The 141,604-nt window shown below is 48.5% G+C and overlaps 3 protein-coding genes and 1 long non-coding RNA gene across 4 annotated transcripts; 1 reads left to right on the forward strand and 3 right to left on the reverse strand.

Moving 5' to 3' along the window:
• Positions 1–26,225: 26,225 nt before the first annotated feature.
• Positions 26,226–98,695, forward strand: LOC148113238 (vomeronasal type-2 receptor 26-like). Its single transcript, XM_087872376.1, has 5 exons — positions 26,226–27,454; positions 29,951–30,163; positions 89,518–89,644; positions 94,922–95,154; positions 98,570–98,695. The coding sequence occupies exons 1-5, from the start codon at positions 26,834–26,836 to the stop codon at positions 98,693–98,695; spliced, it is 1,320 nt and encodes a 439-aa protein (XP_087728502.1). The 5' UTR covers positions 26,226–26,833.
• LOC148113239 (uncharacterized) lies at positions 47,783–56,080 on the reverse strand. The gene is made up of 3 exons (XR_015728389.1): positions 55,910–56,080; positions 55,204–55,330; positions 47,783–47,905 (listed from the first exon to the last, which is right to left on the reverse strand). It is a non-coding gene; the product is annotated as an uncharacterized LOC148113239 (long non-coding RNA).
• LOC148113240 (vomeronasal type-2 receptor 26-like) lies at positions 53,100–54,303 on the reverse strand. The gene is made up of 2 exons (XM_087872176.1): positions 54,285–54,303; positions 53,100–54,010 (listed from the first exon to the last, which is right to left on the reverse strand). The coding sequence occupies exons 1-2, from the start codon at positions 54,301–54,303 to the stop codon at positions 53,100–53,102; spliced, it is 930 nt and encodes a 309-aa protein (XP_087728302.1).
• LOC117657266 (vomeronasal type-2 receptor 26-like) lies at positions 61,441–72,752 on the reverse strand. Its single transcript, XM_087871942.1, has 3 exons — positions 72,359–72,752; positions 71,648–71,936; positions 61,441–62,446 (listed from the first exon to the last, which is right to left on the reverse strand). Exons 1-3 carry the CDS (start codon positions 72,583–72,585, stop codon positions 61,631–61,633), a joined length of 1,332 nt encoding a protein of 443 aa, XP_087728068.1. The 5' UTR covers positions 72,586–72,752; the 3' UTR covers positions 61,441–61,630.
• Positions 98,696–141,604: the final 42,909 nt, after the last annotated feature.

Below are 141,604 nucleotides of genomic sequence, written 5' to 3' on the forward strand. Positions count from 1 at the left end.
AGGGGAGCAGGGAGGCGCAGCTGCCTGGATGGTCTCTGGTGCTAAGCAGGGATGCGGAGGGTCTCCTCTGGATGGGCGACCCCAGCGATCTCTGAGGAAAAGCCAGCCAGCCAGCAGGGAAGCCTGTTTCCCCCCAAGAAAAGCAGCCCCCCCTCCTCAGAATCCCAGCTCCTCCTTCCCCTTCGCTCTGCCCCCCAGTTCCCAGGTGAGCCCCTATTAGGACACACACACACACACATATTAGTCTAGCCAGATCGCTGCCTCGCCCTTCCTACAGGGGGCGCTCTTCCTCCCCATTGGCCAAAAGCCTTCAGCCCCACCGAGGCTCCCTCCGCAGCCCCCGAGCGCTCCAGCCCCCCCCCTTCGCTCTTTGGACTCCCAGGCGCCGTCCGGGGCCTCCGCCGGCCGAGCTGAAGGGCGCGAAGGAAGGTGGGGAGGCGCCGAGCAGCCCTTCAGCTCCGCCGTCCCAGGGGCTCCTCCTGCCTCCTCAGCCTGGCCGTCCCTCCGCCTCCCTCCCGCTTCTCCTGGGCCACGGAGCCCGCTCTGGCCGGGGGTGATGGGCGCTCCCGGGGATTCTGCCTTGGTGGTTGAGCTGGACTGGCTGGCTGGGCTGAATTGGTTGAACTGGGAAAGTCTCCGCCTGACCGACTCAAACCAAGGAGAAGCTTCTGGGAATTTATTCATTTGTCCCCCCCCACAGCCCCCCCCTTTCCTTCCATGGCGTTTTCCTCCCCCTCAGCTGCCCCAAAGTCTCCGGAGCTCTTCGTGGCGCCTCTCCTTCCGCAGCCCTTCCACAGCGGAGCCCAACCCAGCCGGCCCCAAAGCCCCGGAGCCTCGCTCAGCCCCGGGAAGCCGGAGGTCCCAGCCCCAGTGGCAGAGAGAGGGGGCCCGCGGGGGAGCCACGCGGAGGAAGGCAGAGGCTCTGGGACTCTCCGGGGCGGCGGGGGAGCCTGGGGGGGGCGGAGGGGAGGGGAGGGGCCAGGAGAGCCGGGGGGGCTTTGGGGACCGTCGGGCAGGGCGAAGGCAAAGGAGGGGCGGCGCTTGTGGGCGGGGGAGCCTCTCCTGCTGCTCCTTCGGGGGAGGGAAGAGGGAGGGGGGGCTTCCCGGCTCTTGGGCTCCTCCGCAGCGCCCATCCAGGCGAGACCTTCCGCAGCCCTGCTTAGCCCCGGAGACGCTCCAGGCGCTGCGGGAGAATCTGCGCGGTTCTTCGGCCCCTTCAACTGTGCAGCCGCCGCTTCCTCCGGCCGCGGCCCCTTCCTCTCCCCCGACCCCAAACGCCGCCTCCCTCCTCCCCCCTCGCCTGCCCCAAACGCCCCTCCGCCTTCCCCTGCCCCGCCCCCTTGCGCCCCGACCCCCCCTCCCCCGACTTTCAAGCCCTGGTCCCCCACTGCCCCAACCCCCCCCGCCCTCTGCCCCCCGCGGTCGCCCCTCCGACCTCTCCCCCGCGGAGGACACGCCGCCCCGCCGCCAATCCATTGCCCCCCCCCCCATTTTCTCAACGATTCCTGCCTTTAAAAAAAAAGCTTTAACAATGTGATGAAACCACGAAGGCCTCGGTAAACAGGCACAGAAGTAGAAATCAGGGGCCACCCAGGTGGAGGCTGCCTACTGCGGCTCCCCTCCCAAGAGCAGCTGGGGGGGGGTCGGGCAGCGCGGGGCCAGGGCGTGAAGGGGTGTGTGGGGCTGGTGTGGCTCCTCACCTGCATGGTGGCAAAGGAAGCCCCGCCTGGGTGGCGCCTTCCGCCCTTCTTCTTCCCCTCCCAGAGGGAAACCTGCAGTCCGGGATTGGGAAGATCCAGAGAAGGGAAGATGGTGGGATCCACCCATTATTCTTGCTAGTCCATTAGTGGGGAGGGTTGGGTCTTGATTGCGGGGGAAGGGCAAAGGCAGAGGGTTAACCTCTGGGATCAGCGATTGGCCCAGAGCCCCCCAGCTGGTGGGATTCGAACCCGGAATCTCTCCGTTCCTAGGCTGCTGCTTGGACCACTGGGCCGCCTCAGGCAGCCTCCGCGCAGGGAGAGTGAGCAGCCCCCCCCCCAAGCTCCAGGCAGGGCGCCATGGCTTCCCGGGAGGTCCGGCTCTGCCCGGGTAGGGAAGCGCCCAGGAGCGACCGCCGAGTCAGACCCGACCGCCTTCAAGCGCAGCGCAGAAGAATCGATGGAAACGCCTTGAGTGGCAGAGACGGCCTGGACTCCCCGCGGGGGAAGATGGGGGCCCGGGAGAGCCGAAGGAGACGCGGAAGACCGACTCTCGCTCCAGAGGGAGCCGCGGAGGGCAGCCAAGGGAGCGCAGCCCCGGGGGCGAGAAAAGCAAGAAGGGCCCCAGCCCCTCGGGGGAAGACCAGGCGGAGCTGCTCGGCTGACGTCACGGCTTTTCTGGGCCACTTTGCCTCCGGTTGCGCCCAAGGGGGAACCCCACGCCTTGCAAAGACCCCAATTGTGCCCCCCCCTTACTCAGCAGACCTTTGGAAGCCGGTTAAGAAGGGGGGGCTGGGGTCCTCCCCTCCCCCTCCTTTTTTCTCTCCTTCCTACTTCTCTTGCTTTCCTCGCTTTCTCTTTCTGGGCCCTCGTCCTCTTGGGCGGATCCCCCTCCCTGTCCCCTCCCGCCTTGGCCCCCCAGGAGCCCCCCCCTCAGGACTGGCTGAGGGCCCCTCTGGGAAGCGCAGCGGGCGAGGAAGCAGCGGAGCAGTGGCTGCCTGCATTGCCTTCCTCCCAGCCCGGCTGCGGGGATGGAGGGCTAAGCGGGCGGCTCTGCGCCTCTCCCCTCCCAGCCCCGTCGGAGCTCAGAGGCTGCGGGAGCCCCACTGAAGAGAGCTGCCTGGGGGATCGAGGCAGGGAGGCCTCTGGGACGCTGGAGCCAAAGCGGGGCTTCTGAGCGGCAGCTTCACCCGATGCCTCCCCACAAGAGGAGGACAGCTGGGCAGGCGAGGAGGAGGAGGGCGACTGAGAAGTTATTCTCCGGGTTAGCGGATCCTTCACCGCTGGGCTCCGGGAAACCTCGGAGGCTTCGCTTCGCAGTGCCCTTCACCGAGGTTGCAGCCCCGCGGGCTGGGGAGGAGGGGATTAGATCCGGCTGTCGGAGGGGTCCTTATCACCCACTAAAGGGACGGAGGGGGGAGGATGCAGGATCCCTTAGAAAGCCCTCCTTCCCTAGGGAGGGGCAGCTGCTGGAAAGAGGTGCTGATGGGGTCTCTCGGTGAGAGAGCCTTCAGGGACGCCCCCACCCCCACCTGGCTTGGTGAACAAGGGTTCTCATGAAGATGATGGTATAACTCTTGGAGGATGGGTCCTACAGCTTCCATCTTACCTCTTTTCCTACTTTCTCTTTCTACACATCTATATTTTCAGTCACTGACAGTAGGAATATTTGCTCAAATTATAAAGTGTCTGGTTCTTGGGAGCTGCAAAATATTTAAAAATTCCTATGAATGACTTTCACCGATTTCTCTTTAGCTAGATTTATTGGGATGAATAATGCAATAATTCCAGTCATTCAACCATTTCCCATTTCAAAACAAACTATTTAAGTGGGGATAATTACTGCCTTCTTTCAAATAAAAGAAACTTTTAACAATTCTTTCAATATCACATTTGTGTTATATCTCATGTTTGTACACTTGTTCTGGCTGTGAGCTGCTCCTTTGTGTTGAGGTCTGGCCTCAGAAGGATAATGTAGCACTTGGGGATGAAGATGCAGACCAGCAGACCAGCACTGGAGGCCAGGATGGAGAAGACCTGCACAGCCACCATGGATTTCCCTTTGGTGCTCAGGTAGGTGGGCACAAAAGTCACCCAGACACTGCAGAAGACCAGCATGCTGAAGGTGATCAGCTTGGCTTCGTTGAAGGCCCCAGGCAGGTTCCTGGCCAGGAAAGCCACCGTGAAGCAGATGGCAGCCAGGAAGCCCATGTAGCTGAGGGTGACGTAGAACATGACAACGGCCCCTTCGTTGCATTGCAGGATGATCTCTCCAGGCTGGGAGTGGAGGTCAGAGTCAGGGAAGGGGGCAGAAACTCCCAGCCAGGTGGAGCAGATGATAATTTGGACAGCAGAAGAAGAAAGGATGATGGAGTTGGCCAAGCTCTTCCCCAACCATCTCTTCACCCGGTTTCCTGGTTTTGTGGCCAGGAAGGCCAGCACCACCGTGATGGTTTTGGCCAAGAGAGAAGAAATGGCAACTGAGAAGATGAGGCTGAAAACCGTCTGTCGGAGAAGGCAGGTGGCTTTCCTTGGTTGACCAATGAAGAGAGAAGAAGACAAGAAGCAAAGTAGGAGGGAGACCAGGAGGATGTAGGAGAGGTCCCGGTTGTTGGCTTTGACAATGGGAGTTTCTCGGTATTTAATGAAGATGATTAAAACAAGGCCTGTAGTTAGGAACAAGAGTAGGGCAAAAGAGAGCAGGATGATGCCCAGAAGTTCTTCATAAGATAGGAAGGTTAGAACTTTGGGGATACATTGGACTCTGGCCTCATTTGGATATTTATCATCTGGGCATTTGGTGCATTTTTTTGTATCTGAGAAAACAAAAAAAGCAACTTTCCTTAATATTCTGTCCTTTTATCTTAAAAGAAATGCCTTCTTTGGATAACAGCTGATACCAGCGGCATTTTCCAAGAAGTATCTTTTAAAGGTTTCATTAAAAAGAGTATAAGAAGGATTTTTTTTTAAAAATGTAGCCAGATATTGAGCAAAATTGAGCAAAATTCTACAGTGTTAATGTAGTTTATGTAATAATGTAATGTAATTTCCAGTGTAATGTGTAGAAACTTCATAGGAACCTACACTATTAGAGGTTAATAATGGATCATATAATCTTTTTGGCAAACATCCTGTGTTCTGCCCCATGGCACTTAATATCCTGGACTTGGAGGATACCTACAGCATCTTGTAACACCGAGAAGCAACCTGGAATTAAGGAGAAACTTCCTAACAGTGAGAACAATTAACCAGTGGAAAGAGCTGGCCTCCAGAGTTTTGGGTTCTTCAACACTGAAGGTTTTTAAGAAGAGATTGGACAGTCACTTGTCTGAAATTGTCTAGGTTCTCCTGCTTGAACAGGGGGCTGGACTAGAAGACCTCCAAGGTCCCTTCCAGCTCTATTCTATTCTGATTGATTGATTGATTGATTGATTGATTGATTGATTGATCTACATGACTGGGAGACTATTTGTGTAATGAGTTCCCCCCATAACTATCCACAGCACCACATTATGGACCTGTGACACCTTCTCAGTGATCCTCAAGGGGAGGATCCAATTATACAGTGGATTACAAGGTCTTTCAGAAGGTGGACCTAAAACAATTCATCAAGTTTCAAAGAACTAAGATCAGGGGTGAAATCTAGCAGTTTCTGGAGAACCAGTAGTGTTTTGAGTAGTTTTGAGTAGTTCAAAAGACCGGCAAATACCACCTTTGGCTGGTCCCAGAGTGGGTTGGGAATGCAGATTTTGCAATATCCTTCCCCTGCCACACTCACAGAACCGGTAGGGGAAAATGTTGCATTTCACCCCTGACTCAGATGTTCCTAGAAAGGTAAACTTAGCAGCACATATCCAAACTAAAAGGCGTAAGAGATATTTCCTCTGCTGTTAGTAGAGCTTGCCCAGTCTGCCACCTCCTCCTCCCATCTCTTTCCCAGCCCCTTCTTCCAAGTCTTTTTGATTTACTTCCGTTTAGATAAGAAATTGTGCAGGTTAAAAATAAAAAAACGAGGTGAGCTTCAATCTGTCTTTTAACTTGCACTTTCATGAAAATGTTCTGGATGGATCCAGTTCCACAAAGCCTCCCATTTTCCTCAGTGTGACCCACCTTCCTGAGTGGAGAAGGTCCCCTCCGGACAAGGAACGCAGTCGTAGCAGCAAACTGGCTCTCCTTCTCGAGCCCTCTTGACAAATCCAGGATGACAACTTTCCACACATTTGGACTGAGGCAGGGACTGAGCAGAAAAACAAGGAATGCCAAAGAAAAGATGTTAGGACTCTCCATCCATGGAAAATGGAGGGAGAATTGGAGACAAGTAGCCTCTGGTCTTCATTGGGGTAAATATGAAACCTCTGACTACTTCTAAACAGATGCAGGTGGTAAAACAACTGGCAGATTCTTCATTTCCCTTTGCTTTTGGAATTTAACATTTCAATAAAATAATTTTCTATCTAATAAAGTCTAGAGAGATGGAATTGATTTTTTTTAAAGTATGATGGTATATTCTTATTAAAACTGAGAACAAAGTTTATTGTAAAAGATTGAAGAAACTTTTATTCTATTAGATTTTTTAATATGAAATTAAACTGTGATGAAGAAAGAAACCTCTGACCAGTAAGATCTTGAAAGGTTTCCATAAAACATGGCAAAGCCACTCCACTTAGGCCCCGTCTCTTGAAGAGCTTCCATGAGATGACACCACCTGGCATGGGAGGCCAACCACCCTGGAGACTCCAGGCTTTGCCCCGGTGGTGAAATGTAAAATTGTTATGACAGGTTCTGTGGGCGTGGCTTGGGGGGGCGTGGCTTGGGGGGGTCATGTGACTGGGTGGGCTTGGCCAACATTTTTTTAAAAACTTTTTTAAAGCATTTTTTTAACTACCGGTTCGGGTGAATAGGTAGTAAAAAAATGCTTAAAAAAGTGAAAAAAGGTTCCGATGATCACACCAGTGCTGCGCGAATGTTTTTACCTTTTAAAAGTATTTTTTACTACCTGTTCGCCCAAATTGGTAGTTTTTGTTACTACCGGTTTGCCCAAACCAGAGCAAACCGGTAGCATTTCACCCCTGCTTTGCCCACTTGAAATGGGACCTCAGGCTTTGGAAAACAGAGAAAAGACACCAAATTTCTCCCACCTTATTGAGCAACTTTAGCCGTGAAAGAGCATCTTGGATGATAGTAAATCTCTGTCTTTCAAAATAGGCCAGAATTTCTCTCCTGACAACCTCCTTGGGGAGAACCAAGAAGCCATCAATGCCCAGATCTGCTGTTATCTCTCCATTTTGGTCCAAGTACAGTTTGTTATCAGAAATATTCCAAAATTCATTCTTCTCCAGAAAGGGATGAAACTAGAATGGGAACATCCAGGAATTTGAAAAACAGAAAACTTTATTTCTTATCCCACATTGAATCTTTCTTCTACAACTGTCTAATCTCCAAATATGGTTAAATAGAATACAAATACTGCCATTATCTTCAGAAGTGAATGAAAATGTTTGAGAAAAATTTGTCCATCATATACTGACAAAATAGAGAGAAAATATAATTGACACAATTGATCAATTATAGGGAACATTCTAGAGCAGATGACAAATAAAATGAACAGAGGGAAAAAAAGGTGATTCATAAACTATTTGAAAACAGGAGGTTGATTCCCAGAAAACATGGGTTGATCAAGAAGAAAGTTGTCAGGCTAATCTTCTCCCTGGTCATCCTGATGGAAAACACCTCCAGATGGAGAGTGGCTGGCTCTGGAGAATTTGATCGCTGAAGAGGGAGCCGGGTTTAGAGAGGGGAGAGGCACTACCGATCAGTGCTTAGTTCTTCATCAACTGATGGAAAAATACATATCAAATAGACCTGCATCATTCTACGCCTGCTTCATAGATCTCAAGGCAGCCTTTGATACGGTTCCCAGGACTAAGCTATGGGAGAAGCTGGAAGCTGCCTCAATTGACCACAGGCTTCTTCATCTTTTACCTGCCCTACATACTAAAACATCTCTCAAGGTGAGGTGTGATATGCAGGGGTCCCTCTCGAAGTCAGTTAAAACTCAAAAGGGGGTTAAACGGGGGCATTTTGCTCCCCCTGCTTTTCAACCGGCATGGTAAAATGGCTAAACAAACCAAATCACCCCCCCCCAAAAAATAGGTGACCGAAGCATCGCCCTCCTGCTCTATGCAGATGCCCCTGTGATCCTCTCCAGGACACCAGAAGGCCTGAAAAGAGCCTTGCGAGCCCTTCTCCAGTACTGTAATTACAATCAACTGGGCATAAATGATGAGAAAACAAAGATCAAAAAGGCCAAAACTTGATTCATGGTATCTAAATGGCCAGAAAATAGAGCAGGGAAGCCCCTTCAAATCCCTGGGGGTGGCCATTCAGGCCAAGTTGCAAGACAGCCAAGGTCAGACGATCGTGCTGCAAGCCAAGAAAAAAGCAGATAAGTACTCGGGGGCTTTGCCAAAAGCCGCAGAGGCTGAGTTTCCCTTTTCGAACGTGCAGGAGAAGGGGAAACCCCTAAGTGAATTGGGGAGGGCAGACTGGCTATGGGACTGGCAGCAGGCCAGGCACCAAGAAGCTTCAGGGAAGCCACTCGAGAGCCCCATAGATGAATTGAAGGAGAAATTTGACCGTGCCATCCGGGAGGAGGGGCCATCATGCAGACCAAAGGAAAAGAGGGAGCCAGTTTGGGCTGCTGAACCGAGAGGCCGTAGGCTGAAGCGTAGCTCTCCCCCCACCCCCCCAGCAGAAGGAGAAGGAGCCCAAAAATGCATCCATGGGTTCCTCCCTGGCACAGCAAGCAGAGCAGCCTAGATGGGACAGCACGTCCCTACCCTAGAATGAGAGATGAGGAAGAGGACCAGCAGCACTGAGGCCAGACTTACAGAGCCCCGCACAGGGATGAGAGGGCAGCGAGGGAGGAACCACCCCGGTTCAGAAGGAAGTTCGATGGTGACCCAGACCAGCTAGCCCAATCCCTCGACACAGCTGAGATCTACATCGAGCGTTATGGACACCTCTACCCATTCCCCAGAGTCCTAGTGAGTGCCATTTCAGAAGGGTTGGAGGGAGAAGCAAGGAGGTGGTCAGCAGCCTTCTACAAGAACAGCCCCCCCCAACTGCAAGACGCAGATGGGTTCTTACAACTACTACGAGCCCGGTTCGAGGAGGCAGAGGAGGACCCCTATGTGGAGGACGAGCTCAGAAACCTAATGCAGAAGGGGAAGCCCATCAGAGAGCATATCCGTGAATTCAGGAGAGTCATTGGGACCCTGCCTCCCTTACCAGAGGGGACTACTGGTGTACTTCTTTAGAACAAGCCTAGATAAGAGAATTGCCCAAGTGACCGCTTATCGAGACATCCTGAGCCGACTCTCCGAATGGTTCCAGGTAGCGATAAAAGTCGACACAGGGCTGTGGGCCAACGACATGTCGAAGCAACCAGATAGCAAGGACAGAGGCCAACCGGACCAGGGACTACCCAGTAGACGAGGAACCGCAGCACCACAGCCCACCCAGAGGCCAGTCGTCCCACGGAGCCCACTGAGGTGCTACAGGTGCGGGGGGATTGGTCACCTGGCAGCAGTGTGTGGAAACCCTAGACCGAGCCCAGATCCACCGCCCAAGGCACGACCGGAACGAGGGCCCAAACGCACCACCCACGCGTCACGGAAAGTTCCCCAGGGCCTGGAGGTCTTTGCTCACCTGACCGAAACAAGAGGAATCCCAGATGAGGGAGATCAATCCCCCGAATCATATGACAGCGAGGACGAGGGTGAAGATGACCCGATGGTGAGTGGACCCGATGGTGAGTGGCCACCCCTTTCTTTTCCTCATACACCTAACAGCCCCAAAAACAGGGGCCCAAGGGACTTTCCAAGCCCTAATAGATTCTGGCAGCATGAGGTGCCTGATTAACCTACCCACAGTCCTAAAATTGGGGATCCGAGCTAAAAAGCTTAACCACCCAATCCGATTTGAACAAGTTGATGGATCCCTAGTCGGGGGAACTTACGCCACACATTTGACTGAGGCAGTGAGGCTGGAGCTAGCAGATCACTGGGAAATGATTCGATTCATAATAGCCCCCAAAATGACAGACCCAGACATACTGGGACTCTCGTGGCTGGACAAATGGGGCCCAATTATCTGGTGGCAAGAGGGAACCCACAGGCTGAGGATAGCAAAGGGCCCCCAACCCCTGCCGCCCCAACCAGGGGAGATGCCCCCCACGCAGGGACCCCAATCCCTCTCACCTCAGCAAAAGAAGACACCGCCAACACAAGGGCCCCTCCCTGAGGGTACAGCGGAGCAACTGGCAGCCGCATCCGACAGCTCCCATGACACAGAACAGATCCCAGAGGAGTACCAAGACCTTGCAGAGGTATTCAGCGAGGCTGAATGTGATGTTCTAGCCCCCCCACCGAGAGGCCGATTGCGCCATCGAGATCATCCCTGGAGCGAAACTGCCTAAACCTAAACTATATGCCATGACGCCCTGTGAAATGCAGGAAATGCGGAACTACATAGACAAGAACTTACAAAGGGTTACCTCAGGGTGCCATCGGCCAACTCATGTCGGCTGGCGACACCCAGGGGGAGGGCCTTCTCTGTGGGAGCCCCAGCCCTGTGGAATGAACTGCCCCTGGAAATTCGTAAGATTTCTGACCTCCGGGTATTTCGCTGCACACTCAAGACCCTGTTGTTCCACCAGGCTGGGTTAGCAACATAATTTTAAATTGGATGTTTTAAATTTTTGGGGTTTTAAATTAAGCCAAATTTATTTAATATTTTTAAATTATTTTAAATTGATGTTTATTCTGTTTTTAAATAGGCTGTACACCGCCCTGAATCCTTCGGGAGAAGGGCGGTATAGAAATAAAATTATTATTATTATTATTATTATTATTATTATTATTATTATTATTATTGAGCCAGCTAAACCACGGGTCGCGGCACCGGTCCTTTTCAAAGAGAAGAAAGACAGCTCTATGCACCTTGTGGTTGATTTTAGAGCTATCAACGCCATTTGCGTACACAATTTATATCCCCTTCCCCTCATGAAGGACATGCTAGCCCACTTGGCCAAAGGAAACGTTTTCACCAAACTAGACCTTCGAGAAGCCTACTATCGAATACACATCAGGGAAGGAGATGAGTGGAAAACGGCATTCAACTGCCCCCTAGGGAGTTTCCAGTTTAAGGTAATGCCTTTTGGACTGCAAGGAGCCTTGGCGGTGTTCATGCAGCTGATACATGAAGTTCTACATGAGCACCTTTACAAAGGGGTCCTCGTCTACCTGGACGATATTCTCATTTACACGGAAACCATAGACGAACACATACCCCTCGTCCGCCAAGTGCTGGGAAAACTGCTGAGGGCGAACCTGTATGTCAAACTGTCAAAATGCGAGTTCCACCAATCATGACTAGACTACCTAGGCTACCGAGTATCAAACGAGGGAATAGAGATGGACCCAGCCAAAGTACAATCAGTTCTACAGTGGCAACCCCCTCGCACCCGCAGACAACTGCAAAGCTTCCTAGGGTTCACGAACTTCTACAGACAATTCATCCCCTCGTTCGCGAAGATTGCCAAACCTCTGACGGACCTCCTAAAGGCAGGGAGTCCGGCAACAAAACCCCACCCGGGACAACCCCTACAGTGGGACCTGACCTGCCAACGGGCATTCGAGACTAAAAGAGATGTTTGCAAAAGAACCTGTCTTAAAGCATCCTGACCCTGAACAGCCCTTTGTCATCCAAGCAGATGCCAGCGATGTGGCAGTGGGGGCTGTGCTGCTCCAAAAGAACAGCCAAGGTAGTCTACAACCTTGTGCCTACACCTCCCACAAGCTCACCAACATGGAGAGGCGATGGGCGGCGTGGGAGAAGGAAGCATTTGTGGTGAGATGGGCGTTGTTGACCTGACGATACCTACTAGAGGGAGGCCAGAGACTGTTCGAAGTTTGGACTGATCATAAGAATCTGGAGGCCCTCAGAACCCCACAGAAATTGTCGCCCAGGCAGGTCCGGTGGGCTCAATACTTCAATCGTTTCAACTTCGAGCTCAAGCACATCCCAGGGGGAAAGAACTTTCTGGCCGATGCCCTCTCCTGGATGCCCCAATACAACAGTGAGCGGGAGCAGGTAGTGAATGCCATCATCCCTCTACCCAAGCAGTGGGTCAGGTGATCACCAGACGGCAACGACGCGACCAGCAGGGCCAATCTGCAAGTGACTTAACGACAAGACTCAAAACTGAAACAGCGGCGGACCCCTGGTTTTGAGACAATCAATACCTCTTGACAAAAAGGGATGACCTAGCATGGAAGGGGACAAAACTCTATGTCCCACAGACTCTACGCACCCTGATCCTCAAGAGGAGCCACGACGTTAAACCAGCGGGACATTTTGGCTTCCTAAAGACTCTGCACTTAGTACGAAGACAGTTCTGGTGGCCCCACATGAGAAAGGATGTAGATAGTTACGTAAAAAGTTGTACCATCTGCGCCACGATGAAGAGACGATCAGGATGCCCTCCCGGGCTGCTGCAGCCAGTAGCTGAACCAACGAGACCATGGGAGGAGATTGTGATGGATTTCATAGTAGAACTACTGAGAAATGGTGGAAACACAGTGATCTGGACTGTAATAGACTTATTCTCCAAACAGGCACACTTTATACCCTGCAGCGGGCTACCCTCAGCCCGCCAGTTATCCAAACTGTTCCTGAAACACATCTATCGCCTGCATGGAGTACCCAGAAGAATCATCTCCAACCGAGGGGTCCAGTTCACAGCAAAATTTTGGAGGGAGTTCCTACGATCCATAGGTTCATCCCAAGGCCTCAGCTCAGCGTTTCACCGGAGCACCAATGGTGGGGCGGAGAGACTGAATGCCATGATAGAGCAATATTTAAGATGCTACGTCAACTACCAACAGTCCAATTGGGCAGACCTCCTATTGTTTGCGGAGGTCGCGTATAATAATGCTGTCCACAGTAGCAAGGGATTAACCCCATTTAAAATAGTGAGTGGTATGGATTTCGTCCCCATGCCAGAGTACTCAAGGGAGCCCCCTTCCTCAGTCAGCTTGACCGATCGGATGGAAATGTTGAGAGAAACCTGGGAGAACATTAAGAGGGCATTGGCCAAGGTGGCACAATCCTATAAGAAACAAGCAGACAAGCACCGAACTCCCCAAAGACCATTTCGAGTGGGGGAGAAGGTCTATCTCTCCACCAAGTATTTGAGACTTAGACTCCTGAGCAGGAAATTGGGCCCGAAAGTAAAAGTAATCAAACCGGTTACGGTACAACTGCAGTTGCCCCGACTACTAGGAAAGATACACCCCATTTTCCACAGCAGCCTCCTGAAACCTGTGGTGGGGTCAACTTTAAGGCCGGTGCCACGTGACCCCCCCCAAGCCCCTGGTCATTGGGGGCCACACTCACTATGAGGTACAGCGAATTCTCGATTCGAGATGGCACAGGGGCCGCCTCCAATACTTAATTAAGTGGAAGGGTTATCCCTTGTCAGAGGCTTCCTGGGTGAAGAGCACAAACATCCAAGCTGACCGCCTTATAGCCAAATTCCATGCAGATCACCCGGACAAGGCAGGAGGGGGTGGGACACACCCTCGGACAGGGTAACAGTACTTAACTTGTTGTTTTTCTTGCAACAGGCCTCCCTGGAAATATGAAGGGAGAGGGGCTGGATGTCAGCATTCTAATGCTGCCATAAAGAGAAGAAGAAGAGGCTTGACTTTTCACCTACTTATTTTCTCTGTAGATAATATCCCCTAGGAGATGGGATGGGAGTGGGGACATTCCTGTGGGTTGAAGTCAGGAAGTGGGGAGACTGACTTGGAAGATGGCCAATGAGACGCTGAGAATTGGGGAACGGAAAGGGAAGGTTTTGGGGTCAGAGGGTTAGTATCGGCTACGACGGAATCGGGACCAGATTGTTGTACTCAATAAATGGAAGATTTCAGCAAAGATTAATTGTTTGGAAATGCAATTTATTTGAGATGACATCGAAACCTGACAAATGGTTTTAAATCAAAGGTGATAATCTGAAGCAAGGAACAATTGTTGAATCGGATGGATTGGATGGATGGACTGGAAGTTAATTTGCTACTGGCATCCCTGAGGAAGGAGTCTGGTTTGAAGGCAGGCTGCTTGGAGATGGCTGGAGAGGCCATGGACCCTGAAGACTCAAAGTGGGCAGAACGGATGACTGAAGAAATGGAATCTTTCAAGAAGATTGAGGGAGATTGAGGGAATGGACTTGTCATATTTAACTGGAAAACAAGTCTTAAGAGTTATCATGTTTCAATTTACAGGAGGTCCAATGACTTTGGGGAATGGAAAGCAGTTGTTGGGAAAGATCCTAATTAAAGTTTTAAGGAAATGAATTATTATTAAGAATCAAATAAAGATATTGAATCATGAACAGATTCAGGATGGATCAGAGATAATGATTGTGGTGGTTTGTGGGACATAATAAGCCCCTGCAAATTGTCTAAGAGTTAAATATAATAGCAGATAACAGAGAGTTTTGAAGTTTTGAAATTTATTTTTTTTGTTGGATTGCCTGTTAACTATGTTTTTTATATACAGCAGACAGATGACAAGTCAAGTGGTTGCAAATATATCGGTAGACGTTTATAATTGTGGACCTATTTTGCAAGGGGGAGAAATATACATCTGTGAGTATTCAATTGGGGAACAATATATGCGTATGTGGTTTTATCTGTTTTTAATGCACAATTTTTTTAAAAAATGTTTCATCTAATTTTGTTTTGACTTTGTAATAGTTTTACTTTTGGAAGTTTATATTTTACCTTTTTGAATAAAATTTAATGAGAGGAATATCAAGTTTCCAGAAACAATATTTATCATCAGCACACACAGAAGGGTGCATATGTAAAAAGCAGTAGAAAAATATCTGAGTTTAGCAATTAGGACTTGACTAACAATAGAGTCTCCTGTAAGAACATGAATGGTGGACTGGAAGAAAGATGAGGGATACCAAACTTGATATGCATGTTTGTGAAAATGATCTCAAAATCGTAGTTAACTGGAAACAGAATCTGAGTCAGCAGGGAGATGTTCATGGAAAGAAGGCAAATGAAGCCATAGGAATCTCAGGAAGTGAACATTGTGGTTTGGGGAGACCCCAACTCAAGGACCAGGTTCCCTTGCAGGCACCACGCTTGGAGGAGAATTTGCAAAAAAATCTACATGAACTTCAGGGAAGGAGAAATAAGCCAAGGAAGAGATCAGAGGAGCTGCTCTTAGCCTTGAGGAAAGAGAACAAGGAGAAGAGCTGAAGATCAGGAGGAGTCTGGGAGCCCCTTTTCCAACTGACACAATCTCTCGGTTGGAGAAGGGAGGATGCAGCCCTCTTCCAATCACTGACACAGGTTACACATGAGTGTAAGATCTGCTCACTATTATTCCAGAGTGTCAGACGTGGAAAAATGAATTCAGTTACAAGAGAGGAGATTTTAACTGAATGAGAGAAAAAAATACGATAAAAGGATGAGCTGTTTTACAGCTGAGCCAGTAAAGTAGAGAAGTTCTGTCTTCTCTTCATGGATTAACGGACTGGAGAGACGGAGCAGCCATCAGTCAGAGAAGCTTTAACCGGGATTCCTGCAGAGAGGAGGGGTTGGGCTAGATGGTCTCAGGGTCTCCTCCAAATTTATAAAGGTTGTTATGCCACAACATGTATCTATTGTGCAGTTGTTGCTCTAACCCCACCGAGTGGCCGGGGGCAGATAAGCCTAACTGTATGGTCTGAAGCCAGACTCCCTCAGCTCCCTTTCACTGGAGGATAATAGGGGGTGTTAGCTGCCTCTTGAGCTGCACACAGACCCACCTGCAGTGGGGACGGAACAAAGGGGAAATTCCACCATGCTCTTCACAAACCCACAAATACAGGAATTCATTTAAGAAAGAATACAGCATTTTCAAATTAGGAGTGTGTAATATTAAAATGCCATGGTATCTACTCTTTGGAACCATTATTCCCTGAGTAATTGAATTGGCCAGATCTGTTGAGGTGGTTCCCCTCCTTCTCCTCTGGATTTCTCCTCCAAAGGATCTAAGATTAATGGATCCATATCTGGACCCCATACCTGCCACAGCTGCAGCCTTGGAGACCCCAAAATCTTTTCTCCCTCCTTCCTTCTCCTCCTCGATCTGGAGGAATAAGCGGCATTTAAGGCCTGGGCCAGAGTCTTCATGAGACTGTAATATTGATACTCATTTGGCGCCCGGATCCTGTTCCTTTTCTCCTGGGTCTCCAGTGGGGCTTTCTGGGTGCATCTTCTGCAGCCTTTGACAGAAAAGACGTTCTTTGAAAGAGAACAGCGGAAATAATGATCTTGAAACTTTTCTTCCACAAAGAAATGGGGTTCAAAGGCAGAATCTCTTGGCCTGTTTTTTAACAGATAACCAAAGTTCCAAATACTATGGATGTATTTGAGAAGTCTACGCTTGTTCATTTTATACTCTGCAAAATTTGTGAGGATCCAGACTTTCCTTTCAATGGGTCCTTGCAGACGCATAAATGTCAAATGGAAAGGAAGAATTCTGTCCCAAATGAACTCAAATTCCATGAAGTGAACAAAGACGTTGACTTTTCTCCACTTAGAGAGGGAATCCCTGAGGTATGCTGTATATCCAGTTGTTGAGAACAGTTGTGATATAACAACACAAATTCCACTCCTGACAAGCACAGGAGGAAAAATCCTCATGAAATTCTCTCCCTTCTCTGTGTCCGAAGCAAAGAGGCCAATCAGGGTCCATCTGAAATGGAGGAGCAGGTGGACAATTGCTGGGTAGTGGATTCCTTCTTTGGGGAGAATATGGTGGAAAAAGGGGAATTTCCTTTTATCACTCAGAGCCTCTGAAACAATTGTACGACTGATCTGAAAAAGCAATGAAGAATGCTGTGTTACATTTGGGATCAGATCAAGTCCAAAATATTAGATTTTAATAAATCCAACCTGGTTCTCATGAATGTATTAGAATAGTTTGTTAATCAGACATTGTTTAAAATATTAAAGACAGAATATTAGCAAGATTGTATCATAATAATGGAAAATAATAAGCAAATTAAAAAACAATAAAAATGTAAATCATATTACTGTATCACCCCTACAATTTACCACAATTAGATTAACACGTGCAAATGCCAACTGGAGTATTCTATTCCAATAAAGGGCTTATTATAATTTTCAAGGATTGCTGCATCTTTTTTTGCTTCTCTATCCCAGATTCTTTCTGGACGAAATTTTTTAACTTCTTTCTCCAGTTATACAAGAAACAGGCAGACCTCAAAGCCTGATAAGATTTGTCAGTTGCATAATCCAAGTTTGGTCTTTCATTGAAGTTTTGTCTGTTCCAACAGACACAATTTTCAGAGTCTGTCAGTTTCCATAGATTACATTTTATGCCAATGCCCATATTTTCTGAATTTAGACAAAGCAGAAATGGTGTAAATTCCCAAATCAGCTCTGAGGGCAACAGCTGGAGTCCTTTTAGCCACCCCAAGATCCTCCTCAGAGGCTGAGATTGGGTTGGTTCTGCTGGTGGTTTCTCTCTGGAGCCCCAAACATCAGATTGATGGAAGAACATGGGGGAAAACTGGGCCTCAGATACTTAAATAATTGGGGCTGAGGAAGCTGGAGAGCTATGAGGTTTTCATTTAAGCACCACTTTCACTCCTGCCCTTTCTCTAACTGAGCTCCTTGGATGATGAGGGAGCCAAGATTCAGTCTCAGAGAAAACAACCCCAGGTAAGAAAAGGTGTTACTTGCTCTAATGGCTGACCATCTATGGCTATGATGTCATTTTACAAAGACCATAACTTTTGAACTTGCTTTATAAATTATCAGATAATTATTAAAACAAAACAATCCAAGTCTATACAATCCAATGTGTAAGTATGATAATTTCACATTATCTGTGTAAATAGTGTATTCCAATAGGAATTTAGCAGGCTAAACATGTGTACCTATAACAGAACTTATAAAAAAATAAAAGGGTTTGAAGGGACCTTGGAGGTCTTCTAGTCCAACCCCCTGTTCAAGCAGTAAACCAGGCATAATAGCAGTAACTGTGAGAGGGATCCTGGAGTCTTAGTGGTCAACCAATTAAATATGAGTCAAGAGTGTGCAGCGGCAGCCAAAAAAGCCAATGCAATCCTAAATTGCATTAACAGAGGGATACAATCAAGATCAAGAGAGGAACTAATACCACCCTCTAAAGCCTTAGTAAGACCACACCTAGAATCCTGCATCCAGTTTTGGTCACCACACTATAAAAAAGATGTTGAGACTCTAGAAAAAGTGCAGAGAAGAGCAACCAAGAGGATTAGGGGACTGGAGGCTGAAACATACAATGAATGGTTGCAGGAACTGGGCATGGCTGGTCTAGTGAAGAGAAGGACCAGGGGAGACATGATAGCAGTTTTCCAATATTTGAGGGGCTGGCACAGAGAAGTGGGGGTCAAGCTATTTTCCAAAGCACCCAAAGGCCGGACAAAGGCAGGACAAGGAATAATGGATGGAAACTGAACAATGAGAGATTCAACCTGGAAATAAAGAGATAAAGTTGCCTTCAGAAGTTGTGGGAACTTCATCACTGGAAGCTTTCAAGAAGAGACTGGACCGTCATCTGCCAGAAATGGTGTAGGGTCTGCTTGGACTAGATGACCTACAAGGTCCCTTCCAACTCTGTTAATCTGTATCTATCTATACTATTCCAGACAAGTGGCTGTCCAGTCTCTTCTTCAAAGCCTCTAGTGATGGACCACCCACAATTTCTGAAGGAGAGACGTTCCATTCCTCACCATTAGGAAATTTCTCCTTTGTTCTAGGTTGTTTCTCTCCTTGATTAGTTTCCATCCATTGTTTCTTGTCTTGCCTTCTAGTACTTTGGAAAATACGTGGAGCTCCTCTTCTCTGTGGCAGCCCCCCAAATATTGGTACATTGCTATGATATCATCCCTCGTCCTTTTCACTAGACTAGACATACTGAATTCCTGCAACTGTTCCTCATATGTTTTAGTCTCCAGGCCCTTAATCATCTTTTCTGCACTTTTTCCAGAGTCTCTACATCTTTTTTATAATATGGTGGCCAAAACTGGATGCACTATTCCAAGTGTGGTCTTGCCAAGGCATTATAAAGTCGTACCAATAATTCATGCGATCTTGATTTTATCCCTCTGTTAATGCAACCTAGAATTGTAATGGCTTTTTTGGCTGCTGTTGGCTCATATTTAAGTGTTTGTCCACTCGGACTACAAGACTCCCTCTCATAGTTACACTTATTGAGCCAGGTTTCACCTCTTCTGTAAGTGGATATTTGGTTTTTCTAGCCTAAGTATAACACTTTAGTTTTCTCTACATTACATTTCATTTTGTTAGATAGGCCCAGGGTTCAAGTCTACCTAGATCCATCTGGATCTTCAGCCTATCTTCTGGGGTGTTGGCTATTCCTGCCACTTCAGTGTTGTCTTCAAATTTGATGATTTCCCCATTTCTCCCCTCATCCAAATCATTCATGAAGACGTTGAAGAGAACTGGGCCTAAAATGGAGCCTTGGGGTCCCCCACTGCTTGTTTCCCTCCATGCAGACGTAGTTCCATTGAGGACCACAGGCTGAGCCCATCTGGGGGTGATGCTGTCTCTCCCACATATTTTCAGCTTCCCAAGAAATACGTTGTGGTTTACTTTGTCAAAGCCTTTCTGAAATCCAAGTACTGTATACTACATGCACTGCATTTCACTGGTCCACTAATTTAGTCATTTTTGTCAAAAAATGAAATAACATTTATTTATGATCTGTTTTTTGACCCTGCATTAGTCCTAGTAAGTCATTCATATCTATACTGAAGAACAAGGGTTGAAATATGCACCTTTCCCTTCTTCCTTGGTAAGCATAGATCCTTCTTCTCACGGCTCCATTGAGCCCAAACCTCCCTCTCAAACAATCGCTTGGATCAGGGCCAACAGTCTGAACTCCATCTTGAGGGCCATCCATTTTCTCTATCATAATTTACTGTTTATTGAGTCAAATGCTGCACTAACATCTAGAAAGCAGCAAACCTTTTTTTACCTCACTGATATAGATTAAATATTTCAAGACAAATTTGTTGCCAATATTAGATTATTAATTTATGCATTATTTCTTATAAAATCTATACCTAACTCTACCTAAAACATTCTGGTTCTTCTGCAAGGAATGCATTTTTCTCAAGTTTAATTAAGAGGATCCTTGCATAAATTTTAGCCACAATATCTGCTAGTCTACTTGGCCAATAATTGCTAGAGTCCTTTTTATTCCACATTTTAGATGGATAAAATGCTACTATTGCCAACTTCAATCCGACTGGATATGGCAGTCATTATTTATCTGTGAAAATGAAGATTCCAATAGAGGCCCAAACAACCAGGGATATTTTTGATCAATTAAATAGTTGGTAGAATGTCTTCTCCAGGGAATGTATTGCTTGTATTTCAGGCCTTTTATGATTAATCTCAACATGAACATTACGGGGTAAAATATTATCATTTTTGCTAATATGGATAAAAGCAGCTTTTGAATTCCATGGAGAAGACATGATTGCATCTATTCCTCACCCACCATCACCCACCCCTCACTTTACCAGAGGGAGAAACACACACACAAACCTGTGGGACTTTGTAGGTGCCTCCTAATGTTGATATCTGGATGGAGATGCCCCTGTGAGGTGCATCAAGAAGAACCAGAAGGTTCTCCTTCCTTCCACAGCCGTAGTTGGGGACATTGGCTTCTCCAGTGGAGAGCATGTCCAGCAAGGCATCTGAAGTGCGGAAAGTGCTCATATAGTTGTTATGGATGTTGTAGCCAAGTGTGAGATTTTGCAGGAGATGGGAATTCTTGTTGACCAGTTGAATGTTGAAAATGTACAGTAAGCAATAAAAAAAATCGTAAGAAGTCCTATTGAAAAAAAAGTTATTATAATCAACAGCCACAAGAAATTCTTTTGTTATATATAATATATATAATACTCCACAAGCTTACTGAGCCTTAAACCAACATTGATCCAAAAGCAATGATCAGTTACACAAATATGGGAATGGTCTGAGGTACAGCAACTACAACTGATTCCATCACTACTTTAAATAAAACTCATTATCCAAGTGATAAATTAAGGATTGAAAAGAGAGAGGAAAATAATCTGCAGGCCTTTCAGCTTTTTTTCAGACCCATTTTTGAGTCTCTTTCACAAAATCAGAGAAAAGAGAGAAGCCATGGAAATCAAAATCATTCAGGAAATTAGACATATTACCCAATATAGGAATAAATGAAAAATAAAAACTGAAAAGAAGGAGGATGTTAGAATGGAGGGAGTGCAACTCCATCACCCCGAATGACTTACGGATCATGGAAAACAAACTGAAGAGAAGGAGCCACGTTGAAAAGCAACTTTGTATGCAATCTTTTCTTTCCATTGGTGACTATACCGATTAGATGGTCTCCTGGTCTGTAGTAGCTCCATGGTTTTCCATCCTGGTTCTCCAAACTCAGCAGGCATTTCATTCTCAGCTTCCCAGAGACTGGATGGGACAAAAGCAGCATCAGAAGCAGAAGCAGGAGGTCCATAATTCATGGCGTGAATCAATCAATCCCTTTCCTGTTTCTAAAGAAGATTTAGAAGAATCAAAGGACTCTCACAAGGTGGAACATCCAGTTGCTTTTTCTCAACACAGAGAAACACTCAGCTTCAGCTGGAAAGGAGAGAGATGGACATTCAAGAGCACAGACTCTGCATGTCCCAAAGCTCCATATTTCTCTGCCCAAAGTCTCCCCTGGAGGATTCGGCCAAAGAGCAGAGCTGAAACCTTTATCATAATTCTCCCTCAGGAGGGATCCCTGGATAATTCAGCTAGTTTTTGCAGTCAAAGATTGTTCGGAAATTCTCTGGAGGGAAATGAAAGGGAAATAATCCCCATGTGATTCAAAATAATGGGAGCAGAGATGGAATTAAATCCATCATCTAGAATTGAGAGTTTTGGGAGCTCCATTCATGGAATGCATGGCACCTGTGGCTGAAATAACAAATAAATCTGATATTTGTTTGCATAGTGATGAAAGACAAAACTCCGGGGGCCAGTTAATGCCGGAACATGTCACAGATCTGAAATAGCTGCCAGCTGAGTTGGAAGCAAAATTTATTTTATTTTTTATTTCAGCCATGGGTTGAATAAAGGGTAAAACATTTTTAGATGGTAATGAGACAAATAAAGCCATTCAAAACAATATACTTTTTGCTGTTCTAAAGCAGCCAATACTCCTGTGGGCCATTTACTAGTAGGAAATATTAACAAAGATAACTGACAATCTTTATTTGGGATTCAATCCACAAACTGAATACTCAAGATGTTATTAATTTTCTCAACTGTAGCAAATACTACAGATGGAACTATAATTAAATCTCCTGGCTTTTTTCCTTTAGTCAATAACTCAAATAATGGACTAAGTAAATGTGTAGGTAAAGAAAAATATGGGTGGACCCAATTAATAGTACCCAGCAATTGTTGCAAATTTACCAAGGAAATAACTTTGGGTAACTTTAAACAAGGAAAAGCCAGAGCAGAAAAAGACTGCAACAGTTTTTGTCCTAAGGAGTGTGCAGCTGTATTTTTTCCGGGGCAATTTACAATCCATTTACACATAAATCATTTTGTATTTCAAAAAGCCAATTAGGTTGTATTTTTTGCGCTCCAATTAAAATGTCATCCATATGATGATATACCAGGGTTTTGATCCCTGATGAAAGAGAGGGCGAGATGTTACAGATATGCCCCCCCCTTGGATTTTTACACTCTCTTTTAAAATAACCAGGTTTTCCACAATCGTAACACTTTCCTTGAGCTTTGCTGCCTGGTGATAAAGCAGTTGCTAACAAATTAGTTTTATAAGAAGATGTTCCTATATCCTGACACACTTTAATCATATCTGCCAAATCAAGATCTTTTCCCAGCCCAACAATTGCTCTTCAGCATTCAGAAGTGGCGTTGTCTTTTGCCATTTGCCTCATGTTAGACAAGGCTTGTTGACATTTGCCAGAAACAGGCACTTTTCTGAAGGCTTGATAAGCACATTCAGAAGAAACTTGCAAAGTTGCAGCCAGTAGACAAACAGAAAGCATATCAGCAATTTCTTCTATATTCCCCCCCCTGCTTTTGTCTAACAGTTTCTTTAAATTCTGCTTAATGGTGGTGTAACTAGCTCCTTCAGAAGGAACTGATGGTTCAATCAAAGATGGTTTTGAGGTGACAATTTTAACTTTATAATCAGGTGGAGGGCTTGTAGTTAATTGTTGCCCTTCCAAAGCATCAGAGCCATATTTCTCTATTCCTTGATGATATTAATATCACTGATGTAATATTTGCACTGAAGCCTTAGGTTCAAGATGTAAAGCTTGCCCTATCTTTATTATATCTCTCAAACAAGGCATCCCCTGTTCCAGATAAAAGGGACAACGTTTCCCTGTCTCAACTATCAGTTCCTTTTGTCAGTCTGTACATCGTCATGCCAGACTTGTGCAATCCCCCGCACATGAACTTTCTGATATTGAGACAGATTGCAACCAACACTCACCATTAGGGATCCACGTAGGATGAAGGTACCAGGGGTCTATATTTCCAGACGATGATGAGTATCTTAAGGCTGTTGCTTCCCGCGAAAGGCCGTCCCAGCCCGAGGTTACCAGGGACAATGTTTCCCTATCTCAACTACCAGTTGCTGCTGATATTGAGATAGATTGCAGCCCGTCACTTACCACTAGGGATCCCGAAGGATGAAAGGCACACCAGGGTGATCTGTCCCCGTCTACACACACACACAAACACAGCCAGCCGAGAGTTAAGAAAGTACTTGGCATGCACACAGGTCGTTATCTCAAACTTGGCAACAATATAAGCACCGTCTGCCAAGAGTTTTACTGCAACAGATAACATAAAATTACATACACATTGCAAATAGTCCAGCAAAACAATATCCCTTCGGCAGCTTCAGACGTTGTTCAAGTGACTAGCCAGAGTTAGTTTTTGTTCGTCACAGATTTTTACCAGCCACCACCCTCTCTTATATAATCTCTGGGGTGTGGTCCAGTGACTCAGCTATAATCCCTAGCAGCCTCCTTAACTGCTGCAACCGTTTATCACGCCTTCGTTGGCGCGCATCCAGGAATGATGGCTCTCCTTCCTCGCCCTCATCAGAGACACCTGGCTCCTGGCCAATCTCCCCTTCCTCAGCCGGCACCTGAGGCAGTGCCAGAGGGGAGGGGCCTGGAGAGGGAGGCCTGGCTGACTCCTCTCCCTCATGTTCGGAGCCTTCTTCCTCCGATGAGATAGGCTCAGAGGGCGGGGCCACAACACAGGGGTCTATTCCAGATGATGATAAGGATGTTAAGGATGCTGCTCCCCACGGAGGGTGTCCCTGCTTTGGGCACCAGATGTTGTAAATCAGAGGTCCAGGCTTTTGCTCTGTTTCAAGATGTCTCCAAGATGTTTCTAAGATGTCTCTGAGATGTCTCTCCAGACTTCGTAGAGAACTTTATTTTTATACAGTTTTACACAAGCAGATAAAAGGTAGCCCAGTAACAGTATTCTGATTGGATAGAAGTTATTCACCCCCCTCTCAAGTTGCCATCTTCTCTAGGTGAGCTTATATTAGATTGTATTAGTTTATTGAATAGCCCGAAGGCCTTTTCAAACAAAACAGAAAAGAAAAAGGGAAAAAGGGAAAACGGTTACAAAAATAGCAATCTAAAAATATATGATAGATGACGTTAAAATTTTACAATATCAATTTTCAATAGCTAAGTATTCTGATTGGATAGAAGTTATTCACCCCCCTCTCAAGTTGCCATCTTCTCTAAGTGAGCTTATATTAGATCATCCACATCTGAGCCAATTATGAAGTAATGCAGTAAGCAGGAAAGACCCACAGATCACCAGCCGGCAGTGTGCTGCTACAGCCTGGCACTGAGACCTTTGACCTACTGACCTACATTGGAAGGGACCTTGTAGTTCATCTAGTCCAAGCAGACCCTACACCATTTCTGACAGATGACGGTCCAGTCTCTTCTTGAAAGCTTCCAGTGATGAAGCTCCCACAACTTCTGAAGGCAACTTTATCTCTTTATTTCCAGGTTGAATCTCTCCTTGTTCAGTTTCCATCCATTATTCCTTGTCTGGCCTTTGTCCAGCCTTTGGGTGCTTTGGAAAATAGCTTGACCCCCTCCTCTCTGTGGCAGCCCCTCAAATATTGGAAGACTGCTATCATGTCTCCCCTGGTCCTTCTCTTCACTAGACCAGCCATGCCCAGTTCCTGCAACCGTTCATTATATGTTTTAGACTCCAGTCCTCTAATCCTCTTGGTTGCTCTTCTCTGCATTTTTTCTAGAGTCTCAACATCTTTTTTATAGTGTGGTGACCAAAACTGGATGCAGGATTCTAGGTGTGGTCTTACTAAGGCTTTATACGGTGGTGTTAGTACCTCTCTTGATCTTGATTGTATCCCTCTGTTAATGCAATATAGGATTGCATTGGCTTTTTTGGCTGCCGCTGCACACTCTTGACTCCTATTTAATTGGTTGTCCATTAAGATTCCAGGATCCCTCTCACAGTTACTGCTATTATGCCTGGTTTAATGCTTGAACAGGGGGATGGACTAGAAGACCTCCAAGGTCCCTTCCAAACCTTTTATTTTGGAATAAGTTCTGTTAAAGGTACACATGTTTAGCCTGCTAAATTCCTATTGGAATACACTGATTTATACAGATAATGTGATATTATCATACTTAGACATTGGATTGTATAGACTTGGATTGTTTTGTCTTAATAATTATCTGATAATTTATAAACAAGTTCAAAAGTTATGGTCTTTGTGAAATGACATCATAGCCAATAGAGCAAGTAACACCTTTCCTTACCTGGGGTTGTTTTCTCTGAGCCTGAATCTTGGCTCCCTCATCATCCAAGGAGCTCAGTTAGAGAAAGGGCAGGAGTGAAAGTGGTGCTTAAAAGAAAACCTCACAGCTCTCCAGCTTCCTCAGCCCCAATGATTAAAGTATCGGAGGCCCAGTTTTCCCCCATGTTCTTACATCAATCTGATGTTTGGGGCTTCAGAGAGAAACCACCAGCAGAACCAACCCAATCTCAGCCTCTGAGGAGGATCTTGGGGTGGGTAAAAGGACTCCAGCCGGTGCCCTCAGAGCTGATTTGGGAATTTACACAATTTCTGCTTTGTCTAAATTCAGAAAATATGGGCATTATTGGCATAAAATTTAATCTATGGAAACTGACAGACTCTGAAAATTGTGTCTGTTGGAACAGACAAAACTTCAGTTAAAGACCAAACTTGGATTATGCAACTGACAAATCTTATTAGGCTTTGAGGTCTTCCTGTTTCTTGTATAACTGGAGAAAGAAGTTAAAAAATTTCCTCCAGAAAGAATCTGGGATAGAGAAGCAAAAAAAAGATGCAGCAATCCTCAAAAATTATAATAGGCCCTTTATTGGAATAGAATACTCCAGTTGGCATTTGCACATGTTAATCTAATTAATGATTAGATTAGGCGTGTGATTGGCCACCTGTTTGACAGCTGCTGTATAAATATTGACAGAAATTGTTGTCTGGTTCATTTGCTCCTTCATTTGTAATGGGTGTTTGCTGTTGTTATGGCCTGAGGCCTTGCCTAATAAAGGGCATTCTTATTTAACACCGTCTCGCCTCTTCTCACCTCGCTTCAAACAAAGCATAAACAATGTCTGATTAACAAACTATTCTAATACATTCATGAGAAACAGGTTGGATTTATTAAAATCTAATATTTTGGACTTGATCTGATCCCAAATATAACACAGCATTCTTCATTGCTTTTTCAGATCAATCTTGAAACTGCTTCAGAGGCTCTGAGTCATAAAAGTCAATTCCCCTTTTTCCACCATATTCTCCCCAAAGAAGGATTCCAGTACCCAGCAATTGTCCACCTGCTCCTCCATTTCAGATGGACCCTGATTGGCCTCTTTGCTTCAGACACAGAAAATGGAGAGAATTTCATGAGGATTTTTCCTCCTGTGCTTGTCAGGAGAGGAATTTGTGTTGTTATATCACAACTGTTCTCAACAACTGGATATACAGCATCCCTCAGGGATTCCCTCTCTAAGTGGAGACAAGTCAACGTCTTTGTTCACTTCATAGAATTTGATTTCATTTTGAAGAGAATTCTTCCTTTCCATTTAACATTTATGCGTCTTCCAGGACCCATTGAAGAGAAAGTCTGGATCCTCACAAATTTTGCAGGGTATCCAATGAAAAAACACAGACTTCTCAAATACATCCATAGTATTTGGAACTTTGCTTATCTCCCAAAAAAGAGGCAAAAGGATTCTGCCTTTGAACCCCATTTCTTTGTGGAAGAAAAGTTTCAAGATCTTTATTTTCTCTGTTCTCTTTCAAAGAACGTCTTTTCTGTCAAAGGCCGCAGAAGATGCACCCAGAAAGCTCCACTGGAGACCCAGAAGAAAAGGAACAGAGGAAGGATCACAAATCACTATCAATATTACAGTGTGATGAAGACTCTGGCCCAGGCCTTGAATGCCGCTTATTCCTCCAGATCGAGGAGGAGAAGGAAGGAGGGAGAAAAGAGTTTCGGGTCTCCAAGGCTGCAGCCGTGGCAGGTATGGGGGTCCCGATATGGATCCATTAATCTTAGATCCTTTGGAGGAGGAATCCAGAGGAGAAGGAGGGGAACCAACTCAACAGATCTGGCCAATTCAATTACTCAGGGAATAATGGTTCCAAAGAGTAGATACCATGGCATTTTAATATTAAACTCTGCTCATTTGAAAATACTGTATTCTTTTTTAAAATGAATTCCTGTATTTGTGGGTTTGTGATTAGCATGGTGGAATTTCCCCTTTGTTCCGTCCCCACTGCAGGTGGGTCTGTGTGCAGCTCAACAGGCAGCTAAACCCCCCTCTTCTCCTCCAGTGAAAGGGAGCCTGGGGTGGATCTGGGTGTTTCATTGGGAGAAAAGGGCACGGAGAAACTGAGGAGATGCAAAGAGTGAGAATCAATATAAATAGGAGATAGGCAGCATTAACTAACAGCCAACAAAGAAGCAGCTGGAACCTCTCCAGCGATGCTCCGTGTGAGGGACGGAGGCCTCCGGATGACCAGGTGTCTCGGTCAAACCGGCTGCTTCCGTCTCCTCCAAAGGCTGAGAGAAAAGGGAGTCTGGCTTCAGACCATACAGTTAGGCTTATCTGCCCCCGACCACTAGGTGGGGCTAGAGCAACAACAGCACAATAGATACATGTTGTGGCATGACAACCTTTATAAATTTGGAGGAGACCCTGAGACCATCTAGCCCAACCCCTCCTCTCTGCAGGAATCCCAGTTAAAGCTTCTCTGACAGATGGCTGCTCAGTCTCTGCAGATAATCCATGAAGAGGAGACTGAACTTCTCTGCTTCACTGGCTCAGCTCTAAAACAGCAAATTCTCCTCCAAGTGTGGTGCCTGCGAGGGGACGTGGTCCTTGAGTTGGGGTCTCCCCAAATCAGAATGGTCACTTCCTGATACTTCCTGAAATGATGGCTGCATTTGCCTTCTTTACATGAACATCTTCCTGCTGACTCAGATTCTGTTTCCAGTTACCGTATTTTTCAGAGTATAAAATGCACCTTTTCCCCACTAAAAGGGGGTGAAAATTTAGATGGGTCTTATACACCAAATATAGCCCTGCCCACCCACTGGCCCCCACCCTTTGCCCTCTGCCTCCTTGCAAGCAAACAGCAAGAAAAAACAGCTCTTTTCAGCTTCAGCACAGCCTAATTAGCACAAGTTGATTGGATCGGCCTCCCAATTCTCAGCTGATTTGCTCTCAGTTGTTTTGCGCAGGGCTCTGCTACGTTACTGCAAAGAGGTAAATTGCTGGGCAGATTTTTTTCTCCTTGTGCTAATCAAGCTATGCTGAAAACGAAAATGAAAGTAAAGCAGGCTGTTTGCTGTTTGCTGCAATGAGGCAAAATTGCTGAGAGGCAGAGGGAAATTTCTTTGTCTTCTTTTCCTCACCAAAAAAGGTAGGTGCATCTTATACTCTGCTGCATCTCTCTTGAACCCTTGGCCTGAATGGCCACCCCCAGGGATCTGAAGGGGCTTTCCTGCTCTATTTTGTGGCCCTTTAGATACCATGAATCAAGTTTTGGCCTTTTTGATCTTTGTTTTCTCATCATTGATGCCCAGTTGATTGTAATTGCAGTGCTGGAGAAGGGCTCGCAAGGCTCTTTTCAGGCCTTCTGGTGTCCTGGAGAGGATCACAGGGGCATCTGCATAGAGCAGGAGGGCGATGCTTCGGTCACCTATTTTTTTGGGGGGGAGGGGTTGATTTGGTTTGTTTAGCCATTTTACCATGCCAGTTATGTAAAAGTTGAAAAGCAGGGGGGCCAAAATGCCCCCGTTTAACCCCCTTTTGAGTTTTAACTGACTTCGAGAGGGACCCCTGCATATCACACCTCACCTTGAGGGATGTCTTAGTATGTAGGGCAGGTAAGAGATGAAGAAGCCTGTGGTCAATTGAGGCAGCTTCCAGCTTCTCCCATAGCTTAGTCCTGGGAACCGTATCAAAGGCTGCCTTGAGATCTATGAAGCAGGCGTAAAATGATGCAGGTCTATTTGATATGTATTTTTCCATCAGTTGATGAAGAACTAAGCACTGATCAGTACTGCCTCTCCCCTCTCTAAACCCGGCTCCCTCTTCAGCGATCAAATTCTCCAGAGCCAGCCACTCTCCATCTGGAGGTGTTTTCCATCAGGATGACCAGGGAGAAGATTAGCCTGACAACTTTCTTCTTGATCAACTTTCTGGGAATCAACCTCTTGTTTTCAAAGAGTTTTTGAATCACCATTTTCCCCCTCTGTTCATTTTATCTGTCATCTGCTCTAGAATGTTCCCTATAATTGACCAATTGTGTCAATTATATTTTCTTTATGCTTTGTCAGTATATGATGGACAAATCTTTCTCAAAGCTTTTCATTCACTTATGAAGATAATGGCAGTATTTGTAACCTATTTAACCATATTTGGAGATTAGACAATAGTGGAAGAAAGATTCAATGTGGGATAAGAAATAAAGTTTTCTGTTTTTCAAATTCTTGGATGTTCCCATTCTAGTTTCATCCCTTTCTGGAGAAGAATGAATTTTGGAATATTTCTGATAGCAAACTGTACTTGGACCAAAATGGAGAGATAACAGCAGATCTGGGCATCAGAATCTTCTTGGTTCTCCCCAAGGAGGATGTCAAGGAAGAGTTTCTGGTGTATTCTCAAAGACAGAGACTTTTTATCAAAAAAGGTGCTCTTTCACGGCTAAAGTTGCTCAATAAGGTGAGAGAAATTTTGGTGTCTTTTCTCTGTTTTCCAAAGCCTGAGGTCCCATTTCAAGTGGGCAAAGCCTAGAGTCTCCAGAGTGGTTGGCCTCCCATGCCAGGTGGTGTCATCTCATGGAAGCTCTTCAAGAGACGGGACCTAAGTGGAGTGGCTTTGCCATGTTTTATGGAAACCTTTCAAGATCTTACTGGTCAGAGGTTTCTTTCTTCATCACAGTTTAATTTCATATTAAAACACCTAATAGAATAAAATTTCCTAAATCTTTTACAGTAAACTTTGTTATCAGTTTTATTAAAAATATATCATCATACTTAGAAAGAATCAATTCCATCTGTCTAGACTTTAGTAAATAGAAAATTATTTTATTGTAATGTTAAATTCCGAAAGCAAAAGGAACTAAATGAAGAATCTGCCAGTTGTTTTACCTCCTGCATCTGTTTAGGAGTAGTCAGAGGTTTCCTATTTACCCCAGTGAAGACCAGAGGCTATTTGTCTCCATCCATTTTTCCCTCCATTTTCCATGGACGGAGAGTCCTAACACCTTTTCCTTGGCATTCTTTGTTTTTCTGATTAGTCCCTGCCTCAGTCCAAATGTGTGGAAAGTTGCCATCCTGGATTTGTCAAGAGGGCTCGAGAAGGAGAGCCAGTTTGCTGCTACGACTGCGTTCCTTGTCCGGAGGGGACCTTCTCCATTCAGGAAGGTGGTTCACGCAGAGGAAAATGGGAGGCTTTATGGAATTCGACCCAAATTAAAAGACAGATTGAAGCTCACCTGGTTTTTTATTTTTAACCTGCACAATTTCTTATCTAAATGGAAGTAAATCAAAAAGACTTTGAAGGAGGAGCTGGGAAAGAGATGGGAGGAGGGGGTGGCAGAGTGGGCAAGCTTTACTAACAGCAGAGGAAATATCTCTTCTGCTTTTCATTTTGGATATGTGCTGCTAAATTCATCTTTCTAGGAACATTTGAGTTCTTTGAAAATTGATGAATTGTTATACGTCCACCTTCTGAAAGGCCTTCAGAAGTTCTGGGAGCTTCATTACTGGAAGCTTTCGAGAAGAGACTGGACTGCCATTTGTCAGAAATGGTGTAGGGTCTCTGCTTAGGCAGGGAGGAGTGGACTAGATGACCTATAAGGTCCCCTCCAATTCTGTTAATCTGTAATCTGTATATTGGATCCTCCCCTTGAGGATCACTGAGAAGGTGTCACTGGTCCATAATGTGGTGCTGTGGATAGTTATGGGGGGAACTCATTACACAAATATTCTGCCAGTCATGTAGATCAATCAATCAATCAATCAATCAATCAGAACAGAGCTGGAAAGGAGCTTGGAGGTCATTTAGTCCTACTCCCTTCTCAAGCAGGAGACCTTATGCCATTTCAAAGGAGTGACTGTTCAATGAAATTGTTAAGAAATACTTCTTGGAAAATGCCTGGGGTATCAGCTGTTATCCAAAGAAGGTATTTTCTGTAAGATAAAAGGACAGAATATTAAAGAAATTTTGCTTTTTTTGCTTTCTCAGATACCGAAAAATGCACCAAGTGCCCAGATGATAAATATCCAAATGTGGACAGAGTCCAATGTATCCCCAAAATTATAACCTTTCTGTCTTATGAAGAACTTCTGGGCATCATCCTGGTCTCTTTTGCCCTACTCTTGTTCTTAATCACAGGCTTTGTTCTAATCATCTTTATTAAATACCGAGAAACTCCCCTTGTCAAAGCCAACAACCGGGACCTCTCCTACATCCTCCTGGTCTCCCTCCTGCTTTGCTTCTTGTCTCCTTCACTCTTCATTGGTCAACCAAGGAAAGCCACCTGCCTTCTCCGACAGACGGTCTTCAGCATCATCTTTTCAGTTGCCGTTTCTTCTCTCTTGGCCAAAACCATCATGGTGGTACTGGCCTTCCTGGCCACAAAACCAGGAAACCGAGTGAAGAGATGGTTGGGGAAGAGCTTGGCCAACTCCATCATCCTTTCTTCTTTTGCTGTCCAAATTATCATCTGCTCCACCTGGCTGGGAGTTTCTGCCCCCTTCCCTGACTCTGACCTCCACTCCCAGCCTGGAGAGATCATCCTGCAATGCAACGAAGGGGCCGTTGTCATGTTCTACGTCACCCTCAGCTACATGGGCTTCCTGGCTGCCATCTGCTTCACGGTGGCTTTCCTGGCCAGGAACCTGCCTGGGGCCTTCAACGAAGCCAAGCTGATCACCTTCAGCATGCTGGTCTTCTGCAGTGTCTGGGTGACTTTTGTGCCCACCTACCTGAGCACCAAAGGGAAATACATGGTGGCTGTGCAGGTCTTCTCCATCCTGGCCTCCAGTGCTGGTCTGCTGGGCTGCATCTTCATCCCCAAGTGCTACATTATCCTTCTGAGGCCAGACCTCAACACAAAGGAGCAGCTCACAGGCAGAACAAATGTAAAAATATGAGATATAACACCATTATGATAGTGGAATAATTATTAAAGTTTCTTTTATTTGAAAGGAGATATGAATTCTTTCCATTTTGATAGTATGCAGGAAAAGAAAATCATTTCTATATGTTTCAAATGAATGACTGGAATTCTTCTAGCTCTCTTCCCTTTCAGCAAAATAAAGAGAACTCTGTAAGAGTCATTCAGAGAAATTTTCTGTTCAGCAACAACTATTGAATGTGACACCTTATAAAAAATAATTTGGGCACTTCTTCCTACAGCTAAAAGTGTGCGTGAGAGAGAGAGAGCAGGAAAAGAGGCCAGGAGGAAGCTGTGGGAACAGCCTGGTTGCCTGATCCTCTCCGTGAGAATGCCGGAATGATGTGAAATGCCATGTTTGACTGGCTCTCAGCTGAAGAGGGAAATCTTCATCCCTCTTATATAATTCTTTCTTGATTTCCTCATAAAAACCTCCTTTGCAGAAAGTGTTCAGCAGAAGAGCTTCTGGGATTTCAGTTTGGGATTGGTTTGGGGGGTTTTTTTGTATGTGCTTCACACCAAAATAATAAATAAATATTAAAGTGTTTTAAGAAATTGCCACTGTATTTTTTTTTTCTTTCATCAACCGTAGAATTAAAATAGTAGATTTCAGGTCCTTTAATTTTCCACTCTATAATTTCTACCTAAAGCAATTTCTCTGCTCCTCTTCCAAGCTTGTCTTGTCTATGAAGGGCTGGAGAAGCTGCCCAGAGAAAGGGGACCTGGAGACTCTCCCCAGGAGGAGGTTGAGGGGATCCTGTCTAAAGGCAGCCGCATCACTGACCAGGTCACAAACCTTCAATGCTGCATAATATTCATCCAGGTCCAAGAAGGGGGTGAATAGAGGGGAGGGGGGACTTCCTGGTTTCTAGGGAGAGGCACCCATGGAAGCTGTTCTGCTCTCCAACCACACAGATTGCTGATCAATTGGGAATCAATGTTTAGCTTTCAGAATGGCTCCTAATTGTGAATTATTTGCAAATTCTATTTTAAGGAGATAAGACCAAGGTCAATCTAAGATTCACTGGGACCACACAAATCCCTCTGGTTCTCCCACAAGCAGAAGGCAGAGAGACTTATGGCATTGCCCAACATGGAAGTGGTGTTTTCCCCACAATTTCACTTTCCTCCATCAAACCACACAATATTGGACACTCAGCCATCTCACACTCTAGGAATCCCCAATTCTGGTCTCCCACATTAACCTGAGAAAATATTTCCAACTTTCACACCCGCAATCAAAAAGCACTAAGGCAGGACTGGAACTCAAGAGTCTCCTGGGGATTGGCCCAAAGTCCCCCAGGAAATTTTCATGCCTGTGGGAAGATTAGAACTCAGAGCCTCCTGGACCTTGGCCCAAATTCCCCCAACTGGCTTTCCTGCCTAAGGCAGAGCTAGAACTCACAATCTTCCGATGATTGTCTCAAAGTCTCCCATTTGGCTTTTATTCTAAAGCTGGTTTGAAAACTGTGGTGAGTGGGCTTCCGGTCTGGCTTCCGTCGCCGCCAAACGGTCCTTTGAGACCGCCAGCTCCGTCACCCGTAAAGAGCCGCCTTTACACCTGAAAGGCGGCTCGAAAAACTCCGTTTCCATAAGGAAACTTGAGACAGAGCCGGCGAGGGCAGGTAGAGCCCTCTGCGAAGTCCCCAGAGTTCTTTTTTACCTCTGGGGAGGAAGCAGGATGTGGCTCCCTATTTTCCTTGCCGCTGCTCCGGGCTTCGGGCGAACTCTGCGCTTTGCAGAGCCAGGTGATGGGACCAGTTGAAGAGGAAGGGATCCAGCGGGATGGCCAGTCTGAGAAGTTTGGCCAAGGAAGGGAGGTGGAGGGGCCTCTGCAGATCTCCAGAGCCGGAAGGTCTGACGGGGAGGATATGGGTCCACTTGAACTCCAACAAAAGGAGGATTTCATGCCCCCCCCGAATCTGAGCACCTGCCATCTTTTCTATCCTCTCCCAAGACAGAGGAAGCCCCTCCTTCTCCAGATGTTGCTGCCTACAGTTGTGGGAGTGAAAAAGGGCTGAGTTGTCTCAATCACCCCTCCACCCATCTGCAACTTCCCAATAAACCTGACCCCGAGATATGGCGGGGGAGGGGGGGAGGGAGGCAAGGTTCTGGAATCTCTAGGACTTAGCCCAGCCGCTCTCCACAAAGGCAAAGGGGGAAATGGGGGAGGGTCTGGACTTAGGCACAGCTATTCTATTCTATTCTATTCTATTCTATTCTATTCTATTCTATTCTATTCTATTCTATTCTACTCTACTCTACTCTACTCTACTCTACTCTACTCTACTCTACTCTACTCTACTCTACTCTCCCCAGTGAAAAAAGAGATTTTAAGTTTTATTATTAATTCAAGAGAATTAAACAAAACCATAAAGGCACAGCCTAAAAAGCATCCATCTCAAGCAAGATGACCCCCAATCTCCTCTAAACTGCCAGGATCTGCTTAAGGACGACAACCAAGAGACCTGAAGGGCGGCCAATTTCCAGAGGACCCAGCGCCAAGCTCCATCCAGAGGCTCCCAGGTCAAAGGCAACTTCGGAGCTTCCATCCCAGTCTGGACTCAGGACCTCCTGCCTGTTTCCAGGGCATCTCAACTGGGGCAGCCCAGCCTGGCTGCATGGGGACCCTGGTTATTGCCTGGGAAACTATGGAGAGGAGCTGATGCTTATTTCAACGATCTTGGGGTTCTCTCTTCTCCCTCACCCCAATTTCAAGTAGAAGTGAAAGACAAGCAGGTTAGTTCAGAAGGAACTCTAAACTTCTGAAATCTCCTCAGTGTGCAGAAGAAGTCAAAATCTCTCATTCAGCCCCCTGAACTAAGGATGGTCTTGCGCAATTGTTACTTCAGGGGCCAATCTGGGTCCTGGGGGGTGGAAATTCCAAAGGGCCACAGAGGGTGTTGGGGTCTATTGGAGGGAATGGGGAGCTCTGCAGGGGCCACAGATGCCCCCCTTAAAGAATGCCTCCTCCCTCACCCCTGGACCTCTTTCCATCTGTTGGGCACTTTCAGGGAAGAAGATTTTCCAGCTCTGGACCAAAAAGATTTTGAAATCTGATCTTCCCTCCAATTCTTCTACCGGACAGCATCTCTCCTTCCCAGCTGCCCCAAACCTCCCACCTCAAAATCCATCTCAAAGGGAAACTGAGGGAAGCCGGTCGGTTCTATAAAAGAAAAGAAATGGGCTAGAACTAGAGGATCCAGGATAGAGAGGAGAGGGAGGGGAGATGGTGGGTTGTGAGGGAGCTGAGTGATCCACTTGATCCCTTTGACCTTGGACAGAGAGATCCAAAGATTATCTCCAGTGCCTGCAAGAAACTCCTGCAGCCTTCCCAGTTCAAGGACATAAAGGCAGTTAAGCCTCCCTTCCCTGTATTTTCTCTTCCCTCCTTCCTCCTTTTTCTCCCTCCTTTCCTCTCCTTCTCTTCCCCCCTCCCCAAGTCTTTCAGCTCGTCTTTCCAAGGTCTTTCACTCCAGTTTTTCCTTTTCCCTCCACAGACTTTGTCTGGGACTCTCCGGATGTCTCTTCCAGCTTCTGACTCTCCATCTTGAAAGACCCACAGTTGCTGGGGGGTCTCTGAGGGGACACCCCCCCCACATCTCTCCACAGCTGGATGCAAGATTGTGATGTCACACAAAAGGTCCTGAAACCTCTCCTGGGCTGATTGTGGACTGGGCTACGTGGGGTCATCCATCAGGGCTCCCTCTGAGGGTCTGCCCAGCGTTTGAGGAGAAGCAACACAGCAGGAGCCCCCCCCCAACCTCATTGAAGGAGCTGAGGGAGAACCTGGGAAGGAAGCAGATCTGAAAAGGGGATCCAGCAGGTCACTGGTCACCTACTAGACATTTAAAATTAAATTCAACAGCCACAGAGGTCCCAGTTCATCTTTCCTTGCCCACAATGACTTCTCCTCCACCTTTGGCCCTTTGCCTTTTTCAGCAGGAAGCCTCACTTCTGGAGAAAGCCCTGAGATGCCCTCACCCAGCCTGTGTTTCCTAAAAATGCTCCAGGAGCCCCAGAAGCCTTCGTGGAAAGAAGCTTTGGCAGAGACTGGCACTCTGCTTTTAAGCACCCCAAGTCTGGGTTACCTTTTGACTTTCCCTCTTTGCAACCACATCAGGTGGCAGAGACCTTGGGGGACGCCTGTCAAACTCTGGTTGCCCATCCCCATCTGAAAGGCAGAGGAATTGGAGGAGGGAAGCAGGTAACAGTAAGGAGACCTCAGCTGCTCCTTGACCTCTCTTCTGACCAAACTTTGGGGGAAAAGCTGGGAATAGCTACACATTTTATTCTTTGGATTTTAATTGACCGATTGCATTTTCCATTATTGTCACTATTCCTCGATTCCTTTAAATTATAATTTGCCCTCCCTGTTCAACAATTGTCCTAAAGGATCATTGAGATTATAAGAACTGGAAGACAAACACATGTACAATATTATGTCCTGTTCTGGAATATACGGTAGCTTCTCTCGAAACCTAAATTCTGATTTTCCAAACAAAATATTAATTCTATTACTTTGTCTTCTGGCTGACAACTGTCACTATTTGGTGAAGGCCTGCAATTTCCTTCAGAAAATGGGACTCCATGAAAAGTCTCCGAAAAGAGAAAACAATTCTTCATGGGCCACAATAAAGGCGATTAATGTCTTTGATCGATGCCAGTCAGTTTGTCTTGTTAAAACAGGGCATTTTCTCAGTGTTGCAGGGAGAACAATCTGGACTTCCTCCAATCACTCCTGTGAAACCTCTCTTTACCGATCCCAGGTGGTCGTACTTGTGGGTCAGCCAGGAGTTCTGCCCCTTGTGCATTGCAGGAATTGGGTGAAAGGGCCCCAATGTTAAGCTTGTCCTGGAAAGAGGAGCCCAGGGGGTCTCCGGGGTCCCCTCCTCCCACCAAGGACTCTTCCTGCCTGCTGCATTGGAGGATGGAGGCAGAAAGCAGGTCAGGCTGGGAGAAATCCTCTCAATTCTGGAAACCCAGCTGACTCCTTGCACACAGACTGGGCCGCCCCAAACCCCACGTCCTCAGGACGGTCTGGTAGACAGGAGAGAGGTGGGGTCCTCCCCCTCCCCCTCTGTTGAGAGGGGGCTGTTCCGTTTTAATGTAGATGGCCTCTTTGACCCTCTTTCCAACCAGGGGTCTCCTCTGTCCAGAGGGTGGACTTTGCTCTCTCCGAAGACAGCAACAGGGTCCTTTCCCCAGTTCCAAGGAGGTCCCCCCCCATTTGCCCTCTGATTCAGGGGACCCTGAGGGTGCAGATGAACCCCCAGGTGGCCTCAAGGCCTCTCAGAGAGCCCACGGCTGACCTTCACAATGCTAACCACCGAACGGCTGCAAGGAGGAGAAATCCTTCCATTCCCCACCATTCAGTCAGAACTGAAGAAGCTTCTTGGATGAGAAGCGAAACGTTTTCAAGGGAAAAAACCCAAGAAATTCCAGTTGTCTTTTGAAAAGCACCTTTGGGATGTGTGCTGAAGATGCCCCAAAGAGGGATGGTGCTTTGCGGATTCTCCGCCCCTCAACCCCAAATGTGAAGGAACCCTCCCTCTTTCTGTGGGTCAGGAAGACATTTTGCCAGTTTTCCTCCAAGGGAAATTTGCATATTCCAGCTGTGGAACAAGAAGCGCTCTTAAAAGAAAAGGCTCCTTTTTATTATTTTTTATTCAGATTATCATGGCATAAAATAGAAAATAAAGGTAGTAAAGAAAGGGGAAAGGGAAAGGCAGATAGAAGAAGGACAGAAAGGAAAGGAAAGGAAAGGAAAGGAAGGGAAGGGAAGGGAAGGGAAGGGCAGGAAAGGAGCCAGAAGCTCGACGGGCCCCGCAGCCGCACAGGCGGAATCGGAGGGAGGGGGTGAAGAAAGGGGGAGGGGTTCAGGTGAAGCCAGAAAGGACTCCGCCCGGAGACCGATGACGCTCAAGCAGGGAGAATTCTCATTGGTGCAGCCGCTGGTTCTGGCCCTTCCCACCTTCAAAGTCCGAGATCGACGCTTCCTCCCCCCAGTTCAGACCCCCGATCCCTCCTCTGGGGCTGGAAGCATCTGGCCAGGACACGCACACACACACACACACACACACACACACACACACACACACACACACACATACACACGTACACGTTTCATTTCACAGATGAAGATTTCTGCCTAGGACGTGCCCAGAAAAGCGTAAGAACCAATGAGATTTCTCCCTTCTGCAGCGTCATCGGTCTCCGGGCAGAGTCTCCCTTGACTTCACCTGATGGAGGGGAGAGTTGGGCGCAGAGAGAGGAGCGGAGGAAGGGGGAGGGGGATATTTTCAGTCTTGGGGGCCGCAGCTCAAGGGGGGCTCATGCCAGCCCTGGAGGGGAGGGTGGGCTTCCTTTTGCCCTCCCTCCCCCGATCCGGCGTGGAGTGGGGCCGCAGTGGATGGCTGAAGGGGAGGCGCAGCCCCACAGCCAGCGAGGCCTTGGGGGTCTCTGAGAGGGCTGCCTGGGGAGTCCTTGGGCGCCTTCACACACACACACACTTTATGATTGGAAGTGCCCCTCCCCCAACCCCCGGGGGTCCCTCCCTGCCCCTCCCGGAAGCTCCTGCCTTTCGCTCCCTTCCTGGCAAAGGGGCTGCCGGAGGGTCTGTGGGGGTTTCGGACCCACCGCAAATAAGAGCTCGGTTTTGGGTTCAAGAACCGCTGTTGGGGATGTCAATGGGGGGGGAGAAGAAGGGGGGAAGCGGGAATCCCCGGCTGAGACTCCTGAAGGGAGCAAAGAAAGTGGAGGGTCCCGTCTAGGGCTGCCATGAACCCCCTTCAGCTGCTTCCCCCCCAAAATACCGAACAGATCCTCCCCCCCCACACACATTTCTCCGCTTCTCTCTCTGCTATGAACTCCCTCCTCCTCCTCCAGGTGAAGCCACAAAGGACTCTGCCCGGAGACCGATGACGCTCAAGCAGGGAGAATTCCCATTGGTGCTTCCTCTGATTCTTGTCCTTCCCACCTCCAAAGTCCGAAATCAAAGCTTCCTCCCCCAATTTAGAACCCCCGATTCCTCCTCTGGGGCTGGAAGCAGCTGGACACACACACACACACACACACACACACACACACACACACACACGTTTCATTTCACAGATGAGGGTTTCTGCCCTGGGGAGAGGGTGGGGTGAGGGTGGGGCTGGATGAGAAGAGGGGAGCCGCCCCCCATAGCCAGGGAAGACTTGGGGGTCCTTTTGTTGGGTTGTTGTATATTTTATTCTCCTTCACTGACCCTCCCAGGGATGTTGTGCATGAGATGGGAGTCCACGTCAGTCTCATCCATCAATGAAGAGAAGGTGTCACTTCTGGGTGGCCTCCTGTCCAGGCGATCCCAATGAAGGAGGAATTGGCATTCCGTCTGGGTCGCTGCCTGGAAAGAGGAGGGGGAGAGGAGAGAAACCCCTTCCCCTTCCTTTCCCTTTGGGTGAGTCTGGAACTGCAAAGGACTGAAGAGGAATCAGCCTGACCTGCTCAAAGCTTCAGAGGTCAAACCAGGGAGAAGGTTTCCCTCTTCAGAAGGGACCCCAAGTCTTCCGGCCATTCCTTGGTCTCTCTCTCTGCCCCCCCACTTTCCCACTCCATCCGGTCTTTTCCTTACCTGCAGTTCCCCCCCCCCATCACCTGCCACCAGGTGTCCTCAGCATATTTGTGAAGTTCCCTTACACAACTCTTACGCAACAGAGCAAACCCCACCCAGACAGTGGACCTCAAAACCAACCCAAAATACCCTGGAACTGTCAATCATCTCCGGCCAGATCGAGGTCCCTGCCACAGCTGAAGAAGAAAGGATCCAGCGGGATGGCCAGTCTGAGAGGTTTGAGGGAGGAAGGGAGGGGGAAGGGGCCTCTGCAGATCCCCAGAGCCGGAAGGTCTGGAGGGGAGAAACCGGGTCCACCTGAACTCGAACAAAAGGAGGATTTCTGCCCCCCCCTTGGGCACCTGCATCTTTTCTCTCCTCCCCCAAAGCAGAGGAAGCCCCTCCTTCTCCAGATGTTGCTGTCTACAGTTGTGGGAGTGAAGAAGGGCCCAGTTGTCTCAATCGTCTCCCCTCACCTGCAACTTATACCCCCGACCCCGAGATCAGGCTGGAGGGGGAGGTTCAGGAGCCCCCAGGCCTCATCCCAGATGTCGCCCACAAAGGCAGAAGGGAAAGGGGGGGTCTGGCCTTGGGCATAGCTCCCCTCGCCCCTCCCTCCATTCGATTCTCAGGGTCTCCAATGAAGAATCGCCCAAGTCTGGGCTCCATTGTCCAAAGGCTTCGGAATGCAATGGGCTTTTGAGGGGCCTTGAGTCTCTCTGGAGCTGGGATGGGATTCTTTAGGAGGATGAAAAGCCTTCTGTGAAATTGTCCCTTCCTTGTGTCTCTTTTCCTGCCTGCTGTGGGCAGCAGGAACTGGCATGGGGGTCAGTGACGGGTGAGCCATTGGCCCTGCGCCCACCTGGCTGGACCCTGAGCTGAGAAGCTGGAAGGTCATCAGGGAAGGACCTCCCCATCGCCCACACCCCATGGACCCCTCCCTCCCTCCCTCCCTTCCTTTGGGGCAGGGCTGGTTAGCTGGCTCTATTTCAAGATGGAGGCTAAGAACTCTTGAGCCACGTCTTCATTCTTGGCCTTTTGCGGAGGGTTGGAGGGTTCTTCTGAGGGGCTTGTCCAGAGCAACAGAGGCAGGAGAAGACACACAAGTGGGAGGCCGCCACTCAGGATGACTCATTGCAGGGGATTCTTCCTCTTTCCTGGAACTGAGGAGGGAGGCAGGAAGTGGGGGAGGGGAAAGCGCTCCTGGGTGCAAACATGGAGTCCATCTCCAGGAGGGGATCCAGGAGGCGTCTTGATCTGTCCCTGGGATGGATTTCCTCAGCTTGGCAATTTCAGATAGGTCCAACTACAACTCCCAGAATTCCCAGCAGAGCTTTGATTGCATCATCGTGGATGCTTGTGACCTATGGGCCACCCAGCCCTGGGCCTTCTTGGAATTGTAGTCGATGCACCTGCTGGATGATGGAAGGGAGAAGGGGCTCCTGGAGGCCATCCACTCGTGTGCCATTTGCGGACTGGATTCAGGCAAAACATGAGGACGTAAACCCAAAGGAACCAAATTGTGGGCTTCCTATGCTGTTTAATCCAGTGTTTGTCAACTCTGGCAACTGAAATTTATTAATTATTAGTTTTAAATTTCTTGAATTAAGCTGGAGTAGAAAGAAGAAAAGAAGATAAGTATAGAAAAAAGACCATTGCACCACAAGACACAAACACACACACACACACAAAGTTCACAAATCCTTCATCTATGCAAGGTATAAAGGTTTTTGCAAGAGTTTCAGGAAAGGAGACCCATAGTTATAACAGCCAAAGCCCAGTTGACATCTTGAAGTTACTGTTCAGAAGCTGCAAGTAAGAGCAGGATTTCCTTGAGGAATCAGGCCCACAAATTTCTGCTTCCCAGGTTGGAGATCAAAAGGCAGAGAGGCCATTTCTGTGCTCCCTCCATCAAGATCCGGAGAGCTGAGATGCCCTTCAAGAGGAGAGGGACCTGGGCAGTTCCTGGGAGCTACCGGTCCAGGTGAAAGTCCAAGGACCTGCTCACTAATGTTGAGCTCCGCTGTTATTTTAGGTCTCCCGGGGCTGCAGCAGCAGACACAACATCAAAGGTTCGGTCTCCGGTCTACAAACAGAGCAGCACCAGTGTTGGCAAACACATCTGGGTCTTTCTCGGAGGAAGGTGGACTTGTTGCCAAGCATGAATCAGGACCAGGCATTCATTCACCTCTGGAGGCCATCAGATTTGGGCAGGCTGTTCTAATTCATTATCAACCACTAACAGAGACTTAAGAGCAATGAATGAACAGGCCCCTGTCCAGCAATTAAAGGTCGGTTCTGTCCTATTTTTTTAGATGTGATCACTGCAACCTCAAAGTGATGGTGCATTTCTTTAAGACACAAGAATTGTTCCTTTATCTGAGGAAAGTATTCACTACATGGGGAACAGTCAACTCTATCATATGTCTTTTTAGTCCCCTTCTTGGTAAATCGAATTGCATCAAATCAAGTTTATTACATCAAAGACCAGAGATCAGAACAAATAAAAACACTCAAGGAATATCCAGTTAAAAATCCTAGAATGAAATAATAAACAGATAAACTCTATATTAAAATCACAATTTGGCATCCAATGTCAGTTACACATGGCCTAACAATATTATAATATCACTCCTTAAACTGTGAGGCCCATAGTCATTAAATGCAAAGGAGGAGTAATGCAAAAGGATTTGCTACTTTAGTTGTGTGAAATAGCTATGGTGGATTATTCCGTGTTTCCCATGAATCCCCAGAGCTGCTGCGGAGAATCTAACCACCTTTGCTGTAACCACAGTCTGTTCCTCCTTAAGCAGCCACTGGAGCTAAGCAGCCTCGGAATGGCCAGGATGCCTATTGGTTATTGGTTTAAAATATCTCCATAGAAAGAGCATCACGTCCAACTGTCTGTCCAGGAGAGGGTGGAGGATTGGGGGAGGGAGGGAGGGAGGGGGGGTGGGGGACTTGCTACCTCGTGTGCCAGGTGAGTCTGGCCAGAGCCGGATCTGGGAGCCAGAACTGAGCAGCCGAATAGGCTGAGCAGTCGGGGGCCGAACAGCCCGCAGGAGAGGAGGAGAGAGGAGAGCAGCCAGAAGCTGGAGGGGAGCCCAGGGGTCTCCAGGAGAGGCCGAGGGGGAGCAGAGACCCCCAGAGGCCACAAGGCTGAGGGAGCAGGGGGGCAGAACGGGAGGACAGGGCTGGGTGGAGGGTTTTGGAGGCAGGCAGAAGCTCCTGCTGCTCCAGAGCCTCTCAGGGGAAAGCAAGAGGAGGAGGAGGCCATGCCTAACATCTACCTGCCCTTTTGCTCCCCCACATCCTCATGCAGACACCCCATACCACCCCATAGATGGCCTCTCCCACCAGTCAGACAAGCACATCCACACCACACCAGACCCAACTCTCAGCCCATAAAGAAACTGGCAAACATCCCATTCAGCCCCTCTGGCTCTGAGCCTCTGGGGAGCCCCCCAAACATACTTCATCAAGCACAGGGAACTCAACCAACAGGAACAGTCCAAGAAGGTTGGAAGGGACCTTGGAGGTCCTCTGGTCCAAGCAATGCTCCAGCAGGCTGAGAATTGAGTCTTCAGGAGAGCTGACTTCAACAAGCTAAGAGAGATCCAACAAAATGAAATTCAAAGCAGAGGAAAGTAAAAGTCTGACACTTGGGTAAGAAAAACCAAAAGTAGACATATAGACTGGGTGAAACCAGGCTTAAGAGCAGTAACTGTGAGAGGATCTTGGAGTCTTAGTGGACAACCAGTTAAATATGAGCCAGCAGCAAAAAAAAAAAAAAAAAAAAAAAGCCAATGCAATCCTTAATTGCATTAACAGAAGGATATAATCAAGAGAGCTACTAATACCGCCCTATAAAGCCTTAGTAAGACCACACCTAGAATCCTGCATCCAGTTTTGGTCACCACACTATAAAAAAGATGTTGAGACTCTAGAAAAAGTGCAGAGAAGAGCAACCAAGAGGATTAGGGGACTGGAGGCTAAAACATACGATGAACGGTTGCAGGAACTGGGCATGGCTGGTCTAGTGAAGAGAAGGACCAGGGGAGACATGATAGCAGTCTTCCAATATTTGAGGGGCTGCCACAGAGAGGAGGGGGTCAAGCTGTTTTCCAAAGCACCCACAGTCCAGACAAGGAATAATGGATGGAACCTGAACAAGGAGAGATTCAACCTGGAAATAAGGAGAAATTTTCTGACAGTGAGAGCAATCAATCCACGGAACAGAAGTTGCCTTCAGAAGTTTGTTTGTTTGTTTGTTTGTTTGTTTGTTTGTTTGTTTATTTATTTATTTATTTATTTATTTATTTATTTATTTATTTATTTATTATTCAAATTTCTATACCGCCCTTCTCCTTTCGGACTCAGGGCGGTGAACAGCCAAAATAAAACATTTATACATAAAGTACAATTAAAAATAGATTTAAAATAATTTAAAATAAATAAAAAGAAGTTGTGGAAGCGTCATCACTGGAAGCTTTCAAGAAGAGACTGGACTGCCACCTGCCAGAAATGATGCAGGGTCTCCAGCTTGGGGGGAAGGGGGTTGGACCAGATGACCTCCAAGGTCCCTTCCAACTCCGTTAATCTGTTTCTAGTTTCTGGAGAGACTGGGAAGGATTCCACGTGTGAATGACCTGAACAGTGAATGCAGAAATGCTTAATTCCTTCTTTGAATCTCTTTTTAGGAAAATAGAAAACAAAACAAAATATGAAAAGGACACCGAGAGAGATAGAATCGGGATACAATTCCAAATAGGCACAAAATTCCTAAGGTGGCTGACCAACCGGACCCAGTGAGTGGTCCTTCATGGAGCTACATCTACATGGGGGGGGAAGCATTCGGTGGGGTTCCTCAAGGTTCTGCCTTGGGCCCAGGACTCTTCCACCTCTTCCTCAATGACCTACGTGAGGAGACAGAAAGGAAAGTCATCAGGTTTGCAGATGGCACCGAGCTTGTGGGAATTATTAGAACATCAGCTCAATTATCCAGAAGGATCTTGACAGACTTGAACGTTGGACCCCACCTAGCAAGATGCATTCACTGGTGAGAAAAGCCGGGATCTGCAGGATCCTTAGAAGGAATCCCCAATGCCTAGCTACAGAACAGGCGGCACCTGGCTCAGCAGTGGTCCCTGTGGAAGGATCTCGTGGCAAAGCACTTGAGGATCTGCCAGAACTCTGCTGCAGCTGAGAAAAGAGGCCAAGGCAGCCTTAGGCAGCCATAAAAAGAGGGGTAGATCCAAGATGGTGAGAAGTTCTCACTGGTCAGACCACCCTCGGAATACTTTGTCCAATTCTGGTCACCCCAGAAAAGAAAAAGTTGTGGAGATTCTGAAGAAAAGAGGAAAAAAAGATGATTTAAGGTCTGGAGTCTAAATCACTTGATGGACGGTTGAGGGAGTTTGCTATGTCTGGCTGAGACAAGGTGGGAAGGATTGGGCAGCCATGATAGAATTTTCCAGCACTTTCAGGGGCTCTGACAGAGAAGAGGGGAGGGGCTCCATCTCCAGAGCACTGGAGGGAAGGACAAGAGGAAACGGGGGGGAGTTTGTTAAAGAGAGACCCAATCTGGAAGTCAGGAGACATTTTTCATACAGTAGGAAGAATCTAGCAATGGAATCGGTTGCCTCCCAAAGGAGTGAGGGCTCCATCTCTGGAAGTTTCCAGAGTGGACAAGAGAACCGGAGGGTATAAAGTTCCTGCCCTGAGCAGAGGGTTGGACTAGAAGACCTCCAAAGTCCCTTCCAGCCCTATCAATCTATCTCCTATGTTCTACCATCCCCAAGACGACTTCTCCACCCACTGGCCACTGACCAGCTCTAGTTGGCCTTGGTGGCCCCCGGCTTCCCCCTCCTGTTGCTCCTCTCTTGTAGCCTCTGGAGCAGCAGGAGTTTCTGCCTGCCCCCGAGACCCTCAACCCAGCCCTGTCTTCCAGCTCTGCCACCAGCTCCATCAGCCTTGTGGCCTCCGGGGGTCTCTGCTGCCTCTGGGCATCTCCTGCAGACCCCTCAGCTCCCAGTTCGGCTTCTAGCTGTTCTCCTCCCTCCTCCTCTCCTTTGGCTGCCCTGCTCCCAACTGCTCGGCTCATTCGGGTGCTCAGTTCTGGCTCCCAGATCCAGCTCTGGCCAGACTCTCTGCTCTCCCCACAGCAGAGCCCTCACCCTCATCACTGCTGCCCCTCAGGCTCAGCTGGCACTCCGAAGGTTGGATCTGCTGGGTGGCTGGGAGGCTTTCAGCTCAGCTGACAGTCCTGCAGTGACTGGCAAGGTGGGGTTAAGGGGGGGGGGGCTCCGCCTGGTAAGGATGGGGCTCCCATGACTCCCCTGGCACACTGGGTGGCAAGTCAAAGGAAGGGAGGGGAAGAGTCTCTTTTCTTTCTCAAATGGGTAAAAGGCCCCCATTCCTCCATTCCAGCTATGGGGAGAGAGTGTCAGCAAAGTTCTGCCATGTGCTGGTCACTCAGGAGTGCCAACATCATTTCTGAAGAAGCCCCCTTGGCTGGTGACCTCTCTGTGGAGATCTTCACTGTCTTTCTCCAAACGCCTGTTCTGCAGCTCTGATTCTTGGATGTTCACTCCTTCTCTGTTGTCCTCCAGACTTTTCTGCTGGTCTTCCATTGTGGCCTGGTAAACAGAGGTCTGCTGCTGATGCCGATCGTTGAGGTGCTTCTTCCCATTTCCCCTCACATTCTGAAGAGGGGTGACTTTCTGCCTCAGTTGGCTGGAGGGGCTTTTCTCCACAAAGTGGAACCTTGGTCCAACTCAGCCAGTTCATGCTGCAGACTCTAGAGGTGCTTCTTAAGTTCTTAAGAAGGTTCCAGACCTCTTTAAGGAGTTTCTCAGAGGTTCTAAGGCAGCCTTCTCAAGTCTTAGGAAGGTCACTTGACTAGTAACCTCAGACATTTCTTCAGTGTGTTTCATCAAAGATTTGTTCTCCTGCTCTAACTGGGGGATCATCGTGTTGGCATGGTCCGACCTTCCTTTGTTCTCCAGCAGAGTTTTCTGCAGGTCTTCTGTTGTGGTCTGAAGTTGATCCACAGTCTGCTTGAGACAACTGTGCTGCTCTTCCATCCGTTGTTTGTCTTTCTTGAATTCCTGGATCTGAAAGTCAAAGAAATCTCTCAGGTGGTTAATCTGGAGATGGAGGCCATCACTGCTCTCTGAGAGATTCCCCAAGGATCTTCCCTCAAGGACCTTTTCTTCCCTGGTGCTGACTTGTTTGAAAAATGGAGAGACACGGTCACTTCCTCTCTCAGTTCAGGGGACATTTTGCTAACCGGCCTTAAGTCCACAGATGCCTTCAAGGGGCCCAGTTTGAGAAACACTGAGACAATCCATCACAACTGGTCTCCCTTCAAACTGCCCAGACTTCCCATTTGATTCTGGCTCCAATTCGAGGCATCTCATCTATCAAAACTCTCCAAAGGAGTCAGAATCAGCGATCGATCAATTCGGCCATCTCTGGCACTGCTAGGGGGCTTCTGGTCACAGGGAAAGGGGGGGGGGTGACCATTCGGATTAGGAAAGAGCCCCCCCTCCAAGGACTTACCAGCCCCATCCAAGGCACGAAAGCCTGGAGGGTCACCTTGGGCCAGTCCCTCCCTCTCAGCCGTAGCCTACCTCACAAGGTTGTTGTGAGGGCGAAGGCGTCTTCAGTATGTTCATGCCTTGAGCTATTGAGAGAAACAATAAAGGTGGATAAAAAATAAAAATATATCAATAACTCAATCACCAGGCTGATTCTGTTTGGGAAATAACTACACCTGGCCAACGGAATCCCTTTTTAGGTTAATTTCCCCAGGTCAGTTTCCAGCTTTGGGGTCTCAATGCCTCTCCAACTGGGACATCCCGAAGCCAATTTTTTCCCTAGCTCCTATCGCTGCCCCCCAGCCGCCCGGCCCCAGCCCCTTTCCCGAGACCAGGACCTTCGAGATGGTGGATGAGGAGTTTGGTGACAGGTATGGAGGCTGCAGACACGGCAGGTATCAGCACGTCTGTCGTGTTTGTTTGAACCCCATTTCACTCATCTCCCCCCCCCACCTTAATTCTGCCTTCAAGGGGAGGGTCTCTCCCTCCTGAGGAGCCCAGGCGAGGGAGGCCCTGCGATGCCCCCAGTGCTGCCATCCAATCCAGCCACTTTCCAGGGATGCTGAGCAGAGCCTCCATGATGTGGTCCAGACTCCCCAAGGATGCTAGTGGTTGCCATGGAGAGCTCCAGCCAATGAGCTCAGGAGGAGCCTCTGACGTCACAAGCCAAGGCTCTGAATAGCCACCAGCCAGCTGTCTTCCCCTGGGGGCGTGGCTTATTCGTGGATGAGCCAATCCTGAAGGGGCTTCGAGCCCCCAATTCGCTTCAGCCAGAGCGGCTCCTTCTGAAGGGGGAACCGTCGGTCGCCTGGGGAGGTCGGGGAGCCCTGGATTCTGCCCCTTCTGTGGGGGTGGAGTCCAGATTGGGAATCTTGTCCCTTGGATCTGGAATCTGGTATTAGAGATCCAGCGGATCCAGGTTTTCCTCTTTATGCCCAGGTGATGAAGGGGAGGTGAAAGGGAAATAGGCCTAAAAGATCAGATGTGATTCATTTGAAAAGGCCTTGTGAGAAGGTGCCTAAAGAAACAGTGGATCCAATTTTGTACAGTCCCAAACGGTCCCTACAGGAAGTCCTCGATTTATATCCATTCATTTTGCGACAGTTCCAAGTTCCACGGCCATTGAAAAAAAGCCATCTATGACGGGTCCTCGTACTTACCACTAATGCAACTTTCCCTTGGACACATAGTCGCTATTTGGGTGCCTGGCAATCAACATGGATTTATGACAAGTAAAGTCAGTGGGCGAAACGGCGTTTGTTTCATGGCTGCAGGATTCACTCAACAACCCCAGTGATTCGCTTAACAACGGTGGCAATAAACATGGTAAAATTCAGCACAACTCACTTAACGACCGCCTAGCTTAGCAATGCCATTTCTGGTCCCAATTCTGGTTGTAAATGGAGGACTAGCTGTAGGATGGAGCAGCAGGCTGATTAGGAGAAGCTTAAGCAGGTTGGATTCAAGCAGGGCTGGGAGACCACCAGGAAATGCCAGGGGTAGGTTGAGAAGAAGGCAGTGGCCAACCTATCTTGCTATCAAGAAAATTAGGTGGGGGGGGGCTTTAATGACTTTGAACCAATCAGTAAGTGACTCTGAGTTCTAGTCCCGCCTTAGGCATCAAAGGTAGCTGGGGGCTTTGAGCCAATCACCTGGAGGCCCCGATTTCAATTCCCAGGGCCCAGCTAGGACTTCAGGGCCAGACTCTATGCTGCCCCCTACAGGCAGTGAGTCTCAGCTGAACCCTGGCAAGAGGGAGGGGCTGTGATGGGGGAGGGGCTCTCTGTGTCCAGGAGTTTCTCCCCTTTGCTCTCGGATGGGGCTGCTCTACCCCAGAAAGACCCGGGAGGGGGAGGGGGGACTTGGGGTTCTGCTGGAAGACGAGGCGGCAGTGGGGACCAGCAGGGCCTTTGCCCAAAATCCACCCTGCCTTAACATTGACAATGGTTAAGGCATCAGGCTAGGAAGCAAGAGATCCTGAGTTCAAGTCCTGCCTTAGCCCTGAAAGCCAGCTGGGTGACCTCGGGACAGACCCTCTCTTTCAGACAAGCCCACCTCACAGGGCGATAGTTGTGGGGAAAAGAGGAAGAAGAAGAAGAGTTGGACATGTTCACCTCCTTTAGTTATTTGAAAAAATAATAAAACACTGGGGAAAAATCTAACAAATATTAAACCGGATTTCCTGCTTCTGTTTGCATGGATTCTGTCACAGCCTTGTGCAGATACAGGAATTTCTCTTCTCAGAAGGAGGAAGAGTTTTTTTTTTAATCATCCCTTCCAATTTCACTCACTCCCTTTTTTTCCAGTTTGGGGGCACCAGTGGGGGCATCGGACCCCCTCCCAGCCCTGGGACACAGCAGGTTTCTCTGTTTCTTTGGGAAAGATTCCTTCCCCACTCAGAGTCCGACTGAGCCCCATCATCCACTTCCCTCCCTGCCTGGGATCAGCTGAATTCCTCCATTCAGACAACAGGAAAAGGGGAGTTTGACAGAGCCTCCAGGTCAGCCTCCATTCTTCCACATGGAAAGGTCACTCTGACCCCTCCCCCCCAAGCCAAATTCCCCCTCGGTTCCTGGACACCTCCAGACATCGCTCGGCTGAGCTCACAGCAGGGCCAGGGCGGCTGAGAATTGGGTTGGAAGGGACCACAAACACCCCACAAACCTTTCCAGCCACAAGAGACTCTTGGACACAGACTGTGGTCTGACAGAAGCTCCTATGGTGGCCTTTTATGGCAGTGGGAAGGTTATGGGATCAATCTCACAACATTCACCCTATAGGGCTGCCCCATCTGTTGTCCCTGGTGGCAGATGGAAGATTGTGAATCCCACTCCTGACAGCAGTTTCTGTGGAATCAAACACAGGACCCTAAAACTCCAATAATCCAGGCTCACTGCAGTTGTGATTTATTTAGCGTCCATTGGAGGAATTTCCCTCCAGAAAATAGTGGGAGGAAATATTTACAGACAAAAGGATGCACTCATATTGTTAGTTATCACCTTTAAAGCGCTCCATGGCTTAGGACCTGGGTACCTACGAGACCGTCTTTTGCCACCAATAGCCTCCCACCGACCAGTTCGTTCTCACAGGGAGGGACTACTCAGGGTACCGTCAGTCAAATTATGTCGACTGGCGACTCCCAGGGGGAGGGCCTTCTCCGTGGGGGCTCCAACCCTTTGGAATGAACTGCCCCCGGAGATACGGAATATCCCTGATCTCCGTGCTTTCCGCCGTGCCCTCAAGACCCTGATGTTCCAACAGGCGGGGCTAAACATATGAACATGTGAATGATTTTTTTTTTTAAATGTTATCTAATTCTGGGTTTTATTTAATTGACCAAACTAAGTAATAATTTTAATTAGCAATTTTATGATGTTTGTGTGTCTATATTTTTCTTGACTGTACACCACCTTGAGTCCTACAGGAGAAAGGCGGTATAGAAATATAATAAATAAATAAATAAATAAATAAATAAATAAATAAATAAATAAATAAATAAACAAACAAACAAACAAACAAACAAATAAATAAATAAATAAATAAATAAATAAATATTTATACATTCCAGGAAAGGAGGAGAAAAGGACAATCATACATATGCATATTTCATTTAATAGATGATGTGAGCATGAATATTCAGAATTAGGGAGACTCAAGTTATCTCCCCAGCCTTGTATTGTTGCTACCCTCAAGAAAGAGTTATTCTGTAAACAAAAAGAAACCTCTCAGTTGCGTTGCCAAAGCAGTTTTTGGTGAAATGTACTGAGAAATGAGGGCATCAATGTTGCTCCATACATTCCTTCTATCTTTCTGTCTTGCTAACATGCTCCCATTTTTCCAAGAAATTTGTCTCCTCACAATCTTCCACACACCCTTTATTTATTTCAAGAAAAATAGTTGGCCCACTCATGCATGGAGAAGAGCTTGGACCATTTTCTATGTTTGGACCAGGGGTGAAATGCTCCCGGTTCGGACCGGCTTGGGCGAGTAGGTAGCAATGGTGGCAGGCAGTTCAGAGAATGGGTAGCAAAAATCGCTTCCCCCCCAGCCTCCAGCTTGCTTACCTTCACTCTTTGGACCGAATCCTGAGCTGCTTGTTGCAATGCCTGCCTTGCTTTGCTTCCTCTAATCCCTGCAATCCATTGCATCAGCAAGCAATTGAATCTCCCTGCCTGCAGTCAAGCTCATCGGTGAGCAGCTCTATCTGCCTGCATGCTTGCCTGCCTTGTCCCTTCAATTGGGTAAGTTTTTCCCCCCTTTGGGAGCTTTAAAAAAATAGTTAATTGGGGTTTTTTTTAGTTGTTCTTTTTTAGACCTAGCCATTTAAAGTTTATGAAGGTTTAAATTTAGCTGCTTTTATATAAAAATAAAAATAAAAAAATAAAATAATATTTGTGCAGCTTTCTGCGATTTTGTGTGTTTCTGTAGTGTTTCACTCTAACTACACAAACACACAAAATCTCACAAAGCTGTATGTGGAATTTTGTGTGTGTAAAGTGTGAAAGTTGGTTTTTTGGACTTTTTGTGACTGTGTGAGGTTCCTGCTTGTTGCAGGGGCCATTGTGGGTCTAGAACAGCTGCTTTTACATTGTGGGTGAGCCAGTTGTGTTGTGTTGTGTGTGTGTAAAGTGTGAAAGTTGATTTTTTGGGGCTTTTTGTGCCTGTGTGTGGTTTCTGCTTGTTGCAGGGGCCATTTTGGGTCTAGCACAGCTGCTTTTACATTGTGGGTGAGCCAGTTGTGTTGTTTTGTATTGTGCTGTGTATGTGTAAAGTGTGAAAGTTGGTTTTTGGGGCTTTTTGTGCCTGTGTGAGGTTCCTGTTTGTTGCAGGGGCCATTTTGGGTCTAGCACAGCTGCTTTTACATTGTTGGTGAGCCAGTTGTGTTGTGTTGTGTTTTGTAGGTTAAAAAAGGGCAAAGAAATGATGTCGATTTGACCACGCCCACCTGACCAACAAGCCACTCCCACCCAGTCATCTGACCACCAAGCCCCACCCAATAATTGAGGCACACCCACAGAACTGGTAGCGAAAATTTTTAGATTTCACCCCTGGTTTGGACTGTGGAAAATGTTAAAAGTTGAAATTCCTCAGTCTCATATTTACACATTTCTCCTGGCTGTAAGCTGGTCCTTTGTGAAGAATTCAACGGTTTCTAAATTTGAAACCTATACATATACATGATTTTCTTTTACTCCTGCATACTATCTAAATGGAAAGAATATCTCCTTTCAAATAAAAGAAACTTTAATAATTCTTCCACTATCATATTTGTGTTATATTTCATGTTTTTACATTTGTTCTGGCCGTGAGCTGCTCCTTTGTGTTAAGGTCCGGCCTCAGAAGGATAATGTAGCACTTGGGGATGAAGATGCAGCCCAGCAGACCAGCACTGGAGGCCAGGATGGAGAAGACCTGCACAGCCACCATGGATTTCCCTTTGGTGCTCAGGTAGGTGGGCACAAAAGTCACCCAGACACTGCAGAAGACCAGCATGCTGAAGGTGATCAGCTTGGCTTCGTTGAAGGCCCCAGGCAGGTTCCTGGCCAGGAAAGCCACCGTGAAGCAGATGGCAGCCAGGAAGCCCATGTAGCTGAGGGTGACGTAGAACATGACAACGGCCCCTTCGTTGCATTGCAGGATGATCTCTCCAGGCTGGGAGTGGAGGTCAGAGTCAGGGAAGGGAGCAGAAACTCCCAGCCAGATGGAGCAGATGATAATTTGGACAGCAGAACAACAAAGGATGATGGAGTTGGCCAAGCTCTTCCCCAACCATCTCTTAGCTCGGTTTCCTGGTTTTGTGGCCAGGAAGGCCAGCACCACCGTGATGGTTTTGGCCAAGAGAGAAGAAACGGCAACTGAGAAGATGATGCTAAAAACCGTTTGTTGGAGAAGGCAGGTGGCTTTCCTTGGTTGACCAATGAAGAGAGAAGGAGACAAGAAACAAAGCAGGAGAGAGACCAGGAGGATGTAGGAGAGGTCCCGGTTGTTGGCTTTGACAATGGGAGTTTCTCGGTATTTCATGAAGATAATTAAAACAAGGCCTGAGTTTAGGAAGAAGAGTAGGGCAAAAGAGACCAGGATGATGCCCAGATGTTCCTCATAAGACAGAAAGGTTATGACTTTGGGGATACATTGGACTCTGTCCACATTTGGATATTTATCATCTGGACACTTGGTGCATTTTTGTGTATCTGAGAAAGCCAAAAAAACAATATTTCTTTAATATACTGATTTTTTGTCAAGAAATACCTTTTTTGGATGACAGCTGTTACCATGGGCATTTTCCAACAAGTATTTCTTAGCTATTTCATTAAAAAGAGCATAAGAAGGATATTTTTTAAAAAATGTAGCTAGGTATATGAAGGTGAGGGAAGACATAGGATGTTAATTATTTCCAGTGTAATGCATAGAATCTTCATAAGAACGTATAATATTAGAGGTTAATAATGAATCATGTAGTCAGACATCCTGAATCCTGCCACATGGCAGTTAATCTCCTGAATTTGGAGGATACCTACAGTATCTTGTAATATCTGGAAGCCATATGGAATTAAGGAGAAACTTCCTATCAGTGAGAACAATTAACCAGTGAAAAGAGCTGGCCTCCAGAGGTTGTGGGTTCTTCAACATTGGAGGTTTTTGAGAAGAGACTGGACAGTCACTTGTCTGAAATGGTATAGGGAGGTAGGGTTAAAAGACCTCCAAGGTGCTTTCCTGTTCTGATTATTGATTGATTGATTGATCTACATGACTGACAGAATATTTGTGTAATGAGTTCCCTCCCATAACTATCCACAGCACCAGATTATGGCCCAGTGACACCTTCTCAATGATCCTCAAGGGGAGGATCCAATATACAGTGGATTGAAAGATCTTTCAGAAGGTGGACCTAAAACAATTCATCAAGTTTCAAAGAACTCAGGTGTTCCTAAAAAGATAAAAATAGCAGCACATATCCAACAGTGGTGGGTTTCCCCTGGTTTGGAGGTTCGCAAGGACCAGTAGTAAAACCGGCAAGAGGCTCCGCCCACCGAACCGGACGTCATCATAAGAGATCTGAACATGTGCAGAAGCGTGCATGCTCCCATTGTGAACCGGTGGTAAAGGTAAGCAGAACCCACCACTGAAATCCAAACTAAAAAGCAGAAGAGATATTTGCTCTGCTGTTAGTAAAGCTTGCTCAGTCTGCCATCCCTCCTCCCATCTCTTTCCCAGCCCCTCCTTCCAAGTCTTTTTGGTTTACTTCCGTTTAGATAAGAAATTGTGCAAGTTAAAAATAAAAAACCATGTGAGCTTCCATCTGTCTTTTAACTTCCACTTTCATGAAAAGGTTCTGGATGGATCCAGTTCCACAAAGCCTCCCATTTTCCTCAGTGTGATCCACCTTCCTGAGTGGAGAAGGTCCCCTCCGGACAAGGAACGCAGTCGTAGCAGCAAACTGGCTCTCCTTCTCGAGCCCTCTTGACAAATCCAGGATGACAACTTTCCACACATTTGGACTGAGGCAGGGACTGAGCAGGAAAAAAGGAATGACAAAGGAAAGATGTTAGGACTCTCCGTCCATGGAAAATGGAGGTAGAAATGGATGGAGACAAGTAGCCTCTGATCTTCAGAGGTAAACATGAAACCTCTGACTACTTCTAAACAGATGCAGGAGGTAAAACTGGCAGGTTCTTCATTTAGTTCCTCCCTTTTGCTTTTGGTATTTAACATTACAATAAAGTATTTTTCTATTTAATAAAAGTCTTGAGGGATCGAATTGGAAAAAGATTTAAGCATGATGATATATTCATGTTAAATCTGAGAACAAAGTTTACTGTAAAAGATTGAGGAAACTTCTATTCCATTAGATTTTTTAATGTGGAATAAAACTGTGATGAAGAAAGAAACTTCTGACCAGTAAGATCTTCAAAGGTTTCCATAAAACATGGCAAAGCCACTCCACTTAGGTCCCGTCTCTTGAAGAACTTCCATGAGATGACACCACCTGGCATGGGAGGCCAACCACCCAGGAGACTCGAGGCTTTGCCCACTTGAAATGGGACCTCAGGCTTTGGAAAAGAGAGAAAAGACACCAACATTTCTCCCACCTTATTGAGCAACTTTAGCCATGAAAGAGCACCTCCTCTGATAGTAAATCTCTGTCTTTTGAAATATGCCAGAGCCTCTGTCTTGGGATATTCCTTGGGGAGAACCAAGGAGGCCTGAATGCCCAGATCTGCTGTTATCTCTCCATTTTGATCCAAGTACAGTTTCTTCTCAGAAATATTGAAAAATTCATTCTTCTCCAGAAAGGGATGAAACTAGAATGGGAACATCAAGGAATTTGAAAAACAGAAAACTTTGTTTCTTATCCCACATTGAATCTTTCTTCTGCAATTGTCTAATCTCCAAATATGGTTAAATAGGATACAAATACTGCCATTATCTTCATAAGTGAATGAAAAGGTTTGAGAAAAAATTTGTCAATCATATACTGACAAAATATAGAGAAAATATAATTGACACAATTGATCAATTATAGGGAACATTCTAGAGCAGATGACAAATAAAATGAACAGAGAAAGAAAAAAGATGATTCATAAACTCTTTGAAAACAAGAGGTTGATTCCCAGAAAGCATGGGTTGATCAAGAAGAAAGTTGTCAGGCTAATCTTCTCCCTGGTCATCCTGATGGAAAACACCTCCAGATGTGCTAATTCTACTTGATTGTAATGCGACATTAACAACATTTTGCAGATCTGAAAGAACAAATCTCCCACCAACTCTTTTCTCAGCCTGAAAAGTTAGCCAGGATCCTTTCTGAGTTTCTTTCTCTCCCATTATGCAGCTGCAGGATTCTCCCCTCTTCTCTGATCCTTCCCTAGGCAGCCTCTCTTCCCCTCATCCCAAAAATCATTCTCACCCATCATCACACTTCCTAAATAGATTATGGGAACTCTGGTGACATCACTGGATCTCAGGAAAGGACTCTGTAAGGTCCGGCCTCACCTCCTCATTCAGGAAAGTGCAGACTCTTGAAACTTGGCCTTTCAAAAGGAAGCTTTTATTGGGAAGGAGTGGTGGAAGGACGGAATCAAAGCAGGCTCTGGGGGCCCTCAGGCAACACAGTTAGAATAAAGGAAAGTGGAAACCCTCCCAACAGTCCAGTGGGGATTCAGCCAATCCGCAGGTGTGAAGATGTTTTTGTACCCATAGGTGTGAGGAAATGATAAGAGAACTTTCCCAGGGTCCTCTTCCGACACATGGCCATCCCTCCCCTTACACTCCCCAAAAGGTGAGAAAATGCCAGGCCGCTTAGGCACCAGGCTAAAGGTTATAAATCAATCGGCTGCAGGATACAAGAAACATGGGAGAAGGAAAGGGGTAGAAGGTAAAATGTAAAGTATAAATGTAATCCAGGGTCCCCTCCTTCCCCCGAATAATGGCAGATTCACGGAACTGACATGCTGCCCTCCTTAGAAAAAAGGAGAGTCCACCTGGAAAGACACAAGAAAACAAATGATACAATAGGTATCTACGATGGTTTGTTTGGATATTTAAGGTACTAGCAGCCTAGTAGTGTATTGAAAGTGGTTTTCCATTCGTCCCCTTCCCTTATTCTGATGGGGTAATATGCCTCGCGTAAGTCCAATTTAGAGAAGATCCTCCCCTTGGAGAGGTGTACCAACATGTCCTTCATGAGGGGAGGGGATATATGTTCTCTACGCTCACCGTATTTAAATTTCTATACTCCACGCAAAGGCGCAAAGTGCAGTCCTTTTTCTAACGGAACAACACTGGGGCCGCAATTTTTGGTCGGGTAGGTTTGATAAATCCCCTCACCAGATTTTTGTTGATGAATGTTCTCAGTTCCTCAAGTTCCTGAGGGGACATGCAATACATTTTTGGCTTTGGAAGTTTGGTCCCTTGTAGAATTTAATGGCAGTGTGTGCCGCGGTTGGGGGCGGGGGGAAGTTCGTCAGAGCATTCCTCGCTGAAGACCTCGGCTAGGTCCCTGTACTCTTTAGGGATGCCCTGAGTTGGCATAGCCCGGCTGGGCATGGCCGTTTCTTTGCTCCCCCACTTTCCGGGTTTCTTCTCTCACTCGTCTGTGAATGTCACATGCTTTTGGAATTTTATGGTCCCTTGTTTCCAGTTTACTTTAGGGTTGTTTCATGTGAGTCCCAGAACTAACGGCCATTCCATGCCAGGGGCTGCTATGAATGTCAGAGTCTCATTATGGTCCCCCATGCTTATCTGCACAGGCTCTGTGGCCAAAATGGCAGGTTCCTCCTTGCTACTGACCCATCAAACTGGAAGAAAGCGATGGATTTTTTAACTTTCTCAGATGGATCGCTAGTCTCCTTACTAGGGTTGGGCTAATTAGGCATCGGATGCACCCCGAATCCAGTAGTGCCAAGATTTTCTCCCCCTTCCTTCAGCTGGGGATGAACAGTCTTAGGGGTAGGGTGAGTGGTTCAATTGGGTCACTTACCAGTTGGTCATCTTCTGGATTGCTTTCGGGTGGACTCTGGTCCTCCCACTGGGGTGCCGGAGTTTCTTCCCCTGGGGTTGAGGAGAGTCAAAACTCCACGGCCTCTCAGCTTCTTAAGGCAGTCTCCTTTCCTTGGGGGGGTTGAGTTTGTCAGCTTCCCTCTGGATGGCCACTCGGGCTTTCTGGTGGGAGTTTTTGAATGACATTCTGCTGCTTCCTTTCCACACTTAAAGCAAGTTGATGGCCTCGGTGCTAGGTGGATTTTGGCTTGAATGGCTCTCTTTTCCCCTGGGGTGGGGATCTTCTTCTGACCCTTCCTGCTTGGTATTGGTTTCTGGCCATGTCAATCTCGGCTTCCTCTGCCATGAGGTACCATTCATATAAGCAGTTAGGGGCCCCTCGGGCTACGCAGGCGATGTACAAGTCGTCATTCAGTCTGTCTTTGAACCAGCTCACCAGGATGTCTTCCAGCCAGTCCACTCGGCATGCGAGGTCTCGGAACTCCTCGTTTATTCAGCTACTGGCCGGAGACCTTGCTTCATGATTCTGATGAGATCACGGGCTTTGCAATCCACTAGTGGGTCCTCGAACTGACATCACAGGGCCATCATGAAACAGTCAAAGTTTCACAGCTCAAGGGCATCAGTGTTGAGGAGCGTTACCATCCACTGAGCAGCTGCCCCTTCTAAGGCCATGGTCACTATTTGAACTTATGCCCCTTGGGTGGGGAAGTTCTGGCTGTATTCCTGCATGTATGTGAGGACTTATTTATTTATGTATTTATGTGTTTATGTATTTATGTGTTTATGTGTTTATGTGTTTATTTGTTTATTTATTTAATTTATATACCGCCCTTCTCCCAGAAGGACTCAGGGTGGTGTACAGCCAGAATAAAGCACACAGATATAAAATTTAAAAACAATTTAAGAAATATTAAATAGTTTGGCCCATATCTAATTAAAATAAAACTACCCATTTTAGACATTTAAAATTAAGTTAATGATTAAAAAATTTAAAAGAATTAGGCCAGCCCGGCTTGTTGGAATAAAAGCGTCTTGAGGGCCCGGCGGAAGGCGCGCAAGTTGGAATCTCCACATCTCGGGGGGCAATTCATTCCAGAGGGCAGGAGCCCCCACAGAGAAGGTTCTCCCCCTGGGGGTCGCCAGCCGACATTGCTTGGCCGATGGCACCCGGAGGAGCCCCTCTCTGTGGGAGCGAATTGGCCGGTGGGAGGCTATTGGTAGAAGAAGGCGGTCTTGTAAATACCCCGGTCTTAAGCCATGGAGTGCTCTGAAGGTGGTAACCAATACCTTGAATCGCACCCGGAGGACCACCGGAAGCCAGTGCAGCTCATGCAGGAGAGGTGTTACATGGGAGTGCCATGACACTCCCATAATCACCTGCGCAGACGCATTCTGGACCAGTTGGAGCCTCCGGATGCTCTTCAAGGGGAGCCCCATGTAGAGAGCATTACAGTAGTCCAGGTGGGAAGTGACGAGGGCATGAATAACCGTGCGTAGGGAGTCCCGATCCAGAAAGGGATGCAACTGGCGAATCAGGCGAACCTGATAAAAAGCCCTCCTGGCCATGGCCATCACATGTTCTTCTAAGGACAGCCGTGCATCCAGGAGGACACCTAAGTTGTGAGCCCTCTCTGTGGGGGCCAATGACTCGCCCCCAATAGTCAGAGAAGGCACCAACTGACTATATCGGGACGCTGGAAGCCACAGCCACTCAGTCTTGGATGGGTTGAGCTTGAGCCTGTTTCTCCCCATCCAGATCCGAATGGCCTCCAGACACTGGGACATCACGTCAAGGGCATCATTGGGGTGGTCCAGGGTGGAGATGTACAGCTGAGTGTCCTCAGTGTACTGGTGGAACAGCACCCCAAAACCACAGATGATCTCACCCAGCGGCTTCACATAAATGTTAAACAGAAGGGGCGAGAGGACCAATCCCTGAGGCACTCCACAAATGAGAGGCCTCGAGGTCGACCTCTGCCCCCCTGTCAACACAAACTGCGACCGGTCAGAGAGAAAGGAGGAGAACCACCGCAGCACGGTGCCTCCCATTCCTAACCCCTCTAACCGGCGCAGCATGATACCATGGTCGATGGTATCAAAAGCCGCTGAGAGATCTAATAGGACCAGGACAGAGGAAAAACCCCTATCCCGAGCCCTCCAGAGATCATCAACCAATGTGACCAATGCTGTTTCCGTGCTCTACCCAGGTCTGAAACCCGACTGGAACAGATCAAGATAGACCGTTTCATCCAGGTACTGGGAAAACTGTCGCACCACCATATTCTCAACAACCTTCACCACAAAGTGGAGGTTGGAGACTGGACAATAATTCGCTAAAACAGCCGGGTCCAGGGAGGGCTTCTTGAGGAGGGGCCTCACCACCGCCTCTTTCAAGGTGGCGGGAAAGCAACCCTCACTCAAAGAAGCATTGATAATCCTCTGGAGTCAGCCTTGTGTAACCTCCCGGAGGCCAGCACCAACCAGGACGGACACGAGTCCAATAAACATGTGGCCACGCTAAGTCTACCCAGAATCCTGTCCACGTCTTCGGGAGTCACCGGGTCAAACTCCTCCCGGATAACACTCTCAAGACCTTCCTCCATCACCCTGTCTGAACCTACCCCATCAGAGTCCAAGCCTTCCCGAATTTGAGCGATTTTGTCATGCAGATACTGTACAAAATCCTCAGCTCTACCCTCCAAGGGGTCTTCCCGTGCTCCCAGATGGAGCCTGGGGGCCGCCAAAACCTCTAATCAGCTTGCCTTCTGGACTCTGGATCAGCCGCCACAGAAGGTAAGCAGCCTGAACAAAGAGGTGGTGGTGGGGGAGGAAGGTGGCTAGGGCCAGGGCCGCTAAAAAAGGGGAAATGGGGGCGACAGGCAAAGGGAGGGCAAGGAGAGATAGGTGGAAATTCCCTACCTTTCCTACCTTTTCCTGTGGGTGTGGCTAAGTGGGGGAGTCATGTGACTGAGTGGGTGTGGGCATGAGTGACATCAAGTTGGCCACGCCCACTCAGTCACATGCCGCCACACCTAGCCACACCCACCGAACCAGTAGCGAAAATTTTTGAAACCCACCACTGGACAGAATAAAGATGAAATTCCATGATGCTAATAACAAATTCAACCATACAGGAATTTATTTAAGAAAGAATACAGCATTTTCAAATGATCAGTGCAAAATATTAAAATGCCATGCTATCTATTTTTTGGAACCATTATTCCCTGAGTAGCTGAATTGGCCAGATCTGTTGAGATGGTTCCCCTCCTTCTCCTCTGGATTCCTCCTCCAAAGGATCTAAGATTAATGGATCAATATTGGGACCCCCATACCTGCCACGGCTGCAGCCTTGGAGACCCCGAAGTCTTTTCTCCCTCCTTCCTTCTCCTCCTCCACCTGGAGGAATAGGCAGCATTCAAGGCCTGGGCCAGAGTCTGAATGAGGCTGTAATATTGATAGTAATTTGGGAACTTTCTACTGTTCTCTTTCTCCTGGGTCTCCAGTGGGGCTTTCTGGGTGCATCTTCTGCGGCCTTTGACAGAAAAGACGTTCTTTGAAAGAGAACAGCGGAAATAAAAATCTTGAAACTTTTCTTCCACAAAGAAATGGGGGTCAAAGGCAGAATCCCTTGGCCTTTTTTTTGTCAGAAAACCAAACTTCCAAATACTATGGATGTATTTGAGAAGTCTGCGCTTGTTCATTTCATACCCTTCGAAACTTGTGAGGATCCAGACTTTTTCTTCAATGGGTCCTGGCAAATGCATAAGTGCTAAATGTAAAGGAAGAATTCTTCCCCAAATGGAATCATGTTCTATGAAGTGAACAAAGACGTTGACTTGTCTCCACTTAGAGAGGGAATCCCTGAGGGCTGCTGTATATCCAGTTGTTGACAATCTTTGTGATATAACAGCACAAATTCCATTCTTGACAAGCATAGGAGGGAAAGTCCTCATGAAATTCTCTCTCTTCTCTGTGTCTGAAGCAAAGAGACCAATCAGGGTCCATCTGAAATGGAGGAGCAGTTGGACAATTACTGGGTACAGGATCCCTTGTTTGGGATTCATCCGGTAGAAAAAAGGGAATTGACTTTTATCACTCAGAGCTTCTGAAGCAGTTTCCAGATTGATCTAAAAAAGCAATGAAGAATGCTATGTTATATTTGGGATCAAATCCAATCCAAAATATTAGATTTTAATAAATCCAACCTGGTTCTCATGAATGTATTAGAATAGTTTGTTAATCAGGCATAGTTTAAAATATTAAAGACAGAATATTGGCAAGATTGTATAATAAAAGTGGAAAATAATAAACAAATTAAAAAACTATAAATAATGTAATTCATACTACTCTATCACCCCTACAATTTGTTGCAACTAGATTAACATGTGTAAATGCCAATTGGAGTATTCTATTCCAATAAAGGGCCTATTATAATTTTTGAGGATTGCTGCAACTTTTTTTGCTTCTCTATCCCAGATTCTTTGTGGAGGAATCTTTTTAGCTTCTTCTCCAGTTGTACAAGAAACAGGAAGACCTCAAAGCCTAATAAGATTTGTCAATTGCATAATCCAAGATTGTTCTTTCATTGAAGTTTTGTCTGTTCCAACAGCCACAATTTTCAGAGTCTGTCAGTTTCCATAGATTAAATTTTATGCCAACAATACCCATATTTTCTGAATTTAGACAAAGCAGAAATTGTGGAAATTCCCAAATCAGCTCTGAGGGCAGCAGCTGGAGTCCTTTTAGCCACCCCAAGATCCTCCTCAGAGGCTGAGATTGGGTTGGTTCTGCTGGTGGTTTCTCTCTGAAGCCCCAAACATCAGATTGATGGAAGAACATGGGGGAAAACTGGGCCTCAGATACTTTAATCATTGGGGCTGAGGAAGCTGGAGAGCTGTGAGGTTTTCCTTTAAGCACCACTTTCACTCCTGCCCTTTCTCTAACTGAGCTCCTTTGAGGATGAGGGAGCCAAGATTCAGGCTCAGAGAAAACAACCCCAGGTAAGGAAAGGTGTTACTTGCTCTAATTGCTGACCATCCATGGCTATGATGTCATTTCACAAAGACCATAACTTTTGAACTTGCTTTATAAATTATCAGATAATTATTAAGACAAAACAATCCAAGTCTTCTTCACAGGGTATACAATCCAATGTGTAAGTAGGATAATATAACATAAATCAGTGTGTTCCAATAGGAATTTAGCATGATAAACATGTGTACCTATAATAGAACTTATAACAAAATAAAGGGACCTTGGAGGTTTTCTAGTCCAACCCCCTCAAGCAGGAGCCCTTATACACATATAGACTGGGTGAAACCAGGCTTAACCAGGCTTTCGTTTCGTTGCGCACTGAAGACCCTGTTGTTCCGCCAGGCAGGGCTATCAACTTAATAATTTTAATTGGGGTATTTTAAATGTTTGGGGTTTTAAATCGGCCAAATCTATGTAATTATTTTAATTTTTAATTATTGTTGTGTGTTGTGTTTTTAAATTGGCTGTACACCGCCCTGAGTCCTTCGGGAGAAGGGCGGTATAGAAATAAAATTATTTATTTATTTATTTATTTAATAGCAGTAACTGTGAGAGGGATTTATTAATTAATTTATTTATTAATTTTATTTCTATACCGCCCTTCTCCCGAAGGACTCAGGGCGGTGTACAGCCTGATTAAAAGCACAAAGACAGACAACATTTAAAAATAATTAAAATTATTAAATGATAGGCTCAATTTAAAACCCCAAATTTAAAATCTCATTTTTAAAAACCAATTAAAATCTTTACCTTGATAGCCCAGCCTGGCGGAACAACAAGGTTTTGAGGGCACAGCGAAATACACGGAGATCAGAGATTTTACGAATTTCTGGGGGCAGTTCATTCCAAAGGGCAGGGGCTCCCACAGAGAAGACCCTCCCCCTGGGTGTCGCCTGCCGACATAATTTGGCCAATGGCACCCTGAGGAGACCCTCTCTGTGGGAGCGGACTGGCCGGTGGGAGGCTACTGGTGGCAGAAGACGGTCTCGAAGGTATCCAGGTCCAATGCCATGGAGCGCTTTAAAGGCGGTAACCAACACCTTGAATTGCAGCCGGAAGACCAACGGGAGCCAGTGCAGCTCGCGCAGGAGGTGTGTCACATGGGCACAACGAGTTGCACCTATAACCACCCGCGTGGCCGCATTCTGGACCTCCGGGTGTTTTTGAAGGGGAGCCCCATGTAGAGAGCATTGCAGTAGTCCAGTCGGGAGGTGACAAGGGCGTGAGTGACTGTGCGCAAGGTGTCGCGATCCAGAAAGGGCTGCAACTGGCAGATCAGGCGAACCTGATAAAAAGCCCCCCTGGCCACGGCCGTTATATGTTTTTCTAAAGACAGCTGTGCGTCCAGGAGGACACCCAGATTGTGAGCCCTCTCTGTGGAGGGTAAAAACTCACCCCCAATAGTCAGCGATGGCACCAGCTGACTATATCGCGACGCCAGGAACCACAGCCACTCAGTCTTGGAGGGGTTGAGTCTGAGCCTATTTCTCCCCATCCAGACCCGCACGGCCTCCAGGCAGTGAGACATCACATCAAGGGCATCATTGGGGTGGTCTGGGGTGGAGATGTACAGCTGAGTATCATCAGCGTACAGATGGACTCTCAGCCCAAAACCACGGATGATCTCACCCAGCGGCTTCACGTAAATGTTGAACAGAAGAGGCAAGAGGACCGACCCCTGCGGCACTCCCCATGAAAAGCACTTCGAAGTCGACCTCTGCCCCCCTGTCAACACGAACTGCGAGCAGTCAGAGAGGAAGGAGGAAAACCACCGCAAAACGGTGCCCCCTATTCCTAACCCCCTCAACCGCTGCAGCATGATAACATGGTCGATGGTATCAAAAGCCGCTGAGAGATTTAACAGGACCAGGACAGAGGAAAAACCCCTATCCCGAGCCCTCCAGAGATCGTCCACCAACGCGACCAATGCCATTTCAGTGCTGTACCCCTGCCTGAAGCCTGACTGGTACAGGTCCAGATAGATAGCTTCATCCAGGTGCCCGGGCAGTTGTCGTGCCACCACACTCTCAACAACCTTCACCACAAAACAAAGTCTTAGTGGACAACCAATTAAATATGAGTCAAGAGTGTGCAGTGTAGCCAAAAAAGCCAATGAAATCCTAAACTGCATTATCAGATGGATATAATCAAGATCAAGAGAGGTACTAATAACACTCTATAAAGCCTTAGTAAGACCACACCTAGAATACTGCATCCAGTTTTAGTCACCACACTATAAAAAAGATGTTGAGACTCTAAAAAAAGTGCAGAGAAGAGCAACCAGGATGATGAGGGGACTGGAGACTAAAACATATGAAAAAGGTTGCAGGAACTGGGCATGGTTGGTCTAGTGAAGAGAAGGACCAGAGGAGACATGATAGCAGTCTTCCAATATTTGAGGGGCTGCCACAGAGAGGACGGGGTCAAGCTATTTTCCAAAGCACCCAAAGGCCGGACAAAGGCCGGACGAGGAATAATGGATGGAAACTGAACAAGGAGAGATTCAACCTGGAAATAAAGAGATAAAGTTGCCTTCAGAAGTTGTGGGAGCTTCATCACAGGAAGCTTTCAAGAAGAGGCTGGACCATCATCTGTCAGAAATGGTGTAGGGTCTGCTTGGACTAGATGACCTACAAGGTCCCTTCCAACTCTGTTAATCTGTATCTATCTATACTATTCCAGACAAGTGGCTGTCCAGTCTCTTCTTAAAAGCCTCCAGTGATGGACCACCCACAATTTCTGAAGGGGAGACGCTCCATTCCTCACCATTAGGAAAGTCCTTCTTATTTCTAGATTGTTTCTCTCCTTGATTAGTTTCCATCCATTGTTTCTTGTCTTGCTTTCTAGTACTTTGGAAAATAGGTTGACCTCCTCTTCTTTGTGGCAGCCCCCCAAATATTGGTACATTGCTATGATGTCACCCTTAGTCCTTTTCACTAGACTAGACATACTGAATTCCTGCAACTGTTCCTCATATGTTTTAGTCTCCAGGCCCTTAATCATCTTTTCTGCACTCTTTCCAGAGTCTCTACATCTTTTTTATAATATGGAGACTAAAACTGGATGCACTATTCCAAGTGTGGTCTTGCCAAGGCATTATAAAGCGGTACCAATAATTCATGTGATCCTGATTTTATCCCTCTGTTAACGCAGCCTAGGACTGAATTAGCTTTTTTGGCTGCTGCCACACATTGCTGGCTCATATTTAAGTGACTGTCCACTTAAAATAAAGAGAAAAAAGAATACACATTCTATTCTAGTCCACATCAATCATGGTCTAGAATAGACATGGTATGGATGATGAAAGAACTTAGAAAAGATGTAGAAGAAGTGGAAATAATGACAAATATGTGGGTAGATCATAACCCAGTAAAAGTAATATGGAAAGGACAATGGACAAGAAAAAGATGGATGATGAATAAAGAAATATAAAAAGATAAAGAATACGTTCAGATGACTGAAAAAGAAATGAACATATTCTTCAGGATAATCACAAAAGAGGAAACTTCTCTTCAAAATCTATGGGATATGGCAAAAGCATACATAAGAGGTCTAACTATTGCGTATATGGTGAAGAAAAATAAAAACAAACAGGAACGAGACAACCTGTTAAAAGAGCTTAAAGAATGCGAATCTGACCTACATAAAACGATCAAAGGAAAAATAAATTTGATAAAACATAAAATTAATTTGACCACACAAATAGAGACAGCATGGAAAATTAAGTCAGCAAAGCAAAACCATTTTGAATGTGCGAATAAAACGGGATGTTGGTTGGCGTATAAACTGAAAAAAGAAAAAGAGAAAAGAACGATACACTAATAACAAGATGGGAAAGGAGAGACGCATTATAGAAATGAGGATAAAAAAAATATAGCAAAACTTTTGCTCATATTTTGCTATATGAGCAAGAGGAGATATTTGAAGAAGACATTAAACAATATTTAAATAAATCAGATCTAAGGGAATTAGAAGAGACACACAGGGAAATATTGAATAGACCAATTAGTATGATTGAATTAATGGAGGCAAGGAAAAAATAGAAAAATAATAAAACTCCAGGTCCAGATGGCACCCCAGCAGAATTTTATAAGTCTTATCAACAACCACTAGATGAAATTATACTCGAAACTTTTAATGATGCATTTTTGAAGGCCAAAATACCCAATTCTTGGATGGAAGCCATTATCACGCTTATCCCAAAAGAGGAGACAGACCAATCACAAATCAAAAATTATAGACCAATATCGTTACTAAATGTACACTACAAATTATTTACATTGATTATTGCGGAAAGACTAAAAAAAGTAATAAATGAATATATTCACTCTGATCAGAATGGCTTTCTGCCAAAAAGACAAATAAAAAATAATATGAGAATTATAATTGATGTATTGGAATACTACTAAGCAAACCCAGATAAACAAATCACACTAATATTCTTGGATGCACAAAAGGCCTTTGACAATATAAATTGGAAATTTCTTACTTTACAATTGGAAAATATGAAATTTGGTGATAAATTTGTAAATATGATAAAGAAAATATACTCATCTCAAACAGCAAAAATAAATAATAAACGGAGATATGACTGAACAATTTATAATAACAAAAGGAGTGAGACAGGGATGCCCTCTATCCCCTTTATTGTTCATATCATATCCTTAGAGATACTGTTAAATGAAATTAGAAGAAACAAGGAAATAAAAGGACTGAAAGTTAAAAAAGAGGAATATAAACTTCAAGCCTTTGCCGATGACTTGGTCTTCATCATAGAACAGCCAATATCGACAGGACCCAAATTTTTATCACGAATAGAAGAATATGGGAAGGTAGCAGGACTCAAAATTAACAGGCAAAAAACAAAGGCATTAACGAAAAACCTCACAAAACAACAAGAGAAAGAACTAGAAGACAGAATGGGTATACAAATGACAAAAAAATATAAAATATTTAGGAATATGGCTAACAAATAAAGGATCATCGATTAGAGAAGACAACTACAACAAATTAACAAGACAGATAAAGAAAGATCTAGAAATCTGGAGCAAACTACAGTTATCATTTCTTGGGAAGATAGCCTCAGTTAAAATGAAAGTGCTACCAAGAATGTTATTTTTATTCCAAGTGATACCGATAAAATTGGGGAAGAATTTTTTTTAAAGATTTTAACAAACTTATAGCGAATTACATTTGGCAGGGGAAGAAAGCAAGGATCAAAATAAAACATTTACAAGACACGAGAGAGAGAGAGAGGAGGATTAGCACACCAAGACTGGGAAACATATTACAAATCAATTTCATTGATATGGATTAAAGATTGGATGGAACTAAAAAACAAAAGAATATTTTCATTAGAGGGGTTCGAGCTACAAAGAGGATGGCATGCTTTCTTCTGGGAGGGAAAAAGTAGACAGCATGGATATTTTCAATGACATTTGATCAGGGAAGCATTGCTACATATAAAAAAATTATAAAATTATAATTATAAAAATAAAATTAAATAAATAAATAAATAAATAAATATAGACATGGCAGGGGATAAAAAAGAAACATAATGACAAAATTCCGGAATGGCTATCCACTATGGAGGCACAAATCTACCCAAATGCTCTAGATATTGGCAAAATGAAAACTTACAAAGATCTGTTGAATAATCAAGGGGAATTAAGAAAAAGACAGGAATTGAAAGAATTGGGTACAGACATTGATTGGTGGCCCTATATGCAAATAAAATCTAGATACAGGACAGATTTGGCACAATTTGGATTTCAAAAGGGAACATACGAATTAGATAAAATTCTTCATGGAACAGAGGATAAATTGATAAAAAAATACCCTATAATTATTTATTAAGATACAAATTGGAAGAAGATATAGTTAAAGAAAATATGATAATTTGGGTGAAAAAATTTTGATACAATATTGAATTAGATAAATGGGAGAAATTATGGAATATAAATTACAAACTAACAATGTCTGTACCTTATAAAGAAAATATGTATAAAATGTTTTATAGGTGGCATCTCCCACCTGCCAGATTGGCAAAGATGTTTCCAAATGCCTCCCCGCTATGTTGGAAATGTAAACATCAAAAAGGAACTTATTATCACATGTGGTGGTCCTGCCAAAAGGCAAAACAAATTTGGCAAACAATTAAAACACAAATAGAAGAAATTATAAATCAACAAATAGAAATGAGGCCAGAAACTTTTTTACTGGGAATAATTACCGGGTCATGTGAAAAAGAAATAAGATACTTAATTATTCACATAATGACAGCAGCACGAATAGTTTTCGCCCAAAACTGGAAAAACAATGACATACCATCAGAAGATAAAATGATTAGAAAAATTATGGAGTGTGCGGAAATGGATAAACTCACAAAGGAGATACAAGAAAAAGATGAAACAGATTATTACTTAGTGTCGGAGAAATAGTATAAATGGTTGGAGGAAAAAGGGGGAAAAGGGGGGGGGACAAAAGAAAACTAAACAATGGTTAATTAGGTGGAGAAATATGGAAACAAATGGGAAGATATAAATTGTGGAAAGGAAACTAGGTACCTGTTTATGTTAAATGTAAATAAAATATTTAGATTAAGAGAATATATATATATGATATACTAGAAATATATGTATAAAAGATAGATTAAGATAAGAAAGAGAAAATGTATAAATATAGATTACTGATGTGAAGATGTTGAAAAGAAGATGTAAATATCTGTTTTTGTTTGTTTTTTATTTGTTTGTTTGTTTTTTAAAAAATGTTTAATAAAAATTATTTTAAAAAAATAAAAAATAAAGCCATACAATACTTCATGTGATCTTGATTTTATCCCTCTGTTAATGCAACCTAGGACTGAATTGGCTTTTTTGGCTGCTGACACATGTTGCTGGCTCATATTTAAGTCCACTAGGACTCCAAGATCCCTTTCACAGTTACTGCAATTGAGCCAGATTTCACCTAATCTGTAAGCATACATTTGGTTTTCTAGCCTAAGTGTAAAACCTTACATTTCTCTACATTGAATTTCATTTTGTTAGATAGGCCCAGGGTTCAAGTCTATCTAGATCCAGCTAGATCTTCAGCCTATCTTCTGACACTAACTTTAGTGTTGTCTTCAAATTTGATGATTTCCCCATTTCTCCCCTCATCCAAATCATTCATGAAGATGTTGAAGAGAACTTGGCCTAAAATGGAACCTTGGGGTCCCCCACTGCTTGTTTCCCTCCATGCAGACGTAGTTCCATTGAGGACCACAGGCTGAGCCCATCTGGGGGTGATGCTGTCTATCCCACATATTTTTAGCTTACCAAGAAATAGGTTGTGGTTTACTTTGTCAAAGCCTTTCTGAAATCCAAGTACTGTATACTACGTGCACTGCATTTCACTGGTCCACTAATTTAGTCATTTTTGTCAAAGAATGAAATAACATTTATTAATTATCTGTTTTTTGACCCTGCATTAGTCGTAGTAAGTCATTCATATCTAGACTGAAGAACAAGGGTTCAAATATGCATCTTTCCCTTCCCTCTTGGTAAGCATGGATCCTTCTTCTCTTGGCTTCATTGAGCCCAAACCTCCCTCTCAAACAAGGGCTTGGATCAGGGCCAACAGGCTGAGCTCCATTTTGAGGGCAAAACATTTTCTCCATCATATTTCTCTGTTTATTGAGTCAAATGCTGCACTAACATCTAGAAAGCCTGCAAACCTTATTTTACCTCACTGATATAGATTAGATATTTCAAGACAAACTTGTTGCCAATATATGATTATTAATTTGTGCATTATTTCATATAAAATCTATATAGCATTTAACTCTACCTAAAACATTCTGCTTCTTCTGCAAGGAATGAATTTTTCTCAAGTTTAACTAAGAGGATCATGGCATAAATTTTAGCCACAATATCTGCTAGTCTATTTGGCCTATAATTGCTAGAGTAATTTTTATTTTACATTTTAGATAGATAAAATGCTACTATTTCCAACTTCAGTCCGACTAGAAAGGGCAGGCATCATTTATGTGTGAAAATGAAGATGCCAATAGAGGCCCCAACAAGCAGGAATATTTTTTGATTAGTTAATAGTTGTTAGAATATCTTCTTCTTGCTTGCATTTCAGGCCTTTTATGATTAATCTCAACATGAAGATAATGGGGTAAAGTATTGACATTTTTGCTAATATGGAGAAAAGCAGCTCTTGAATTCCATGGAGAAGACATGATTGCAACTATTGCTCATCCACCACCACCCACCCCTCACTTTACCAGATGGAGAAAAAGACACACAAACCTGTGGGACTTTGTAGGTGCCTCCTAATGTTGACATCTGGATGGAGATCTCTCTCTCGGCTCCATCAAGAAGAGCCAGGAGGTTCTCCTTCCTTCCACAGCTGTAGTTGGGGACATTGGCTTCTCCAGTGGAGAGCATGTCCAGCAAGGCATCTGAAGTGTGGAAAGTGCTCAAATAGTTGTTATGGATGTTGTAGCCAAGTGTGAGATTGTGCAAGAGATGGGAATTCTTGTTGACCATTTGAATGTTGAAAATGAATAGTAAGCCGTATGAAAAACTATAAAAATCCCTATTGTAAAAAAAAAAAGTGTTATTATAATCAACAGCAACAATACCTTTTTTAATATATAATCCTCGAGAAGCCTACTGAACCTTAAGCCAACTTTGATCCAAAAGAAATGATCAAATATGGAAATTGGCTGAGGTATGGCAACTACAACTGATTCCACCACTACTTTAAATAAAATTCATTATTCAAATGATAAATTAAGGATTGAACTGAGAGAGGAAATCTGCAGCCCTTTCATCTTTTTTCCAGACCCATTTTTGAGTCTCTTCTACAAAACAAGACAAAAGAGAAAAGCCATGGAAATCAAAATCATTTAGGAAATTGGACATATTCCCCAATATAGGAATAAATGAAAAAGAGAAAAGAGAAAAGGAGGGTGTTAGAATGGAGGGAGTGCAACTCCATCACCCTGAATGACTTACGGATCATGGAAAACAAACTGAAGAGAAGGAGCCATGTTGAAAAGCAACTTTATACCCAATCTTTCATATCCAGTGAGGACTATACCAATGAGATGATCTCCTGGGCTGTAAAAGCTCTGTGGTTGTTTTCCATCCTGGTGCTCCAAACTCAGCGGGCATTTCATTCTCAGCTTCCCAGAGACTGTATGGGACAAAAGCAGCATCAGAGGCAGAAGCAGGAGGTCCATAATTCATGGCGTGAATCAATGAATCCCTTTCCTGTTTCTAAAGAAGAATTAGAAGAATCAAAGGACTCTCACAAGGTGGAACAACCAGTTGCTTTTTCTCAACACAGAGAAACACTCAGCTTCACCTGGAAAGGAGAGAGACGTACATTCAAGAGCAGACTCTGCCTGTCCCAAAACTCCATATTTCTCTGCCCAAAGTCTCCCCTGGAGGATTCAGCCAAACAGCAGAGCTGAAACTTTTACCATAATTCTCCCTCTCAGGAGGAATCCCTGGATAATTCAACTAATTCTTGCAGTCAAAGATTGTTGGGAAATTCTCTGGAGGGAAATGAAAGGGAAATAATCCCCATGTGATTCAAAATAACAGGGGCAGAGATGGAATTAAATCGGTCATCTAGAATTGAGAGGTTTGGGAGCTCCATGCTTGAAAGTGGCCCCAGAGGGAATACACGACACCTGTGGCTGAAGAAACAAATAAATCTGATATTTGTTTGCATAGTGATTAAAGAGAAAATCCCAGAGGCCAGTTAATTCCAGAGTATGTCACAGATCTGAAATAGCTGCCAGCTGAGTTGGAGCCAAAATTTACTTTATTTTGAAAGCTAATGCTCAAGGGCAACACACAGAAGGGCTGTGTAAGGATCGCCTCTCCTTCCAACTTAAGAAAGTACAAACTCTTGAAATGTGGTTGTTCAAAAGGATTTCTTTTATTAAGCAGAAGTGAAAGCCATCCAGCTAAAGCACAATCTGAATACCCTTAGGCAAGACAAGTAGGATTAAAGCAGTAGAGACCCCCTTCCTTTAAATCAGAAGCAGATTTTAGTCAATACACAAGTGTGAAGCTGTTTTCTTTATTATTTCCTCTGGGAACCCGAACAAACATGCATTCCCACCATTATACTTTAAAGTGAAGCAACGCACATGGCTATCATATAAATTCCTCCAAGTGCCGTTGGCTAGACAATGTCGGCTGGCGACCCCCAGAAGTACAGTAGAGCTTTCTCTGTGGGGGCTCCCACCCTTTGGAATCAACTCCCCCTGGGGCTCCGGTTGGCCCCTGACCTTCACACCTTCCGCTGCGAACTAAAAACATGTCTGTTCACATTGCCCAGCCTGGACTGATGGGGTTTGGATTATCTTAATATGTTTAATATGTGTTTAATATGTATTTTAACATGTTTTATCTGGTTTGATTTTAATTGTTGTGAGCCGCCCTGAGTCCTATGGAGATAGGGCGGCATACAAATCAAATAAATAAATTAATAATAATAATAATAATAATAATAATAATAATAATAATAATAATAATTGTAATTGGAGCCCTTGGAGCAATACCCAAAGGGCTACCCCGCTACTTAGAAATTCTAAATTTGCCGGACTTGAACATTTTGACTTTACAAAAAACCACCTTACTCGGAATAGCTTACATCCTCCGACGATACCTTAACAGTTCCTAGGTCCTTGGTTAGGACTCGAGCTGCTGAGCTATTAACCAGCCTCAAAGGCTGTGAATCTCACTAAAGATTAAATAATAATAATAATAATAATAATAATAATAATAATAATAATAGGAATCTCAGGCCTCTGGCGCCAGGATATAGGTTGTAAAATATCTGTTGACACAGGCCATGCTAGTAAATCGAATCCAAGTCCCCCCTTCCTCCACTTGAATGGCAGTATCACTTTTAGGGATCTGACATGCTACCCACCTTAGAAAACAAAAGGGTCCACCTGTAAAACAAAAACAAAAACAAAAACAAATACACACAAGATTTCAAGATTTCATGATAGTAGATCAACAAGGCTTGTTAGGGTATTGGGAGTGAAATTTTCTCAGTAAGATCGGAGCCCTAACATGGTGTTTAGTGACCCATTCATTGTGTGCTGGTGGTAAATGTTTCCAAGCAACTAAGTATTGGACTTTCCCTCTGTGGATCCTAGAATCAAGGATTTCCTTGATCTCAAAGTGTTGTTCACCTTCAATCATGATGGGAACAGGTGGTGTAGATGCAGGTGGTCTGAGGGATGAGGTTACTTCTCGTTTGAGTAAACTGATATGGAATATTGGGTGGATCTGCCTGAGTGTCTTTGGAAGGAGTAGTTCAACTGCTACTGGATTGATGATTCTAGTGATGGGGAAAGGTCCAATGAACTTTGGCCCTAGTTTTTTGATGGTTGTAATGATTTCAGGAATTTTGTAGATAAGTGTACTCTGTCTCCAACATGAAAAGATTTGGGTTCCATCCTTTTCTTGTCAGCTTGAATCTTAAAAGCTTCTCTAGCTTCCTTTAAACTAGTCTAACCACTGGCCACGTGTTTTGCAAATTATCCATCCACTCCTTAAGTGAGGGGATGGTGGGTTCTTCCGTGGGTAGTTCAGGCATGGGGCTGAAATCCTGGCCTGTTGCTACTCTTAAAGGGGGTAAAACCAGTGCTTGAATGTACAGCATTATTAAACGCAACTTCAGCAAAAGACAAAAGTTTGGTCCAGTTATCCTGTTGAAAATTATTGAAACATCTTAAATATTGTTCGAGTACCGAGTTCAAAATTTCAGAATTTCCATTAGTACACGGATGAAAAGAGGTGCTCAACCCCTGGCCAATACCAAGTAAGCCCAAAAACGCCCTCCAAAAGTTGGAGGTGAATTGAGCCCCTCTGTCGGAGATGATCCTTTGTGGAGCCCCATGAAGTCGATAAATGTGTATTAGGAATAGTTTGGCTAAACTTTTAGCAGTTGGGATCTTTTGGCAGGGTATAAAATGTGCCTGTTTTGAAAATAGGTCTGTCACAACCCAAATAACAGTATTTCCCTCACTGTTTGGCAATTCCACGATGAAATCCATAGCAATCTCTCTCCACGGCGCTGCAGGTTCAGCTACCTTCTGCAATAGACCTGGGGATTTCCCCTGGCGTCTTTTTGCTGCTGCACAAATGGGGCAGCTGCTACATAGCTTTCTATGTCCTTTTTTAGTGATGGCCACCAAAACTGTCTTTTAATCAGGTGTAAAGTTTTCACAAACCCAAAATGTCCAGCTAATTTGGAGTCATGGCACCGTACCATTAAGCATAGTCTTTGGCTGGCAGGGACATACAACTTCCCCCCCACCCAAGCCAAGTCTTCTTTCATCAGACAGCTGGAATTGTTGTTCAAAAACCATTCATCAGTGGCCAATGCTTGTTTAAAATTTTGGGTAATCTCATTGTCTGTCACTGTTTCTTGTTTTTCCTGGGATCTGGTGACTACTTTAGCGGCTAGTTGACTGTTTTGTACTATAGGTTTGATTACGTCTGACCTTACACGAATGTATTGCGGTTTTCTGGATAGCGCATCCGCCAGAAAGTTTTCCCCCCCCCGGGAGGTATTTTAGAGTAAAATCAAACCGTTTAAAGTACTGAGCCCATCGTACTTGTTTTGGGGAGAGTTTCCTTGGGGTCTTTAGGGCTTCTAGATTTTTATGATCAGTCCAGACTTCAAAAGGGGTCTTACTGCCTTCTAGGAAATGCCTCCAGGTTAACAATGCCCAACGAACTGCATAAGCCTCTTTCTCCCAAATAGCCCACCTTTGCTCAGTCTCATTCAACTTTTTGGATGTGTAAGCGCAGGGTTGTAGTTGGTCTTGCTCATTCTTCTGAAGCAGGACCGCTCCTATTGCCACATCGCTGGCATCTGCTTGTATGACAAATGATTTCTCCGTGTCCGGGTGTTTTAGAATTGGTTCTGCTGAGAACAGCCGTTTAAGTTTTTCAAATGCTGCCTGGCATTCCATAGTCCAGTTCAATGGTTGCTTTGGTTTAGGGTTGTCCTCCCCCTTTGTTTTTAAGAGCTTGGTGATGGGGAGGGCAATCTGAGCGAACGCAGGGATAAACTGACGGTAAAAGTTGGCAAAACCCAGGAAGCTCTGTAACTGTTTACGCATGCGTGGAGGGTCCCAATCAAGTACAGCCTGCACTTTTAGAGGATCCATCTCAACCCCCTGGTGTGAAATGCGGTATCCCTGTTGTCAAATGCGGTCTCTCTTGATTTTATGATTTTATGGTTGGTTTTAAATTTTGATATGGATTTTAAATTGATAAATTTTAAATTATGGGCCAAATTTAATTATTTTAAATCTATTTTAATTGTACTTATGTATAAATGTTTTTTATTTTGGCTGTTCACCGCCCTGAGTCCGAAAGGAGAAGGGCGGTATAGAAATTCGAATAATAAATAAATAATAAATAAATAGTCAATCTTCTCTTGATGGAATTCACATTTGGAAAGTTTGGCATAAAGTTTGGCAGCGTGGAGTTTGTTTAAAACTGCCCTGACTAGTTTTACATGTTCTGCTTTGGTCTCAGTATAGATTAAAATGTCATCCAAATAGACCAGAACCCCCTTATATAAATGCTGATGCAGCACTTCATTTATTAACTGCATAAACACTGCAGGGGCTCCTTGTAACTCAAAGGGGAGCACCTTGAATTGGTAGCAGCCGAGGGGGGTGTTAAATGCAATTTTCCACTCATCCCCTTCCTTAATTCTGACACGGTAGTAAGCCTCCCTTAAGTCCAGCTTTGAAAAATTTTTCCCTTTAGCGAGGTGTGCTAACATATCTTTCATAAGGGGGAGAGGATACACGTTCTGCACACTGATAGTATTAAGGTTTCGATAGTCAACACATAAGCGTTTTGAACCACCTTTTTTCTCTCTAAACAACACTGGGGCTGCAATTTTTGGTCGGGCTGGCTCGATGAAACCCCTTGCTAGGTTTTTCTCAATGAATGTTCTCAGCTCTTCCAACTCCCTCGGTGACATGCTGTACATCTTGGGTTTAGGGAGTTTCGTGCCGGGTAAGATTTCTATTGCACAGTCAGTGGCGCGGTGGGGGTGGAGCTCATCTGAGGCTTTTTCGCTAAAAACCTCAGCTAAATCCTTGTATTCTATGGGTATGCCCTCAGTTGGTGTGGCGTGACCAGGCATGGCTGTTTCTCGATTCTCTGCCCCCTCAAGTCCTTTATGTGGATACTCAGCAAAAGTCACATTCCTCTGAAATTTTATGATGCCTTGTTTCCAATTGATTTGTGGGTTCCATCTTTTTAGCCACGCAAGGCCCAGAACCAATGGCCATTCCATGCCAGGTGCCACTATAAAGGTAAGCCTTTCCTCGTGGCTTCCAATGCCTATATGTAGAGGCACGGTGGCCAGAGAAGCTGGCTCCCCTCCTGCTATTGACCCATCTAGTTGGCAGAAAGCAATGGGGGTTTTCAGCTTTCTTACGTTAATCCCCAACTTCCCTACTAAGGTTGGGCTGATCAAACAACGGGTGCACCCCGAATCCACTAGGGTGGGGATACTTATCTCCCTGTCCTGGTTTGGGATAAATAGTCTTAAGGGGAGGGTAAGCGGTTTAATTGGTTTGCTTACCAGTGGCTCATCATCTGGATCGCTTCCAAACGAGTGTGATTCCTCCTGTTCAGACGCCAGCGTTTCTTCCCCAAAGAGGGGAGAGGATGGGACTTCTATGGTCTCCCTGCTCCTCAGGGCAGTCTCCTTCCCACGCCGACCCGGTTTTCCAGGACCCTCCCCCGGTGGGTGGTTCCGGGCGGGTGTTTGTGAATGACACTCTGCAGCTCAGTGCCCTTCTTTTCCACACTTGAAACAGGCTGAAGATCTCAGGGAGAATGCGGTTTGTGGTTTGTACGGCTCTTGCTTCCATTGGGGTGGGGATTTCTTCCATGCTCGCCCCGCTCGATACTGGTTTCTGGCCATATCGATCTCAGCTTCTTTGGAGGTGACGTACCATTCATGTAGGTCATTCGGTGCCCCTCGGGCCACGCAAGCATTGTATAGATCATCACTCAGTCCATCCTTGAAACAGCTCACCAAAATATCTTCCGGCCAGTGCACACGACACGCGAGGTCCCGGAATTCTTCAGTATACTCTGCTACTGGCCATCGCCCCTGCCTCACCACCTTAATCTGGTCGCGTGCTTTGCGATCTGCCAGTGGGTCCTCGAACCGACGTCGCAGGGCCATCATGAAATGGTCGAAATTCCGCAGTTCTGGTGCGTTGGCATTATGTAGGGTCACCATCCATCTGGCTGCGGCACCCTCTAGGGCTAGGGTCACAACTCGCACTCGGGAGCCTTGGGTTTGGAAATCACGCCCATACTCTTGCATGTAGGTGAGCACATGTGCCACAAAGAATCCTAATTGTTGCGGATTCCCATCAAACTTCACCCCAAGGGGGGGAGTTTCTCTTTCCAGCTGAGGAGCCTGGGGTTGATTGGGAATGGGCGCCAGTGTGCGTGCTGCCTGGGGTGGAGGGTTTGCTGGGTCTTCTCCCGCTGCTGCTGCACCATCTGCTCGATAGGCAGCCTCCAGGAGGGGGGTGCCTCCCCTGGCATCATCCATGACTGCTGCCCTTTCAGTGCTCTTTGGTTGTTGTCCTGGCTCCCTTCGGATGTTAAGATTTCCCAAAGTCTCCATCACCAATTGGGTTACATGCCTCTTCAGATAGTCCTCCCTCAGGGGTGCTTCGGTCAGCCCCCCCTGGTCAGTAAGGGCTTCTAGTTCCAGTTTCCACCCCGGTTTTCGGTTGCCACGGTTGAGGGTGACTCCTCTGGTTCTCTCATCCCAGCCATCTTTCTTCCCAATGCCAATTGACCAGCGGGGCTTTTCAGGATTCTCCAGGGTTACCTCATCCTCTCCGATGGGTCGCACGAGGCAGGCATCCGACTGGGGGGTGGTTGCTGTCTCTCCCCAGCAATCGGTTCCTCCCAGCTCTCTGCTTTGTTCAGACATGGTTTGCAAGGTCCCCTCAGTAGAGCAGAGATTGCTTCTCTGGGTTGACCATTTTGCAGATCGTGCTTTCTGTAAGGATCGCCTCTCCTTCCAACTTAAGAAAATGAGAACTCTTGAAACATGGTTGTTCAAAAGGATTCTTTTATTAAGCAGAAGGGAAAGCCATCCAGGTAAAGCAAGATCTGAATACCCTTAGGCAAGACAAGTAGGATTAAAGTGGTAGAGACCCCTCCCTTTAAGTCAGAATGCAGATTTTAGACAATACACAAGTGTGAAGATGTTTTCTTTACTATTTCCTCTGAGAACCCGAACAAACATGCATTCCCACCATTATCCCTTAAAGTGAGACAACCCACATGGCTATCATAAAAATTCCTGCAGGTAAAGGGGATCTCAGGCTTCCTTGGCGCCAGGATATAGGTTGCAAAATATCTGATGACACAGGCCATGCTAGTAAATCGAATCCAAGTTCCCCCTTCCTCCACTTGAATGGCAGTATCACTTTTAGGGATCTGACACAGCCTTGATTTCTCCATCTTTTTTCACTTGGGTTTTTTTTGTAACGTCCCCTTCTCTCTCTTTCTCTCTGTATCTGATTTTTTTTTAACTCCGCAAAGTTCGAATAACTAGTTTTTCACTAAAGTTGATTTTGTTCTTAGAGACTGGCTGCACTATTGCATCAGCCCTTTTGTGCGATGCCCTTGAGCATTAGCTTTCAAAATAAAGTAAATTTTGGTTCCAACTCAGCTGGCAGCTATTTCAGATCTGTGACATTCTCCGGCATTAACTGGCCCCCGGGAGTTTTGTCTTTCATCACTATGCAAAAAAATATCAGATTTATGTCTTATTTCAGCCACAGATGCCATGTATTCCCAGCATGAAGCTCTCAAAACTCTCAATTCTAGATGATGGATTTAATTCCATCTCTCCCCCTGTTATTATGAAAGACATGAGGATTATTTCCCTTTCATTTCCCTCCAGAGAATTTCCCAACAATCTCTGACTGCATGAACTAGTTGAATTATCCAGGGATCCCTCCTGAGAGGGAGAATTATGATAAAAGTTTCAACTCTGCTCTTTGGCCGAATCCTCCAGGGGAGACTTTGGGCAGAGAAATATGGAGTTTTGGGACAGGCAGAGTCTGTGCTCTTGAATGTCCGTCTCCCTCCTTTCCAGGTGAAGCTGAGTGTTTCTCTGTGTTGAGAAAAAGCAACTGGATCATATTCCACCTTGTGAGAGTCCTTTGATTCTTCTAATTCTTCTTTAGAAACAGGAAAGGGATTCATTGATTCATCCCATGAATTATGGACCTCCTGCTTCTGCCTCTGATGCTGCTTTTGTCCCATCCAGTCTCTGGGAAGCTGAAAATGAAATGCCTGCTGAGTTTGGAGAACCAGGATGGGAAACCACCACAGAGCTTTTACAGACCAGGAGACCATCTAATCGGTATAGTCACCAGTGGAACGGAAACATTGCATACAAAGTTGCTTTTCAACGTGGCTCCTTCTCTTCAGTTTGATTTCCATGATCCGTAAGTCATTCAGGGTGATGGAGTTGCAGTCCCTCCATTCTAACACTCTTTCTTTTCTCTTTTTTATTTTTCATTTATTCCTATATTGGGGAATATGTCTAATTTCCTGAATGATTTTGATTTCCATGGCTTCTCTCTTTGGTCCGATTTTGTGAAAGAGACTCAAAAAGGGGTCTGAAAAAAAGCTGAAAGGGCTGCAGATTATTTTCCTTCCTCAGTTCAATCCTTAATTTATCACTTGGATAATGAATTTTATTTAAAGTAGTGGTGGAATCAGCTGTAGTTGCTGTACCTCAGCCCATTTCCATATTTGTGTAACTGATCATTGCGTTTGGATCAATGTTGGTTTAAGGCTCAGTAGGCTTGTGCAGGATTATATATATTATACATAACAAAAGTATTTGTTGTGGCTGTTGATTATAATAACTTTTTTTTTCAATAGGACTTCTTACAGTTTTTATTATTGCTTAATATTCATTTTCAAGATTCAACTGGTCAACAAGAATTCCCATCTCTTCCACAATCTCACACTTGGCTACAACATCCATAACAACTATTTGAGCACTTTCCACACTTCAGATGCCTTGCTGGACATGCTCTCCACTGGAGAAGCCAATGTCCCCAACTACGGCTGTGGAAGGAAGGAGAACCTCCTGGCTCTTCTTGATGCAGCTAACAGGGGCATCTCCATCCAGACTTCAACATTAGGAGGCACCTACAAAGTCCCACAGGTTTGTGTGTGTTTTTTTCCATCTGGTAAAGTGAGGGGTGGGTGGTGGTGGGTGAGCAATAGATGCAATCATGTCTTCTCCATGGAATTCAATAGCTGCTTTTCTCCATATTAGCAAAAATGTCAATATTTTACCCCATTATGTTCATGTTGAGATTAATCATAAAAGGCCTGAAATGCAAGCAATACATTCCCTGGAGAAGATATTCTAACAACTATTTAACTGATCAAAAAATATCCCTGGTTGTTGGGGCCTCTATTGGCATCTTCATTTTCACACATAAATGATGCCTGCCCTATCTAGTCGGACTGAAGTTGGAAATAGTAGCATTTTATCTATCTAAAATGTAAAATAAAAATTACTCTAGCAATTATAGACCAAATAGACTAGCAGATATTGGGGCTAAAATTTATGCCATGATCCTCTTAGTTAAACTTGAGAAAAATTCATTCCTTGCAGAAGGTTTTAGGTAGAGTTAAATGCTATATAGCTTTTGTAAGAAATAATGCATAAGTTAATAATCTAATATTGGCAACAAGTTTGTCTTGAAATATCTAATCTATATCAGTGAGGTAAAACAAGGTTTGCTGCTTTCTAGATGTTAGTGCAGCATTTGACTCAATAAACAGAGAAATATGGAGAAAACGTTTGGCCCTCAAAATGTACCAATATTTGAGGGGCTGCCACAAAGAAGAGGAGATTCACCTATTTTCCAAAGTACTAGAAGGAGCCTTGGTGGTGCAGCAGACTAAAGTGCTGTTAAAACTAGCACTTAACTGCCAGCTGCCTGCAATTACTGCAAGTTCAAATCTCACCAGGCTCAAGGTTGGCTCAGCCTTCCATCCTTCCAAGGTAGGTAAAATGAGGACCCGGATTGAGGGGGCAATAAGCTGACTTTGTATAAAAAAGGACACCGCTTAGGGGGGGCCGAAAGCCCTACTAAGTAGGTATATACAAAAGTATGAAGGTTATTCCTTAATGCATTGTAAGCTGCCCTGAGTCTCCGGATAAGGGCGGCATATAAATCGAACTAATAAATAAATAAATAAATAAATAAATAAATAAATAAATAAACAATGGATGGAAACTAATGAAGGAGAGAAACAACCTGGAACTAAGGAGAAATTTCCTAATGGTGAGGAATGGAACGTCTCCCCTTCAGAAATGGTGGGTGGTCCATCACTGGAGGCTTTTAAGAAGAGACTGGAAAGCCACTTGTCTGGAATAGTATAGATAGATACAGATTAACAGAGTTGGAAGGGACCTTGTAGGTCATCTAGTCCAAGCAGACCCTACACCATTTCTGACAGATGACGGTCCAGTCTCTTCTTGAAAGCTTCCAGTGATGAAGCTCCCACAACTTCTGAAGGCAACTTTATCTCTTTATTTCCAGGTTGAATCTCTCCTTGTTCAGTTTCCATCCATTATTCCTTGTCTGGCCTTTGGGTGCTATGGAAAATAGCTTGACCCCCTCCTCTCTGTGGCAGCCCCTCAAATATTGGAAGACTGCTATCATGTCTCCCCTGGTCCTTCTCTTCACTAGACCAGCCATGCCCAGTTCCTGCAACCGTTCATTGTATGTTTTAGCCTCCAGTCCCCTAATCCTCTTGGTTGCTCTTCTCTGCACTTTTTCTAGAGTCTCAACCTCTTTTTTATAGTGTGGTGACCAAAACTGGATGCAGGATTCTAGGTGTGGTCTTACTAAGGCTTTATAGGGCGGTATTAGTACCTCTCTTGATCTTGATTGCATCCCTCTGTTAATGCGATTTAGGATTGCATTAGCTTTTTTGGCTGCCGCTGCACACTCTTGACTCCTATTTAATTGGTTGTCCACTAAGACTCCAGGATCCCTCTCACAGTTACTCCTATTATGCCTGGTTTACTGCTTGAACAGGGGGTTGGACTAGAAGATCTCCAAGGTTCCTTCCAACCCTTTTATTTTGTTATAAGTTCTGTTATAGGTACACATGTTTAGCCTACTAAATTCCTATTGGAATACACTGATTTACACAGATAATGTGATATTATCATACTTACACATTTGATTGTATAGACTTGGATTCTTTTGTCTTAATTATTATCTGATAATTTATAAAGCAAGTTCAAAAGTTATGGTCTTTGTGAAATGACATAATAGCCATAGATGGTCAGCCATTAGAGCAAGTAACACCTTTCCTTACCTGGGGTTGTTTTCTCTGAGCCTGAATCTTGGCTCCCTCACCATCCAAGGAGCTCAGTTAGAGACAGGGCAGGAGTGAAAGTGGTGCTTAAAGGAAAACCTCTCAGCTCTCCAGCTTCTTCAGCCCCAATTATTAAAGTATCTGAGGCCCAGTTTTCCCCCATGTTCTTACATCAATCTGATGTTTGGGGCTCCAGAGAAAAACCACGAGCAGAACCAACCCAATCTCAGCCTCTGAGGAGTATCTTGGGGTGGGTAAAAGGACTCCAGCTGCTGCCCTCAGAGCTGATTTGGGAATTTACGCAATTTCTGCTTTGCCTAAATTCAGAAAATATGGGCATTGGCATAAAATTTAATTTATGGAAACTGACAGACTCTATAAATTGTGGCTGTTGGAACAGACAAAACTTCAATGAAAGACCAAACTTGGATTATGCAACTGACAAATCTTATTAGGCTTTGAGGTCTGCCTGTTTCTTGTATAATTGGAGAAAGAAGTTAAAAAATTTCCTCCAGAAAGAATCTGGGATAGAGAAGCAAAAAAAGATGCAGCAATCCTCGAAAATTATAATAGGCCCTTTATTGGAATAGAATACTCCAGTTGGCATTTGCACGTGTTAATCTAATTGTGATAAATTGTAGGGGTGGGATACAGTAATATGATTTACATTTTGATTGTTTTTTAATTTGCTTGTTATTTTCCATTATTATGATACAATATTGCTAATATTCTGTCTTTAATATTTTAAACAATGTCTGATTAACAAACTATTCTAATACATTCATGAGAACCAGGTTGGATTTATTAAAATCTAATATTTTGGACTTGATCTGATCCCAAATATAACACATCATTCTTCATTGCTTTTTCAGATCAGTCATGACATTGTTTCAGAGGCTCTGAGTGATAAAAGTCAATTCCCCTTTTTCCACCATATTCTCCCCAAAGAAGGATTCAACTATCCACCAATTGTCCAGCTGCTCCTCCATTTCAGATGGACCCTGATTGGCCTCTTTGCTTCAGACACAGAAAATGGAGAGAATTTCATGAGGATTTTTTCTCCTATGATTGTCAGGAATGGAATTTGTGTTGTTATATCACAACTGTTCTCAACAACTGGACACACAACAGCCCTCAGGGAGCCCCTCTCTGAGTGGAGAAAAGTCAACGTCTTTGTTCACTTCATAGAAAATGTTTCCATTTGGGAGAGAATCCTTCCTTTCCATTTAACATTTATGCGTCTCCCAGGACCCATTGAAGGGAAAGTCTGGATCCTCACAAGTTTTGTAGGGTATAAAATAAACAGGCCCAGACTTCTCAAATACATCCATAGTATTTTGAACTTTGGTTATCTGGGAAAAGAAAGGCCAATGGATGATGATTTTGAACCCCATTACTTTGTGGAAGAAAAGTTTCAAGATCCTTATTTCCGCTGTTCTCTTTCAAAGAATGTCTTTTCTGTCAAAGGCCGCAGAAGATGCACCCAGGAAGCCCCACTTGTGTCCCAGTGGAAATGGTACGGGATCCGGATCCGAAATGACTACCATGAGTACAGTATCATTCAGACTCTGGCCCAGGCCTTGAATGCTGCTTATTCCTCCAGATCGAGGAGGAGAAGGAAGGAGGGAGAAAAGACTTTGGGGTCTCCAAAGCTGCAGCCGTGGCAGGTATGGGGGTCCCGATATGGATCCATCAATCTTAGATCCTTTGGTGGAGGAATCCAGAGGAGAAGGAGGGGAACCATCCCAACAGATCTGGCCAATTCAATTACTCAGGGAATAATGGTTCCAAAGAGTAGATACCATGGCATTTTTATATTAAATTCTGCTCATTTGAAAATGCTGTATTCTTTTTTAAATAAATTCCTGTATTTGTGGGTTTGTGATGAGCATGGTGGAATTTCCCCTTTGTTCCGTCCCCACTGCAGGTGGGTCTGTGTGCAGCTCAACAGGCAGCCAAACCCCCCTCTTCTCCTCCAGTGAAAGGGAGCCTGGGGTGGATCTGGGTCTTTCATTGGGAGAAAAGGGCACGGAGAAACTGAGGAAATGCAGAGAGTGAGAATCAAATATAAATAGGAAATAGGCAGCATTAACTATCAGCCAACAAAGAAGCAGCTGGAACCTCTCCAGCGATGCTCCGTGTGAGGGACGGAGGCCTCCGGATGACCATGTGTCTCGGTCAAACCGGCTGCCTGCAAGGGGACCTGGTCCTTGAGTTGGGGTCTCCCCAAACCAAAACATTCACTTCCTGAGATTCTCATGGCTGCATTTGCCTTCCTTCCATGAACATCTCCCTGCTGACTCAGATTCTGTTCCCAGTTAACTACGATTTTGAAATCATTTTCACAAACATGCCTATCAAGTTTGGCATCCCTCATCTTTCTTCCAGTCCACCATTCATGTTCTTATATGAGAGTTTATTGTTAGTCAAGTCCTAGTTGCTGAAAATCAGATTTTTTTTCTCCTGCTTTTTACTCCTGCATCCTTCTCTGTGTCCTAATCATAATTATTGTTTTTGGAAGCTTGATATTCCTCTTATTAAATTTTATTTTATTCAAAAAGGTAAAATACAAGTTTTGGAAAATAAAACTATTACAAAGACAAAACAAAATTAGACAAAGTATTTTTTTTTAAATGTGCATTAAAAACAGACAAAAACTTGCATATTGTCCCCCCCAGTTGAATAAAATACAGCAATAATAATTTCTCCCTCTTGCAAAATAGGTCCACTAATTATAAACTATATATCTATTTGCAACTACTTTGACCTGTCATCTGTCTGCTGTATATAAAAAATGAAGTTAACAGGCAATCCAACAATAAAGTTAAAATTAAAAACTTCAAAATGATCTGTTATCTGCTATTGTATTTAACTCACAGAAAATTTACAGGAGCTTCTTATCTACCACAGACCACCACAATCATTACCTCTGATCCATCCAGAATCTGTCCAGGGTTAAACACCTTTGTTTGATTCTTAATAATAATGCATTTCCTTAAACATTTTAATTAGGATCTTTCCCAACAACTGCTTTCCATTCCCCAAAGTCATAGGACCTCCTGTAAATTGAAACTCAATGACTCTTAAGATTTGTTTTCCAGTTAAATATGACAAGTCCATTCCCTCAATCTCCCTCAATCTTCTTGAAAGAATCCATTTCTTCAGTCATCCGTTCTGCCCACTTTGAGTCTTCAGGGTCCATGGCCTCTCCAGCCATCTCCAAGCAACCTGCCTTCAAACCAGACTCCTCCGTTCGGGATGCCAGCAGGAAATTAAGTTCCAGTCCATCTGACCATCCAATACATCCGATTCAACAATTGTAGCTTGCTTCTGATTATCGCCTTTAAGTTGATTTAAAACCATTATTATTTTATCAAACTTTTTAAATGAAGTTTCAAAAAAGGCTTGTAAATTGAAAGACTTTATATTTTTTTAAATCACATCAAATTAGTTTATTCTAAGATTTATTAATTACCGTATTAATGACAACATAGAAAAATTGATGAGCAGTGGCAAATTGTTATCCATCACCTTCAGGTTTCCTAGGAAAGATTGAAAAGGGTTAAAAACTATTTGAGTATCATTTTGAAGACAGTTTTTATCCAGTTATTATCCAGCCCCTCAGGTTTCTAATCACATCACAAAATTGTTTGTGAGTCCTTTACTGAAATCCAGTGATATCACCAGTCTTCCCATAATCTATTTAGGAAGTGCAATGATATGTGAGAATGACTTTTGGGATGAGGGGAAGAGAGGCTGCCTAGGGAAGGATCAGAGAAGAGGGGAGAATCCTGCAGCTGCATAATGGGAGAGAAAGAAGCTCAGAAAGGATCCTGGCTAACTTTTCAGGATGAGAAAAGAGTTGGTGGGAGATTTGCTCTTTCAGATCTGCAAAATTTTGTTAATGTTGCATTACAATTAATTACAATTAGCACATCTGGAGGTGTTTTCCATCAGGATGACCAGGGAGAAGATTAGCCTGACAACTTTCTTCTTGATCAACCCATGTTTTCTGGGAATCAGCCTGTTGTTTTCAAAGAGTTTATGAATCATTTTTTTTTTCCTCTGTTTATTTTATTTGTCATCTGCTCTAGAATGTTCCTTATAATTGACCAATTGTGTCAATTATATACTTTTTCTATATTTTGTCAGTAAATGATTGACAAATTTTTCTCAAACTTTCTTGTTCACTTATGAAGATGATGACAGTATTTGTATCCTAATTAAGCATATTTGGAGATGAGACAATTGTAGAAGAAAGATTCAATGTGGGATAAAAAACAAAATTCTCTGTTTTTCAAATTCCTGGATGTTCCCGTTCTAGTTTCATCCCTTTCTGGAGAAGAATGAATTTTGGAATATTTCCCGCTTTGAAATGTACTTGGACCAAAATGGAGAGATAATGGCAGATCTGGCCATTGACGGCTTCTTGGTTCTCCCCAAGGGGGACGCCAGGAGAGAGATTATGGCGTATTTTAAAAGACAGAGACTTACTATCGACCAAGATACTCTTTCACGGCTAAAGTTGCTCAATAAGGTGGGAGAAATTTTGGTGTATTTTCTCTGTTTTCCAAAGCCTGAGGTCCCATTTCAAGTGGGCAAAGCCCAGAGTCTCCAGGGTGGTTGGCCTCCCATGCCAGATGGTGTCATCTAATGGAAGCTCTTCAACAGACGGGACCTAAGTGGAGAGGCTTTGCCATGTTCTATGGAAACCTTTCAAGATCTTACTGGTCAGAGGTTTCTTTCTTCATCACAGTTTAATTTCATATTAAAAAAACTAATAGAATAAAATTTTCTAAATCTTTTACAGTAAACTTTAGTATCAGTTTTAATAAGAATATATCACCATTTTTAAATCTTTTTTCAACTCCATCCCTCTAGACTACATTAAATAGAAAAGTCCTTTATTGCAGTGGTAAATGCCAGAAGCAAAGGAGAGGAACTAAAGAAAGTACCTTCCAGGGTGTCAGATCCCTAAAAGTGATACTGCCATTCAATCAGAGGAGGGGGGAAACTTGGATTCGATTTAATAGCATTGCCTGTGTCAACAGATATTTTACAACCTATATCCTGGCGCCAAAGAGCCCTGAGATCCTCTTAACGTGGAGGAATGTTTATGATAGCCATGTGGGTTTTTTCACTTTAAAGGATAACGGTGGGAATGCATGTTTGTTTGGGTTCTCAGGAAAACTAGTAAAGAAAACATCTTCACACTTGTGTATTGGCTAAAATCTGCATTCTGACTTAAAGGGAGGGGCCTCTACTGCTTTAATCCTACTTGTCTTGTCTAAGGGCATTCAGCTCTTTCTTTAACTGGGTTGCTATCATTTCTGCTTAATAAAAGGATCCTTTTCAAGAGTCTTTACTTTCTTAAATTGGAAGGAGAGGCCTCTATTGCTTTAATCCTACTGCTTTGCTTAAGGGTATTCAGATCATTCTTTAGCTGGATGGCTTTCACTTCTGCTTAATATAAGAATCCTTTTGAACAACCACGTTTCAAGAGTTCTCATTTTCTTGAGTTAGAAGGAGAGGCGATCCTTACACAGGGTCACATCTCCTACATCTGTTTGGAAGGAGTCAGAGATATTCATATTTACCTCAGTGAAGCCCAGAATTTACTTGTCTAATGTTCATTTCTCCCCCCATTTTCAATGGATGGTGAATTCTAACATATTTCCATTGGCATTCTTTGTTTTTCTGCTCAGTCCCTGCCTCAGTCCAAATGTGTGGAAAGTTGTCATCCTGGATTTGTCAAGAGGGCTCGAGAAGGAGAGTCAGTTTGCTGCTATGACTGCGTTCCTTGTCCGGAGGGGACCTTCTCCACTCAGGAAGGTGGGTCACACAGAGGAAAATGGGAGGCTTTGTGGAACTGGATTCATCCAGAAAAGGAGTGAAATGTTCCCGGTTTGGACCGGATCACCTGATCCGGTAGCGATGGAGGCGGGTGGTTCAGAGAACCGTTAGCAAAAATCCCTGCTCCCCCACCCACCCACATGCCCAGCTTACCCGTACAATCATCAGAGCCTTTTTTTTTACTTTTAAAAGCATTTTTTCTACAATCTCTTCCGCGAAGAGGTTGTAAAAAAATGCTTTCAAAAGTCTCTGACGATTAGGCAACTCAGCTGGGATCATCAGAGCTTGGATCGTCAGAGGCATTTAAAAGAAAAAAACTTTTGTCTTTTAAATGCCTCTAACGATCCCAGCTGAGTTGCCTGATTGTCAGAGACTTTTGAAAGCATTTTTTTACAACGTCTTCAGAGGTTATAGAAAAAATGGTTTTAAAAGTAAAAAAAAAAGAATTGGCCACGCCCACCCAGTCATATTACCCCCCAAGCCACGCCCACAGAACCAGTAGTAACAAATTTTAGATTTTTTATTAATTATTATTTTTATTAATTTAATTTGTATACCGCCCTTCTCCCAGAAGGGACTCAGGGCGGTGAACAGCCAAAATTAAAAAACATACAAATGCAAAAGTTAAGATAATTAAAAGAATTAAATCATTGGCTACCCAAATTTAAAACCCCAAATCCATAAAATTTAAAATCCCAATTAAAAAACCATTTAGGCTAGGCCGGCTTGATGAAATAAAAACGTCTTCAGGGCTTTACGGAAGGTCCGGAGGTCCGGGATCAATCGTATTCCAGGAGGCAGCTCATTCCACAGGGCGGGTCCCCCCACAGAGAAGGCTCGCCCCCTGGGGGCCGCCAGCTGACATTGCCTGACCGACGGCACCCCGAGGAGGCCCTCTCTGTGAGAGCGTATTGGCCGGTGGGAGGTTATCGGTAGCAGCAGGCGGTCTCGCAAATACCCTGGCCCTAAGCCATGGAGCGCTTTAAAGATGAGAACCAACACCTTAAAGCGCACCCGGAAGAACACCGGGAGCCAATGCAGCTCGCGCAGGAGAGGTGTTACGTGGGAGCGCCACGTCGCTCCCATAATCACCCGCGCGGCTGCATTCTGCACCAGCTGGAGCCTCCGGGTGCTCCTCAGGGGGAGCCCCATGTAGAGAGCGTTGCAGTAGTCCAGGCGTGACGGGACCAAGGCATGAGTGACTGTGCACAAGGAGTCCCGATCCAGAAAGGGGCGCAACTGGCGTATCAGGCGAATCTGATAAAAAGCCCCCCTGGCCACGGCCGTCATATGCTCTTCTAAAGACAGCCGTGTGTCCAGGAGGATGCCCAAGTTGCGAGCCCCCTCTGTGGGGGTCAGTGACTCGCCCCCAATAGCCAGCGATGGCACCAGCTGGCTATACCGGGACGCCGGCATCCACAGCCACTCGGTCTTGGAAGGGTTGAGCCGAAGCCTGTTCCTCCCCATCCAGACCCGCACGGCCTCCAGACACTGGGACATCACTTCGAGGGCATCATTGGGGTGGTCTGGGGTGGAAATGTACTGCTGAGTGTCATCAGCGTACAGATGGCATCGCACCCCAAAACCACGGATGATCTCACCCAGCGGCTTCACATAAATGTTGAACAGGAGCGGCGAGAGGACCGACCCTTGCGGCACCCCGCAAGCAAGGCGCCTCGAGGCCGACCTCTGCCCCCCTGCCAGATTTCTCCACTGATCCAGAACCTTTTCACGAAAGTGGAAGTTAAAAGATATATTTAAGCTCACCTGTATTTTTTTATTTTTAACCTGCACAATTTCTTATCTAAAAGGAATTAAATCAAGAAGACTTGGAAGGAGGGGCTGGGAAGAGATGGGAGGAGGGGGTGGCAGACTGGGCAAGCTTTACTAACAGCAGAGGAAACATCTTTTCTGCTTTTTAGTTTGGATATGTGCTGCTAAATTTACCTTTCTAGGAACATCTGAGATCTTTGAAACTAGATGAATTGTTTCAGGTCCACCTTCTGAAAGACCTTTCAATCCACTGTATATTGGATCCTCCCCTTGAGGATCATGGAGAAGGTGTCACTGGGCCATTATTTGGTGCTCTGGATAGTTATGGGGGGAACTCATTACACAAATAGTCTGCCATATAGATCAATCAATCAATCAATCAGAATAGAGTAGAAGGAACTTTGGAGGTCTTCTAGTCCAGCCCCCTGTTCAAGCAGGAGACCCTAGACCAGTTCAGACAAGTGACTGTCCAGTCTCTTCTTAAAAATCTCCAATGTTGAAGCACCCACAATTTCTGGAGGCCAGCTGTTCCACTGGCTAATTCCTCTCAATGATAGGAAGTTTCTCCTTAATTCCAGGTTGCTTCCAGATGTTACAAGATATTGTAGGTATCCTCCAAGTCCAGGACATTAACTTCCATGTGGCAGGACTCAGGATGTTTGCCTAAAAATATTATATGATTCATTATTTACCTCTAATAATGTAGGTTCCTATGAAGATTCTATGCATTACACAGGAAATAATTAACATCCTAGGACTTCCCTTTACTTCATATTCCTAGCTACATTTTTAATTAAAAAAAAATATCCTTCTTCTGCTTTTTTTTTTATTGCAAAAGTTTTACAATTACATTTTCACCCCTTTCCCCCCCCGCCTCCCCCCCAAACTTCCCAACCTCCCTAACCCTCCCTAACCCTCCCCTCCCCCCAGACTTCCCTATAATATATTCATACTCATAAAAAACCCTTAATATAACACTTATATGTAAACTTGAACCCCTCCCTCCCCTGTGTAATTTTTCTCTTTACCTCATTACATTAAAATATTTCCACTACATTACATTATTTTCAAATAAAAGCTATTTGATACTTTCTAGTTTGATATTTGTTCTGAACATATTCTATCCACTTTTTCCATTCCCATTCATAAGTCTCTTGTGAACAATCTTTTAAATATGCTGAAATCTTCGCCATCTCTGCAAAACTGGCCATCTTCAAAGTCCATTCCTCAATAGTGGGCAAAGCTTCATTCTTCCAATATTTACCTATCAACAATCTTGCTGCTGTTATCATATACAATATCAATTTTGTTTCACCCAATGTAAAACCCTTAACTATACCCAATAAAAACAGTTGTGGAGAAAATTGAACTTTTTTCTTCAAAACATTCTGCATGACCCACCAAATTTTTATCCAAAAAGCCTTAACTTTCCTACAGGTCCACCAAACATGATAATACGTAGCATCCAAACATTCACATCTCCAACATTTTGGCTGAACATTAGGGTACATACATGACAACTTTTTGGGATCTAAATGCCATCTATAAAACATTTTGTAGAAATTTTCCCTCAGATTCTGCAACTGTGTAAATTTAACATTCTGAACCCAAATTTTTTCCCATGTTTCCAACATCACTGGTTCTTCAAAATTCTGTGCCCACTTAATCATACAGTCTTTAACTAATTCAGTTTCTGAATCTCTTTCTAGCAAAACATTATAAAGCCTTTTGATATGCATTGGACCTTTCTCTCTTATATGTCTAACCAATTCTTCCTCATGTAACATAATACCAGTTTTTTGGTCCTCTTTCCATCTCAATTGTAATTGATTGTACTGTAACCAAGTTAAATTAATCCCTTCGTCCAACAGTGTCTGCAATGTCTTCAGCTGCCATCTGCCCGCATCTGTAAAAAGAACCTCTTTATATAACCCCCCCCCGAGTGACATTATATTTGTATTCCACAAAGTATGACCAAGATCCAGCCATAGCGGTATTTTATAATCCCATTTGAGTCGGTGCTTCTTCCAAACTCTCATCAAAGAATCTCTAAGTATATGACTTTTAAATACTTTATCTACTTTGTCGTCGTAAAATAAGTAAGCATGCCATCCAAATTCAAGATCAAAACTTTCTGCATTCAATATTCCAGTCTTTTTCCTTCCAAACCAATCACTTGTTAAAGTTAAAGCTGCTGCATCATAATATAGCTGTAGGTTTGGAAGTTTAAGACCTCCTCTTTCTGGAACATCTTGCATAATTTTCAATTTCACTCTCGGCTTCTTCTCGTTCCAGACAAACTTATTCACTCCAGATTGCCAAACTTTCAATTGTTTATCACTTTTAAGCACCGGAATCATTTGAAACAAAAAAAGAAATCTTGGCAAGCTGCTTAACTGCTGCTATTCTTCCAAGTAGAGACAGCTGCAGTTTTTTCCAAGTCTCCATATCTTTCTGCACCTCTCGCCATAACACCTCATAGTTATTTTGAAACAATTTCATATTTGATTCTGCAACCTGAACTCCTAGATATTTTACCTTAGGTACAGTCTCAAAACCTGCCCTCCTTTCAAGCTCATGTTTGCGATCTTGTGTCATGTTTTTAGCTATCATTTTAGTCTTTTTTGGGTTCAATCTAAAACCTGAAACTTTACCATAGTCTTGTATAATGTCCTTCATCAAGATTATTGATTCCATTGGTTGTGATAGGGTAACCACCAGATCATCTGCAAATGCCTTTATTCTATAATCCTCTTGCCTTATCATTATGCCTTTCAAGATATTAGAGTCCCGTATTGTATTTAGCAAGACTTCTAGTGTTAAAATAAATAAAAGTGGGGACAACGGACATCCCTGTCTTGTTCCTTTTTCAATTTTAAACTCTGTTGTCAGACTTCCATTAATAATGATCTGTGCCTTTTGCTCTTGATAAATTGCCGAAATCGCCTGTATAAATTGATCCCCAAAATCCATCTTTTTCAAAGTCTTTAATAGAAAATTCCAATCCACTCTGTCAAAGGCCTTCTCTGCATCCAAAAAGACCAGCACTGCAGGGATCTGTTTATTCTTCTCAAGATATTCCAATAAATCTATTACTTGCCTTACATTGTCCTTCATATATCTGCCCTCGATAAATCCCGCTTGATCATCATGAATCACCTTTTGAATTACTGGCATCAACCTGTTGGCTAGTACTTTCGCAAAAATTTTATAATCTGTATTCAAAAGAGATATTGGTCTATAGTTCTCTGGTTTTTTAGGACCGATTTGTTCTTTTGGTATCAAAGATATGTAAGCTGTTGTCCATGATGGGGGTATTTTACCCCCTTGTTGAATATTATCTGCTCTTTTTAATTAAATAGTTAGGAAATAGGAAATACTTCTTGGAAAATGTCTGTGGTATCAGTTGTTATCCAAAGAAGGTTTTTCTTGCAAGAAAAAAGGACAGAATATTAAAGATATATTGCTTTTTTGCTTTCTCAGATACGGAAAAATGCACCAAGTGCCCAGATGATAAATACCCAAATGAGGCCAGAGTCCAATGTATCCCCAAAGTCATAACCTTCCTGTCTTATGAAGAACTTCTGGGCATCATCCTGGTCTCTCTTGCTCTACTCTTGTTCCTAACCACAGATCTTCTTTTAATAATCTTCACTAAATACCGAGAAACTCCCCTTGTCAAAGCCAACAACCAGGACCTCTCCTACATCCTCCTGGTCTCCCTCCTGCTTTGTTTCTTGTCTCCTTCTCTCTTCATTGGACAACCAAGGAAAGCCACCTGCCTTCTCCGACAAACGGTTTTCAGCATCATCTTCTCAGTTGCCGTTTCTTCTCTCTTGGCCAAAACCATCACGGTGGTGCTGGCTTTCCTGGCCACAAAACCAGGAAACCGAGTGAAGAGATGGTTGGGGAAGAGCTTGGCCAACTCCATCATCCTGTCTTGTTCTGCTGTCCAAATTATCATCTACTCCATCTGGCTGGGAGTTTCTCCCCCCTTCCCTGACTCTGACCTCCACTCCCAGCCTGGAGAGATCATCCTGCAATGCAACGAAGGGGCCGTTGTCATGTTCTACGTCACCCTCAGCTACATGGGCTTCCTGGCTGCCATCTGCTTCACGGTGGCTTTCCTGGCCAGGAACCTGCCTGGGGCCTTCAACGAAGCCAAGCTGATCACCTTCAGCATGCTGGTCTTCTGCAGTGTCTGGGTGACTTTTGTGCCCACCTACCTGAGCACCAAAGGGAAATACATGGTGGCTGTGCAGGTCTTCTCCATCCTGGCCTCCAGTGCTGGTCTGCTGGGCTGCATCTTCATCCCCAAGTGCTGCATTATCCTTCTGAGGCCAGACCTCAACACAAAGGAGCAGCTCACAGCCAGAACAAGTGTACAAACATGAGATATAACACCATTATGATATTGGAAGAATTGTTAAAGGTTTATTTTATTTGAAAGGAGATATTCTTTACATTTAGATAGTATGCAGGAATCAAAGAAAATCATATGTATATGTTTCAAATTTAGAAATGTTTGAATTCTTCACAAAGGGTGAGCCAGAAGAAATGTGTAAATGTGAGACTGAGGAATTTCAACTTTTAACATTTTCCACAGTCCAAACATAGAAAATGGTCCAAGCTCTTCTCCATGTATGAGTGGGCCAACTATTTTTCTTGAAATAAATAAAGGGTGTTTGGAAGTTTGTGAGGAAACAAATTTCTTGGAGAAATGGGAGCATGTTAGCAAGACAGAAATAGAGAAGGAATGTATGGAGCAACGTTGATGCCCTCATTTCTCAGTACATTTCACCCAAACTGCTGTGGCAACGCAACTGAGATGTTTCTTTTTGTTTACACAATAACTCTTTCTTGAGGGTAGCAACAATACAAGGCTGGGGAGGTAACTTGAGTCTTCCTGATTCTGAATATTCATGCTCACATCATCTATTAAATGAAATATGCATATGTAGGATTGTCCTTTTCTCCTCCTTTCCTGGAATGTATAAATATGAGTGCATCCTTCTGTCTGTAAAAATTTCCTCTCATTATTTTCTGGGGAGAAATTCCTCCAATGGACACTGAATAAATAACAACTGCAGTGAGCCTGGATTGTTGGTTTTTTTGGATCCTGTGTTTCTTTCCACAGAAACTGGTGTCAGGAGTGGGATTCATAATCTTCCATCTGCCAGCAGGGACAACAGATGGGGCAGCCCTATAGGGTGAGGGTTGAGAGATTGAGCCCATAACCCTTCCCACTGCCACCTAAAGGCACCATAGGAGCTTCTGTCAGACCACAGTCTGTGTCTGAGTGTCTCTTGTGGCTAGAAAGGTTTGTGGTCCCTTCCGTCCCAATTTCTCAGCCGCCCTGGCCCTGCTGTGGGCTCAGCCGAGCGATGTCTGGAGGTATCCAGGAACTGAGGGGGAATTTGGCTTTGCAGAGTGAGTGGGACCCTCTGTTGAAGAATGGAGGCTGACCCAGAGGTTCTGTGCAAACACCCCTTTTCCTGTTGTCTGAATGGAGGAATTCAGCTGATCCCAGGCAGGGAGGGAAGTGGATGATGGGGCTCAGTCAGACTCTGATTGGGGAAGGAATCTTTCCCAAAGAAACAGAGAATCCTGCTGTGTCCCAGGGCTGGGAGGGGGTCCGATGCCCCCACTGCAGTGGTGGGTAGCTACCGGTTCTCCCCAGTTCGCAAGAACTGGTAGTGGAAATGTTGAGTAGTTCGGAGAACCGGTAAATACCACCTCTGCCTGGCACCACCCCCAATCTATTCACTGCCTCTCGACTCCCAGCTGATTGGCTAGAAGGAAAAAATCAGGGCTCCCTTGAGAAAGAAGAGGAAAAAAAAGACGCCATCACTTTAAATTGAGAAGCCAAGAAGCAGCTGCTGGAAGGAGGTTTTTGCTTGCAGAAGCGAAGTGACATTCAGCAGTTCATTTCTGGGTCAGCTGAACAACAAACTGGATAAGGGATTCTTATATGGTTCTATGTTTTTGAAGTTTTGGGGTTTGTGCAACATGGGCTTTGTGTTTCTAAAAAGGTTTGGGTGATTTCCATTGTGAAATATCCTGTCTTGAATGTGTTTTCTGCCTGCTTGTAAATGGAGCCGAACTTCCAGCTTCCACTTTCTATTATCTCTAAGCACTGGTAGCTCTTTTCTTCTTACAAAGTTTCCTTTATGCAGCTGGTAGGAATGTGGAATGAGGATCAGGCAGGTTCCTTCTTAGCAGCTTGATTTTTCCTTCCTTTTCTTAGGAGTAATATTTTATTTGGGGAAATGAAGAGGGGGGAGATTGATTCCTTCCCAGAGCAGGTTAGTGGGGTGGGGAGGGAATGGGGACTTTGAAGTAACCTTCCTCTGTCACGCCACACCCACCAAGCCACACCCACAGAACCAGTAGTAAAAAATTTTGAAATCCATTTTGTTTTGCCTTCTGATGCTTTGGAAAATACATTCTTTCTGGTAGCCCCTTAAAAGCCTGCTGCCTATCACGCTCTTGGGCAAAGCATGGGAGCCATTTCCTCCTTTCAGTGGTCCAGGAAAGTGCATCTCTAGTATGTAGATAACACAGTTGAAAAAAGGTGAACAACATTTTGACAGAACTAGAGATACGTTGAGGCTGGGTGTGACAAGGAGTGGCTGGGAGGGGAGGGGCCAGGCGAGGCACCGCTTGATGTGAGTGACATTCAGTTGGCCACGCCTACCCAGTCACATGACCATCAAGCCATGCCCACAGAACCGGTAGTAGAAATTTTTAGAACCTACCCCTGCCTCATTGGTGCTCCCAAAGGCTGTGAAAAAAGGGAGGGAGTGAAATTGGAAGGGATGATTAAAAAAAAAACTCTTCCTCCTTGTGAGAAGAGAAATTCCTGTTTCTGCACAAGGCTAGGACAGAATCCATGCAAACAGAAGCAGGAAAGCCAGTTTTTATTTTTGTTAGATTTTTCCCCAGGGTTTTATTATTTTTTCAAATAACTAAAGGAGGTGAACATGTCCAACTCTTCTTCCTCTTCCTCTTTTCCCCAGAACAATCGCCCTGTGAGGTGGGCTTGTCTGAAAGAGAGTGTCTGTCCCGAGGTCAGCAAACAGGCTTTCCGGGCTAAGGCAGGACTTGAACTCAGGATCTCTTGCTTCCTAGTCTGCTGCCTTAACCATTGTCAATGTTAAGGATGGGCAGATTTTGGGCAAAGGCCCTGCTGGTCACCACTGTTGCCTTGTCTTCCAGCAGAACACCAATCCCCACCTCTGCGTCTTTCTGGGGTAGAGCAGCCCCATCCGAGAGCAAAGGAGAGAAACTCCTGGACACAGAGAGCCCCTCCCCCCATCACAGCCCCCCCCTCTTGCCAGGGTTCAGCTGAGACTCACTGCCTGTAGGGGGCAGCATAGAGTCTGGCCCTGAAGTCCTAGCTGGGCCCTGGGAATTGAAATCGGGGCCTCCAGGTGATTGGCTCAAAGCCAGTGGTGGGATTCAGTAGGTTCGCATTGGTTCGCTTGAACCGGTAGGTAACCACGCCCAGCCACGCCCCTTGCCCCTCCCAGCCAGTCATCTCGGATGAGGCTGATGTGTCTGACAATGGCTTTGCCATGTTGCCTTCGGCTGAACAGGCAGGTCTGGAGTGCGTCTCCCTCCCGTGGTATGCCGCCTCCCGCATTTAATTTTGGAGCCACCCAGGTGAGGGCAGACCCCCAGCCGCCCGAGCGGTGGTCCCTGCCACCATCACGCAAGCCAGCCAGCCAGCCAGCCCAGCCCAAACCCACGTGGGAAGGAAGGACCGCCCTCCACCAGCCGGCCCTGGCCCACCTTGGTCAGGTTGTGGGAGTGCCTGGCCTCCCAGCTGCCCCCCCCCCGCCCTCTGGAACGGCAACAACAGCAGCTCCCGTCATCCCAGCAACGTTGCAAAGCCTCTGCGGCCTCGTGTTGGGCTTCCCGGCTGCCTGGGGCTTGAGGGGGAAGAAAGAGGCCAGCTGGCTCTTCAGAAGCACCGCTGGCTCTGCCCTCCTGCCTCCGCTCTTGCACAGGGGGAGGCGATGTCTTCTCTCCCGGTCAGCAGAGGCTCCTGGGGGGGAAAGCTGCCTGGGGCTTGAGGGGGAAGGAAGAGGCCAGCTGGCTCTTCAGAAGCACCGCTGGCTCTGCCCTCCTGCCTCCGCTCTTGCACAGGGGGAGGCGATGTCTTCTCTCCCGGTCAGCAGAGGCTCCTGGGGGGGAAAGCTGCCTGGGGCTTGAGGGGGAAGGAAGAGGCCAGCTGGCTCTTCAGAAGCACCGCTGGCTCTGCCCTCCTGCCTCCGCTCTTGCACAGGGGGAGGCGATGTCTTCTCTCCCGGTCAGCAGAGGCTCCTGGGGGGGAAAGCTGCCTGGGGAGTGAGGGGGAAGGAAGAGGCCAGCTGGCTCTTCAGAAGCACCGCTGGCTCTGCCCTCCTGCCTCCGCTCTTGCACAGGGGGAGGCGATGTCTTCTCTCCCGGTCAGCAGAGGCTCCTGGGGGGGAAAGCTGCCTGGGGAGTGAGGGGGAAGGAAGAGGCCAGCTGGCTCTTCAGAAGCACCGCTGGCTCTGCCCTCCTGCCTCCGCTCTTGCACAGGGGGAGGCGGCGCCTTCTCTCCCGGTCAGCAGAGGCTCCTGGGGGGGAAAGCTGCCTGGGGCTTGAGGGGGAAGGAAGAGGCCAGCTGGCTCTTCAGAAGCACCGCTGGCTCTGCCCTCCTGCCTCCGCTCTTGCACAGGGGGAGGCGATGTCTTCTCTCCCGGTCAGCAGAGGCTCCTGGGGGGGAAAGCTGCCTGGGGCTTGAGGGGGAAGAAAGAGGCCAGCTGGCTCTTCAGAAGCACCGCTGGCTCTGCCCTCCTGCCTCCGCTCTTGCACAGGGGGAGGCGATGTCTTCTCTCCCGGTCAGCAGAGGCTCCTGGGGGGGAAAGCTGCCTGGGGAGTGAGGGGGAAGGAAGAGGCCAGCTGGCTCTTCAGAAGCACCGCTGGCTCTGCCCTCCTGCCTCCGCTCTTGCACAGGGGGAGGCGATGTCTTCTCTCCCGGTCAGCAGAGGCTCCTGGGGGGGAAAGCTGCCTGGGGAGTGAGGGGGAAGGAAGAGGCCAGCTGGCTCTTCAGAAGCACCGCTGGCTCTGCCCTCCTGCCTCCGCTCTTGCACAGGGGGAGGCGATGTCTTCTCTCCCGGTCAGCAGAGGCTCCTGGGGGGGAAAGCTGCCTGGGGCTTGAGGGGGAAGAAAGAGGCCAGCTGGCTCTTCAGAAGCACCGCTGGCTCTGCCCTCCTGCCTCCGCTCTTGCACAGGGGGAGGCGGCGCCTTCTCTCCCGGTCAGCAGAGGCTCCTGGGGGGGAAAGCTGCCTGGGGCTTGAGGGGGAAGAAAGAGGCCAGCTGGCTCTTCAGAAGCACCGCTGGCTCTGCCCTCCTGCCTCCGCTCTTGCACAGGGGGAGGCGATGTCTTCTCTCCCGGTCAGCAGAGGCTCCTGGGGGGGAAAGCTGCCTGGGGAGTGAGGGGGAAGGAAGAGGCCAGCTGGCTCTTCAGAAGCACCGCTGGCTCTGCCCTCCTGCCTCCGCTCTTGCACAGGGGGAGGCGATGTCTTCTCTCCCGGTCAGCAGAGGCTCCTGGGGGGGAAAGCTGCCTGGGGCTTGAGGGGGAAGAAAGAGGCCAGCTGGCTCTTCAGAAGCACCGCTGGCTCTGCCCTCCTGCCTCCGCTCTTGCACAGGGGGAGGCGATGTCTTCTCTCCCGGTCAGCAGAGGCTCCTGGGGGGGAAAGCTGCCTGGGGCTTGAGGGGGAAGAAAGAGGCCAGCTGGCTCTTCAGAAGCACCGCTGGCTCTGCCCTCCTGCCTCCGCTCTTGCACAGGGGGAGGCGATGTCTTCTCTCCCGGTCAGCAGAGGCTCCTGGGGGGGAAAGCTGCCTGGGGCTTGAGGGGGAAGGAAGAGGCCAGCTGGCTCTTCAGAAGCACCGCTGGCTCTGCCCTCCTGCCTCCGCTCTTGCACAGGGGGAGGCGATGTCTTCTCTCCCGGTCAGCAGAGGCTCCTGGGGGGGAAAGCTGCCTGGGGCTTGAGGGGGAAGGAAGAGGCCAGCTGGCTCTTCAGAAGCACCGCTGGCTCTGCCCTCCTGCCTCCGCTCTTGCACAGGGCGAGGCGATGTCTTCTCTCCCGGTCAGCAGAGGCTCCTGGGGGGGAAAGCTGCCTGGGGCTTGAGGGGGAAGGAAGAGGCCAGCTGGCTCTTCAGAAGCACCGCTGGCTCTGCCCTCCTGCCTCCGCTCTTGCACAGGGGGAGGCGGCGCCCTCTCTCCCGGTCAGCAGAGGCTCCTGGGGGGGAAAGCTGCCTGGGGAGTGAGGGGGAAGGAAGAGGCCAGCTGGCTCTTCAGAAGCACCGCTGGCTCTGCCCTCCTGCCTCCGCTCTTGCACAGGGGGAGGCGGCGCCCTCTCTCCCGGTCAGCAGAGGCTCCTGGGGGGGAAAGCTGCCTGGGGCTTGAGGGGGAAGAAAGAGGCCAGCTGGCTCTTCAGAAGCACCGCTGGCTCTGCCCTCCTGCCTCCGCTCTTGCACAGGGGGAGGCGATGTCTTCTCTCCCGGTCAGCAGAGGCTCCTGGGGGGGAAAGCTGCCTGGGGAGTGAGGGGGAAGGAAGAGGCCAGCTGGCTCTTCAGAAGCACCGCTGGCTCTGCCCTCCTGCCTCCGCTCTTGCACAGGGGGAGGCGATGTCTTCTCTCCCGGTCAGCAGAGGCTCCTGGGGGGGAAAGCTGCCTGGGGAGTGAGGGGGAAGGAAGAGGCCAGCTGGCTCTTCAGAAGCACCGCTGGCTCTGCCCTCCTGCCTCCGCTCTTGCACAGGGGGAGGCGATGTCTTCTCTCCCGGTCAGCAGAGGCTCCTGGGGGGGAAAGCTGCCTGGGGCTTGAGGGGGAAGAAAGAGGCCAGCTGGCTCTTCAGAAGCACCGCTGGCTCTGCCCTCCTGCCTCCGCTCTTGCACAGGGGGAGGCGGCGCCTTCTCTCCCGGTCAGCAGAGGCTCCTGGGGGGGAAAGCTGCCTGGGGCTTGAGGGGGAAGAAAGAGGCCAGCTGGCTCTTCAGAAGCACCGCTGGCTCTGCCCTCCTGCCTCCGCTCTTGCACAGGGGGAGGCGATGTCTTCTCTCCCGGTCAGCAGAGGCTCCTGGGGGGGAAAGCTGCCTGGGGAGTGAGGGGGAAGGAAGAGGCCAGCTGGCTCTTCAGAAGCACCGCTGGCTCTGCCCTCCTGCCTCCGCTCTTGCACAGGGGGAGGCGATGTCTTCTCTCCCGGTCAGCAGAGGCTCCTGGGGGGGAAAGCTGCCTGGGGCTTGAGGGGGAAGAAAGAGGCCAGCTGGCTCTTCAGAAGCACCGCTGGCTCTGCCCTCCTGCCTCCGCTCTTGCACAGGGGGAGGCGATGTCTTCTCTCCCGGTCAGCAGAGGCTCCTGGGGGGGAAAGCTGCCTGGGGCTTGAGGGGGAAGAAAGAGGCCAGCTGGCTCTTCAGAAGCACCGCTGGCTCTGCCCTCCTGCCTCCGCTCTTGCACAGGGGGAGGCGATGTCTTCTCTCCCGGTCAGCAGAGGCTCCTGGGGGGGAAAGCTGCCTGGGGCTTGAGGGGGAAGGAAGAGGCCAGCTGGCTCTTCAGAAGCACCGCTGGCTCTGCCCTCCTGCCTCCGCTCTTGCACAGGGGGAGGCGATGTCTTCTCTCCCGGTCAGCAGAGGCTCCTGGGGGGGAAAGCTGCCTGGGGCTTGAGGGGGAAGAAAGAGGCCAGCTGGCTCTTCAGAAGCACCGCTGGCTCTGCCCTCCTGCCTCCGCTCTTGCACAGGGGGAGGCGATGTCTTCTCTCCCGGTCAGCAGAGGCTCCTGGGGGGGAAAGCTGCCTGGGGCTTGAGGGGGAAGAAAGAGGCCAGCTGGCTCTTCAGAAGCACCGCTGGCTCTGCCCTCCTGCCTCCGCTCTTGCACAGGGGGAGGCGGCGCCCTCTCTCCCGGTCAGCAGAGGCTCCTGGGGGGGAAAGCTGCCTGGGGAGTGAGGGGGAAGGAAGAGGCCAGCTGGCTCTTCAGAAGCACCGCTGGCTCTGCCCTCCTGCCTCCGCTCTTGCACAGGGGGAGGCGGCGCCCTCTCTCCCGGTCAGCAGAGGCTCCTGGGGGGGAAAGCTGCCTGGGGCTTGAGGGGGAAGAAAGAGGCCAGCTGGCTCTTCAGAAGCACCGCTGGCTCTGCCCTCCTGCCTCCGCTCTTGCACAGGGGGAGGCGATGTCTTCTCTCCCGGTCAGCAGAGGCTCCTGGGGGGGAAAGCTGCCTGGGGCTTGAGGGGGAAGGAAGAGGCCAGCTGGCTCTTCAGAAGCACCGCTGGCTCTGCCCTCCTGCCTCCGCTCTTGCACAGGGGGAGGCGATGTCTTCTCTCCCGGTCAGCAGAGGCTCCTGGGGGGGAAAGCTGCCTGGGGAGTGAGGGGGAAGGAAGAGGCCAGCTGGCTCTTCAGAAGCACCGCTGGCTCTGCCCTCCTGCCTCCGCTCTTGCACAGGGGGAGGCGATGTCTTCTCTCCCGGTCAGCAGAGGCTCCTGGGGGGGAAAGCTGCCTGGGGCTTGAGGGGGAAGAAAGAGGCCAGCTGGCTCTTCAGAAGCACCGCTGGCTCTGCCCTCCTGCCTCCGCTCTTGCACAGGGGGAGGCGGCGCCTTCTCTCCCGGTCAGCAGAGGCTCCTGGGGGGGAAAGCTGCCTGGGGCTTGAGGGGGAAGAAAGAGGCCAGCTGGCTCTTCAGAAGCACCGCTGGCTCTGCCCTCCTGCCTCCGCTCTTGCACAGGGGGAGGCGATGTCTTCTCTCCCGGTCAGCAGAGGCTCCTGGGGGGGAAAGCTGCCTGGGGAGTGAGGGGGAAGGAAGAGGCCAGCTGGCTCTTCAGAAGCACCGCTGGCTCTGCCCTCCTGCCTCCGCTCTTGCACAGGGGGAGGCGATGTCTTCTCTCCCGGTCAGCAGAGGCTCCTGGGGGGGAAAGCTGCCTGGGGCTTGAGGGGGAAGAAAGAGGCCAGCTGGCTCTTCAGAAGCACCGCTGGCTCTGCCCTCCTGCCTCCGCTCTTGCACAGGGGGAGGCGATGTCTTCTCTCCCGGTCAGCAGAGGCTCCTGGGGGGGAAAGCTGCCTGGGGCTTGAGGGGGAAGAAAGAGGCCAGCTGGCTCTTCAGAAGCACCGCTGGCTCTGCCCTCCTGCCTCCGCTCTTGCACAGGGGGAGGCGATGTCTTCTCTCCCGGTCAGCAGAGGCTCCTGGGGGGGAAAGCTGCCTGGGGCTTGAGGGGGAAGGAAGAGGCCAGCTGGCTCTTCAGAAGCACCGCTGGCTCTGCCCTCCTGCCTCCGCTCTTGCACAGGGGGAGGCGATGTCTTCTCTCCCGGTCAGCAGAGGCTCCTGGGGGGGAAAGCTGCCTGGGGCTTGAGGGGGAAGAAAGAGGCCAGCTGGCTCTTCAGAAGCACCGCTGGCTCTGCCCTCCTGCCTCCGCTCTTGCACAGGGGGAGGCGATGTCTTCTCTCCCGGTCAGCAGAGGCTCCTGGGGGGGAAAGCTGCCTGGGGCTTGAGGGGGAAGAAAGAGGCCAGCTGGCTCTTCAGAAGCACCGCTGGCTCTGCCCTCCTGCCTCCGCTCTTGCACAGGGGGAGGCGATGTCTTCTCTCCCGGTCAGCAGAGGCTCCTGGGGGGGAAAGCTGCCTGGGGCTTGAGGGGGAAGAAAGAGGCCAGCTGGCTCTTCAGAAGCACCGCTGGCTCTGCCCTCCTGCCTCCGCTCTTGCACAGGGGGAGGCGATGTCTTCTCTCCCGGTCAGCAGAGGCTCCTGGGGGGGAAAGCTGCCTGGGGCTTGAGGGGGAAGGAAGAGGCCAGCTGGCTCTTCAGAAGCACCGCTGGCTCTGCCCTCCTGCCTCCGCTCTTGCACAGGGGGAGGCGATGTCTTCTCTCCCGGTCAGCAGAGGCTCCTGGGGGGGAAAGCTGCCTGGGGAGTGAGGGGGAAGGAAGAGGCCAGCTGGCTCTTCAGAAGCACCGCTGGCTCTGCCCTCCTGCCTCCGCTCTTGCACAGGGGGAGGCGATGTCTTCTCTCCCGGTCAGCAGAGGCTCCTGGGGGGGAAAGCTGCCTGGGGAGTGAGGGGGAAGGAAGAGGCCAGCTGGCTCTTCAGAAGCACCGCTGGCTCTGCCCTCCTGCCTCCGCTCTTGCACAGGGGGAGGCGGCGCCTTCTCTCCCGGTCAGCAGAGGCTCCTGGGGGGGAAAGCTGCCTGGGGCTTGAGGGGGAAGGAAGAGGCCAGCTGGCTCTTCAGAAGCACCGCTGGCTCTGCCCTCCTGCCTCCGCTCTTGCACAGGGGGAGGCGATGTCTTCTCTCCCGGTCAGCAGAGGCTCCTGGGGGGGAAAGCTGCCTGGGGCTTGAGGGGGAAGAAAGAGGCCAGCTGGCTCTTCAGAAGCACCGCTGGCTCTGCCCTCCTGCCTCCGCTCTTGCACAGGGGGAGGCGATGTCTTCTCTCCCGGTCAGCAGAGGCTCCTGGGGGGGAAAGCTGCCTGGGGAGTGAGGGGGAAGGAAGAGGCCAGCTGGCTCTTCAGAAGCACCGCTGGCTCTGCCCTCCTGCCTCCGCTCTTGCACAGGGGGAGGCGATGTCTTCTCTCCCGGTCAGCAGAGGCTCCTGGGGGGGAAAGCTGCCTGGGGAGTGAGGGGGAAGGAAGAGGCCAGCTGGCTCTTCAGAAGCACCGCTGGCTCTGCCCTCCTGCCTCCGCTCTTGCACAGGGGGAGGCGATGTCTTCTCTCCCGGTCAGCAGAGGCTCCTGGGGGGGAAAGCTGCCTGGGGCTTGAGGGGGAAGAAAGAGGCCAGCTGGCTCTTCAGAAGCACCGCTGGCTCTGCCCTCCTGCCTCCGCTCTTGCACAGGGGGAGGCGGCGCCTTCTCTCCCGGTCAGCAGAGGCTCCTGGGGGGGAAAGCTGCCTGGGGCTTGAGGGGGAAGAAAGAGGCCAGCTGGCTCTTCAGAAGCACCGCTGGCTCTGCCCTCCTGCCTCCGCTCTTGCACAGGGGGAGGCGATGTCTTCTCTCCCGGTCAGCAGAGGCTCCTGGGGGGGAAAGCTGCCTGGGGAGTGAGGGGGAAGGAAGAGGCCAGCTGGCTCTTCAGAAGCACCGCTGGCTCTGCCCTCCTGCCTCCGCTCTTGCACAGGGGGAGGCGATGTCTTCTCTCCCGGTCAGCAGAGGCTCCTGGGGGGGAAAGCTGCCTGGGGCTTGAGGGGGAAGAAAGAGGCCAGCTGGCTCTTCAGAAGCACCGCTGGCTCTGCCCTCCTGCCTCCGCTCTTGCACAGGGGGAGGCGATGTCTTCTCTCCCGGTCAGCAGAGGCTCCTGGGGGGGAAAGCTGCCTGGGGCTTGAGGGGGAAGAAAGAGGCCAGCTGGCTCTTCAGAAGCACCGCTGGCTCTGCCCTCCTGCCTCCGCTCTTGCACAGGGGGAGGCGATGTCTTCTCTCCCGGTCAGCAGAGGCTCCTGGGGGGGAAAGCTGCCTGGGGCTTGAGGGGGAAGGAAGAGGCCAGCTGGCTCTTCAGAAGCACCGCTGGCTCTGCCCTCCTGCCTCCGCTCTTGCACAGGGGGAGGCGATGTCTTCTCTCCCGGTCAGCAGAGGCTCCTGGGGGGGAAAGCTGCCTGGGGCTTGAGGGGGAAGAAAGAGGCCAGCTGGCTCTTCAGAAGCACCGCTGGCTCTGCCCTCCTGCCTCCGCTCTTGCACAGGGGGAGGCGATGTCTTCTCTCCCGGTCAGCAGAGGCTCCTGGGGGGGAAAGCTGCCTGGGGCTTGAGGGGGAAGAAAGAGGCCAGCTGGCTCTTCAGAAGCACCGCTGGCTCTGCCCTCCTGCCTCCGCTCTTGCACAGGGGGAGGCGATGTCTTCTCTCCCGGTCAGCAGAGGCTCCTGGGGGGGAAAGCTGCCTGGGGCTTGAGGGGGAAGAAAGAGGCCAGCTGGCTCTTCAGAAGCACCGCTGGCTCTGCCCTCCTGCCTCCGCTCTTGCACAGGGGGAGGCGATGTCTTCTCTCCCGGTCAGCAGAGGCTCCTGGGGGGGAAAGCTGCCTGGGGCTTGAGGGGGAAGGAAGAGGCCAGCTGGCTCTTCAGAAGCACCGCTGGCTCTGCCCTCCTGCCTCCGCTCTTGCACAGGGGGAGGCGATGTCTTCTCTCCCGGTCAGCAGAGGCTCCTGGGGGGGAAAGCTGCCTGGGGCTTGAGGGGGAAGGAAGAGGCCAGCTGGCTCTTCAGAAGCACCGCTGGCTCTGCCCTCCTGCCTCCGCTCTTGCACAGGGCGAGGCGATGTCTTCTCTCCCGGTCAGCAGAGGCTCCTGGGGGGGAAAGCTGCCTGGGGCTTGAGGGGGAAGGAAGAGGCCAGCTGGCTCTTCAGAAGCACCGCTGGCTCTGCCCTCCTGCCTCCGCTCTTGCACAGGGGGAGGCGATGTCTTCTCTCCCGGTCAGCAGAGGCTCCTGGGGGGGAAAGCTGCCTGGGGCTTGAGGGGGAAGGAAGAGGCCAGCTGGCTCTTTAGAAGCACCGCTGGCTCTGCCCTCCTGCCTCCGCTCTTGCACAGGGGGAGGCGGCGCCTTCTCTCCCGGTCAGCAGAGGCTCCTGGGGGGGAAAGCTGCCTGGGGCTTGAGGGGGAAGAAAGAGGCCAGCTGGCTCTTCAGAAGCACCGCTGGCTCTGCCCTCCTGCCTCCGCTCTTGCACAGGGGGAGGCGGCGCCTTCTCTCCCGGTCAGCAGAGGCTCCTGGGGGGGAAAGCTGCCTGGGGCTTGAGGGGGAAGAAAGAGGCCAGCTGGCTCTTCAGAAGCACCGCTGGCTCTGCCCTCCTGCCTCCGCTCTTGCACAGGGGGAGGCGGCGCCTTCTCTCCCGGTCAGCAGAGGCTCCTGGGGGGGAAAGCTGCCTGGGGCTTGAGGGGGAAGAAAGAGGCCAGCTGGCTCTTCAGAAGCACCGCTGGCTCTGCCCTCCTGCCTCCGCTCTTGCACAGGGGGAGGCGATGTCTTCTCTCCCGGTCAGCAGAGGCTCCTGGGGGGGAAAGCTGCCTGGGGAGTGAGGGGGAAGGAAGAGGCCAGCTGGCTCTTCAGAAGCACCGCTGGCTCTGCCCTCCTGCCTCCGCTCTTGCACAGGGGGAGGCGATGTCTTCTCTCCCGGTCAGCAGAGGCTCCTGGGGGGGAAAGCTGCCTGGGGCTTGAGGGGGAAGAAAGAGGCCAGCTGGCTCTTCAGAAGCACCGCTGGCTCTGCCCTCCTGCCTCCGCTCTTGCACAGGGGGAGGCGATGTCTTCTCTCCCGGTCAGCAGAGGCTCCTGGGGGGGAAAGCTGCCTGGGGCTTGAGGGGGAAGAAAGAGGCCAGCTGGCTCTTCAGAAGCACCGCTGGCTCTGCCCTCCTGCCTCCGCTCTTGCACAGGGGGAGGCGATGTCTTCTCTCCCGGTCAGCAGAGGCTCCTGGGGGGGAAAGCTGCCTGGGGCTTGAGGGGGAAGGAAGAGGCCAGCTGGCTCTTCAGAAGCACCGCTGGCTCTGCCCTCCTGCCTCCGCTCTTGCACAGGGGGAGGCGATGTCTTCTCTCCCGGTCAGCAGAGGCTCCTGGGGGGGAAAGCTGCCTGGGGCTTGAGGGGGAAGGAAGAGGCCAGCTGGCTCTTCAGAAGCACCGCTGGCTCTGCCCTCCTGCCTCCGCTCTTGCACAGGGCGAGGCGATGTCTTCTCTCCCGGTCAGCAGAGGCTCCTGGGGGGGAAAGCTGCCTGGGGCTTGAGGGGGAAGGAAGAGGCCAGCTGGCTCTTCAGAAGCACCGCTGGCTCTGCCCTCCTGCCTCCGCTCTTGCACAGGGGGAGGCGATGTCTTCTCTCCCGGTCAGCAGAGGCTCCTGGGGGGGAAAGCTGCCTGGGGCTTGAGGGGGAAGGAAGAGGCCAGCTGGCTCTTTAGAAGCACCGCTGGCTCTGCCCTCCTGCCTCCGCTCTTGCACAGGGGGAGGCGGCGCCTTCTCTCCCGGTCAGCAGAGGCTCCTGTGGGGGAAAGCTGCCTGGGGCTTGAGGGGGAAGGAAGAGGCCAGCTGGCTCTTCAGAAGCACCGCTGGCTCTGCCCTCCTGCCTCCGCTCTTGCACAGGGGGAGGCGGCGCCCTCTCTCCCGGTCAGCAGAGGCTCCTGTGGGGGAAAGCTGCCTGGGGCTTGAGGGGGAAGGAAGAGGCCAGCTGGCTCTTCAGAAGCACCGCTGGCTCTGCCCTCCTGCCTCCGCTCTTGCACAGGGGGAGGCGGCGCCTTCTCTCCCGGTCAGCAGAGGCTCCTGGGGGGGAAAGCTGCCTGGGGCTTGAGGGGGAAGGAAGAGGCCAGCTGGCTCTTCAGAAGCACCGCTGGCTCTGCCCTCCTGCCTCCGCTCTTGCACAGGGGGAGGCGATGTCTTCTCTCCCGGTCAGCAGAGGCTCCTGGGGGGGAAAGCTGCCTGGGGCTTGAGGGGGAAGGAAGAGGCCAGCTGGCTCTTCAGAAGCACCGCTGGCTCTGCCCTCCTGCCTCCGCTCTTGCACAGGGGGAGGCGATGTCTTCTCTCCCGGTCAGCAGAGGCTCCTGGGGGGGAAAGCTGCCTGGGGCTTGAGGGGGAAGGAAGAGGCCAGCTGGCTCTTCAGAAGCACCGCTGGCTCTGCCCTCCTGCCTCCGCTCTTGCACAGGGGGAGGCGATGTCTTCTCTCCCGGTCAGCAGAGGCTCCTGGGGGGGAAAGCTGCCTGGGGCTTGAGGGGGAAGGAAGAGGCCAGCTGGCTCTTCAGAAGCACCGCTGGCTCTGCCCTCCTGCCTCCGCTCTTGCACAGGGGGAGGCGATGTCTTCTCTCCCGGTCAGCAGAGGCTCCTGGGGGGGAAAGCTGCCTGGGGAGTGAGGGGGAAGGAAGAGGCCAGCTGGCTCTTCAGAAGCACCGCTGGCTCTGCCCTCCTGCCTCCGCTCTTGCACAGGGGGAGGCGGCGCCTTCTCTCCCGGTCAGCAGAGGCTCCTGGGGGGGAAAGCTGCCTGGGGCTTGAGGGGGAAGGAAGAGGCCAGCTGGCTCTTCAGAAGCACCGCTGGCTCTGCCCTCCTGCCTCCGCTCTTGCACAGGGGGAGGCGATGTCTTCTCTCCCGGTCAGCAGAGGCTCCTGGGGGGGAAAGCTGCCTGGGGAGTGAGGGGGAAGGAAGAGGCCAGCTGGCTCTTCAGAAGCACCGCTGGCTCTGCCCTCCTGCCTCCGCTCTTGCACAGGGGGAGGCGATGTCTTCTCTCCCGGTCAGCAGAGGCTCCTGGGGGGGAAAGCTGCCTGGGGAGTGAGGGGGAAGAAAGAGGCCAGCTGGCTCTTCAGAAGCACCGCTGGCTCTGCCCTCCTGCCTCCGCTCTTGCACAGGGGGAGGCGATGTCTTCTCTCCCGGTCAGCAGAGGCTCCTGGGGGGGAAAGCTGCCTGGGGCTTGAGGGGGAAGGAAGAGGCCAGCTGGCTCTTTAGAAGCACCGCTGGCTCTGCCCTCCTGCCTCCGCTCTTGCACAGGGGGAGGCGATGTCTTCTCTCCCGGTCAGCAGAGGCTCCTGGGGGGGAAAGCTGCCTGGGGCTTGAGGGGGAAGGAAGAGGCCAGCTGGCTCTTCAGAAGCACCGCTGGCTCTGCCCTCCTGCCTCCGCTCTTGCACAGGGGGAGGCGATGTCTTCTCTCCCGGTCAGCAGAGGCTCCTGGGGGGGAAAGCTGCCTGGGGCTTGAGGGGGAAGAAAGAGGCCAGCTGGCTCTTCAGAAGCACCGCTGGCTCTGCCCTCCTGCCTCCGCTCTTGCACAGGGGGAGGCGATGTCTTCTCTCCCGGTCAGCAGAGGCTCCTGGGGGGGAAAGCTGCCTGGGGCTTGAGGGGGAAGGAAGAGGCCAGCTGGCTCTTCAGAAGCACCGCTGGCTCTGCCCTCCTGCCTCCGCTCTTGCACAGGGGGAGGCGATGTCTTCTCTCCCGGTCAGCAGAGGCTCCTGGGGGGGAAAGCTGCCTGGGGAGTGAGGGGGAAGGAAGAGGCCAGCTGGCTCTTCAGAAGCACCGCTGGCTCTGCCCTCCTGCCTCCGCTCTTGCACAGGGGGAGGCGATGTCTTCTCTCCCGGTCAGCAGAGGCTCCTGGGGGGGAAAGCTGCCTGGGGAGTGAGGGGGAAGAAAGAGGCCAGCTGGCTCTTCAGAAGCACCGCTGGCTCTGCCCTCCTGCCTCCGCTCTTGCACAGGGGGAGGCGATGTCTTCTCTCCCGGTCAGCAGAGGCTCCTGGGGGGGAAAGCTGCCTGGGGCTTGAGGGGGAAGGAAGAGGCCAGCTGGCTCTTCAGAAGCACCGCTGGCTCTGCCCTCCTGCCTCCGCTCTTGCACAGGGGGAGGCGATGTCTTCTCTCCCGGTCAGCAGAGGCTCCTGGGGGGGAAAGCTGCCTGGGGCTTGAGGGGGAAAGAAGAGGCCAGCTGGCTCTTCAGAAGCACCGCTGGCTCTGCCCTCCTGCCTCCGCTCTTGCACAGGGGGAGGCGGCGCCCTCTCTCCCGGTCAGCAGAGGCTCCTGGGGGGGAAAGCTGCCTGGGGAGTGAGGGGGAAGGAAGAGGCCAGCTGGCTCTTCAGAAGCACCGCTGGCTCTGCCCTCCTGCCTCCGCTCTTGCACAGGGGGAGGCGGCGCCCTCTCTCCCGGTCAGCAGAGGCTCCTGGGGGGGAAAGCTGCCTGGGGAGTGAGGGGGAAGGAAGAGGCCAGCTGGCTCTTCAGAAGCATCGCTGGCTCTGCCCTCCTGCCTCCGCTCTTGCACAGGGGGAGGCGGCGCCCTCTCTCCCGGTCAGCAGAGGCTCCTGGGGGGGAAAGCTGCCTGGGGAGTGAGGGGGAAGGAAGAGGCCAGCTGGCTCTTCAGAAGCACCGCTGGCTCTGCCCTCCTGCCTCCGCTCTTGCACAGGGGGAGGCGGCGCCCTCTCTCCCGGTCAGCAGAGGCTCCTGGGGGGGAAAGCTGCCTGGGGCTTGAGGGGGAAGAAAGAGGCCAGCTGGCTCTTCAGAAGCACCGCTGGCTCTGCCCTCCTGCCTCCGCTCTTGCACAGGGGGAGGCGATGTCTTCTCTCCCGGTCAGCAGAGGCTCCTGGGGGGGAAAGCTGCCTGGGGCTTGAGGGGGAAGGAAGAGGCCAGCTGGCTCTTCAGAAGCACCGCTGGCTCTGCCCTCCTGCCTCCGCTCTTGCACAGGGGGAGGCGGCGCCCTCTCTCCCGGTCAGCAGAGGCTCCTGGGGGGGAAAGCTGCCTGGGGCTTGAGGGGGAAGAAAGAGGCCAGCTGGCTCTTCAGAAGCACCGCTGGCTCTGCCCTCCTGCCTCCGCTCTTGCACAGGGGGAGGCGATGTCTTCTCTCCCGGTCAGCAGAGGCTCCTGGGGGGGAAAGCTGCCTGGGGCTTGAGGGGGAAGGAAGAGGCCAGCTGGCTCTTCAGAAGCACCGCTGGCTCTGCCCTCCTGCCTCCGCTCTTGCACAGGGGGAGGCGGCGCCCTCTCTCCCGGTCAGCAGAGGCTCCTGGGGGGGAAAGCTGCCTGGGGCTTGAGGGGGAAGAAAGAGGCCAGCTGGCTCTTCAGAAGCACCGCTGGCTCTGCCCTCCTGCCTCCGCTCTTGCACAGGGGGAGGCGATGTCTTCTCTCCCGGTCAGCAGAGGCTCCTGGGGGGGAAAGCTGCCTGGGGCTTGAGGGGGAAGGAAGAGGCCAGCTGGCTCTTCAGAAGCACCGCTGGCTCTGCCCTCCTGCCTCCGCTCTTGCACAGGGGGAGGCGATGTCTTCTCTCCCGGTCAGCAGAGGCTCCTGGGGGGGAAAGCTGCCTGGGGAGTGAGGGGGAAGGAAGAGGCCAGCTGGCTCTTCAGAAGCACCGCTGGCTCTGCCCTCCTGCCTCCGCTCTTGCACAGGGGGAGGCGATGTCTTCTCTCCCGGTCAGCAGAGGCTCCTGGGGGGGAAAGCTGCCTGGGGCTTGAGGGGGAAGGAAGAGGCCAGCTGGCTCTTTAGAAGCACCGCTGGCTCTGCCCTCCTGCCTCCGCTCTTGCACAGGGGGAGGCGATGTCTTCTCTCCCGGTCAGCAGAGGCTCCTGGGGGGGAAAGCTGCCTGGGGCTTGAGGGGGAAGAAAGAGGCCAGCTGGCTCTTCAGAAGCACCGCTGGCTCTGCCCTCCTGCCTCCGCTCTTGCACAGGGGGAGGCGATGTCTTCTCTCCCGGTCAGCAGAGGCTCCTGGGGGGGAAAGCTGCCTGGGGAGTGAGGGGGAAGAAAGAGGCCAGCTGGCTCTTCAGAAGCACCGCTGGCTCTGCCCTCCTGCCTCCGCTCTTGCACAGGGGGAGGCGGCGCCCTCTCTCCCGGTCAGCAGAGGCTCCTGGGGGGGAAAGCTGCCTGGGGCTTGAGGGGGAAGGAAGAGGCCAGCTGGCTCTTCAGAAGCACCGCTGGCTCTGCCCTCCTGCCTCCGCTCTTGCACAGGGGGAGGCGATGTCTTCTCTCCCGGTCAGCAGAGGCTCCTGGGGGGGAAAGCTGCCTGGGGCTTGAGGGGGAAGGAAGAGGCCAGCTGGCTCTTCAGAAGCACCGCTGGCTCTGCCCTCCTGCCTCCGCTCTTGCACAGGGGGAGGCGGCGCCCTCTCTCCCGGTCAGCAGAGGCTCCTGGGGGGGAAAGCTGCCTGGGGCTTGAGGGGGAAGGAAGAGGCCAGCTGGCTCTTCAGAAGCACCGCTGGCTCTGCCCTCCTGCCTCCGCTCTTGCACAGGGGGAGGCGGCGCCTTCTCTCCCGGTCAGCAGAGGCTCCTGGGGGGGAAAGCTGCCTGGGGAGTGAGGGGGAAGGAAGAGGCCAGCTGGCTCTTCAGAAGCACCGCTGGCTCTGCCCTCCTGCCTCCGCTCTTGCACAGGGGGAGGCGATGTCTTCTCTCCCGGTCAGCAGAGGCTCCTGGGGGGGAAAGCTGCCTGGGGAGTGAGGGGGAAGGAAGAGGCCAGCTGGCTCTTCAGAAGCACCGCTGGCTCTGCCCTCCTGCCTCCGCTCTTGCACAGGGGGAGGCGGCGCCTTCTCTCCCGGTCAGCAGAGGCTCCTGGGGGGGAAAGCTGCCTGGGGCTTGAGGGGGAAGGAAGAGGCCAGCTGGCTCTTCAGAAGCACCGCTGGCTCTGCCCTCCTGCCTCCGCTCTTGCACAGGGGGAGGCGATGTCTTCTCTCCCGGTCAGCAGAGGCTCCTGGGGGGGAAAGCTGCCTGGGGAGTGAGGGGGAAGGAAGAGGCCAGCTGGCTCTTCAGAAGCACCGCTGGCTCTGCCCTCCTGCCTCCGCTCTTGCACAGGGGGAGGCGATGTCTTCTCTCCCGGTCAGCAGAGGCTCCTGGGGGGGAAAGCTGCCTGGGGAGTGAGGGGGAAGGAAAAGGCCAGCTGGCTCTTCAGAAGCACCGCTGGCTCTGCCCTCCTGCCTCCGCTCTTGCACAGGGGGAGGCGATGTCTTCTCTCCCGGTCAGCAGAGGCTCCTGGGGGGGAAAGCTGCCTGGGGCTTGAGGGGGAAGAAAGAGGCCAGCTGGCTCTTCAGAAGCACCGCTGGCTCTGCCCTCCTGCCTCCGCTCTTGCACAGGGGGAGGCGGCGCCTTCTCTCCCGGTCAGCAGAGGCTCCTGGGGGGGAAAGCTGCCTGGGGCTTGAGGGGGAAGAAAGAGGCCAGCTGGCTCTTCAGAAGCACCGCTGGCTCTGCCCTCCTGCCTCCGCTCTTGCACAGGGGGAGGCGATGTCTTCTCTCCCGGTCAGCAGAGGCTCCTGGGGGGGAAAGCTGCCTGGGGAGTGAGGGGGAAGGAAGAGGCCAGCTGGCTCTTCAGAAGCACCGCTGGCTCTGCCCTCCTGCCTCCGCTCTTGCACAGGGGGAGGCGATGTCTTCTCTCCCGGTCAGCAGAGGCTCCTGGGGGGGAAAGCTGCCTGGGGCTTGAGGGGGAAGAAAGAGGCCAGCTGGCTCTTCAGAAGCACCGCTGGCTCTGCCCTCCTGCCTCCGCTCTTGCACAGGGGGAGGCGATGTCTTCTCTCCCGGTCAGCAGAGGCTCCTGGGGGGGAAAGCTGCCTGGGGCTTGAGGGGGAAGAAAGAGGCCAGCTGGCTCTTCAGAAGCACCGCTGGCTCTGCCCTCCTGCCTCCGCTCTTGCACAGGGGGAGGCGATGTCTTCTCTCCCGGTCAGCAGAGGCTCCTGGGGGGGAAAGCTGCCTGGGGCTTGAGGGGGAAGGAAGAGGCCAGCTGGCTCTTCAGAAGCACCGCTGGCTCTGCCCTCCTGCCTCCGCTCTTGCACAGGGGGAGGCGATGTCTTCTCTCCCGGTCAGCAGAGGCTCCTGGGGGGGAAAGCTGCCTGGGGCTTGAGGGGGAAGGAAGAGGCCAGCTGGCTCTTCAGAAGCACCGCTGGCTCTGCCCTCCTGCCTCCGCTCTTGCACAGGGCGAGGCGATGTCTTCTCTCCCGGTCAGCAGAGGCTCCTGGGGGGGAAAGCTGCCTGGGGCTTGAGGGGGAAGGAAGAGGCCAGCTGGCTCTTCAGAAGCACCGCTGGCTCTGCCCTCCTGCCTCCGCTCTTGCACAGGGGGAGGCGATGTCTTCTCTCCCGGTCAGCAGAGGCTCCTGGGGGGGAAAGCTGCCTGGGGAGTGAGGGGGAAGAAAGAGGCCAGCTGGCTCTTCAGAAGCACCGCTGGCTCTGCCCTCCTGCCTCCGCTCTTGCACAGGGGGAGGCGATGTCTTCTCTCCCGGTCAGCAGAGGCTCCTGGGGGGGAAAGCTGCCTGGGGCTTGAGGGGGAAGAAAGAGGCCAGCTGGCTCTTCAGAAGCACCGCTGGCTCTGCCCTCCTGCCTCCGCTCTTGCACAGGGGGAGGCGATGTCTTCTCTCCCGGTCAGCAGAGGCTCCTGGGGGGGAAAGCTGCCTGGGGAGTGAGGGGGAAGAAAGAGGCCAGCTGGCTCTTCAGAAGCACCGCTGGCTCTGCCCTCCTGCCTCCGCTCTTGCACAGGGGGAGGCGATGTCTTCTCTCCCGGTCAGCAGAGGCTCCTGGGGGGGAAAGCTGCCTGGGGAGTGAGGGGGAAGAAAGAGGCCAGCTGGCTCTTCAGAAGCACCGCTGGCTCTGCCCTCCTGCCTCCGCTCTTGCACAGGGCGAGGCGATGTCTTCTCTCCCGGTCAGCAGAGGCTCCTGGGGGGGAAAGCTGCCTGGGGCTTGAGGGGGAAGGAAGAGGCCAGCTGGCTCTTCAGAAGCACCGCTGGCTCTGCCCTCCTGCCTCCGCTCTTGCACAGGGGGAGGCGATGTCTTCTCTCCCGGTCAGCAGAGGCTCCTGGGGGGGAAAGCTGCCTGGGGCTTGAGGGGGAAGGAAGAGGCCAGCTGGCTCTTCAGAAGCACCGCTGGCTCTGCCCTCCTGCCTCCGCTCTTGCACAGGGGGAGGCGATGTCTTCTCTCCCGGTCAGCAGAGGCTCCTGGGGGGGAAAGCTGCCTGGGGAGTGAGGGGGAAGGAAGAGGCCAGCTGGCTCTTCAGAAGCACCGCTGGCTCTGCCCTCCTGCCTCCGCTCTTGCACAGGGGGAGGCGGCGCCTTCTCTCCCGGTCAGCAGAGGCTCCTGGGGGGGAAAGCTGCCTGGGGCTTGAGGGGGAAGGAAGAGGCCAGCTGGCTCTTCAGAAGCACCGCTGGCTCTGCCCTCCTGCCTCCGCTCTTGCACAGGGGGAGGCGATGTCTTCTCTCCCGGTCAGCAGAGGCTCCTGGGGGGGAAAGCTGCCTGGGGAGTGAGGGGGAAGGAAGAGGCCAGCTGGCTCTTCAGAAGCACCGCTGGCTCTGCCCTCCTGCCTCCGCTCTTGCACAGGGGGAGGCGATGTCTTCTCTCCCGGTCAGCAGAGGCTCCTGGGGGGGAAAGCTGCCTGGGGCTTGAGGGGGAAGGAAGAGGCCAGCTGGCTCTTCAGAAGCACCGCTGGCTCTGCCCTCCTGCCTCCGCTCTTGCACAGGGGGAGGCGATGTCTTCTCTCCCGGTCAGCAGAGGCTCCTGGGGGGGAAAGCTGCCTGGGGCTTGAGGGGGAAGGAAGAGGCCAGCTGGCTCTTCAGAAGCACCGCTGGCTCTGCCCTCCTGCCTCCGCTCTTGCACAGGGCGAGGCGATGTCTTCTCTCCCGGTCAGCAGAGGCTCCTGGGGGGGAAAGCTGCCTGGGGCTTGAGGGGGAAGGAAGAGGCCAGCTGGCTCTTCAGAAGCACCGCTGGCTCTGCCCTCCTGCCTCCGCTCTTGCACAGGGGGAGGCGATGTCTTCTCTCCCGGTCAGCAGAGGCTCCTGGGGGGGAAAGCTGCCTGGGGCTTGAGGGGGAAGGAAGAGGCCAGCTGGCTCTTCAGAAGCACCGCTGGCTCTGCCCTCCTGCCTCCGCTCTTGCACAGGGGGAGGCGATGTCTTCTCTCCCGGTCAGCAGAGGCTCCTGGGGGGGAAAGCTGCCTGGGGCTTGAGGGGGAAGGAAGAGGCCAGCTGGCTCTTTAGAAGCACCGCTGGCTCTGCCCTCCTGCCTCCGCTCTTGCACAGGGGGAGGCGATGTCTTCTCTCCCGGTCAGCAGAGGCTCCTGGGGGGGAAAGCTGCCTGGGGCTTGAGGGGGAAGGAAGAGGCCAGCTGGCTCTTCAGAAGCACCGCTGGCTCTGCCCTCCTGCCTCCGCTCTTGCACAGGGGGAGGCGATGTCTTCTCTCCCGGTCAGCAGAGGCTCCTGGGGGGGAAAGCTGCCTGGGGCTTGAGGGGGAAGGAAGAGGCCAGCTGGCTCTTTAGAAGCACCGCTGGCTCTGCCCTCCTGCCTCCGCTCTTGCACAGGGGGAGGCGATGTCTTCTCTCCCGGTCAGCAGAGGCTCCTGGGGGGGAAAGCTGCCTGGGGCTTGAGGGGGAAGGAAGAGGCCAGCTGGCTCTTCAGAAGCACCGCTGGCTCTGCCCTCCTGCCTCCGCTCTTGCACAGGGGGAGGCGGCGCCTTCTCTCCCGGTCAGCAGAGGCTCCTGGGGGGGAAAGCTGCCTGGGGCTTGAGGGGGAAGGAAGAGGCCAGCTGGCTCTTCAGAAGCACCGCTGGCTCTGCCCTCCTGCCTCCGCTCTTGCACAGGGGGAGGCGATGTCTTCTCTCCCGGTCAGCAGAGGCTCCTGGGGGGGAAAGCTGCCTGGGGCTTGAGGGGGAAGGAAGAGGCCAGCTGGCTCTTCAGAAGCACCGCTGGCTCTGCCCTCCTGCCTCCGCTCTTGCACAGGGGGAGGCGATGTCTTCTCTCCCGGTCAGCAGAGGCTCCTGGGGGGGAAAGCTGCCTGGGGAGTGAGGGGGAAGGAAGAGGCCAGCTGGCTCTTCAGAAGCACCGCTGGCTCTGCCCTCCTGCCTCCGCTCTTGCACAGGGGGAGGCGGCGCCTTCTCTCCCGGTCAGCAGAGGCTCCTGGGGGGGAAAGCTGCCTGGGGCTTGAGGGGGAAGGAAGAGGCCAGCTGGCTCTTCAGAAGCACCGCTGGCTCTGCCCTCCTGCCTCCGCTCTTGCACAGGGGGAGGCGATGTCTTCTCTCCCGGTCAGCAGAGGCTCCTGGGGGGGAAAGCTGCCTGGGGAGTGAGGGGGAAGGAAGAGGCCAGCTGGCTCTTCAGAAGCACCGCTGGCTCTGCCCTCCTGCCTCCGCTCTTGCACAGGGGGAGGCGATGTCTTCTCTCCCGGTCAGCAGAGGCTCCTGGGGGGGAAAGCTGCCTGGGGAGTGAGGGGGAAGAAAGAGGCCAGCTGGCTCTTCAGAAGCACCGCTGGCTCTGCCCTCCTGCCTCCGCTCTTGCACAGGGGGAGGCGATGTCTTCTCTCCCGGTCAGCAGAGGCTCCTGGGGGGGAAAGCTGCCTGGGGAGTGAGGGGGAAGAAAGAGGCCAGCTGGCTCTTTAGAAGCACCGCTGGCTCTGCCCTCCTGCCTCCGCTCTTGCACAGGGGGAGGCGGCGCCTTCTCTCCCGGTCAGCAGAGGCTCCTGGGGGGGAAAGCTGCCTGGGGCTTGAGGGGGAAGGAAGAGGCCAGCTGGCTCTTCAGAAGCACCGCTGGCTCTGCCCTCCTGCCTCCGCTCTTGCACAGGGGGAGGCGATGTCTTCTCTCCCGGTCAGCAGAGGCTCCTGGGGGGGAAAGCTGCCTGGGGCTTGAGGGGGAAGGAAGAGGCCAGCTGGCTCTTCAGAAGCACCGCTGGCTCTGCCCTCCTGCCTCCGCTCTTGCACAGGGGGAGGCGATGTCTTCTCTCCCGGTCAGCAGAGGCTCCTGGGGGGGAAAGCTGCCTGGGGCTTGAGGGGGAAGGAAGAGGCCAGCTGGCTCTTTAGAAGCACCGCTGGCTCTGCCCTCCTGCCTCCGCTCTTGCACAGGGGGAGGCGATGTCTTCTCTCCCGGTCAGCAGAGGCTCCTGGGGGGGAAAGCTGCCTGGGGCTTGAGGGGGAAGGAAGAGGCCAGCTGGCTCTTTAGAAGCACCGCTGGCTCTGCCCTCCTGCCTCCGCTCTTGCACAGGGGGAGGCGATGTCTTCTCTCCCGGTCAGCAGAGGCTCCTGGGGGGGAAAGCTGCCTGGGGCTTGAGGGGGAAGGAAGAGGCCAGCTGGCTCTTCAGAAGCACCGCTGGCTCTGCCCTCCTGCCTCCGCTCTTGCACAGGGGGAGGCGATGTCTTCTCTCCCGGTCAGCAGAGGCTCCTGGGGGGGAAAGCTGCCTGGGGCTTGAGGGGGAAGAAAGAGGCCAGCTGGCTCTTCAGAAGCACCGCTGGCTCTGCCCTCCTGCCTCCGCTCTTGCACAGGGGGAGGCGATGTCTTCTCTCCCGGTCAGCAGAGGCTCCTGGGGGGGAAAGCTGCCTGGGGCTTGAGGGGGAAGGAAGAGGCCAGCTGGCTCTTCAGAAGCACCGCTGGCTCTGCCCTCCTGCCTCCGCTCTTGCACAGGGGGAGGCGATGTCTTCTCTCCCGGTCAGCAGAGGCTCCTGGGGGGGAAAGCTGCCTGGGGCTTGAGGGGGAAGGAAGAGGCCAGCTGGCTCTTCAGAAGCACCGCTGGCTCTGCCCTCCTGCCTCCGCTCTTGCACAGGGGGAGGCGGCGCCTTCTCTCCCGGTCAGCAGAGGCTCCTGGGGGGGAAAGCTGCCTGGGGCTTGAGGGGGAAGGAAGAGGCCAGCTGGCTCTTCAGAAGCACCGCTGGCTCTGCCCTCCTGCCTCCGCTCTTGCACAGGGGGAGGCGATGTCTTCTCTCCCGGTCAGCAGAGGCTCCTGGGGGGGAAAGCTGCCTGGGGCTTGAGGGGGAAGGAAGAGGCCAGCTGGCTCTTCAGAAGCACCGCTGGCTCTGCCCTCCTGCCTCCGCTCTTGCACAGGGGGAGGCGATGTCTTCTCTCCCGGTCAGCAGAGGCTCCTGGGGGGGAAAGCTGCCTGGGGAGTGAGGGGGAAGGAAGAGGCCAGCTGGCTCTTCAGAAGCACCGCTGGCTCTGCCCTCCTGCCTCCGCTCTTGCACAGGGGGAGGCGGCGCCTTCTCTCCCGGTCAGCAGAGGCTCCTGGGGGGGAAAGCTGCCTGGGGCTTGAGGGGGAAGGAAGAGGCCAGCTGGCTCTTCAGAAGCACCGCTGGCTCTGCCCTCCTGCCTCCGCTCTTGCACAGGGGGAGGCGATGTCTTCTCTCCCGGTCAGCAGAGGCTCCTGGGGGGGAAAGCTGCCTGGGGAGTGAGGGGGAAGGAAGAGGCCAGCTGGCTCTTCAGAAGCACCGCTGGCTCTGCCCTCCTGCCTCCGCTCTTGCACAGGGGGAGGCGATGTCTTCTCTCCCGGTCAGCAGAGGCTCCTGGGGGGGAAAGCTGCCTGGGGAGTGAGGGGGAAGAAAGAGGCCAGCTGGCTCTTCAGAAGCACCGCTGGCTCTGCCCTCCTGCCTCCGCTCTTGCACAGGGGGAGGCGATGTCTTCTCTCCCGGTCAGCAGAGGCTCCTGGGGGGGAAAGCTGCCTGGGGAGTGAGGGGGAAGAAAGAGGCCAGCTGGCTCTTTAGAAGCACCGCTGGCTCTGCCCTCCTGCCTCCGCTCTTGCACAGGGGGAGGCGGCGCCTTCTCTCCCGGTCAGCAGAGGCTCCTGGGGGGGAAAGCTGCCTGGGGCTTGAGGGGGAAGGAAGAGGCCAGCTGGCTCTTCAGAAGCACCGCTGGCTCTGCCCTCCTGCCTCCGCTCTTGCACAGGGGGAGGCGATGTCTTCTCTCCCGGTCAGCAGAGGCTCCTGGGGGGGAAAGCTGCCTGGGGCTTGAGGGGGAAGGAAGAGGCCAGCTGGCTCTTCAGAAGCACCGCTGGCTCTGCCCTCCTGCCTCCGCTCTTGCACAGGGGGAGGCGATGTCTTCTCTCCCGGTCAGCAGAGGCTCCTGGGGGGGAAAGCTGCCTGGGGCTTGAGGGGGAAGGAAGAGGCCAGCTGGCTCTTTAGAAGCACCGCTGGCTCTGCCCTCCTGCCTCCGCTCTTGCACAGGGGGAGGCGATGTCTTCTCTCCCGGTCAGCAGAGGCTCCTGGGGGGGAAAGCTGCCTGGGGCTTGAGGGGGAAGGAAGAGGCCAGCTGGCTCTTTAGAAGCACCGCTGGCTCTGCCCTCCTGCCTCCGCTCTTGCACAGGGGGAGGCGATGTCTTCTCTCCCGGTCAGCAGAGGCTCCTGGGGGGGAAAGCTGCCTGGGGCTTGAGGGGGAAGGAAGAGGCCAGCTGGCTCTTCAGAAGCACCGCTGGCTCTGCCCTCCTGCCTCCGCTCTTGCACAGGGGGAGGCGATGTCTTCTCTCCCGGTCAGCAGAGGCTCCTGGGGGGGAAAGCTGCCTGGGGCTTGAGGGGGAAGAAAGAGGCCAGCTGGCTCTTCAGAAGCACCGCTGGCTCTGCCCTCCTGCCTCCGCTCTTGCACAGGGGGAGGCGATGTCTTCTCTCCCGGTCAGCAGAGGCTCCTGGGGGGGAAAGCTGCCTGGGGAGTGAGGGGGAAGAAAGAGGCCAGCTGGCTCTTCAGAAGCACCGCTGGCTCTGCCCTCCTGCCTCCGCTCTTGCACAGGGGGAGGCGGCGCCCTCTCTCCCGGTCAGCAGAGGCTCCTGGGGGGGAAAGCTGCCTGGGGCTTGAGGGGGAAGGAAGAGGCCAGCTGGCTCTTCAGAAGCACCGCTGGCTCTGCCCTCCTGCCTCCGCTCTTGCACAGGGGGAGGCGGCGCCCTCTCTCCCGGTCAGCAGAGGCTCCTGGGGGGGAAAGCTGCCTGGGGCTTGAGGGGGAAGGAAGAGGCCAGCTGGCTCTTCAGAAGCACCGCTGGCTCTGCCCTCCTGCCTCCGCTCTTGCACAGGGGGAGGCGATGTCTTCTCTCCCGGTCAGCAGAGGCTCCTGGGGGGGAAAGCTGCCTGGGGAGTGAGGGGGAAGGAAGAGGCCAGCTGGCTCTTCAGAAGCACCGCTGGCTCTGCCCTCCTGCCTCCGCTCTTGCACAGGGGGAGGCGATGTCTTCTCTCCCGGTCAGCAGAGGCTCCTGGGGGGGAAAGCTGCCTGGGGCTTGAGGGGGAAGGAAGAGGCCAGCTGGCTCTTCAGAAGCACCGCTGGCTCTGCCCTCCTGCCTCCGCTCTTGCACAGGGGGAGGCGATGTCTTCTCTCCCGGTCAGCAGAGGCTCCTGGGGGGGAAAGCTGCCTGGGGAGTGAGGGGGAAGGAAGAGGCCAGCTGGCTCTTCAGAAGCACCGCTGGCTCTGCCCTCCTGCCTCCGCTCTTGCACAGGGGGAGGCGATGTCTTCTCTCCCGGTCAGCAGAGGCTCCTGGGGGGGAAAGCTGCCTGGGGAGTGAGGGGGAAGGAAGAGGCCAGCTGGCTCTTCAGAAGCACCGCTGGCTCTGCCCTCCTGCCTCCGCTCTTGCACAGGGGGAGGCGATGTCTTCTCTCCCGGTCAGCAGAGGCTCCTGGGGGGGAAAGCTGCCTGGGGCTTGAGGGGGAAGGAAGAGGCCAGCTGGCTCTTCAGAAGCACCGCTGGCTCTGCCCTCCTGCCTCCGCTCTTGCACAGGGGGAGGCGGCGCCTTCTCTCCCGGTCAGCAGAGGCTCCTGGGGGGGAAAGGCGGCCGGGGCCGGTCCTAGCCTCCCTAGGAACCTCACATAACACACGGAAGGAATGCTTTTTTTGTAGCCGCCAATCTGGGCATTAGCTAGGCAAGCTGCCTGCCAACTCCGTGGTCTTCCGAGGACCCTGGCCGAAGTTTCACCCGCGGAGGCTCCAGGACTCCCGATGACGGGATGGAGTCCTTTGGGCTCTTCATTTGGCTACCTAGGAGCTCCAGCCCAGCCTCTGCTGCAGTGAGTGGGGCACGAAAGTCTGGCCAGGCTTCTCGAGAGGCAGAGGTGGCAGGAGGCCGATCCAGGCGCTGCTTGTAGCCCGAAGGTTCCTCCTGGGCTTTGAGGCTCCTGGCTGCAACGGGCAGCAAAGCTGATGCAGCAGCTGGGAAAGGGGGGGAGAGAAAGGGTCCCGTTGCCCAGGTACGCGCGGGTTGGAGGGTGGAGGAAATGCCAACTTCGGGCTCCTGGTGTGGTGCGGGGCTTTGGGCAAAGGCTGGAGGGAAGGGCCTCTGGCTCCCTCTCGCCCTCCCTCCCTCCCCAGCCTCGGTTGATGCAGGCAGAAGCTCCCGCTGCCCTTTCCAAGGCCGCTGCCGGAGAAGCTGGGCGCCGGTGAGGGCCGGCGTTTTGCCTGGCTTTGTCCGGCTGTCGGGGGGGGGGAATGGACGGGGGCCTGGGGAGGAAGCCTTTTTCCCCCGACAGCTGGACAAAACAATGAAAACAGCCAGCTCTCACCGGCTTCTCCGACAGCGGCCTCGCACAAGGCAATGTGGCTCCACCTGCAAGCAAGCTAGATTGGGGAGGGGGGAGCCTGAGCGGGAACTGAGGAGGCCACGGGAGGAGGGAAGCCAGGCAAAGGCCCAGGAGAAGCTCCGGGTATTTGGGAGGCCGTTGCCTGGAGGGGATGAGATCTCCCTGGACCAAATTCTCTCCCTCCAACAGCCGAGGCTCTTTTCCATATATATATATATATATATAAACCACCAAAGACCAGATTGACCCAGACTCCATACTCACAAACACTAGAAACTTGAATTTGATTTAGGGTTTTTTGTCTCTACCTTCAATGGCTGGGGTGAGATTTTTATTTCACAAATAGGAAAGCTTACACATTTTTTTATCGAAATAAAGAAAAATTCTAAATTCTACATCCTTTCAACCTGTGCAGAAAGTAATCTTAACACTATAACTATTTTAGCTATTTTCTATAAGCTGTTTGACGACACTATTTTTTTAAACGTCCAATTTTACTTCATCTTCCTATCTTTCTTCTCTGCATCTCCAATAGATTTGCTTAAGGCTGATTTTTATCATTCTTTGCTTTAATTGCTGTATATCTCATGGATCACACTCTACAGAGCTAAAGAACTTTTTCTACAGAGTTTGATAATTTCTCTTTTTTTGGTGTTCGCTTTTTATTTTTCTTCTGTCAAAGTCTAGGTTTTCCTTTGTTTTTTAAAATAGATTTTTAAACATTCCTTCATTTTCTCTGACCCTTCCCTCCTTCTGATTCTGGGCTGCATCTGAACAGAAGAAATCAGATTTCACATTCAAATCCTCCAGTTCTTTAAAAAAAAAAAACCATTTTATTAGATTATAGAATAAAATACAAAAAAAAAAAAAACAAAGAGGAAGAAATGGGAGGAGGGGAAAGAGAAGTGGGGGGGAGGGAGAAAAGAAAAAAAAAGTGCTGACTTCAGACTCCCTCTGTTGCAGTAAAATAAAGCCTTAAAATCAAATCTCAACTTTTTATTTTTCCATAATAATATAAATGGTTTTGTAAAAACCATTTTTTACATGGGGGAGCGTGAAAAGCTCCCCCAGTACCTGGATGAATCGTCGTATCTGGGTCTATTCCAGTCGGGCTTCAGGCCTGGGTACAGCACGGAAACGGCATTGGTTGCGTTGGTTGATGATCTCTGGAGGGCTCGGGACAGGGGTTGTTCCTCTGTCCTGGTCCTATTAGACCTCTCAGCAGCTTTTGATACCATCGACCATGGTATCATGCTGCACCGGCTAGAGGAGTTAGGGGTGGGGGGCACCGTTCTACGGTGGTTCTCCTCCTTTCTCTCTGACCGGTCGCAGTCCGTGTTGACAGGGGGGCAGAGGTTGACCCCGAGGCCCCTTGTATGTGGGGTGCCACAAGGGTCGGTCTTCTCGCCCCTCCTGTTCAACATTTATGTGAAGCCGCTGGGTGAGATCATCCATGGTTTCGGGGTGAAGTACCATCAGTATGCTGATGATACTCAGCTGTACATTTCCACCCCGGACCACCCCAATGATGCCCTTGAAGTGATGTCCCGGTGCCTGGAGGCCGTGTGGATCTGGATGGGGAGAAACAGACTCAGGCTCAACCCATCCAAGACCGAGTGGGTGTGGTTTCCGACATCCTGATATAGTCAGTTGGTGCCATCACTGACTATTGGGGGCGAGTCATTGGCCCCCACGGAGAGGGTTCGCACCTTGGGTGTTCTCCTGGACTCACGGCTGTCTTTAGAAGAGCACATGACGGCCGTAGCCAGGGGGACTTTTTATCAGGTCCGCCTGATTCGCCAGTTGCATCCCTTTCTGGATCGGGACTCGTTAAATATGGTCACTCATGCTCTCGTTACTTCCCGCTTGGACTACTGCAATGCTCTCTACATGGGGCTCCCCTTGAGGAGCACCCGGAGGCTCCAGCTGGTCCAGAATGCGGCCGCGCGGGTGGTTATGGGAGCGACGTGGCGCTCCCATGTGACCCCCCTCCTGCACGAGCTGCACTGGCTCCCGGTGGTCTTCCGGGTGCGCTTCAAGGTCTTAGTTACCACCTTTAGAGCGCTCCATGGTTTAGGACCGAAGTATTTACGAGACCGCCTTCTGCTACCAATAGCCTCTCACCAACCAGTATGCTCCCATAGAGAGGGGCTTCTCAGGGTGCCGTCGGCCAAACAGTGTCGACTGGCGGCCCCCAGGGGGAGAGCCTTCTCTGTGGGGGCACCTACCATCTGGAACGAGCTCCCCCCAGAGATACGGAAGATCCCGGACCTGCGCACGTTTCGCCGTGCTCTCAAAACTTTTTTATTTCAGCAGGCCGGCCTGGCCTAACTCTCCTTTTTTAAATTTTTAATTCGTGATTTTATAAATTGGGTGTTTTAATCTGTGTTTCGGCCAAAATATTTAATAATTTTAAGTTTTTTTTTTTTAATATTTGTATTATCTGTATTTTATCTTGGCTGTTCACCGCCCTGAGTCCTTCGGGAATAGGGCGGTATAGAAATTTGATTAATAAAAAAAATAAATAAATAAAAGAAAGCAGATTTCACATCCAAATCCTCCAGTTCTCAGGGACGATAAAAGTCCCACCTCTCTTTCTCTCTAGTGGCTGCTTCTATTCCCGCCCCCTTCGTCATGACAACCTACAACCAATCAAAGAGGGGAAAGAGACGGTTGCCTGGAACCTTCCCTGCCCTCAGCCTGATGGAGAAGAGGCTGAAGAAGCCAAGCCAAAGGGGGGGGGTCAAATAAAGAGCAAAATTCAAAGCTTTGGCGGGGATGAGAAAGAGGCAAAACCTCCCAGAATTGCAGAGGGAGGGGGGCGTAAGCCCCTTCCCTCTGAAGAGGGTCTCCTCAGCTGGGGGCTCTGGAGGGGCCACAGGGGACCCCCAACTTCCTCAGAGTCACAGAGGGTCCCGTCCAGGGTCAGGCCGGCTGCCTTTTCCTCCAGGGGAACTCCGGATCCCCCTCAGAAGTCCCAGCCCTGCATGGCTTCTCCCCCACAGGAGCCTCTCCTGGAAAGACACGGAGCCCAAGCGAGGCTGGAGAAACCCCGGGGGCTGCGTCCCCCCAACATTCAACCCTGGGACCTATAAACCAGGTTAGTCTCTTCCCAGGAATGCCCCAGATCCCTTCCTCCTCCCTGGCCATCCTGGGCTTTCTCTATGGGTCTGGGCTTTGCTTTCCCCCCTGAGTGCCCCATGCATGGAAAGAGGTGGCTGAGCAACATGGAATATGGTCTCCCCCCTTCCCAGGACTCAGAAGATGGAAGTTGGATTTTGCAGATCAGCTTTCCATCTGCAACATGAGGGTCCTGAGCTCCCCTTCCCTCCTTTCTTCCCTCCCTCCCCTCCCCACATGGGGAGAGAGGCAGCCTTGATTTCTCCATCTCTTTTCACTTGTTTTTTTCCTAACCTCTCTGTGTTCATGTCTCTCTGTGTGTTTTTTCAACTATTCAATATTCTGATAACTACTTTTTCATTAATGTTTAATCTCTTCAGCTCTTTTCATTTATTTATTTTTTCTAGTTAGTTTTTTTTTTCACTAAAGTTGATTTTGTTCTTAGAAACTGGCTGCACTATTGCATCAGCCCTTTTGTGTGGTGCCCTAGAGCATTAGCTTTCAAAATAAAATAAATTTTGGTTTCAACTCAGCTGGCAGCTATTTCAGATCTGTGACATGCTCCGGCATTAACTGGCCCCCAGAGTTTTGTCTTTCATCAGTATGCAAAAAAACCATCAGATTTATTTATTTCTTCAGCCACAGGTGCCATGTATTCCCTGCATAGAGCTCCCAAACCTCTCAATTCTAGATGACCGATTTAATTCCATCTCTGCCCCTGTTATTATGAAAGACATGAGGATTATTTCCCTTTCATTTCCCTCCAGAGAATTTCCTAACAATCTCCAAGTCCAAGAACTACTTGAATTATCCAGAGATTTCTCCTGAGACGGAGAATTATGATAAAAGTTTCAGCTCTGCTGTTTGGCCGAATCCTCCAGGGGAGACTTTGGGCAGAGAAATATGGATGTTTGGGACAGGCAGAGTCTGTGCTCTTCAATCTACGTCTCCCTCCTTTCCAAATGAAGCCAAGTGTTTCTCTGTGTTTAAAGAAGGAAAGCAACTGGAGTTTCCGAATTCTTCACCTTCTTCTTTAGAAACAGGAAAGGGATTCATTGATTCATGCTATGAATTATGGATCTCCTGCTTCTGCCCCTGATGCTGCTTTTGTCCCATCCAGTCTCTGGGAAGCTGAGAATGAAATGCCCACTAAATTTCAAACTGGAGGATGGAAAACAACCACAGAGCTTTTACAGCCCAGGAGACCATCTCATTGGTTTAGTCCTCACTGGAAATGAAATATTGCATATAAAGTTGCTTTTCAACATGGCTCCTTCTCTTCAGTTTGTTTTCCGTGATTCGTAAGTCACTCAGGGTGATGAAGTTGCACTTCATGCTAACACTCTCCTTTTCTCTTATTTATTTATTTATTTATTGATTGATTGATTGATTGATTGATTGATTGATTGGTTCGATTTATATGCCACCCTTTTCCGGAGACTCAGGGCGGCTTACAATGCGTTAAGCAATAGCCTTCATACTTTTGTATATACCTCCTTAGTAGGGTGTTCTATTTTATACAAAGTCAGCTTATTGCCCCCACAAACCGGGTCCTCATTTTACGTACCTCGAAAGGATGGAAGGCTGAGTCAACTTTGAGCCTGGTGAGATTTGAACTTGCGGTAATTGCAGGCAGCTGGTGCTACTTAACAGTGCTTTAGTCTGCTGTGCTATATTGGAGAATATGTCTAATTTCCTGAATGATTTTGATTTCCATGGCTTCTCTCTTTTGTCTGATTTTGTGAAAGAGACTCAAATCGAGTTGAAGACGCTTTTATTTCATCAAGCGGGCCTCGCCTAAATCTTCTCCATTTTAAGTGTAAATTTTAAATTTTTTAATGTATTTTAAAATATAGGTATCTTAAATTACGGGTATTAATTCAGCCAAATTTATTTAATTCATTTTATTCGATTTTAAATTTTGTATATCTATGTGTTTTATTTCATGGCTGTGCCCCGCCCTGAGTCCTTCGGGAGTAGGGCGGTATAGAAATTCAATAAAATAAATAAATAAATAAATAAAATCCAAAAAGGGGTCTGAAAAAAAGCTGAAAGGGCTGCAGATTATTTTCCTCTCTCAATTCAATCCTTAATTTATCGCTTGAATAATGAATTTAAAGTAGTGGTGGAATCAGTTGTAGTTGCTGTACCTCAGCCCATTTCCATATTTGTGTAACTGATCTTTGCTTTTGGATCAATGTTGGCTTAAGGCTCAGTAGGCTTCTGCAGGATTATATATTAAAAACAGTATTTATTGTTGCTTTTGATTATAATAACATGTTTTAACAATAGGAATGTTTATGGTTTTTCATATGGCTTACGATTCATTTTCAACATTCAAACGTTCAACAAGAATTCCCAGTTCCTGCACAACCTCACACTTGGCTACAACATCCACGATAACTATTTGAGCACTTTCCACACTTCAGATGCCTTGCTGGACATTCTCTCCACTGGAGAAGCCAATGTCCCCAACTACGGCTGTGGAAAGAAGGAGAACTTCCTGGCTCTTCTTGATGGAGCTGACAGGGACATCTCCATCCAGATGTCAACATTAGGAGGCACCTACAAAATCCCACAGGTTTGTGTGTGTTTTTCTCCCTCTGGTAAAGTGAGGGGTGGGTGATGGTGGGTGAGCAATAGATGCAATCATGTCTTCTCCATGGAATTCAACAGCTGCTTTTCTCCATATTCTCAATATTTTACCCCATTATGTTCATGTTGAGATTAATCATAAAAGGCCTGAAATGCAAGTAATAAATTCCCTGGAGAAGACATTCTAGCAACTATTTAATTGATCAAAAAATATCCCTGGTTGTTGAGGCCTCTAATGGCATCTTCATTTTCACAGATCTGACATTATTTATCTGACATTATTTATGTCAGCCCTATCTAGTCAGATTGAAGTTGGCAATAGTAGCATTTTATCTATCTAAAATGTGGAATAAAAATTACTTAAGCAATTATAGGCCAAATAGACTAGCAGATATTGTGGCTAAAATTTATGCCATGATCCTCTTAGTTAAACTTGAGAAAAATGCATTCTTTGCAGAAGAACCAGAAAGTTTTAGGTAGAGTGAAAAGCTATATAGATTTTATAAGAAATAATGGATAAATTAATAATCTAATATTGGCAACAAATTTGTCTTGAAATATCTCATCTATATCAGTGAGGTAAAACAAGGTTTTCAGGCTCTCTAGATGTTAGTGCAGCATTTGACTCAATACACAGAAAATTATGATGGAGAAAATGTTTTGCCCTCAAAATGGAGCTCAGCCTGTTGGCCCTGATCCAAGCCCTTGTTTGAGAGGGAGGTTTGGGCTCAATGGAGCCATGAGAAGAAGGATCTATGCTTACCAAGGGGGAAGGGAAAGATGCATATTTGAATCCTCGTCTAAATATTTCTTCTTATTCAGTGTAAATATGAATGATTTACTAGCAGTAATGAAGGATAAAAAAACCCCCAGATCATTAATAAATGTTATTTCATTTTTTGAAAAAAAAAATGACTAAATTAGTGGACCAGTGAAATGCAGTGCATGTAGTATACAGTACTTGGATTTCAGAAAGGCTTTGACAAAGTAAACCACAACCTATTTCTTGGGAAGCTGAAAATATGTGGGATAGACAGCATCACCCCCAGATGGAGTCAGCCTGTGGTCCTCAATGGAACTACGTCTGCATGGAAGGAAACAAGCAGTGGGGGGACTCCAAGGTTCCATTTTAGCCCCAGTTCTCTTCAACATCTTCATGAATGATTTGGATGAGGGAAGAAATGGGGAAATCATCAAATTTGAAGACAACACTAAAGTGGCAGGAATAGCCAACACCACAGAAGATAGGCTGAAGATCCAGATGGATCTAGATAAACTTGAACCCTGGGCCTATCTAAGAAACTGTAATTCATTGTAGAGAAAAGTAAGATTTTATACTTAGGCTAGAAAAACCAAATGTCCATTTACGGATGTGGTGAAACCTGGCTCAATAGCAATAACTATGAAAGGGATCTTGGAGTCCTAGTGGACAATCACTTAAATATGAATCAGCAATCTGTGGCAGCAGCCAAAAAAGCTAATTCAGTCCTAGGCTGCATTACCAGAGGAATAAAATCAAGATCATATGAAGTATTGGTACCACTTTATGATGCCTTGTCAAGACAACACTTGGAATAGTGCATCCAGTTTTAGCCACCATATTATAAAAAAGATGCAGAGACTCTGGAAAGATGCAGAAAAGATGATTAAGAGCCTGGAGACTAAAACATATGAGGAACAGTTGTAGGAATTCAGTATGTCTAGTCTAGTGAAAAGGACTAAGGGTGACATCATAGCAATGTACCAATATTTGGGGGGCTGCCACAGAGAAGAGGAGGTCCACCTATTTTCCAAAGTATTAGAAGGCAAGACAAGAAACAATGGATGGAAGCTAATCAAGGAGAGAAACAACCTAGAACTAAGGAGAAATTTCCTAATGGTGAGGAATGCAACGTCTCCCCTTCAGAAATTGTGGGTGGTCCATCACTGGAGGCTTTGAAGAAGAGACTGGACAGCCACTTGTCTGGAATAGTATAGATCGATACAGATTAACAGAGTTGGAAGGGACCTTGTAGGTCATCTAGTCCAAGCAGACCCTACACCATTTCTGACAGATGACGGTCCAGTCTCTTCTTGAAAGCTTCCAGTGATGAAGCTCCCACAACTTCTGAAGGCAACTTTATCTCTTTATTTCCAGGTTGAATGTCTCCTTGTTCAGTTTCCATCCATTATTCCTTGTCAGGCCTTTGTCCGGCCTTTGGGTGCTTTGGAAAATAGCTTGACCCCCTCCTCTCTGTGGCAGCCCCTCAAATATTGTAAGACTGCTATCATGTCTCCCATGGTCCTTCTCTTCACTAGACCAGCCATGCCCAGTTCCTGCAACCGTTCATTGTATGTTTTAGCCTCCAGTCCCCTAATCCTCTTGGTTGCTCTTCTCTGCACTTTTTCTAGAGTCTCAACATCTTTTTTATAGTGTGGTGACCAAAACTGGATGCAGGATTCTAGGTGTGGTCTTACTAGGGCTTTATAGGGTGGTATTGGTACCTCTCTTGATTGTATCCCTCTGTTAATGCGAATTAGGATTGCATTGGCTTTTTTGGTTGCCGCTGCACACTCTTGACTCATATTTAATTGGTTGTCCATTAAGACTCCAGGACCCTCTCACAGTTACTGCTATTAAGCCTGGTTTCCTGCTTGAACAGGGGGTTGGACTAGAAGACCTCCAAGGTCCCTTCCAACCCTTTTATTTTGTTATAAGTTCTGTTATAGATACACATGTTTAGCCTGCTAAATTTCTATTGGAATACACTGATTTATACAGATAATATGATATTATCATACTTACAGATTGGATTGTATAGACTTGGATTGTATTGTCTTAATAATTATCTGATAATTTATAAAGCAAGTTCAAAAGTTATGGTCTTTGTAAAATGACATCATAGCCATTAGAGCAAGTAACACCTTTCCTTACCTGGGGTTGTTTTCTCTGAGCCTGAATCTTGGCTCCCTCATCATCCAAGGAGCTCAGTTAGAGAAAGGGCAGGAGTGAAAGTGGTGCTTAAATGAAAACCTCATAGCTCTCCAGCTTCCTCAGCCCCAATTATTAAAGTATATGAGGCTCAGTTTTCCCCCATGTTCTTCCATCAATCTGATGTTTGGGGCTTCAGAGAGAAACCACCAGCAGAACCAACCCAATCTCAGCCCCTGAGGAGGATCTTGGGGTGGGTAAAAGGACTCCAGCTGCTGCCCTCAGAGCTGATTTGGGAATTTCCACAATTTCTGCTTTGTCTAAATTCAGAAAATACGGGTATTATTGGCATAAAATGTAATCTATGGAAACTGACAGACTCTGAAAATTGTGGCTCTTGGAACAGACAAAACTTCAATTAAAGATCAAACTTGGATTATGAAACTAACAAATCTTTTTAGGCTTTGAGGTCTTCCTGTTTCTTGTATAACTGGAGAAAGAAGTTAAAAAATTTCCTCCAGAAAGAATCTGGGATAGAGAAGCAAAAAAAGGTGCAGCTATCCTTGAAAATTATAATAGTTCCTTTATTGGAATAGGATATTCCAGTTGGCGTTTGCATGTGTTAATCTAATTGTGATGAATTGTAGGGATGATAAAGTAATATTATTTACATTTTTATTGTTTTTTAATTTGCTTATTATTTTCTATTATTATGATACAATCTTGCTAATAGTCTGTCTTTAATATTTTAGACAATGTCTGATTAACAAACTATTCTAATACATTCATGAGAACCAGTTTGGATTTATTAAAATCTAATATTTTGTACTTGATCTGATCCCAAATGTAACACAGCTTTCTTCATTGCTTTTTCAGATCAGTCATAACATTGTTTCAGAGGCTCTGAGTGATAAAAGTCAATTCCCCCTTTTCCACCATATTCTCCCCAAAGAAAGATTCCAGTACCCAGCAATTGTCCACCTGCTCCTCCATTTCAGATGGACCCTGATTGGCCTCTTTGCTTCAGACACAGAAAATGGAGAGAATTTCATGAGGATTTTTCCTCCTGTGCTTGTCAGGAGTGGAATTTGTGTGGTTATATCACAACTGTTCTCAACAACTGGATAGACAGCATCCCTCAGGGATTCCCTCTCTAAGTGGAGACACGTCAACGTCTTTGTTCACTTCATGGAATATGAGTTCATTTGGGAGAGAATTCTTCCTTTCCATTTAACGTTTATGCGTCTGCCAGGACCCATTGAAGGGAAAGTCTGGATCCTCACAAATTTTATCCTGTATCCAATGAACAAGCGTAGACTTCTCAAATACATCCATAGTATTTTGAACTTTGGTTATCTGGGAAAAGAAAGGCCAATGGATGATGCCTTTGAACCCCTTTTCTTTGTGGAAGAAAAGTTTCAAGATCCTTATTTTCTCTGTTCTCTTTCAAAGAACATCTTTTCTGTCAAAGGCCGCAGAAGACGCACCCAGGAAGCCCCATTGGAGACTCAGGAGAAAAGAAACAGGATCCAGATCCCAAATGACCATCACTTTTACAGTATGATGAAGACTCTGACCCAGGCCTTGAATGCCGCTTATTCATCCAGATCGAGGAGGAGAAGGAAGGAGGGAGAAAAGAGTTTGTGGTCTCCAAGGCTGCAGCCGTGGCAGGTATGGGGGTCCCGATATGGATCCATTAATCTTAGATCCTTTGGTGGCATTTTAATATTAAACTCTGCTCATTTGAAAATGCTGTATTCTTTTTTAAATAAAATTTCTGTATTTGTGGTTTTGTGATGAGCATGGTGGAATTTCCCCTTTGTTCCGTCCCCATTGCAGGTGGGTCTGTGTGCAGCTCAACAGGCAGCTAAACCCCCCTCTTCTCCTCCAGTGAAAGGGAGCCTGGGGTGGATCTGGGTGTTTCATTGGGAGAAAAGGGCACGGAGAAACTGAGGAGATGCAAAGAGTGAGAATCAATATAAATAGGAGATAGGCAGCATTAACTAACAGCCAACAAAGAAGCAGCTGGAACCTCTCCAGCGATGCTCCGTGTGAGGGACGGAGGCCTCCGGATGACCATGTGTCTCGGTCAAACCGGCTGCTTCCGTCTCCTCCAAAGGCTGAGAGAAAAGGGAGTCTGGCTTCAGACCATACAGTTAGGCTTATCTGCCCCCGGCCACTCGGTGGAGCTACAGCAACAACAGCACAACAGTTACATGTTGTGGCATGACACAATTTATAAATTTGGAGGAGACCCTGAGATAATCTAGCCCAACCCCCCCTCGCTGCAGGAATGCCAGTTAAAGCTTCTCTGACTGATGGCTGCTCAGTCTTTGCATTCAGATAATCCATGAAGAGGAGACTCAATTTTTCTGCTTCACTGGCTCAGCTCTAAAACAGCAAATTCTCCTCCAGGCTTGGTGCCTGCGAGGGGACCTGGTCCTTGAGTTGGGGTCTCCCCAAACCAGAACGTTCACTTCCTGAGATTCTTATGGTTGCACTTGCCTTCTTTCCATGAACATCTCCCTGCTGACTCAGATTCTGTTTACCTTATTTTTCGGACTATAAGATGCACCTTTTCCCCCCTAAAGGGAGGTGAAAATTTAGGTGCGTCTTATACACCGAATATAGTCCTGCCCACCCACTGTCCCCCACCCTTTGGCCTCTGCCTCCTTGCAAGCAAAGAGCAAGAAAAAATAGCTCCTTTCAGCTTCAACACAGTCTAAATAGCACAAGGTGATTGGATCGGCCTCCCAACTCTCAGCTGATGTGCTCTCAGTTGTTTTGCGCAGGGCTCTGCTGCTTGCTGCAAAGAGCAGCTGGAGCAGATTTTTTTCCCCTTGTGCTAATCAAGCTATGCTGAAAACAAAAATGAAAGTAAAGCAGGCTGTTTGCTGCAACTAGGCAAAATTACTCAGAGGGAGAGGGAGATTTCTTTTTCTTCTTTTCCTCACCGAAAAAGGTACGTGCGTCTTATAGTCAGGTGCGTCTTATATTCCGAAAACTACGGTAACTACGATTTTGAGATCATTTTCACAAACATACATATGAAGTTTGGTGTCCCTCATGTTTCTTCCAGTCCATCATTCATGTTCTTATATGAGACTCTGTTGTTAGTCAAGTCCTAGTTGCTAAAACTCAGATATTTTTCTACTGCTTTTTATATATGCACCCTTCTGTGTGTGCTGATGATAAATATTGTTTCTGGAAAGTTGCTATTCCTCTCATTAAATTTTATTTTATTCAAAAAGGTAAAATACAAACTTCAAAAAATAAAACTATTACTAAGACAAAACAAAATTAGATGAAACATTTTTTAAAAAAATTGTGCATTAAAAACACATAAAACCACCTACGCCGAGTGGCTGTGGTTTCCGTCGTCCCGATATAGTCAGTTGGCACCATCTCTGACTATTGGGGGCGAGTCGTTGGCCCCCACAGATGGGGTTCGCAACTTGGGCATCCTCCTGGACTCACGGCTGTCTTTTGAAGAGCATATGACGGCCGTAGCCAGGAGGACTTTTTATCAGGTTCGCCTGATTCGCCAGTTGCATCCCTTTCTGGATCGGGACTCGTTACGCACGGTCACTCACGCCCTTGTCACCTCACGCCTGGATTATTGTAATGCTCTCTACATGGGGCTCCCCTTGAGAAGCACCCAAAGGCTCCAACTGGTCCAGAATGTGGCCGCGCGGGTGGTAATGGGAGCAATGTGGCGCTCTCATGTAACCCCCCTCCTGCGCGAGCTGCACTGGGTCCCGGTGGTCTTCCGGGTGCGCTTCAAGGTTTTGGTTACTATCTTTAGAGCGCTCCATGGCTCAGGACCAGGGTACTTAGGAGACCGCCTCCTGCCACCAATAGCCTCTCACCGACCAGTTCACTCCCATAGAGAGGGACTCCTCAGGGTGCCGTCGGCCAAACAATGTCGACTGACGGCCCCCAGGGGGAGAGCCTTTTCTGTGGGGGCACCTACCATCTGGAACGGGCTTCCCCCGGAGTTACGAAACATCCAAGACTTACGCATATTCCACCGTGCCCTGAAAACATTTCTATTCCAACAAGCTGGTCTGGCCTAACTCTCTCTTTTTAATTGGCTTTTAAACTGGCTTTTAAATTGGGTTTTAAACCTCTTTAGATAAATTTGGATGTTTTTAATCTTTGAGCCTAAATTACTTAATCTGTTTCTTAATAGTTTTTAACTTCTATATGTATTTGTATTTATTATGGCTGTTCACCGCCCTGAGTCCTTCGGGAGTAGGGCGGTATACAAATATGAAAAAATAAATAAATAATAAATAAATATATTGTTCCCCAGTGGAATATTGACAGATTTACATTTCTCCCCCTTGCAAAATAGGCCCACAGTTATAAACTTCTACCAATATAATTGCAACCACTTAACTTGTCATCTGTCTGCTGTAAATTAAAAATATAGTTAACAGCAATTTTAAAAAAAATAAATTTCAAAACTTCAAAACTGTCTGTTATCTGCTATTATATTTAACTCTCAGACAATTTGCAGGGGCTTATTATGTACCACAGACCACCACAATTATTATCTCTGATCCATCCTGAATCTGTTCATGATTCAATATCTTTGTTTGATTCTTAATAATAATTCATTTCCTTTAATTAGGATCTTTCCCAGCAACTGCTTTTCATTCCTCAAAGTCACAGAACCTCCTGTAAATTGAAACACAATGAGTCTTAAGATTTGTTTTCCAGTTAAGTATGACATGTCCATTCCCCAATCTCCCTCAATCTTCTTGAAAGAATCCATTTCTTCAGTCATCCATTCTGCCACTTTGAGTCTTCAGGGTCCATGGCCTCTCCAGCCATCTCCAAGCAGCCTGCCTTCAAACCAGATTTCAGGGATGCCAGCAGCAAATTCAGTTCCAGTCCGTCCATCCAATCCATCCAATTCAACAATGGTGGCTTGCTTCTGATTATCGCTTTTGAGTTGATTTAAAACCATTGTTATTTTATCAAACTTTTTAAATGAAGTTTCAAATAAGGTTTCTAAGTAGAAAAACCTTATATTCTTTAAATTAAATCACATCAAATTAGCTTACATTAAGATCTACATCCTAGATCAAATCTTGCGTGAAGGGGATTTATCAACTTGACCGTATTAATGATAACCTAGAAAAATTGATGTCCAATAGCAAAAAGTTATCCCTAACCTTCAGTCCCTGGCCCATTAATTAAAGTATATAAAGGTTCCCCCTATGCTCTTGTATGGAGCAGAAGTTTGGGATTTCTACTCAACCGCAGTACTAGAACAAACACAGTCCCAGCACCTGAGCTGTATTGTGGGGGTAGATCTAAGGACATCTGCTGCAGCAGTTAGAGCCGAATTGGGAATGTATACAATTCATCCACTATCCAAGATCAAAGCATATAAGCACTGGCACAAAGTCAATGAAATGGAGACTGATAGACTCCCCAAGTTATGCTTACTAGAGCAGATAAACTCACAATGACAAACCTCTTGGATCACTAAACTGATTAATTGTGGAAGTAGCTGTGGCCTTCCTGTCTCTTGCGTAACAGGAGAACGATTCAAAAAAACAGCTGCCCAAAGAATTAAGGATGTAGAAGCACAAAATGACATGGCTATTCTCAGTAAGGTGGGTAAGTTGAAATGGCTGAGCAAATACAAACCTACTTTTCAACTAGACAACTATTTAAAGTTACAACTGCCAAAAAAATCTTAGGGAGAGATTTACGCGTGTGAGATTCAAACAGCTGGACACAATGGTCAGATATGGGAGATTCCACTCTAGACCTTATAATGGAGGTCTCTGCATTTGCAGAGTGGCAGAGGCAGAAGACCTGGCTCACATCCCGTTTGATTGCTGCCTGCAGAAGAGGGTGAGAGGCAGATACCTTGGTCCATATACCAAAGGAAGGACCCATCGGGAATCCCATATCAAAACGACTCACCTTATCTGCAGCCAGAATTTGAAAACAACATTTAATGCAGCTCAGAACTTGAGCAAAATGGCTCGGTTGAGATCGGCATATGTGGGGCTAATTGAGGTAGACTGAAGGGATGATATTGAAATATAATTTTATCATATTTTATTTATCCACATATTATTGCATTCTATTCCAATCTCATTTTAAATTGTTTTTATCAGATTTTAGTAATAATTTGTGTTTGGAACTCTGCACTTTGATTTGGCTCATGGACTAATCAACCAAGTAAACAGACATAACCTTCAGGTGTCAGTAGGAAAAATTTAAAAAGATTAAAAATTATTTGAGTATCACATTGAAGACAGTTTTTATCCACTTAATTATCATACCACCCGCCCCTCAGTTTTCTAATCACATCACACAATTGTTTGTGAGTCCTTTACTGAAATCCAGTGATATCACCAGAGTTCCCATAATCTATTTAGGAAGTGCAATGATGGGTGAGAATGACTTTTGGGATGAGGGGAAGAGAGGCTGCCTAGGGAAGGATCAGAGAAGAGGGGAGAATCCAGGGGTGAAATTCACTCACCTTCCCTACCGGTTCGCAAATGTGTGCGTACTACCACAGAGCCCTCATCAGAGCCTCCCCCAGACTCCAGGACTGGCCCATGTCCCTCCCCAACCTCCTCACTGTCCGAATCTGCTGCCAGCTCCACTGGCCACTGGTGGGCCACAACAGCTATACGGATTCTTCCTTCGGCTTCTGTCAATCCTGTCTCCAGGCGCAGAAGTGCATTTGAGACACAACGTGGCATCTGGAGAATTGATCTGGTGAATTTGGATTGAACTACTTCTAATGATGTAAAACATGAAGCTGACGGTCCGAGCAACGTCCCATAAAGGAGCTGTGCTAGCGACTTGGGCACAAAAAGCTTAAGAGCAGCAGGGACATAGTAGCCTCCCTTTGGGTGGAAACAATTAAGAATGGTGCTGGCTGATCTTTGGCTCAGCTGCATGTTTCTTGAACCCTTGGCCTGAATGGCCACCCCCAGGGATTTGAAGGGGCTTCCCTGCTCTATTTTGTGGCCATTTAGATACCATGAATCAAGTTTTGGCCTTTTTGATCTTTGTTTTCTCATCATTTATGCCCAGTTGATTGTAATTACAGTGCTGGAGAAGGGCTCGCAAGGCTCTTTTCAGGCCTTCTGGTGTCCTGGAGAGGCTCACAGGGGCATCTGCATAGAGCAGGAGGGCGATGCTTCGGTCACCTATTTTTTGGGGGGGGTGTGATTTAGTTTGTTTAGCCATTTTACCATGCCAGTTATGTAACAGTTGAAAAGCAGGGGGGCCAAAATGCCCCCGTTTAACCCCCTTTTGAGTTCTAACTGACTTCGAGAGGGACCCCTGCATATCACACCTCACCTTGAGGGATGTTTTAGTATGTAGGGCAGGTAACAGATGAAGAAGCCTGTGATCAATTGAGGCAGCTTCCAGCTTCTCCCATAGCTTAGTCCTGGGAACCGTATCAAAGGCTGCCTTGAGATCTATAAAGCAGGCGTAGAATGATGCAGGTCTATTTGATATGTATTTTTCCATCAGTTGATGAAGAACTAAGCACTGATCGGTAGTGCCTCTCCCCTCTCTAAACCCGGCTCCCTCTTCAGCGATCAAATTCTCCAGAGCCAGCCACTCTCCATCTGGAGGTGTTTTCCATCAGGATGACCAGGGAGAAGATTAGCCTGACAACTTTCTTCTTGATCAACCCATGCTTTCTGGGAATCAACCTCTTGTTTTCAAAGAGTTTATGAATAAACCTTTTCCCCCCTCTCTTCATTTTATTTGTCATCTGCTCTAGAATGTTCCCTATAATTGACCAATTGTGTCGATTATATTTTCTCTGTATTTTGCCAGTATGTGATGGACAAATCTTTCTCAAACTTTTTCATTCACTTCTGAAAATAATGGCCGTATTTGTATCCTATTTAACCATATTTGGAGATGAGACAATTGTGGAAGAAAAATTCAATGTGGGATAAGAAACAAAGTTTTCAACTTTTCAAATTCTTGGATGTTCCCATTCTAGTTTCATCCCTTTCTGGAGAAGAACGAGTTTTTCAATATTTCTCAAAAAAAAAAGTACTTGGACCAAAATGGAGAGATGACGGCAGATCTGGGCATCAAAATCTTCTTGGTTCTCCCCAAGGAGGATGTCAGGAGAGAAATTTTGGCGTATTTTAAAAGACAGAGACTTTCTATCGACCAAGATGCTCTTTCACGGCTAAAGTTGCTCAATAAGGTGGGAGAAATTTTGGTGTCTTTTCTCTGTTGTCCAAAGCCTGAGGTCCCATTTCAAGTGGGCAAAGCCTGGATTCTCCGGGGTGGTTGGCCTCCCATGCCAGGTGGTGTCATCTAATGGAAGCTCTTCAACAGACGGGGCCTAAGTGGAGTGGCTTTGTCATGTTTTATGGACACCTTTCAAGATCTTACTGGTCAGAGGTTTCTTTCCTCATCACTGTTCAATTTCATATTAAAAAATCTAATGGAAAGAAGTTTCCTAAATCTTTTACGGCAGTGGTCCCCAACCCCCGGTCCGCGGACCGGTGCCGGGCCGTGGAGTACCTGGCACTGTGCCGCGCAGCGGCCGGGGGACAGGAACGCTTCAGCGCAAAGGCTCCTGGGCCGTGCGCAATGGGCCTGCGCAAAAGCTCCTGGGCCGTGCGCAATGGGCCTGCGCAAAGGCTCCTGGGCCGTGCGCAATGGGCCTGCGCAAAGGCTCCTGGGCCGTGGCCCCACCCCTGCGCGCGCTCAGCGGGCCGCGGCGATAAAAAGGTTGGGGACCACTGTTTTACGGTATACTTTATTCTCAGTTTTAATATGAATATATCATACTTAAATCTTTTTTCAATTCTATCCCTCTAGACTTTATTAAATGGAAAAGTACTTTATTGTAACGTTAAATTCTGAAAGTAAAAGGGAGGAACTACATGAAGAACCTGCCAGTTGTTTTACCTCCTGCATCTGTTTAGAAGTAGTCAGAGGT

This window comes from Pantherophis guttatus, chromosome 6 (genome assembly GCF_059756535.1).
Source record: "Pantherophis guttatus breed Tessera chromosome 6, ASM5975653v1, whole genome shotgun sequence".
In the NCBI taxonomy this organism is placed as follows: Eukaryota; Metazoa; Chordata; class Lepidosauria; order Squamata; family Colubridae; genus Pantherophis; species Pantherophis guttatus.

Excerpts from the sequence above, each read along its gene's own strand:
- LOC148113238 (XM_087872376.1), top strand. The coding sequence starts at position 26,834 with ATGAGGATTTTTCCTCCTGTGCTTGTCAGGAGAGGAATTTGTGTTGTT. Across the intron at positions 27,455-29,950 it reads CAAGGCTGCAGCCGTGGCAG|TTTCATCCCTTTCTGGAGAA; the intron begins GTATGGGGGTCC and ends TTCCCATTCTAG. Across the intron at positions 95,155-98,569 it reads ACCTCTCCTACATCCTCCTG|TCTGCTGCCTTAACCATTGT; the intron begins GTCTCCCTCCTG and ends CTTGCTTCCTAG.
- LOC117657266 (XM_087871942.1), bottom strand. The coding sequence starts at position 72,585 with ATGGACCTCCTGCTTCTGCCTCTGATGCTGCTTTTGTCCCATACAGTC. Across the intron at positions 71,937-72,358 it reads CAGTTTGTTTTCCATGATCC|GGATTTTTATAGTTTTTCAT; the intron begins GTAAGTCATTCA and ends TTTTTACAATAG. Across the intron at positions 62,447-71,647 it reads GCACCTACAAAGTCCCACAG|ATCAATCTGGAAACTGCTTC; the intron begins GTTTGTGTGTCT and ends TTGCTTTTTTAG.